General features: G+C 35.5%; 7 protein-coding genes, 1 long non-coding RNA gene and 1 pseudogene across 16 annotated transcripts; 6 read left to right on the top strand and 3 right to left on the bottom strand.

The window, feature by feature from the left end:
- Positions 1 to 31,132: 31,132 nt before the first annotated feature.
- On the bottom strand, positions 31,133 to 33,954 carry LOC129874753 (uncharacterized). Its single transcript, XR_008762953.1, has 2 exons — positions 33,799 to 33,954; positions 31,133 to 31,506 (listed from the first exon to the last, which is right to left on the bottom strand). It is a non-coding gene; the product is annotated as an uncharacterized LOC129874753 (long non-coding RNA).
- Positions 33,955 to 37,499: 3,545 nt separating this feature from the next.
- LOC129873182 (transcription factor HBI1) lies at positions 37,500 to 39,416 on the top strand. Its single transcript, XM_055948222.1, has 4 exons — positions 37,500 to 38,135; positions 38,246 to 38,401; positions 38,533 to 38,907; positions 39,023 to 39,416. The coding sequence occupies exons 1-4, from the start codon at positions 37,782 to 37,784 to the stop codon at positions 39,089 to 39,091; spliced, it is 954 nt and encodes a 317-aa protein (XP_055804197.1). The 5' UTR covers positions 37,500 to 37,781; the 3' UTR covers positions 39,092 to 39,416.
- An 8,877-nt stretch (positions 39,417 to 48,293) lies between these two features.
- Positions 48,294 to 52,775, top strand: LOC129874129 (anaphase-promoting complex subunit 10). Of its 2 annotated transcripts, none has more exons than XM_055949366.1 (6): positions 48,294 to 48,598; positions 48,692 to 48,752; positions 49,025 to 49,117; positions 49,230 to 49,297; positions 51,980 to 52,084; positions 52,182 to 52,775. In XM_055949366.1, exons 1-6 carry the CDS (start codon positions 48,423 to 48,425, stop codon positions 52,249 to 52,251), a joined length of 573 nt encoding a protein of 190 aa, XP_055805341.1. In that variant the 5' UTR covers positions 48,294 to 48,422; the 3' UTR covers positions 52,252 to 52,775. The 2 variants fall into 2 exon arrangements, with proteins under 2 accessions (XP_055805341.1, XP_055805340.1); XM_055949365.1 differs by having other exon boundaries at positions 49,227 to 49,297.
- A 1,081-nt stretch (positions 52,776 to 53,856) lies between these two features.
- Positions 53,857 to 57,447, bottom strand: LOC129874598 (tubby-like F-box protein 5). Of its 2 annotated transcripts, none has more exons than XM_055949904.1 (5): positions 57,269 to 57,447; positions 55,919 to 56,295; positions 55,733 to 55,820; positions 54,866 to 54,995; positions 53,857 to 54,742 (listed from the first exon to the last, which is right to left on the bottom strand). In XM_055949904.1, the coding sequence occupies exons 2-5, from the start codon at positions 56,264 to 56,266 to the stop codon at positions 54,073 to 54,075; spliced, it is 1,236 nt and encodes a 411-aa protein (XP_055805879.1). In that variant the 5' UTR covers positions 56,267 to 56,295; positions 57,269 to 57,447; the 3' UTR covers positions 53,857 to 54,072. The 2 variants fall into 2 exon arrangements, with proteins under 2 accessions (XP_055805879.1, XP_055805878.1); XM_055949903.1 differs by having other exon boundaries at positions 55,919 to 56,268; positions 57,269 to 57,446.
- Positions 57,448 to 66,881: 9,434 nt separating this feature from the next.
- On the top strand, positions 66,882 to 69,465 carry LOC129873985 (laccase-11-like; annotated as a pseudogene).
- Positions 69,466 to 70,002: 537 nt separating this feature from the next.
- On the bottom strand, positions 70,003 to 85,691 carry LOC129874027 (phosphopantetheine adenylyltransferase). 7 transcript variants are annotated; one of them, XM_055949244.1, is made up of 8 exons: positions 85,596 to 85,691; positions 85,404 to 85,508; positions 73,481 to 73,653; positions 73,302 to 73,373; positions 71,452 to 71,511; positions 70,975 to 71,069; positions 70,480 to 70,549; positions 70,003 to 70,369 (listed from the first exon to the last, which is right to left on the bottom strand). In XM_055949244.1, exons 3-8 carry the CDS (start codon positions 73,589 to 73,591, stop codon positions 70,193 to 70,195), a joined length of 585 nt encoding a protein of 194 aa, XP_055805219.1. In that variant the 5' UTR covers positions 73,592 to 73,653; positions 85,404 to 85,508; positions 85,596 to 85,691; the 3' UTR covers positions 70,003 to 70,192. The 7 variants fall into 7 exon arrangements, with proteins under 7 accessions (XP_055805219.1, XP_055805220.1, XP_055805222.1 ...); XM_055949245.1 differs by adding an exon at positions 74,023 to 74,087 and having other exon boundaries at positions 85,404 to 85,682; XM_055949247.1 differs by lacking the exons at positions 85,404 to 85,508; positions 85,596 to 85,691 and adding exons at positions 74,023 to 74,087; positions 76,034 to 76,163.
- A 4,013-nt stretch (positions 85,692 to 89,704) lies between these two features.
- On the top strand, positions 89,705 to 92,560 carry LOC129873856 (pentatricopeptide repeat-containing protein At1g71420-like). Its single transcript, XM_055949049.1, has one exon. The coding sequence runs from the start codon at positions 89,789 to 89,791 to the stop codon at positions 91,664 to 91,666; it is 1,878 nt and encodes a 625-aa protein (XP_055805024.1). The 5' UTR covers positions 89,705 to 89,788; the 3' UTR covers positions 91,667 to 92,560.
- Positions 92,561 to 95,415: 2,855 nt separating this feature from the next.
- Positions 95,416 to 118,801, top strand: LOC129872172 (nuclear cap-binding protein subunit 2). Its single transcript, XM_055947056.1, has 9 exons — positions 95,416 to 95,509; positions 100,681 to 100,750; positions 101,758 to 101,981; positions 105,634 to 105,772; positions 105,847 to 105,880; positions 107,582 to 107,695; positions 118,121 to 118,177; positions 118,293 to 118,399; positions 118,475 to 118,801. Exons 2-9 carry the CDS (start codon positions 100,733 to 100,735, stop codon positions 118,547 to 118,549), a joined length of 768 nt encoding a protein of 255 aa, XP_055803031.1. The 5' UTR covers positions 95,416 to 95,509; positions 100,681 to 100,732; the 3' UTR covers positions 118,550 to 118,801.
- A 1,801-nt stretch (positions 118,802 to 120,602) lies between these two features.
- On the top strand, positions 120,603 to 126,341 carry LOC129873685 (pheophytinase, chloroplastic-like). The gene is made up of 7 exons (XM_055948823.1): positions 120,603 to 120,800; positions 120,923 to 121,024; positions 121,110 to 121,248; positions 121,646 to 121,816; positions 122,938 to 123,178; positions 124,899 to 124,990; positions 125,779 to 126,341. The coding sequence occupies exons 1-7, from the start codon at positions 120,713 to 120,715 to the stop codon at positions 126,062 to 126,064; spliced, it is 1,119 nt and encodes a 372-aa protein (XP_055804798.1). The 5' UTR covers positions 120,603 to 120,712; the 3' UTR covers positions 126,065 to 126,341.
- Positions 126,342 to 138,442: the final 12,101 nt, after the last annotated feature.

The raw sequence follows: 138,442 nt of genomic DNA, 5'->3' as shown, positions 1-138,442 counted from the left end.
CAACTACCTCATACAACCCCTAAAATTTCTCACCCACTTGCCTTAACTTCTCTATTCCTCCCCAAAACTCAGCCACTCTATTCTTCAATAAATTTGACAGCATATCTCCATTTTTTAAACTGAAAAGAGCTAAAATTATTTCTAAAAATAGTTTAACAATGCCCTTAGTTATACTTTAGGGTCAATTATACCCTTATCGTTATACTTTGAGTCAAATATGCCCTTGAGTATAACGGAGTGCCACGTGTCGGTGTCTCAGTGGCCAACTTATTTTCCCTCTTATTTTTTCATCCGGATCAAACAAATACAGATCCGACCCAATCAATTTAGTATCCGACCCATCAATAATATATCATACCCAAATAAACCTAAATCTAACCCATCAATAACGCTGCTCTCTCTCTCTTCTCTCTCTAAAAAAAATGCATATCACCTCTCTCTAGCGTCTTCAACCTCCATTTCAACCCAATTTTGGAATCTGGTTCATGTTTTTGTATACCTCTGAAGCGAAGATAGCCTCAGCACAGAGTCTTTCACATCAGCCCCGATTCTCGCGGCTGATGAAAACTCGTTGTTCTTAACCTTACTAGTCCAATCATACGGTAAAATATTTTTTTTATCACAAAGATTGGATTTTTCAGGTGCAACTTTCTCTTTATTATCAGAAATAACTAGTTGGTTCTGAAGCAAATGGACACTCAATGCTTCTCCACCATTGTTGCTGCTACAGTTTTGCCCGAGCTCATTTAAAGGATTATCATAAAGGGAATTATATGAATTTGAAGAACGAAGTGGTTTTGTAGTTTTCTTGAAGTCGGACATTTTTGAACACCCAATTTGAGGAAAAGAGGAGAACAACAGGTTATGAAGTGTAGTAAGTTGAGATGTGCAGAAACTGCAGACACTGTGTTAGCCGGTGATTGATGGACACAAAGTTGAGTTTTATGTGTTGAAGAAACCATTTATGAATGAATTCTTGGAATTTTTGAGCTACAAGTTTGATACATGAGAATATGGTACATAAACTTTAAGTAGTAAAGTTTGATACATGAGGATATGATATATAAACTTTCATCTTATATTCGAGTTTGATACATGAGAATAGTTGATACATAAGTTGTAGATGTATCAGAAGCAGTAAGTTGATACATAAGTTGACTTGATACATAAGTTGTAGCCGATATATGAAGTTGTAGCTGATATATAGCTGATACATAAGTTGTAGATACTTCTGATACATCTACAACTTATGTATCAGCTGCAACTTATGTATCAACTACAATTTATGTATCGGGTACAACTTATGTATCAAGTCAACTTATGTATCAGCTACAACTTATGTATCAAACTTTACTGCTTCTGATACATCTACAACTTACGAATCAAGTCAACTTATGTTTCAACTACAACTTATATATCAACTTATTGCTTCTGATACATCTATAACTTATGTATCAGCTACAACTTATGTATTAAGTCAACTTATGTATCAGCTACAACTTATGTATCAGCTATTCTCATGTACCAAACTCGAATATAAGATGAAAGTTTATGTACCATATTCTCATGTATCAAACTTTACTACTTCTGATACATCTACAACTTATGCATCATATTCTCATGTATCAAACTTTACTGCTTCTAATAGATCTCAATTTACTACACTCCATACACATTTCAACTGCACAACTGCAGTTTTTGCACATTACAACTGCATATTTCAACTGAACAACACAACTATACATTCATCAACATTTCAGTAAAACTAAACATAATTGAATTCGACAAAACAACTGGACATTTCAAACACCATAATAGTTGTATGGATGCCACACTATAACCCCAAAAACTAATACACCCCAAGTCTTAAGCAGTACATACATCACCATAATTCACAAAAAAACAATAACATTTCATAAAGCTAAATCAATTGTTAGGTCCCCTTCTTGGATTCAATTTCCCAATACTCTCTTGAGCTTTAGCCTCCAACTTGTTGGTAGTAATTGCATCATTCCCTTGCCAAGTTAATCTTGTTACTGAGACTGAAAGATTGGTTGCCTCACTAACACCACTGTGGTCACCTCTAAAGCTTATTGCCCTTCTACCTGTTGGTTCTTGTGCTTTCTGCCCCATTTGAAGTCTTGTGAAAAATTCAGAAATCACTATGGGCCTTAGAAAAGGGTCTTCATCATCTTCCTCAACTGAAGGATATTCAGAGTGAGGAAATGGGGTGCTGCTACTAGACATGTGCTGACTGTCTTGGGTTGGTTGGGGGGCTGTTAAGTTGATCTCTTCTTCAACTTGGGGTTGATGTGAAAGACTCTGTGCTGAGTCCATCTTCGCTTCAGAGGTATACAAAAACATGAACCAGATTCCAAAATTGGGTTGAAATGGAGGTTGAAGACGATAGAGAGAGGTGCTATGCATTTTTTTAGAGAGAGAAGAAAGAGAGAGCAACGTTATTGATGGGTTAGATTTAGGTTTATTTGGGTATGATATGTTATTGATGAGTCGGGTACTAAATTGATTGGGTCGGATCTATATTTATTTGATCTGGATAAAAAAATATAAGAGGGGAAATAAGTTGGTCACTGAGAAACCGACACGTAACACTCTATTATACTCAAGGGCATATTTGGCCCAAATTATAACTGTAAGGATATAATTGGCCCTAAAGTATAACGAAGGGCATGGATGAACTATTTTTCGAAATTCAGGGATAATTTTAGCCTTTTTCCATTTTTTTAAAAAACATTTACAATGCGAAAAAGCAAGTTTCTCAATAAAAGATCAAAATACCAAGGCTATAATAAACACTACTAACTCATGAAAAGGTAAATCTTTGTATATTTAATTTCTCTTATGATCTTTTTTTTTTACTAACGAAAATGCACTAATTATTTAACATTATGCATTGTTCTACATGTCTTAAGTGGTGGACATAAATTGAAAATCATGGCTAAAATTGATTTGAAACTTAATAATAATTTTTTCAGGAAAGTTACTGGATTATAATAATAATTTTTAGAATCAGTTATCGATTAAAAGTTTAATGTTATTATCACGCAATCATGAAGCGAACACTTTCTATTACTTTGATCTTCAAGTAAAAACTTGATCACAATAAATATTTATGAAATTCGTAAGAAATAATCATACTTGATATCATTGTGCCATTATTTAATTATTTATTTTGGTTATCATTGGTATTATTAATTATAGTCATGAAAATTATTTTGTTTGGTTGATTGAAGTTTGTGGGAGGTCTTATTTTCTCTATTCAACAAAATTATCTTTAAAACTTTCAATATGATTTGATCCACAGGAGTTGTAAAGAATTGATGCGAGGAATCAATTAGAATCGAGTGCTCTTTATCTTTACTTAATTTTTGGGATAACACATGAATCAACTTTAAAAATACCAAAAAGGCAAAGATTACTAGCATAAAATTTATTTTCATTAAATTTGTAGTTTTATTTTTATTTATGTGAGGATTTTACAAATTTTATAGTACATAAACTGTAAAATTGTTTTTTTCTTAAAAACCTTTGTAATATAAAAGGATAAAATTATTTGTATTTGATTTTGAGATGAGGAATATTTTTAATTTAATTACAATCACAAAAGTTATATACGGGTGTATACGGGTGTTAGTTTTTTTAATGTTGGGTATTTTTAGACGTGTATTGTTAATTATTATTTTTTATATAAAATATGAATTAATTAAAAGATAAAAATAAATTATACAGTTTTGGAGATGACTATAACTTCCACACTTTCTCTCATGTCAATTTCTAACAAATACTTCTTGAATTGAAAAATTATACTTATTTAACTTTGCCATGAATTGAAAGATAACTTTTGAGCATGAATTGAAAAAAAAAATCTTGAATTTTAATTTAAAGATAATAAATTTTCACACACAACAACAACAACAACAATCCAATGAAATCCCACATCGTGGGGTCTGGGGAGGGTAGAGTGTACGCAGACCTGACTCCTACCAATGTAGGACGGCTGTTTCCGAAAGACCCTCGTCTCAATAAAAACATAGAAAAAGGTCAGAGAAGAATATTAGTAATAATATGCTATCTTAACTACTTAAAAGTTAAAAACTATTATGCTTAATACTTCTATTTTTTTTTCATTACATACGATAACTGGGTATTAATTTGACTTTCAGTATGAAATATAAAATTAAGTCTTACATTTTTACTAGAAAAGTAAATAATATTTTTTACAAATACTTGAAAGAGCATATGGTTGTGAAACAAAATTTAATATGCTCAAACAAATAATATATATATATATATATATATATATATATATATATATATATATATATATATATATATATATATATATATATATATATATATATATATATATATGCGAACATAATGTATAATATAATTACTTTCTTTAATATTATCCGAACATCGCGCGAGAATGTATACTAGTAATAGTTACAAAGAGAAAATTACACAAAATGTCTATCGAATCAAAATTTCTTACCTAAAATTAGGGTTGTTCATGGTTATGGTTAAAAAATTAAATCGAACCGTAATCCGATCAAACCGATTAAAAAAATTGATATATGATTTGATTTGTTTAGGTTTGATTTTAAATTTTGAAAACCAATACTATTTGGTTTAGTTTTGATTTTACTAAAAATGAACCGAAAAAATAACCAAATCGAATCGATAAATTATATATATAAATTTCATAATTATTATATATTATTCACAAATAAAATATAAATATTTTATTAAATTTTAATTGACTTAAGTCTTTAACTTTATCATTTTCTCAAATCTCAACACTTAAATTTTGATATATAATTTTCTTGTATCCTTTCCCCGGTTGTTCCTCAATCATTGAGCTTGGGGTTATTTTTTGCTATAAATATTTGATCTTTGGTGTATAATAACTTTAGTATTGCTTAAGTAAATCATTTTTTTCGTGTAATAATAAATCTAGTATTGTTTAATTTCTTAATTGAATCCACTATAGTTTTCCTATAAATTGTTCATGTACTAGGTGTTAATATTTATCGAGATGTGTATGCCTTCAACAAGTTTTATTATTTTCAAACCGAAAAAAAACTAAAAGAAATTGAACCAAACCGACAATAACCAAACCGACGGTTATTTTTTTGGTTTGGTTTTAGAAATTTGACAAATGATTAAATTGGTTTGATTTTGATTTTAACCAATAATCGAGCCAAATCGAACCATGAAGTATTACCAAAAAAGCAAAAAAGGCGGAAGCTCCTACTTAAGGAGGGAAAAACAAGTCATACATATAGTGTTTGGTGCAATTTTTGAGTCTTAAAGATCAACTAATAATATAATATTTAAGAGTTAGTTGAAGCAAGTACTACACATCTTATAGATGTATAAAAAAAAATAACGTCATTTCCTAAGTGAATAATGAAAGCACAAATTGATGGGTCCTAAACAAATCGTCTAAAAGAATAGTGCAGAGGAATGAATGGTTTGATGGTCATGGTGGAATAACTTATATTTACACAAACAATGACGCAGCTAAACCTTTCCATATATATTCGACTTGGATTCAACCACCAATTACCTGTGTCCTAATTCCTTTATGATTCAGATTAGCATTCTTTTTTAAAAAATATTTCCTAATTACAATTCTTGTCTTTTTAGGATTAGGTTTCTTGTACTTTCTTTACTATAAATATATCATACTAACAATATTCTCAATTGTCTTATACACAATCATGGCACCACCAATGGACCTGCTTGGTGATTTGGGGATGTAAAGATTGCACAGAAGAAGAAAGCCAATGTAGTGACCTTAGTCAAGCAAAAGAAAGAATTGGAGAGGGAGAAGATTCATCCGGAGCAACGTCAGGTGAGAAAGAAAATTCGTGCGGACCAGAAGAAGATAAGTGAAAAGCGATCTCGGAAGGAGACACAAATAAATTTTATTTTTCAGCATTGATGTCGAGTTTAATAAAACTATTATTTAGAATTGTTGCAATGTCTTAGAAGGACTGACAACTTTTGTCTTTAACTCGATAATCTATCTATTATCTTTTTTTTTCTCGGCCACTTTTTAGTGTCTTTTGTTTGTAGCCATTAATCAATTTATTACATAAAGATTTCTTTCTTACCCCCCGTAAAAAAAGGAATTATTTTTTTCCTTTTTGATGAAAAACATTTTTCTCGGAGAATGTTTGTTATAATCGAACATAGAGAAAATGTATAATACATAAACGTATTTTTTTAATTTTGTCTTAACTAATAATTATGTCCTCCAATTTTGAATATGTATAAATAAACGCTTAAATTTGTATATATAAATTTGAACAAGTAGACAAATGAGTCCTATGTGACATAATATGGGCAGAATACCACATAGGACTTGAATTGTCACCTAAGACACCATGTAGGGCACTACTAAACAAGAGGAAAGAAAATGAAACTAGAAGACCCATTCTTTAGTTACTAGGAAAAGACTTTAAAGAAACTAAGTGGAAAGTGGAAATCAAAATCTCTTTGGAAAAGAGAATTGCACTTATTTCTTGGCTTCCAGCTATTCAACTTACTTTACTTGACTAATGACTTCCTTCAAATCTTTAAGAAAAAGAAAGAAGAGGGAGAAAAAAAAATGATTTTCCCTATGATCTCTAGCAAGTGAGGAGAACACTTGATTTATGACATAATCCAATGTATATAATACTCTTTACAAATGCACTACAATTTTATTTTTTTGGCGTTCAGCAAGTAAAAGAAAACGAATCGAATATAGTAGTTGGGAATTCGTTACATCGAACTATCAACCTTTTCATGAACTTGTAAGGATGTGGTGAGGGGTTGTTCCTTTTTTAAGTAGAGGTATTGGTTTGAGTCCTAAGTATGGAAAAATTCTTGATAGGGAGGGCTTCCTTTCGAGTGGGGTCCTACACAACGAATTCAGATTAGTCAGGCTCCAATACGGATATCAGACAATGAATTAAAAACCAAAAAATAAAAAATCCACAAGATAGCCACTCTTAATAATTTTTATGTATGATATACTTGATCGAATTACTTAAAAAGCCTACAAGTTTTTTTTTGAGACGGTAATTAAAAAAAAAAAACTACAAGTAAAGACATGCATGTTAGTGGTTGGGAATTCCTCACATCGATCGATCAAGTCTTTCATGAACTTGTAAGGATGTGGTGAGGGGCTATTCCTTTATTAATCATAGATTTGGGGTTTGAGCCCTGAGTATAGAAAAATTCTTGGTAGAGAGCGTTTCCTTCCGAATGGAGTCTTACACGGAGCGAATCTGGCCTAGGTATGAAAAAATTCTTGGTACGAAGCTTTCCCCCACCATAATGGGCCCTACACTGAGCGAATTCAAATTAGTAAGACTCCAATATAAATATCAGACAATGAATAAAAATAAAAAATAATTTTAAAAAAATCCACAAGGTAACCACTCTTAATAAGCTTTATGTACAAATTACAATATACATGATCAATTACTTAAAAGCCTACAAGTAAATATTTATACTAATTAAACATATCGAAAACTCATCAAATTATTTTATAATATCAATATATATAATTTCAGTCTTTACTCAAAAACAACAACAAAAAAAGGTAGAAAAAAAGATAAAACAATATGTTTGCATTGGTTCGGTTGTTGTGCAATTGGAGGGGTGTGGGGTTGCAACAAAAGCGTTAGGTAAACAATTAGTTGAGGGGTCCTTCTGGGGGGGGGGGGCACCCCTATGAAACAGATGGGATCCATTTATTTTTTAGTCATTATTGCTTTACTCTCGATTTGATACAAAGAAAATATTTTTCACGAAAAATAATTTTTGATATTTGATAAATTAAAAAATATATTATATATCTAAAAATTATTTTATATATTAATCTAGAGAAACTCTATGGGTCTGTGGATGAAGCATGGAAGTGTGGCTTGGGGTTGGGGTGTGTTGCAAGGTGGCCGGGAGGTGATTATTTAACTGGAATGTCACTCACAAAACTTATTTTTTCTATTTTCAAATTATTTCTCTCATTTTTAAAGAATTTATTTTTTATAAAGAAATGTTTTCCAATTTTTTTTGACTAATCAAACATTTTGAAAAAAAAATCCTTCAGATGAAACATACCCTTAAGGATATGATATTTCAAATTAATACACTTACCCCATTAATTCGAACTCATATCAAATAGACCTATTAAGAGTAATAAAATATTATATGTAGTATTAATTTATTTTCTTGATTTTGTATGATCAAAATTATTTTTTTCTAATTAAAGAATAAAAAGAATCTCAATCATCTCACCGTTATTCATAGAGAAAATTCAATGAGCAACACTACTAGCCATGGCCATGCCCTATCACAATCATTCTAAAGCTTCTTTTATCTTATTATTGTTGTATTATATTCTTTACAAATATTGGGTCCCTTAAATCTTCAAACTTTATCATGCTAATGTGATCTTGTCTCTCTTCCTCTTCATATAATGTGTATGTCTGTCTCTGTCTGTATTATTTGACTAATGAAATTTATTTTAGTAATGTCGAAAACATATAAGAAACAAAGGGATAAGGAAACAGCATTTGGAAATAGTAACCCAAATTTATTAGGAAACGTTTCGTCATTTTGCCTTGAACATAAAAAATGTTTATTTATTTTTGGGAATAATTTTAAACGTTATTGAAAAATTAGTATTTGATTATGATAATTCTATAAATCCAACAATTGAAGTTGTATTTTAAATTTGGAAAATAACTGATAACCTGTTTTCCAACTCACTTCTCACTATTGAAGTTGAATAAATAGATTCAAGCATAAATATATTTTTTACGAAAAGTATAACCAAACACAATTACTTTCTTTTCAATTTCAACACCATAAATTTAAAGAAAAAGGTAAAAACTAATTAATATCTACGACCAAACGCCTGCCTAATTTAGCAGCAAGATCTTATTTAGCACCAAGGCTAACTAGATGCTTTTGTTAGCTTTAATAATGGACCTATTGAAAATATCAGTGAAAATTCAAATCTAAAAACATTCATAGTTACAATAATATTGATTATTTATTCCGCGTTCGTTTCGTTGCAAAATACCGAATGTTTTTGTCTGTTTAGGATTTTCCTTTTTCATCTTTCTTTGGAAGTAGTTAGCACCTTTCAATGTTTTTGTTGTCAAAAGATCATGAGTTAACTAGCATCCAATCGCATACAAGATAAATAGATAAGAAAAATAACATAATTTAACAAAGTTCGGCTCCAAATAGAAGTAGAGAGAAATTTTTTACTATGAAAGAGAAGAAATGTACAATGACTTATGAATTCCCAACTACAATCTCAATATTTTGATCTCAAGCAATCTCGAACCTATAAGAGAATGATTTTCTCAATCGTACAAGAGTAATATATTTTTCTTTCCCAAATCAATTAAGACAATGAATTTCCTAAACCAATAGGGATTATGAATTTTCTAAATATACAGGAAAAAATTCAAGAAATAATTAACAAACTAAATCTTCTCCTGGGCTTGAATTCTCTTCATCAATAGAAATAATGACTTTTTGCCTTGCTCTCAATCCTCGAAAGGGCTCAACTGAATACTGCCATACCAATCAAGTCTAGACAATGCCTAAATTTATCGATCGAGACTGTCTTGATCATCATATCTGTCGAGATTATCATGTGTAGACATTTTTTTCATGTTAACAATCCCTTTAGATACAATGTCTCATCTAAAATGATGTCTGACTTCAATATATTTCGTGCTCTCATGGAACATTTGATTATTGATAAGATCAATGGCACTTTGACTGTCACAAAACACTAAAGTTTTTTTTTGAGCTAGTACAAGATCACTACCAAGCCATATAGACATATGGTCTCTTTCACTGTTTTTGTAATATAATTTTCATATATACTCAGCCTCTATGGAGGAAAAGCAATAACAAATTGCAAAGTCATCTTTCAACTGATGACACGATCAAAAAGAGTAAAGTCCCCTGTATAACCCGAATCAACTTATCCTATTACTAATTCACTCAATTTGTCTTTGAAAAAGTCAATCCCACAACTGCAATATATGCATTTATTCATGCGGAGATTGTATAATCTATTTTCAAGTAAAGGGAGTTTGTCAATGATTTCTTAGAATATAAATTTTCTAGCTTCTTCCATGTTGTTGCCGGAGACTTTCTTCAACAATTTTTCAAAGAATTCTATTTGTAACACTTATGAAGATTGCACTCATGCTCTGATGTGCTGGCATTTGACAGCATATTTGATGCTTTTAACGATGAATAATGCTAGTTTTTAAGAAACGATAGTATGTTTTAATAGTTTTTCTACTATGTTAGACAGAAAATCAGTTGAAATGGAAAAGAAAGCAAAATGAAGGACCTGACAACAGGTTTGATTGGCTGTCACACCTTCGACGGACAGTTCCACCGTCAATCTTAAACAGAACAAGTGCAAAGTGAAAGAGTTCCGACAGCCTATCTAATGGTCCGTCACACCTGTGACGTACTTTCATACTGACCGTCACACCTGTGACGGGTCGACAGATTGACCGTCGGACCAGGTTGCCTTTGAGGGAACACTGGATAGCACTGAAGGCACAAGCGATGGACCGGAGCACATGTGACGGACCGTCAGTCGCACCATTAGACAAACGGCTGCACGCACTTTTATATTTTAAATTTTTTATTTTCTGAGACTGTAAATATCACTTTTTAGATTTCAACAAAGTTTGTTGCTCCAAAGAAGAAAGCGGAACACTCATCTCCACCTGGGTTGAGCAACCAAAGCTAATCGCTGGAGGCCTTAGCAGCTTAATGACCTTTTCAGCAGCAATAATTTGTTTTTCTCGAAGGTTTTCATCAAGTATTAAATCTCTGCAATTTTAAGATTCCCAAGTGATAATCGAGGCGGAACCTTCCAGAACTTTCAGATCCGGTTCCGGAACTACTTCTTCTTCTTCTTTCTTTTTCTTTTTCTTTCCTTTTGCTTGTTTTCCAACGAATACCTCCAGATCTATTCAGATTTGGCCTAGATCTATTGATTTCCGGCGTCGTCTCGCGGTTTTCCATTTTCCGGCGTGAACAGTGTTTCCGCGCGTGAACAGTGTTTCTGGCGTGAACAGTGTTTCCGGCGTGAATCAGGTTCTTTTCAACTGGAGTTGGTACCTCCGGTTTATCTATATTTTTGTTCATACACTTATCATTGCATTTTGCTAACTTTAGATTTTTGAATAATTTATTAATTCCTACATATTTTTGTGGCTTTAGATAGTGATGGCATATTAAGGTCATGTTCTCATTCAGGGACGGGATCGGAGACGAGGGTAAGGAGGGGTAAGTGGGTTAAAGGAGCGTCTAGACTGAGAGTTGGTTCTTGGAACATTGGAACGTTAACGGGCAAATCCATAGAGCTAGTTAAAATTCTAAAAAAGAGAAAGATTAATATAGCTTGTGTCCAAGAGACCAAATAGGTAGGTTCTAAAGCTAGGGAGGTAGACGGGTATAAGCTTTGGTTTTCAGGTAGATCGAAATATAGGAATGGGGTAGGCATTTTAGTAGACAATGATCTAAGGGATCAGGTAGTGGAGGTTAGGAGAGTCAACGATAGGATGATGTCGATTAAGGTGGTCGTTGAAGGGAGCACATTCAACATTATTAGTGCTTATGCGCCACAAGCGGGCTTAAGAGAGGAGGATAAGAGGCGCTTTTGAGAGGATTTGGACGAGTTAGTGGGAGGTATACCGCCTACTGAGAAGCTTTTCGTGGAAGGGGATTTCAATGGGCACATCGGGTCTATTTCAGGAGGGTATGATGATGTGCATGGAGGCTTTGGCTATGGGGTCAGAAATGTAGGAGGTCTTTCACTTTTGGAATTCGTAAGAGCTTTTGGGTTGGTCATAGCCAATTCGAGTTTCCCAAAGAAGGAAGACCACTTGGTAACATTCCATAGTTCGGTGGCTAAGACTCAGATAGACTTTTTACTCCTGAGGAAGGTCGATAAAGGTCTGTGCAAAGACTGTAAGGTCATTCCGATAGACAACCTTACAACCCGACATAAGCTTTTGGTGGTGGATTTAGAGATCAAGATGATGAGGAATAAGAGGGTCGGGGATGATCGATCTAGGATCAGATGGAGGAGTTTGATCACTGCAAATGCTCTGGAGATGGGAGAGAAGTTGAAGGCCATGGAGGCCTGGGATAGTAATGGGGATGCGACCAGTATGTGGGATAGGACGGCTAGTTGTATTAGGACTGTGGCAAGGGAAGTGTTGGGAGTCTCCACTGGTAGTCGTAGTCGGCATCGAGGAGACTGGTGGTGGAATGGAGAAGTGCAAGAAAAGGTGGAAGCAAAGAAGATGGCGTACGCAAAGTTGATAGAAAGCACAGATGAGGTGGAAAAGTGGACGAATAGGGAACTTTATAAGATAGCAAGAAAGGAGGCGAAGTCGGCGGTTTCGACGGCAAAAACAACAGCTTTTGAACGCCTTTATGCTGAACTAGAAGAGAAAGGTGGGGATAGAAAATTGTTTAGGCTAGCTAGGGCACGGGAGAGAAGGGCACGCGATGTGGACCAAGTGAAGTGCATTAAGGACGAGCATGGAAAAGTATTGGTAGACGAGACCCTCATTAAACAGAGATGGCAGTCCTATTTCCATAAACTCTTGAATGAGGAAGGGGACAGAGACTTTGTGTTGGGAGATTTAGAACATACAGGGAGGCGTTGCGATTTTGGGTATTGCAGGAGTATTAAGGTCGAGGAGGTTAAGAGTGTCGTTCGTAGGATGCGCTGGGGAAGAGCAACCGGACCTGACGAGATTCCTGGGGAATTTTGGAAGAGCACGAGCTCGGTAGGTTTAGAGTGGTTGACTAGGTTATTTAATGTCATCTTTAAAACGGCAACGATGCCCGAAGAATGGAGGTCGAGCATAATGATCCCTCTATATAAAAACAAAGGGGATATCCAGAGTTGCAACAACTATAGAGGTATTAAGCTACTAAGCCATACTATGAAACTGTGGGAAAGAGTGGTAGAGATGAGGGTGAGGAGAGATGTGTCTATTTCAGAGAACCAGTTTGGATTTATGCCGGGACGCTCAACTACAGAAGCCATCCATCTTATGAGGAGACTGGTGGAGCAGCATAGGGAGAGGAAGAGGGACTTGCATATGGTATTCATCGACCTAGAAAAGGCTTATGATAAAGTCCCAAGAGAAATACTATGGACATGTTTGGAGGCTAAAGGTGTACCTATGACATACATTAGGGTGATCAAGGACATGTACGAGGGAGCCAAAACCAGGGTAAGGATAGTAGGAGGGGACTCAGAGCACTTCCCAGTGGTGATGGGGTTGCATCAAGGATCAGCTCTTAGTCCTTTTTTATTTGCCTTGGTGATAGATGGATTGACGCGACAAATTCAAGGTGCGGTGCCATGGTGTATGCTTTTCGTGGATGACATAGTCCTGATCGATGAGACTCGCCGCGGAGTTAACGCTAAGCTGGAGGATTGGAGACATACCTTGGAGTCTAAAGGGTTTAAGTTGAGTAGGACAAAGACAGAGTACTTAGAGTGCAAGTTCAGTGAGACACCTCAGGAGGTTGGCGTTGAAGTTAGGCTTGGTGCTCAGGCCATCCAAAAGAAAAGTAGTTGCAAGTATCTTGGGTCTATCATGCAAGGCAGCGGGGAGATTGACGATGATGTCACACATCGTATTGGGGTAGGGTGGATGAAATGGAGGCTCGCTTCCGGAGTGCTATGTGACAAGAATGTGCCACCAAAACTTAAGGACAAGTTCTACAAAGTGGTGGTTAGACCGGCTATGCTGTATGGGGTGGAGTGTTGGCCAGTTAAGACTTCTCACATTCAAAAGATGAAAGTTGCTGAGATGAGAATGCTGAGATGGATGTGTGGGCACACCAAGAGCGACAGGATTAGAAATGAGGCTATTCGGGACAAGGTAGGAGTGGCCTCGGTGGAAGACAAGATGCGGGAAATGCGACTGAGATGGTATGGACATGTGAAGAGGAGAGACACAGATGCCCCAGTGCGGAGGTGTGAGAGGCTGGCCATGGATGGTTACAGAAGAGGTAGGGGTAGGCTGAAGAAGTATTGGGGAGAGGTGATTAGATAGGACATGACGCAGTTACAGCTTACGGAGAACATGACCTTAGATAGGAGGGTGTGGAGGACCCACATTAGGGTAGAAGGCTAGTTCATAGTCTCGTTATTCTTCTCTATTCATAGGCGTAGTAGTGCATTACGATCTCTTGCGCTTTGACTTCTGATTTCTGTTATTTCTGTTATTATTTATTACTTTCTATGCTTTGATTACTCAATTTTACCTGTGACGCTTTCATTATTTATTTAATCGTTATTTGTTATTTGTATTTATTTGTTATCTATTCGTTATTTATTTGTTGTTTTTCTCATAAAGCTTTTAATTTTCTATTCTTATCTAACATTTTTTTTATGCATTTATGCTTTTACTGAGCCGAGGGTCTCTAGGAAACAGCCAACCTACCTTGATAGGAGTAAGGTCTGCGTACATTCTACCCTCCCCAGACCCCATGTTGTGGGATTTCACTGGGTTATTGTTGTTGTTGTTGTTGTATCTTGTTTTGAAAGTGAACGAGCACAGTATTGCTTGAATGAAATTAGAATGAGAGTTACATTGTCTTTGAAATCAAAGTGTTAGATTGCCTTAACCTCTTGTAAGTAATTATTTTTTTGAATGAATGCAATTCTATTCATTGTTTCAATAATCATGAGTGGATAAACCCACAACCAAGGGTTGTGGAATCCATGATGACTTGACCTAAAATAAGAGTTTGTATGGAATAAACGAAGTATTGCAATTATATATCTTGTTAACTCTTTCGTGTTAATCGATTTCTAATGGTTGCAAACATTAGAAACTGTCCTAGGTTTAATTCGAGGACTACCACTCGTCTAAAAGTTAATGTTGAAATAAGATTAACTACTTTGAGTAATTGTCATTGATTTGAGATAAATGCTTCTAGTTCGAAAGAATAAAAGTGAGTGCATTTAGGTGGGTTGAGAAACGCTCAAGTGTAGCATGAGTTTGATGAACTGGTATACTTGCAATATGAGATGATATTCTGTATAACTTGAAAATTGATCAAACAGTCCTGGTGAACACAAATCTGGTTAATTCTCTTATTAAATTCTAAGCCAAGCATATTGTTGATCGTCATTTGTTATAATTTGATATTGAGCTGAATCCCAAAAATTTCCATTTTGTTTTGGAAATAAGCAACTAATAGTAAAATAACCGCATACGACTTAGTTCCCACCTTATTTCCTGTGAGATTCGACCTCAACCTAGTTGGGTTCTATATTTGACAATGACTGCTTTATACTTCTTTAAAGAGGTGTAATTTGAGTGTATCACGCTCCCCCTTTCAGATTCGCCCTCTCTGACTCGTTCATCTCTTCAGAAAAAACCTCCTCAATTTCATAACTTTTGTAACACTAAGGACGATCTTATCCTAATCTACCATAGACTGAAACTAGATCCTCAATTGATGAATTTCTCTACTTATACTTTATCGAAGATGATAAAGACATTTTAACCCTTGATTATGTATAGAAAATTCTATCTTAGCTATTATACCAATTATTGTGGAAAGATCGTGGGTTAACTAGCTCACAATCACACATAAAACAAACAAAGGAGAAAAATAACATAAGAATTTAACAAAGTTCGACTAAGTCCGATCCTTCAAACAGAAGCAGAGAAAGTTTTCCTCTATGAAAGAAAAGAAGTGTACAATGCTTTATGAGTCCCCCAACTACATTCCTATACACATATCCGCAATAGTCTCAAACCTGCAAGAAAAAAGTCCTCTTCGACAATATATATACCCAAATCTATTAGGACAATGAATTTTCTAAATATACAAGAGAAAATTCAAGATACAATTAACAGCTTTATTACTTACATGTTTATAACGGGAACTAGAAATTTCTATTAAAAAAAAATTGAAAAGAAAAAAGTTATTATTATGTCACACTTGAAATTTGAAACTGTGGCATAAAACAATTTTTGAATTACATTTGACACTATATAAGAATTTTCCCTTATGTTAAGAAAATTTAACAATCATATATATGAGAAAATATTTTGTCCCTCTGTCTGTTGGAGCAAATATATATTTTAATATTAAAATAATAATAATAATTTGCATAGTTAATGGTGTTGAAAGTGTGCATTTTTTTTTGGTGTAACCATCATCACTTGTTCTACTTCACTTAAAATCCCGCTACTCTTTAATTCACTCTATTAAAGAATTCATATACGTATATACTGAGGTGTTTCTCATTGTATTGAGTTGTTGGTATTACTGTGGCTAAAAGAAGAGAGAGCAGAACGCCTTTTTTTTTTTTTTTCTTTTTTAATTTAGAAATTATTTTAAAATTTCTTCAATTTGGAACTAAATTGCGTTGGTGTGGCATTGAGCATTGCTTGAGGGGTAATTTTCGACCATTTTAGTAAGTAAATATTGTTGTTTTGTGTCTATTGCTCATTTGGTTTTTTTCTATTGTTTCGGTCACTGCTGAATTTGTTTCAGCAACTGTTACATATGTTTAAGCAACTGTTTTATCAGTAGCTGAATCAAATGTAGCAAATGATGAAACAAATGCAACTATTGTATATGTTATATCAATTGATGCATCTATTTTAGCAGTTGTTGCACTAACACTAATTGTTGTTTATATTTTATCAGTTGCTAAAATACATTCAACAATTGTTGTTGTAAGTGCTGCAGCAGTTGTCGAAATATATTTTAGCAATTGTTGCATCAATTTTTGAAATAATACTGCAAACAGAAACATGTTCGGCAACTGCTATTTTAGATGTTTCAGGTGCTGCAATAATTAATGCAACAATTGATGAAACTTTTTCAACAATTATTGCATCAATTACTAAACAAACATAGCAATTGCTGAAATTTTTCAGCAATTGCTGAATAAACTGCAGTCAGAATTGGAAGAAAATTATGACCATTTTTTTGAATCATAATATAAGTACCTACATTTAACTCCATCAATAGAGAACAAAATATATATTGGAATGGATTGCAATGGTGAATGGGTTGAGTCCAACAATCGTTATATTTGTTATTGAAAAAACAAAGAAATGATAAAGGACATGATTGTGGATCGAGTTATCATGTATGAATTTCTTGCTGTGATATGAATTGTGAGTTGAAGGATCTTGTTATCACTTACATGCATCATTGTGGTGAAAGCAAAATGTAGCTCCTTTCAAGATAAAGAAATAAATAAGTTTGCGTACTTATTTAGAAGATCAAGGTAGATCCGTTTTAAGGGTATATGTTCTTTAAACATTGATTGAGGACCATCAAGTTCAACAAATGTTAAATGATCTTCCCAAAAAAATAATTATCGATGAACCTACTCCTTCAATTCCTATTCCTATTCCTACTCCTGAATTTGACCGTAAATAACTGTCTAAAATAATAGTGTATTGAATTTGCAATAATTGCAACAATTGTTACATCAGATGCATGAAACAAGTGCAACAATTGTGAAACATAACACCAACTGCTGAAATCGCTGCTTTGTATAATATATTTTAGTAATTTTAATTTTATTAACAATTTTAGTTGTTATTTTTATAGGTATAAAATTATGACATCAATATTACTGAGTCGATTAACGCAATGTTTCCTGATGAAAGAGAATATTCTATTACTACTTTTTTTGATGAACTAAATCGAAAAATATGGAGAAAATTTTTATGAGAGGCGCAAAATGTTCATCAATGCATCAATCATTTTCGTTCTTAAGATAGAATGAAAAATTGCTAAAAATGTTAATTTGGGGAACAAGTTATTGGTTCATCAAACTGCCAACTACGAGTATATTGTCATTGATCACAATGTTGTTGCAACGGTCAATTTGCGATGCGAATCTTGCACATGTAGAGTCTTTGATTTTGACAGAATACTTCGTCCACATGCTACGATAGCGCTTCGATGTCAATATGATGATGATTACGAAAGACGCATTTATGAGTACTCATATCAATGCTACAAGGTGGAGAAATACATCATCCGCATATTGAGCCAGGAAGGGTGGGAAGAAGAACCACTAAGAGATGAAAATGAATCAGAGAGTCATTTCCAACAAAGAAAAATAGATGTTCCATATGCAAAAGTGTTGGGCATAAAAGAACAATAAGCTCGAAACGAAATTGTCCATATGAATAGATTTGATATTGTAACTACTATTTATTGTTAGTGAACTTCTTTTTAATTTATATGTAATATTAGTGTTGAACAATCTTCTTAATGAATACTTAAGTTCTCAAAAAAATGCATGTGAGATTGTTGAATCATAAACAGGTTGGCATTCTGCTTCAACAACTGTTATATTTGTTATAGATTTTCTCAGCAAGTAAGCAGTACGCTTCAGTAACCGTTCTACTTGTTGAGAGAAATGTAACACCCCTCAAAAAAAAATTTCCTAAGATTCGGACCCTTCTTGTATACGGGTAGAGTCGAACTCAAGTAATGTGGGGCATTTGCATGAGTAAGATGAGTCTCTGAGAAACTGAGCAGCGTTAGAGGTGATATGGGGTCATGAAGGACCCCTAGGACCAAATCAATCCAAAAGATTCGTCATGGCTAAGTTTGAGGAGGAGTTCGCATGAGGGGTTGACTTCTAACGACCCTATACTTTGATATATGACGATCTGGGTGTCCCATGACCTGTTAAATTAATGGTCGTCGAGTCTTCTTTCCAACGCCACCAAGAATGTGCATTTTGGAGTTTGGAGTCAAAAGATATGACGATCCTAAGATGAACCAGCACAGTAGAGATTTTCAGGCCTGGGTTGTAATTGCTGGAAAACTGGCTTGGCACCGCAGGGGCGCGATGCACCACTATTGCGCCAAAAACATGCCTCAGTAGTTTGGTCTCTGGCGCGGCGCGCCACTAAAAGATATGCAGGGTTTTTCAAGCCAATTTCTAGAACCCAGAAAATATTGGCCTTGGCGCTGTAAGGGCGCGACGCGCCACTATCGCGCCAAGAATGTGCCTCAGTAGTTTGGTCCTTGGCGTGGCGCGCCACTACGAGGTGTGCAGGTTTTAGGCGTAATCATCCTGGCGCTGCAATGGCGCGATGCGCCACTATCGCGCCAAGTGCATTTTTGCCTATTTTTCAAAACTTTTGAGAAGGGGCAATTTGGGAACTTACCCAAATTATATATGTATCACCCTAGACTATTTTGAGATCATATTTTCAGCCCTCACTCTCTCTCTAAAAAAAATCCCTAGGAGTTCTTCTCTCTCTCTCTCTCTCTTCTTCTTCTTCTCTATTTCCAATAATAAGAGTTCCAAGAGCTTCAAGATTTGAGTTCCCCATTGAAGACCCAACATCAAGGTTTTTTTCAAGTCTTCACTAAGGTATGTAAGGCTATCCAAAACATGGGTTGAGTCCACCCATGTGCCCTACTCTTGCTTTGAGGTTAGAGGTCCATGAAAAAATAGAGTTTCTTGGTATGGTTTATGTTTGTATGAGTTTTGTGCCCTACTTAATAAATGCTATATGTGTTGATGTTGTTGAGCTAAGAAGTTCCTAAAACCTCCATGTTAGTATGAGTTGATGGAGATGACCTGTTGTTATGTTTCGTTGATCTCTTTAATTATGTGATTATGTTGCATAGGTCAATTTCTTAAATGTGTTATTCTACTTGAATTGTTGAGCTAAAGTCATACAGTTGTGATAAGTCTTGAGGAGATATCATAAATGCTTATCTAAATGAGGCTTGATTGAGTTAATTGGAGGATAGAATTGACGAGTGGACGAGGTCCTAAATGGAACTTGCCATTATGACTTAATTGAGTTGAAATGAGAATAGAGTTGAGGGGTTGGCAATGACCCACATGAAACTAGCCGTGAGGGCTTGTTTGAGATGATTGGAGGGAGTCTTATGAGCATGAATTCATGGGAGGAGTATCGAGCACCGAAGCGGGTAAGAGTATAGTCCATACTCGAACCCCAGAAACTATGCCGCCAACGTAGGTAGGGATGGAACCGTTAAAGTCGGATGCTTCCCATGGGATCGAACCATTAAAGTCGGATGTTTCCCATTTTATTATCCTGAAATAATAGGACTTGACTAATCGATGGTATCCATTATTAGGGAGGCGTTCATGCCCTGGCAAGGTATGGATGGACATGGCAACAACGTCTGATTGTTGTACTATCACCGGCTCATAGGTGATGGTTGTCGGATAAGAGAAACTCCCATTTAGGTCTTGATAGTGCTCCGAGTCAGTTGAGTTAAGTGGCTTATGAGTTAGTCCCGTCTAAACTATTCTTGTTAGACTTAGGACATTTGAGTGAGTTGTCATGTATATATGTATGAGTTGAGATCCTGAGTTGATACTGATGTTTTCTTGATGTTGTTTTATCCGACCATTTTACATACTCGTACATTCTACATACTGACGCCATTTGGCCTGCATCGTTTCATGATGCAGAGACAGGTATCAGAGATCATCAACCAGCGCACCGTTGATTATCTACGCATTTCCAGCTACGTGGTAAGTCCTCCTAGCTTCCGGAGGATCTTGAGCTCCCTGTATAGCTTCATGTTGTCTCCTTTATTTTGATTGTGGTAGCCATGGGCTTGTCATTGGCACCTTCTAGACTTTAATAGAGGCTTCATAGACTAGACTGTGGGGAGTTTGGACTGTTATTTTGGGGAGTCTTATTATATTTATTTTGTTGAGTTAAACATGTTTGGCCTTCGGCCCCCATATTGTAAATAACATGTTATAATTGAGCCTTCCTTTGAGCGTATAGGACCGAATGACGGAATGATTGAGTTAGGTGGTTCGCTTGGAGGTCAGAAATGGCTTTCAAGTGCCGGTCACGTCTAGGGTACCCTCCTAGGGCATGACAAATATGGTATCAGAGCCCAGAGTTCGAGTGTCCTATAGAGTCTGTGAAGCCGTGTCTAGTAGAGTCTTGCTTATGGGTGTGTTGTGCACCACACTTATAAGCAGGAGGCTATATGACATTAAGAATTGTCTCACTTCTTTCATACTTTGACTTCGTGCGATAGAGTTAAACTCTATAAAACTCCTTTCTAATTCGTGCGTTTATACGTTACAGATAATGCCTCCTAAACGTACTGCTAGCCAAAGGAATGCCGATAATGCAGAGATGCCCCAATCAGAGGTGCGCCCAGCAAGGGCCAGAGGCCGACCTGCGAGGTATGCGGAGGCAACCCAAGTGCTTGCTACCCCGCATGCACCCACGTCAGAGGCAAAATTTAGAGGGGCAATTGTAATGCTCACTCAGTTAATGGCTGCCCGGAATGGTAACCAAAGTTCGCCGACTCTCAGCTCTAGTTCCCAAGATCCATCTACTGCCACTTGAATTAGAGACTTTCTAAGGATGAATCCGCCTGCATTCACGGGTTCTAAGGTTGATGAAGACCCCCAAAACTTTATTGATGAGATGTGGAAAATTCTGAAAGCTATGCATGCTACGGAGATTGAGGGGATTGAGTTGGTGTCCTATCAAATCAAAGATGTGGCGAACATTTGATATAACCAATGGGAACAGGGTAGGGGTGAGGATGCTGAACCTGGTAGGTGGGATGAATTTGAGGGAGCCTTTCTTGACCACTTCTTTCCTCGAGAATTGAGGGAAGCGAAAGTGGAGGAATTTGTAAATCTGAAACAAGAAGGCATGACTATTAAGGAGTATGGCATGAAGTTCATCCACCTATCCAGGTATGCTCCAGAAATGATCCCGGATATGAGGTCAAAGATGAGGAAGTTCGTCTCCGGGTTAGGGAGGCATGTGAAGAAGGAGTGCAAAGCGGCATTGCTAATCTCCGATATGTATATTTCCAGACTAATGGTGTATGCTCAACAGGTGGAGGATGAGAAGAAAAAGGACAGAGAGGAGCATCTGAGCAAAAAGGCAAGATCAGCTGGGCATGAGAATGAGCAGAAGCAAAACAAGGGCAACAGGTCCTTCTTCCAGAAGAGGCCTCCCAATTATGCCTCATCTACCGTCAGCACACCTATGCCGCAGAGCAGGTATGATCGGCAGGGACAAAGTCGCCAGAATTTCAGACCCCAGGATTCTCAATCCCAGGCCAGCATAAGTCAAGGTTCGAGGGGGAAGCCACCATGCGGTAAGTGTGGTAGGCTCCACTTGGTGGAATGCAGAGCGGGAAGGGTTGGTTGTTATAAATGCGGCCAAATAGACCATTTTCAGAGAGAGTGTCCAACAGGGGGAAATAGAGTCCAGCATTCTGCCACCGTACCGCCGGCTAGAGGTAATCAGAGGGGCACTACTTCAGGCACCAGCGGAGGTAGAAACCGTTTATATGCCATGGGTAGTCGCCAAGATCAAGAGAACTCTCCAAACGTCGTGACGGGTATGATTCGAGTCTCTTCTCTTAATTGCTATGTTTTGATGGATCCGAGTGCCACACTATCTTTTGTGACTCCTTACGTGGCTAGTAAATTCAATAAAATTCCCGAATGTCTTCTTGAGCCTTTTAGTGTAGCTACTCTTGTCGGTGATTCTGTCTTAGCTGAGAGAGTCTATAGAGATTGCACTGTGTCAATTCATCACAAGGATACCTTGGCTGACTTGGTTGAGTTGGACATGGTGGATTTTGATGTGACCCTTGGCATGGACTGGCTTTATGTCTGTTACGCCTCCATTGATTGTAGGACTCGGATTGTCAAGTTTAAATTCCCGAATGAGGCAGTCATAAAGTGGAAAGGAAGTCCTGTCACGCCTAATGGTAGGTTTATTTCTTACCTTAGGGCCAGGAAGCTAATCTCAAAAGGGTGTATCTATCACCTTGTCCGAGTGAAAGATGATAATGTTGAGTCTCCATCCCTTGAGTCGGTTCTGATTGTCAATGAGTTTTCCGACGTTTTTTACAAGGATCTACCTGGAGTCCCTCCTGATAGGGAGATCGACTTTGGGATTGATGTTCTTCCTGATGCCCAGCCTATCTCAATTCCTCCCTATAGAATGGCTCCAGCTGAGTTGAAGGAGTTGAAAGAACAGTTGAAGAACTTGTTAGATAAGGGATTCATTAGGCCGATTGTCTCACCATGGGGTGCTCCGGTCCTATTTGTGCGAAAGAAGGATGGGTCCCTTAGAATGTGTATTGACTACAGGCAGCTGAATAAGGTCACCGTAAAGAACAAGTACCCTCTCCCTAGAATAGATAATTTATTTGATCAACTTCAGGGTGCCACGTGTTTCTCAAAGATAGACTTGAGATCCGGCTACCATCAGTTGAAGGTGAGGGAATATGATATTCTGAAGACTATTTTTCGGACTCGTTATGGCCACTTTGAATTTTTGGTCATGTCCTTTGGGTTGACAAATGCCCCCGCAACTTTCATGGATCTTATGAACCGGGTGTTTAAACCGTATCTTGATATGTTTGTGATTGTATTCATAGATGATATTCTGGTCTACTCCAAGAATGAAGAGGAGCACACCTATCATCTTAGAGTCATTTTACAAACCTTGAGAGACCATGTATTGTATGCGAAGTTCTCTAAATATGAATTTTGGCTTGCATCAGTGGCCTTCTTAGGCCACATTGTATCTGGAGATGACATTCAGGTTGACGCTCAAAAGATTGAAGCGGTGAAGAATTGGCCCAGACCCACATCCCCGACGGAGATAAGAAGCTTCTTGGGTTTGGCCGGCTATTATCGAAGGTTTGTAGAGGGATTCTCATCCATATCATCACCATTGACTAAGCTGACCCAAAAGAAGGCTAAGTTCCAATGGTCCGATGCTTGCGAGGGGAGTTTCCAGAAACTGAAGGCCAAGCTAACCACTGCTCCTGTCCTGAACTTGCCCGATGGAACAAAGGGCTTTGTGGTCTACTATGATGCATCCAGAATTGGTTTGGGTTGCGTGTTGATGTAGAGGGGGAAGGTGATAGCCTATGATTCAAGGCAACTTAAGGTTCATGAGCGAAACTACCCAACTCATGACCTCGAGCTGGCAGCTGTGGTGTTTGCGCTTAAAATTTGGCGCCACTACTTGTATGGAGTGCATGTTGATGTGTTCATCGATCACAAGAGCTTACAATACGTCTTTAGCCCAAAAGAACTCAACCTGAGGCAAAGGAGATGGCTCGAGCTACTCAAGGACTATGATATAAGCATCCTCTACCATCTAGGTAAAGCTAATGTTGTTGCTGATGCTCTTAGCAGGTTGTCTATGGGTAGTACTACCCATGTAGAAGAGGGAAGGAGGGAATTGGCAAAGGAGATACATATATTAACCCGATTGGGAGTCCGCCGGGAAGAGAATAATGAAGGCGGAGTTACCGTTCAGGATGGGTCTACATCCTCACGTGTGGCAGAGGTAAAGGAGAAACAAGACCAAGATCTCGTCCTCCTCAATTTGAAGGAAGTTGTTCACAAACAAGGGGTGATGGTTTTCACCAAAGGGGGAGATGGTGTGTTGAGATACCAAAGTAGATTGTGTGTACCTGATGTCGATGATGTTCGAGAGAGGATTATGGCCGAAATGCATAGTTCCAGATACTCTATTCATCCAGGCTCCACAAAAATGTACCATGACTTGAGGGAAATCTATTGGTGGAGTGGGATGAAGAGAGATATTGCAGAATTCGTTTCCAAGTGCCCGAATTGCCAACAGGTGAAAGTCGAGCATCAAAGGCCATGTGGTTTAGCTCAAAATATAGAAATTCCGGAATGGAAATGAGAGATGATCAGTATGGACTTTATCATAGGCCTGTCGAAGTCTCGAAAGAAACACGATTCGATTTGGGTAATTGTGGATAGAATGACGAAATCAGCTCACTTCTTGGCGGTTAAGACTACTGACACCGCAGAAAATTATGCAAGGTTGTACATTCGAGAGATCGTCAGATTGCATGGGGTCCCTTTTTCTGTCATCTCAGACAGAGGAGCTCAATTCACTTCCCAATTTTAGAAATCCTTTCAGAAGGGACTGGGTTCAAAGGTGAACTTGAGTACGGCTTTCCACCCCCAGACAGATGGCCAAACAGAGCGTACCATTCAGACGTTGAAAGATATGTTGAGGGCATGTGTGCTTGACTTCAAGGGAAATTGGGACGATCACTTACCTCTCATAGAGTTTGCATATAATAATAGTTACCATGCAAGCATTCAAATGGCTCCTTATGAAGCTTTGTATGGGAGGAGGTGTAGATCTCCAATTGGATGGTTCGAAGTTGGTGAAGTTGAGTTAATTGGGCCTGATTTTGTTCACCAAGCCATGGAGAAGGTGAGGGTTATTCAAGATAGGCTAAAGCAGCCCAAAGTCGCCAAAAATCTTACGCCGACGTGAGGAGGAGAGACTTAGAGTTTGAGGTGGGTGATTGGGTGTACTTGAAAGTGTCACCCATGAAGGGTGTCATGAGGTTTGGAAGAAAAGGGAAGCTCAGTCCTTGATTTATTGGTCCTTACCAGATTTTGAGGCGGATTGGGAGTGTTGCCTACGAGTTAGAGTTACCTTTAGAGCTAGCCTCTATTCATCCGGTATTCCATATTTCGATGTTGAAGAAGTGCTTAGGCGATCCCTCGTTAGTAGTCCCCATTGATAGTATCGGAGTTAAGGATAGCTTATCCTATGAAGAGGTTCCGGTGCAAATTCTTGATCGCCAAATTCGCAAACTGAGGAACAAAGAGATTGCCTCAGTCAAAGTCCTGTGGAGGAACCAAATTATTGAGGAAGCAACATGGGAAGTGGAGGAAGCCATGAAAACTAAATATCCACATCTATTCATGCCTACCGAGGAGAATGTTGAAGGTAATGTCCATTTCCTTGACTTGAGTCCATTTGTGCATTTTGAGTTTTGATTGATAATTGATTGAGAATTTGATTGATTGAATGACTGAATTTTGATTGTGATTTGTACCCCGAGTCCATCCTTGATCACTCGTTATTCGAGGACGAATGATCCCATGGGGGAGATAATGTAACACCCCTCAAAAAAATTTTCCCTAAGATTCGGACCCTTCTTGTATACGAGTAGGGTCGAACTCGAGTATTGTAGGGCATTTTCTTGAGTAAGATGAGTCTCTGAGAAACTGAGCAGCGTTAGAGGTGATGTGGGGTCATGAAGGACCCCTAGAACCAAATCAATCCAAAAGATTCGTCATGGCTAAGTTTGAGGAGGAGTTCGCATGAGGGGTTGACTTCTAACGACCCTATATTTTGATATATGATGATCTGGGTGTCCCACGACCTATTAAATTAATGGTCGTCGAGTCTTCTTTCCAACGCCACCAAGAATGTGCATTTTGGAGTTTGGAGTCAAAAGATATGACGATCCTAAGATGAACTAGCACAGTAGAGATTTTCAGGCCTGGGTTGTAATTATTGGAAAACTGGGCTTGGCGCCGCAGGGGTGCGACGCGCCACTATCGCGCCAGAAACATGCCTCAGTAGTTTGGTCTCTGGCGCGGCACACCACTAAAAGGTGTGTAGGGTTTTTCAAGTCAATTTCCAGAACCCAGAAAATATTGGCCTTGGCGCTGTAAGGGCACGACGCGCCACTATCGCACCAAAAATGTGCCTCAGTAGTTTGGTCCTTGGCGCGGCGCGCCACTACGAGGTGTGCAGGTTTAAGGCGTAATCAGCCTGGCGCTGCAATGGCGCGATGCGCCACTATCGCGCCAGATGCATTTTTGCCTATTTTTCAGAACTTTTGAGAAGGGGCAATTTGGGAACTTACCCAAATTATATATGTATCACCCTAGACTATTTTGAGATCATATTTTCAGCCCCCACTCTCTCTCTAAAAAAAATCCCTAGGAGTTCTTCTCTCTCTCTCTCTCTCTTCTTCTTCTTCTCCATTTCCAATAATAAGAGTTCCAAGAGCTTCAAGATTTGAGTTCCCCATTAAAGACCCAACATCAAGGTTTTCTTCAAGTCTTCACTAAGGTATGTAAGGCTATTCAAAACATGGGTTGAGGCCACCCATGTGCCCTACTCTTGCTTTGAGGTTAGAGGTCCATGAAAAAATGGAGTTTCTTGGTATGGTTTATGTTTGTATGAGTTTTGTGCCCTACTTAATAAATGCTATATGTGTTGATGTTGTTGAGCTAAGAAGTTCCTAAAACCTCCATATTAGTATGAGTTGATGGAGATGACCTGTTGTTATGTTTCGTTGATCTCTTTAACCATGTGATTATGTTGCATAGGTCAATTTCTTAAATGTGTTATTCTACTTGAATTGTTGAGCTAAAGTCATAGAGTTGTGATAAGTCTTGAGGAGATGTCATAAATGCTTATCTAAATGAGGCTTGATTGAGTTAATTGGAGGATAGAATTGACGAGTGGACGAGGTCCTAAATGGAACTTGCCATTATGACTTAATTGAGTTGAAATGAGAATAGAGTTGAGGGGTTGGAAATGACCCACATGAAACTAGCCGTGAGGGCTTGTTTGAGATGATTGGAGGGAGTCTTATGAGCATGGATTCATGGGAGGAGTATCGAGCACCGAAGTGGGTAAGAGTATAGTCCATACTCGAACCCCAGAAACTACGCCGCCAACGTAGGTAGGGATGGAACCGTTAAAGTCGGATGCTTCCCATGAGATCGAACCGTTAAAGTCGGATGTTTCCCATTTGATTGTCCTGAAATGATAGGACTTGACTAATCGATGGTATCCATGATTAGGGAGGCGTTCATGCCCTGGCAAGGTATGGACGGACATGGCAACAACGTCTGATTGTTGTACTATCACAGGCTCATAGGTGATGGTTGTCAGATAAGAGAAACTCCCATTTAGGTCTTGATAGTGCTCCGAGTCAGTTGAGTTAAGTGGCTTATGAGTTAGTCCCGTCTAAACTATTCTTGTTAGACTTAGGACATTTGAGTGAGTTGTCATGTATATATGTATGAGTTGAGATCCTGAGTTGATACTGATGTTTTCTTGATGTTGTTTCATCCGACCATTTTACATACTCGTACATTCCACGTACTGACGCCATTTGGCCTGCATCGTTTCATGATGCAGAGACAGGTATCAGAGATCATCAACCAGCGCACCGTTGATTATCTACGCATTTCCAGCTACGTGGTGAGTCCTTCTAGCTTCCGGAGGATCTTGAGCTCCCTGTATAGTTTCATGTTGTCTCCTTTATTTTGATTGTGTAGCCATGGGCTTGTCATTGGCACCTTCTAGACTTTAATAGAGGCTTCATAGACTAGAGTGTGAGGAGTTTGGACTGTTATTTTGGGGAGTCCTATTATATTTATTTTGTTGAGTTAAACATGTTTGGCCTTCGACCCCCATATTGTAAATAACATGTTATAATTGAGCCTTCCTCTGAGCGTATAGGACCGAATGACAGAATGATTGAGTTAGGTGGTTCGCTTGGAGGTCAGAAATGGCTTTCAAGTGCCGGTCACGTCTAGGGTACCCTCCCGGGTGTGACAAGAAATCTCAGCAAGTAGTCAGTCCTCTTTAGCAACTCCTATATTTGCTGAGAAAAATCTCAGGAAGTAAGACAGATAGATTCAACAATTGCTGTCTTTGCTGAGAAAAATCTCAGCAAGTAGGCAATTTACTTACGCCACTGCTTCACTCGCTGAGAAAGATCTCAACAAGTAGGTAATCTGCTTAAGCTATTGTTGTACTTGATGAGAGAATTCTTAGCAAGTTACTGAATTTGCTATAGCAACTAAGATATTTGCTCTCATTATTATAAATAAATTACTATATAATTATATAATATCACCACTAAAATCAACTCTAAGTATTATAATATATCAAAATTACTTTATTAATTATTTAATATGATTGATTTAATTAATTAACAATCAAATTACTCAATCATGATTGACTATCCGTGCAATTACTCGATTTATAGTCTGTTATGAAAAAATTACTATGTAATTGTACAAGATACCACTAAAATTAAGTATGAATATTATAATATATCAAAATCACTTTATTTATCATTTAATATGATTGATGTAATCAACTAAGAATCAAATTATTCAATTAAGGTTGACTATGCATGCAACTGCTTAATTTATTGTCTTTTATAAATAAATTACTATGTAATTATATAATTTCACCATTAAAATAAAGTCTAAGTATTATAATATATCAAAATTATTTTATTAATCATTTAATATGATTGATATGATCAAGTAACAATCAAAATACTCAATCAAGGTTGACTACGTATATAACTACTCAATTTATCGTCTGCTATGAATAAATTACTTTGTAATTGATTTATCCATCCAACCAATACTCAATTTATTGTAGCAACTAACTAACTTGCAATATAAACATTTAGCAACCGCTAGATAATTCACAGCAACTCACTAAGTTTCTATGAGTAATTTCAGCAATTGCTAGATGAGTCCCAACAAGTAGCTAACTTGTTGATATATTTTACAACAATTGTTATAAAATTTTTAACAACTAGCTACTAAATATTTACTAAATCTAACTTTTTATCTAAAATTAAGCTAACACCACTCTAATTATCAATAAATATGATTGATCCAATCAACTATTAATCAATTTACTCAATCAAAATTGACTTACATGCACAATTGCTCCATTGATCACACATTACTTGTCTAATAACTATGTCAATGAATAAGGTCATTATTGAATATAATTTTTAGTCTTGAATTGAATTAACACCACCCCATTTATCATTAGATATGATTGATTCGTCCAACTTATAATTAATTTAATATAGTAGTATCGATTATATGTGCTATTTCCCAGCTGATCATATATTACTTGTCTAATTACTATCTCAACATAAAAGATTGCTATTAAATCTATTTTAGTTTTAAATTAGATTATTTAGTCTTAAATTAGACTAACACCACCTCATCTATTATTAGTTATGATTTATCCATCAACTAATACTCAATTTATTATAGCAACTACTAACTTGCTAGAGAAACATTCAGGAACCGCTAGATAATTCACACTAATTGCTAAATGAGTTCCAACAAGTAGCTAACTTGCTGATGCATTTTACATCAATTGTTATAACACTTTCAGCAATTAGCTAATTTTCTGTTGCTATTTTACAACAATTGCTAGAGTACACCAAGCAAATACCTAACTTGTTGATGTACATTACAACAATTTTAAAAAGAATTTTAGCAATTGCTATAATTCAATTGTTATAACGGTTACAACAACTAACGAACTTAATACGATATATTCAATTAAAATATAGTAAATTTAACTTTTAGTCTTAAACAACAACTAGCTAACTTACTACAACATATTTAATTAAAATATCTACTAAATTTAACTTTTAGTCTTAAATTGGACTAACACAATCCCACATATCACTAGAAATGATTGTTAGGAGAGTTGAGACTATTTTTAGAAGTCAGGTCCATCACACTTGCTAATGTATTTTACCACAATTGTTAAAATATTTCAATAAGTATCTAACTTGCTGAGATATTTTACAACAATTGTTAAATAACATTAAGTAAATAACTAACTTACTGTTGTATTTCTTAATAATTGCTAGAACAATTTCAGCAAGTACCTAATTTGTTGATTTATATTACAACAATTGCCAGAAGATTTTGAGCAATCACTATAATTCAACAACAGCTACAACATAATTTAACAATTTAAAAATAATAAATACCAATTATAATATAAAATAGATTCTAATATTCAATACAAAAAACTAATATTTAAACAATTCCAATTAATTCAAACATTCGATAAACTAATAACAAAACACAATTAAAATATATTGTTTTTTATTCAACAATGGCACCAAATTCTTCTCAACACTACCATAAACCCCAATCTCCAGTGCATCATCAGCCCCCATCAACACATGCAATATCTATCAGAATATCATCGATAATTTTTGAAGCATTAAATTCATCTCTTCTATTGGACGTCACTTCGATCAAATTTTTCACTAATTTTTAATTTTGAATCTTGTTTCTCTACTTCCAAAGATACAAATCCAGTCAAAAAGTCCATCTACTTCTCACTTTCAGTAGAAGGTATCCACGGGTACATAATCTACATGTAGAATAAATTATTTTAATAAATATAGTAATGTATGAAAATAATTGAATAAAATTATATCAATAAATTACAATTAACAACTAACTTCTGAAAACATATGATAGTTGCAGTTGTGTGCAACAGTTGGTGCATATTCTTCAGCAATTGCTATAAAATTATGCAACAATTACTGAAAAATATGCAGCAACTACTGCAAGAAACTGCAGCTATATTATGTTTCAGAAATCAATTTGCAGAGGATCAAATAATAAATGAGCCTCAATTTTATTTTTATTGCTCGTTGTAGCTATCTAAGGATCCTTGAAAATGACACTTCTTCATCAAACTCTTTAAATTGCTTCTGAAGGTAAGAAATGACTTCAAATGCGCAAGCCTAAATAAAATAATGTCATAAGTGATCAGAAAAATAATAAATAAAATACAAACATGGTAATAATTAAAATAAATAAATAAATAATATTTATCATAAAAGCCCACAAAAGCCACAAAAATTATTGGTTTTAGCAGTTGAACTCACAGCCTTCACTAGAAACTCTAATGTGAGAGTATAGCTTTCTTGACCCCATGAATAAGCACAAAATGCTTCTTGGTCAGCTAAGAGTTTAAATCAAGAAGCACGAGCATTTGTATTCGGATCTTTACCATATAAAATACAGTGTACAAAAAAAATTAAACACAGTGACTTTTTCTCACTTTTTAAAATTTTCTTAGACTAAAAAACTCAAGCAACTCCTTCCATTTGCAATGTTTCTTTTTCATCGCATCAACAATTTTTTTATATCTTCTGTCTATCTTGGTTGACTTGGCGACATAATGATGAGGTAGATGAAAGTTCAAACCAATTACAATGGCGAACTCTTTCATGCCAAAGCAAATAGGCATGCCACAATAATTTATTCAAAACTCATCTATTCTCTCACTTTTAATCCAGCATCGAAGAAGTTGAAATACCAACTTCATTTGAAATCGAGCATTCACACTTTCATTCAAGTCTAGATATTTTTCAAGCACCATAGACCTAAAGAATTTTTTCAAATTTTGATTCTGCAATATTTCTCTAAAATCATTAAATGATTTTTCCAATTTTGATCTTACCACAAAATTATCTATCATGTCTGGATGAGTATCCATGGGTGTCTCAAAGCCATAAGATAAATAACTGATAAACTTGACAAATTCAATTGAAAAATCGGCAACAAAAGGACGAGCAACTGAAGGATCGACAACTGAAGGACTAGCAATTGAAGGACTGGCAACAAAAGGATTGGCAGTTGAAGGACTGTCAACTAAATGACTAGAAGTTGAAGGATTGGAGACAGAAGGACTAGCTGGTGGAGACTCCAGTATAGGTTTATCATGATGCTTTTTTTTATTTATCTAACTTCATTATCTCTATCTTTATCCTCATCCTCATCTTTTGAAGCCTTTCTACCCTCACAATTATCTTTAGTTTTTTTTAAACAAATTATTAGCAGCATCATAATCATGTACATCTTTGAAAGAATTATGTTTTTTCTAGATTCTTCTTCTTCTTCTCTAGGTTGCTCCAAATTTTGATCTAGTTGTCTAGGGCTTGACACTATCTTACCTTCAGTAATGAAATACTCAGCAAGATTAGTCAATTGTGTTTCATAAATGACTTTATTTTGTTGTTCTTCAACCCTTTTTTGTATGCTACTTTGCGTTCTTTTTGAGCTTCTAGTAGAAATATCATCTCTATAATTTTTTTCTTTTAGTTAGAGTCATTTAATCTACACACTTGAGATAAAATAGAAATAATCTATTAATTTAATCAATCATTTTAAACAAAGAGAAAAATAAATTAATTGTTGAAGTTGATTAAGCAATTGTTACAGAAAATTCTGAAATTGCTGTAAAATACTTTAACAGTTGTGTCATAGACTTAAGCAGTTGTTATACATATTTCAGCAGTTGTTGCAACAAATTTAGCAATTAGGCAGACCTACTATAACAACTTCAACAACTGCTTCATATATTCACAACAAGTTCTAAGGTTGTTACAACATATGCATATTTTCAAGCTCAATACTAGAATATCAACCAAACATCAACACCAACTAAAAGAGAATATTTTTTTTTGGTCACAAAGAGTACAACAACCACCAAGAACAACATATTAAGAACACGTCACTAAATGAACAACTCAAGAAATTCATGTTCTTCTTCATCTTTAATTTACTACAGTTGAGTGAAACAATTGCTAAAGCTTCTACAGAAGAGTTGCTATAGAAATTTCACCAACTGATTCACTAAACTCTTATAGAAAATTAAGCAGTTGTTGTAAGTATTTCAATAGTTGCTGTAAGTACTTTAGCAACCTTTTCATTTATCCATAGCAAGATCTAAGGAATCAACCACCAACATCAATCCACCATCAATTACAAGAACATATTTTTTCTCTCAAAGAGTAAAACAACTTCAAGAACAACATATTTCCTCACAAAGAGTACAACGATAAAAATTAAAGAACAACAATATATTTAAAAACACACCACAATAAAAATAACTCAAAAACATATTTAATAGGGCATGCAATAATAAAATTTGTGAAATCTATATACTTTTTCATCTCCTTTAATCTAAATCATCATTTTCACAAGAAAAATTAAAACCCTAACTATGAGAGAAAGAAAAAGAACTTTACCTTTGAAGAGTTTAAAACCCTAACAATGAGAGAAGCAAGATGACGAGAACAAAGAAGAGGACGATGACGAAGAAGAAGAAAAAAATGGAGAAGAAGAAGAGATGAAGAAGAATTTGAGAAATTTTCTCAGTTTTCTTCCGAAGAAGAATAGACGCAGAGAATTTCTAAGAGGAAGAAAGATAAAATAAATTTGAAATGGGGAAGGGGTGAGTTCCTTTTATATTTTATTAAAGTATCAAAAGTTTTAAAAATACATTTTACCTCCTACTTAACTTAATCCCTAATTAGTAGAAGATTTAACTTTGATCAGTCAAAATTATCACCTTTTTTTAATTGAAAACTTATTTATCACATTGAATTCAATTTTCTCGTCAGTCAAACCTCAATGGTACTGTTTTGGATAGATTTATGGTAGGATCTTTTAATAATTTAATACCAATTTTTTTTGCTTTATATATATATATCAATGAATTTCCTCTCTTATACATACACAACATATCATGTGATATTTTAGAGTCCTTTCAATTTATGTTTATTTTGTGATGCTGACGACCTCCACCACCAATAATGTCTAGTGTTTCTGTCTCCTTTTCTATACAGAGACAAAAGTTGTTTCATTTCTGAATTATGCTGCTGAAATACCCCCCCTAACCTTCATCATTTCATTTGTCTTGCATTAAATTTTCAATTTTTGCAACTGTATTTTTATAAAAGAAACTATTCAGATATGTTAAGCATGTTAGGAAATTATTACGGTCTAATAGATGAAAAAATGGGCATTTTTTAATCTCATATTCAACGTTAAGGACAATTGCAATCCAATAGATAGGAGGAAAAAAATATAACCTTTTCCGTTAGGAATATTTTAAACCTATTTCTGTTAAAAGAAAATGTTGAGATATGTTCTCATCTAAAATATATAGATACATTCACATCTATAAATACTGAAGTACAAATTTGTGTAAGAAAACGGAATTTTTATTGAGTGAACGAAAAAGAAAAACAACATAATTATAAGAATATGATAGATTACTAGAGAGAACAGAGGCAAGAAAGTCCAATCAGACCTTTTTTTAAAAAAAAAATCTATTCCTAAAAGCTCCCATTTTTTAATTTTTTGTGATAAACTAACAATCTTAAATTAAAAATAAAAAATGTTTACTATCCGAACAGCTTTATTTTATCATATCAAACCGCTTAATTCAAACAATTACAAGTTGTCGACAATTAAATCGTCTGAAAGCCTCGATAGACTTTCAAAAATTAAAGACCGAAGGAAGATTATGAAAATGATTGACATACTTGATTAGAACGGTAAAGAGATGTAGAACATATCTACTTAAAAATCTTTAAGACTTAATACATTCACAATTCCTTAAATTTATGAGTAAATTTTATTTAGACATTTAAATTATGGCTTGTTCTAATTGAACACATGATAAAATGTTGTTATTAAACACTAACAGTTCAAATTTTGAAAAAACTTTCCACACATGCTTAAGCGTTTATTACGTAGATACATGAACCACTTAAAATATTCACTTTCTTTTATTAAATACAAAGCCATAATATTAGCCGTAAAATCTCAAGTTTGTTCCTATTAAGGTTGATGTATATAATTAAATAGGATGAACTATTTTATATAGTTAACTTAACTACCTAATAGATGCTTCAGAACACAAAAAAAAATTCCAAAATTTAAACCACAAATGTCTAATAGTAACACACTAACACTGTATTTACCAACAAGCATTGTGGTGGAATGGTAAGTACTTTTTCATCCTTAATCAAAGATCTCGGGTTGAGTCCCCATGGGTATGGAATCATCTTTGTTAGGAAGCGTTGCAAGACTTTTTCAGCGGACGTTTGATATGCAAACTACATTATTCTGGAATTATAGTCTTCGAATTATATAATTTCTAGACTAGACTAACTTATCCAGATGGAACAAAGTTTCTAGACTAGACTAACTTATCCATATGGAACAAAACAAGCGGCGGAGCTAACCAGGGCTGAGGGGTTCATTCAAACCCTATTCGACATAAAAATTACACCGTTTATACATTGTAAAAGTTATTTTTTACGTATATATTAGATATTGAATTTTTTTGACCTCTTTGTGTATTTATTTTTATGTTTCGAACCTTCTTACTAAAAAAACTGTGTCACTGGACAAAATAATCCCAAATTGAATGAGATAAGATAGGATATCCAAGAATTAAGTTTGCATTATGTTTTTATACTATCAACCAAACTATGAAAGATTGGTAGAGGATAGTGGAGATGAGGGTGAGGAGGGGTGTGGCCATTTATGAAAATTAATTTGAATTCATGTCGGGGCGATCAACTACAGAAGTCATACATTTGGTGAGGAAACTGATGGAGAAATACATGAAAAGAAAGGACTTACATATAGTATTCATTGACCTTGAAAATACTTACGATAAAGTTTCGAGGGAAGTCTTTTAAAGATGTCTAGAGGCTAAAGCCATACCGATGGCTTACATTAGTGTAATAAAAAACATGTATGATGGAGCCAAAATTCGAAATAATTATAACGATGGGAGGAGGCTCAGAGCACTTCTCAATTGAGATTGAGTTGTACCAAAGATCAGTTCTTAGCCCGTTTCTATTTTCCATGGTGAAGGATGAATTGACACAGTGTATTCATAATGAGGTGCCATGGTGTATGATACTTGCGGATTACATAGTATTGATTGATAAGACACGCAATGGAGTTAATGCTAGATTGGAGGTATGGAGACAAATTCTTGAGTCTAAAGGGTTCAGGTTGAGCTGGACCAAAACGAAATATTTGGAGTACAAAATTCAGTGATACATGCATGAGGCGGACGTGGAAGTGAGACTTGACACACAGGCTATTCCCAAGAGAGATTGTTTCAAGTATCTTGGGGTCAATAATCTAGGAAAGTGGGGACATTAACAATGATGTCCCATATCGTATTGGTGCGTGGATGAAGTGGAGCTTTGCTTCCGAAATTTTGTGTGATAAAAATGTATCACTTAAACTTAAAGATAAGTTCTACAGAGTTGTGGTAAGACCGACATTGTTGTAGGGGCGAAGTGTTGGACAGTCAAGAACTCTCATGTTTTAAAGATATAAGTTGCGAAGATGAGGATGTTGAGATGGATGTGTGGGCACACCTGGAGAAATTAGATTAGGAATGAGGATATTCGGGGCAAGTGGGAGTAGTCTTTGTGATGGACAAAATAAAGGAAGCAAGATTGAGATGATTTGAATATGTGAAAAGGAGATGTATAGATTCTTCAATGAGAAGGAGCGAGAGATTGGATATAGTGGGTACGAGGAGAGGTAGAGGTGGGCCAAAAAAGTATTGGTGAGAGATAATTAGACAGGACATGGCTTCACTCCAGATTATTGAGGCCCAACCTTAGATGTGAGAGTCATATGGAAATCGCCTATTAGAGTAGAAAGTTAGTAGATAAGGAATGTTTTGTTGATTTTCGAGGGCTTTAGCAGTATTCAAATTTATCCTCATAAATCTTGCCTACCAAACATCCCTCAAGAGTTAAAAGACTGGGACTAATGAAAACGACTGGACGACTGGTAGAGTTGATTAGTACAGTTAGAGATATTAAAATGCCTACTTTTAAGTTGTTAAACATGTTCAACACTCCTATTATATATGGTCCTTTGGGCATAAACGCCGTAATATCTGTTGCAATGGCTTTTGATTCCTTTGTAAAGAGTATTACTGTAGAGAACCCCACCACTGTTTCTTCTTATCTCCACATTCTTGATTTGATATTTTCCCATTTCCTCCCCTTTAGGCCCCCTTCTCTTTATATCCACTAGTACTAATCCTTTTCTCTCTCTATAAATCCTTCCTCTCTATCTTTTTTCAGTTTCACAAACCAACCAAACAACTCTTACCACAACATTTAGTTAGTCCTAGTCCTATCACTATTTTTGCGAGTTTCAGTACATCAATTGTGCAAACATGTTACAAATGAGCGTTCTGGAAAGGCAGAGAGCAGTATTGGAACGTCTTATAAACCACTCTAAACAACAACTTTCTTCTTTGCCTCACCAAGAACTTGCTCACTTGATAACCGGCTGCGTTGAGGGGAATTTTAACAACTTTGATATGTTTGGTGGGAGAGAACATAAGGGATTTACGGGGTTTAATTTTGTTACCAATAATAATTGTCAAGAAACGGCTCGTCCCTCTTTCTCTACAGTCTCGAATTCATCGATTACAACTGTGTCTCCGCCTCCTGAGAAAGAAAATGATTTAAGTACTATGATAGCTCCAAGGGAAAATGTTGTTTCTAACAAGAAGAGAAAAGCAGAGGTTTGTAATTGTACATATTATTCATCAATCAATTATGCCTCAATTGTATTGTTGAGTAGTATAATTCACTCGATTAATCCGAATATTTATGTTTTATTCTGTTTTTGCAGTTTTCTGAGGAAGAGGATTGTGAAAAAAGCCAAAGGGGGACAACGGGGAACGATTCCAAGGAGAATTCTAAGACGTCTGAGGTTCAAAAACCTGATTACATTCATGTCAGGGCACGTCGTGGCCAAGCCACTGATAGCCACAGCTTAGCAGAAAGAGTAAGTGCATTTGTTAAGTCGTGTGAACAGATTGCATAAAATTATATCAATTTTAGAGTCTCATTAAAAGCTTACACTGTTAGAGAGAGACGTTACTGTGATTTGTAATAGCAATATTGGCCTTTATGCAGGCTAGAAGGGAGAAAATCAGTAAAAAGATGAAATATTTACAAGATTTAGTCCCAGGTTGCAACAAAGTGACTGGCAAAGCTGGAATGCTTGATGAAATCATAAATTACGTTCAATCGCTTCAAAAACAAGTCGAATTCCTTTCTATGAAACTTGCTACTCTGAATCCTAGGCTTGATTTGAACACGGATAATTTTTTCACCAAAGACTTCCCCTCTTACACTTTTCCACCAACAGTAGCAATGCCAACACTTTCGGAATATAACATAATCCAACACCAGCAAGCTGGAAGTACTTGTGATGTTGCACAAATATTACCCCAAAGAAGAGATTTAATGTCATTTCCAGATGCTTATCTTGGTTCTTCACCTCTTACGGTAATTTCTTCATCCATATGAGTTGATTTCTCAAATGGTCACTCAACTAATAATTATTATTTCAGAAAGTCATTTTCTTGTTATCTTAAGTGGATCTGTTACTGTTATATTGCAGCTAGTACAACAGCAACAACCAACTTTTGAGCCTGATTTGCAGAGCCTTTTCAGTGTTGGATTTAACTAGTTTGATTCTACAAAGTTTGAAGTGCAAAACTAGTATTTATCTGGGATTGTTCTTTGAGAAGCAGAGAATTCATTCCAATGGCTGCTATCCTGTACACAAAATTCACATCTTTCAAATGGGAGTCCAAATTTTTTGAAGTTAGCAACTGTGTTAGAAGGCAAACACCCACCCCCCCTTCTCCAACCCCACAAATACCCTTTAAGAGAAATTCTTACATCTTACACATTTATAAGGCATCTTGTCATTTGTTCATATGTATAGCCAAAGTTGCATCCAGCCATCCACTATTTGACTGATATGTAATAAAAGATTGAATTTCTACTCTTTTTTATTCCTTCCCTCATCTTATGTTTGAATACAGATTAAGAAAGAAAGAAAGAAAAAATGTAAGACAACAATTTGTTGAGTGATCCAACTTTTATGGTTAAGACAACCCTTTGATTTATAGGGATATAAACAACAAATATATTAGTCAAGAATGGAAGATCTTACAAGTACGATCTGGTTGATTTCTAAAGTGGTTACTCAACTAATACTTATTCAATAAAAAAAGTGATTTTTGAGATAATAATTGTTAATAAAGTGATCAGCGGAAATATCAACTCAAGAACGACCATATGAAGCACCACTATGAAGTAAGAAGTAGGCAAAGGCACTACACTAGTTTTGAAACAGTGTGAGGACAAGTAAAGAGGAGGTGAAATTAGAGGGGAGGGGAGGACACTATTCATAAAGATGTGGTGTGATGATTGGGATAACCAACTCTTAACCAACCCGAAAATAGAGAACCTTTCAGTAAAAAGCATCTTAACCGCTCGGTGAGTATAGCCAACATGATTTCGAATTATTGGGACTAATAGGCATTAGATACATACCGAATATATAAAGGTAGTTCGGTCTATAAAATATCTCGCGTTCACATAGAGTTCGGAGAAGGGCCGCACACAAGGGGGTGCGTTATATACTTATGTAGGGTATATCTTAACGCAAGTATTAATAATTGATTTTACGGCTCGAACTCATGACCTATATGTGATGTTTCTTTATAAAAGGAAAAGGGAAATGAAAGGAGAAGAGAGGAGGTGAAAAATAAACAAAAAATAATAATAATCTATTCCTAAAGATGTGGTGAAATGATTGGTATAATCTACTCTTAACTGACATGAAAATAGAGAACCTTTAGGTAAGAAGCATTTTATCCCCTCATTGATCATACTCGATATGAATATAAATTAGTGAGATTAATAACTTTCGATATTGAATAAATGATAGCTCGGTACACAAAGTGTCTCATGCATGTTCACGAAGAATGTGGAGAAGGCCACACTTTGAAGAATTGTAATATAGATAGTCTATCCAAATACAAATATCGATGATTGATTCTATCACCCAAATTTATGACCTATAGGTGATGTTTTAAATAAATTAGAAAAAAGGAAATAAATGGAGAAGTACTGGAAATGGATGGGCAGTGGTTGAGTGGTCCATATTTTTAGTTGCCTATGCTTCTGAATTATGCTTTCTTTAGAATGGGGACAAACAGGGGCCTAGTTCCAATGGGACAATCACCTAATCAACAACTAATGTTTCTTCTGAATCGACTTCTACTCCCTTACAGCACATGACAAACCAGCATTGTGTTTCAAAGTCCACAGTGCAACTAAATTACAACTCCCTCCGTCGTCTCAATTTAAGTGTCTTTATTTGACTGAACACGAATTTTAATAAATGAAGAAAAACTTTTGAATTTTGTGATTTTAAATTAAAGAAATATGTATTCGTTTAAATCTTATTATCTTAAACTTGTCACGTAGAATGTTAAACCGAAACTTATTAGAAGGGTCTCATATTAGTACTGTGACGTGATTGATAGATTTCAACAAGCTTGAGCAAGACAGAGAATTTGTTCCTTTGTCCAATGAATGTTTTCAGAGCATCGTGTATCTGGTGTATTACCTAAATGAAGTAATGAAATAAATGGCAAATTTTCTGTGAGAGATGATTACAAAATAGAGCAGTTGAAACATTGTTTAAACCTCCTATGTGTTGGGGTGAGGAAGCACCACAACTAAAGTTTGATATGATGAAAATAATGAAAATAAATTAGACACGAGAATTTTACGTGGAAAACCCCTCTAACTGATAGAAGGGAAAAACCACGGGGTAGAAGGATCTCACTATAAAAATATGGAGTATACAGCTCTCAAATACAAGGAGAAAACAACAATTAACACTTCTCTCTTGTAAAAGGAACAACTACTAAAGAGGACACTCAAGACTACAATATTTATCTTGGTGTATAACTCTCTTTGTATTCTTACTCTCTCTTTCTGGGATGGGATAAATGAGGGCAAGAAGTCTTCTATTTATAAGAAACTAGAAACGCGTAAAATTCGCGTATTGAACCTCTCTTTTTGACTACGCGTTCAAAACGCGTTTTGTTCCCTTTTTGACTACGCGTTCAAAACGCGTTTTGTTCCTTTTTTTGACTACGCGTTCAAAACGCGTTTTGTTGACTACGCGTTCAAAACGCGTTTTGACTATCTTGCATTCTCCCACTTGAAGATTTAATTGAGAATCAATTAAGTCTTCACACCATCATTTCTACCCAATTACTGCAATGTTATGTTTCTGCTAGGCCAATAGAAGATCGACACCATATGAACTTGTTACTGTTGATCGGCTTCGTAAACATATCTGCCAGGTTGTCATTAGTGTGAATTTTCTGAATATCCACACTGCCTTCTTCCACCTTCTCACGAACAAAGTGATACTGAACTCGTATGTGCTTTTTCCTTGAATGAAATGCCGGATTCTTTGCAAGATGCAAAGCGCTCTGACTGTCACAAAACAGAGCAATCTTCTCTTGTTTGTGCCCGAGCTCCTCCAGTAACATCTGCATCCATATTGCTTCTTTGCTAGCTTGTGTAGCTGCTACATATTCTGCTTCCGTCGTAGATGTAGCCACGATAGATTGCAGTTTTGAAACCCAGCTTACAGCTCCTCCAGCAAGAGTAAACACATAACCTGTGGTGAACTTACTTTTATCAAGATCACCTGCATAATCTGAATCAACATAACCTTTAACAGTAAAATCTGATCCTCCATAACACATTGTAACATCTGAGGTACCCTTGATGTATCTCAGGATCCTCTTAACAGTATTCCAATGCTCTTTACCAGGATTAGCCATGTATCGACTAACCACTCCCACTGCTTGTGCAATATCAGGTCTTGTACATACCATAGCAAACATAAACTTCCCACTGCTGATGCATACGGTACTCGAGACATCTCCATCCTCTCTGCTTCATTGCTAGGACACATACTTGAGGATAACTTGAAATTAATAGAAAGTGGGGTAGAAATTGACTTACAGTCTTGCATCTTGAAGCGTCTCAAGATTTTCTTCAAGTAGTTCTTTTGAGAAAGCCAAATCTTCCTATTATCTCTGTCTCGGTGAATTTGCATCCCTAGAATCTTGTTTGCTCTTCCCAAGTCCTTCATTTCAAACTTCCTAGCCAACTGTGCCTTTAAATTTGTGAGACGATCTTTGTTGGGGCCTGCTACCAACATGTCGTCAACATACAACAGCAAAATAACAAAATCTTCATCACCAAATCTCTTGTAATAAACACAAGGATCTGAACTATGTCTGTTGTATCCAAGGCTTATAATGAAGGAATCAAATCTCTTATACCAACATCTCGGCGCCTGTTTGAGACCGTATAGAGATTTGTTCAACCTGCAAACCAAGTTCTCTTTTCCCTGTTCTTCAAAACCTTCTGGTTGGAGCATATAAATTTCTTCTTCAAGTTCTCCATGAAGAAATGCAGTTTTGACATCTAACTGCTCTAAGTACAAGTCAAATGTAGCACACATTGCCAGGACCACTCGAATTGTTGTGAGTCGAACCACCGGAGAAAATATCTCATTGAAGTCTATACCTTCTTTCAGAGCGAATCCTTTCACCACCAATCTTGCACAATACTTCTCCACTTGATCATTACCATTGCGTTTGATCTTGTAGACCCATTTATTTCCAATGGCCTTCCTTCCTTGTGGTAATTGAACAAGATCCCATGTTTTATTTTTATGGAGAGCTTCAATTTCTTCTTGCATTGCTGCCACCCACAGAGATGATTCTTCGCCTTTCATAGCCTCGTGAAAAGTTGAAGGCTATCCATCTTCTGTTAGTAGACAGTATGCAATATTACTCTCCATAAAATAATCTGAGTGTCAAGCTGGTTCTCTTCTCTCCCTAGTTGACCGTCGAACATCTGGAGTTTCGATCTCAGCTTGCTCTTGTTCTTCGTGCTCTGGTGCTGCTTCAGAAGAAACTGGAACTTCTTCTATTTCTTCAACTTCAACTGTAGTAGTCTCTGATTTTTCTTTTGAAGTGCTACCTTCTTTTGCTTGTATCTTGTTTTCAATAAATACAACATCCCTGCTGATTACCACCTTGCGGGCTGTGGGATCCCACAAGCGATACCCCTTGACTCCATCAGCATACCCTAAGAAAATGCATTCCCTGGATTTTGGATCCAATTTTGATTTTTCTTGGGTGTTGTACATAACATAAGCAGGACTTCCGAATATATGTAAACGAGAATAATCAGCTGGTTTTCCTGTCCACATCTCCATTGGCGTTTTCAGATCAATTGCGGTTGATGGTGATCGATTGATCACATAACAGGCGGTTTTGACTGCTTCTGCCCAGAATGGTTTTTCCAACCCTGCAGTTGCCAACATAGCTCTTGTCCGTTCCAACAAGGTTCTGTTCATCCGCTCTGCTACTCTATTTTATTGTGGAGTATATGCCACCGTGAACTGCCGTTTAATACCTTCTTGTTTACAGAAGTTATTAAATTCATCACCAGTGTATTCTCCTCCATTATCTATCCTCAAACACTTGATCTTTTTCTCAGATTCAAGTTCCACCCACGCTTTGAATTCTTTGAAAACTGAAAAAACATCTGCCTTCCTCTTGATTGGATACACCCAACTTCTCCTGGAGTAATTGTCGATAAATGACACGAAATATTTCGCTCCTCCTAGAGACTCCACCGGTGCTTGCCAGACATCAGAGTGAACCAGATCTAGTATTTCCTTGCTTTTAGCAGAGGAACTGCTAAACTTCAGTCTATTTTGCTTACTGGTAACACAATGCTCACAAAAGGGTAGTGAAACCTTTTTGAGCCCTGGAAGAAGTTTTTGCTCAGCAAGAATCTTCAAACCTCGTTCCGACATATGGCCAAGTTTACGATGCCACATCATCGTTGATTCTTCAAATGAACTTGCTGACGCGGTTGATGCTTCTCCTTCTTGGTGTGTTTCACCTTTAAGCACATATAGATTTGCCGCAAGTTTTTCCGCTTTCATTACTACAAGCGCTCCTTTGGATATTCTCATGACTCCACCATGAGTCTTATATGAACATCCATTATCATCTAGTTGTCCTAAAGACAATAGATTCTTCTTCAAGTCTTTTACATGTCGTACCTCCTGGATGGTGCGTACCGTGCCATCATACATCTTTATTTTGATGGACCCAATACCAATAACATCCAAAGCATGATCGTTTCCCATGAACACAGACCCTCCTGAGATTGGATTATATTGATGAAACCATTCTCTCTTGGAAGTCATGTGTCATGTTGCTCCTGTGTCCATGATCCAGACATCAGTGAAACGTTTTCTGCCTTCATTATTTGATATTGCTTCACTACACAAAATATCTCCATCATCTAAGGTACATGCAACATTCCCTTGAGCATTTGATGGCTCAGGGTGTTCACTCTTCTTCTTGAACCGACAATCTTTCTTGAAGTGCCCTTTCTTGCCACAGTTGTAGCACTTGATATTCTTCTTACTTCTTGATTGAGATCTGCCATGATTGTGACTCCCACTGGGGCCACGTTCCGTTGGTCTTCCTCTCACCATCATCAAAGCTTCAGCTTGCTGCGAACTTGCTTGTCTGTCTTCCTTATTTTTGCGCCTATTTTCTTCTTCCAAGACAGCGGCTGCAATTTCATCGAAAACTAGACTGTCTGTATTGTTCATCAGGTTGATGATGAGTTGATCATACGAGTCAGGCAGACTTTGAAGTAGAAGCTCCGCACGTTCAGTACCCTCTATTTTGCAACCCATTGTTGTAAGTTGCGAAAACAGAGTATTCAAAGTATTGATGTGTTCAGTAACTGACATGGATTCTGCCATTCGAAGAGTATACAATCTTCTTTTTAAGAAGATTTTATTATGTAAAGACTTGGCCTCATACAAACCCGTAAGAGTATCCCATATTTCCTTCGCCGTCCGCTTTTCCGCCATACTAGAAAACACTTGATCAGCTAGTGCCAAGTGTAGATCAGCAACTGTGTTGCTGTCTATGTCGTTCCACTTGTTGTCATCAACAAAGTCTGTGGGCCTGCCTTCAATTGCAGCTAAGCAATTGTCTTTTCTCAATATCGCTTTTATTTTCATTTTCCACAATGAGAAATTAGTCCCATTGAATTTTTCAACGTCAAACTTTGTTGTACTCGACATTGTTATTTGTTTCACACCCTTCTAGATCGTTTCTGAATATTTTTGCGAACAATCGTGACAAACTGTACCGTCACCGAAATTTACTATTCACGTGAATAGTACTATTCACCGAATTTTACTATTCACGAAAAGTTACTATTCACAGATAGTACCTTCGCATAAAATAGACAGAATAACCGAGGGCTCTGATACCACTGTTGGGGTGAGGAAGCACCACAACTAAAGTTTGATATGATGAAAATAATGAAAATAAATTAGACACGAGAATTTTACGTGGAAAACCCCTCTAACTGATAGAAGGGAAAAACCACGGGGTAGAAGGATCTCACTATAAAAATATGGAGTATACAGCTCTCAAATACAAGGAGAAAATAACAATTAACACTTCTCTCTTGTAAAAGGAACAACTACTAAAGAGGACACTCAAGACTACAATATTTATCTTGGTGTATAACTCTCTTTGTATTCTTACTCTCTCTTTCTGGGATGGGATAAATGAGGGCAAGAAGTCTTCTATTTATAGGAAACTAGAAACGCGTAAAATCCGCGTATTGAACCTCCCTTTTTGACTACGCGTTCAAAACACGTTTTGTTCCATTTTTGACTACGCGTTCAAAACGCGTTTTGTTCCTTTTTTGACTACGCGTTCAAAACGCATTTTGTTGACTACGCGTTCAAAACGCGTTTTGACTATCTTGCACTATGTTTGCATTTAATGAAAATTTTAATTTAATCATTCATATTTTAATTATTAAGTGCGTCTCTTTAGACCAACGATTTGGCATGGATAATAATCCTTCAAACGTAGAAGAGGATGAAGCTTAAACTGATGAATTGAGATTATATGATGGACATTGGTTTGTGGTCAAACAAAGTTGTATGACCCTCAATATGTAATACATTTTATTTTTTTTGCGTGCGAAAGTGTTTTTTATGAAGTTGAGCTTCTTTTGTTATTAATGAGTTCATAATTTTAATATGATCCAATTTAAAATAGACTCGATGAAATCAATCTATGTAAATATAAAGATTCGTTACCTTTTATAAAAAAATAATAATTATTTTTTAGAGTATTCATGAAATTCAAATTATGTACATGATTGTAATTTTTTTTTGTTATTATCATAGAATTTGCATAAAATTGACTATCTAATATATGTTGTGAGAGGGGGGTCACAACTGAAGTCTAACTCAATCAAAAATATCCACTTTGTGGATATTCAAATAGAAAATATTGAACTTAAGTATATAATCCTTTCTTTATCCAAAATTTATTCTTATTCTTTATCTTTGCATTAGAGAGGATTGCTATTATTACTAACTCTTTACTAGTAATGCAAATTTATAAGTTTCTTTGTGGTCCCTTTTTTCACTTATTTAATTATTTTATCTTATGTGAAAGATAAAAGTCTCACATAAAAAGATATAAATATATCTTCGGCTGGAAGTTCTCCAAAAGTATAAAAAGCAGGAGGACTTTGTACCATCCATTTCGGTGTGGTTGGATTCTGTTCAACAACGAGCACATCTTTTGTTCTTTCCACTGCTTGGAGTGAAAGTTTTTATGTACTAATTTTCCCTTTACGAAATAAATTAGTTAAGTTTCTTTCATGCTTATTGAGTAGAAACTTAACAACCAGACATGTAAAATTGTCATTCGATCAGCTCAACTTGTGATGTGTATGGGATATACCTTTTTATCAATTCTTTACTTTTTTTCCTAGTCGTTTTCAACATTAACTTCTTGAATAAATTTTGTAATAGAGTTTACTTTCTGTAACAATTACTAATTAATTCATGCAACTATTCCAGATTTAACTTTAATAACAACTTAAGGAATTTGGCCTGTAAAAGCAACCCTCTTTGCAAATTATCAGATACAAAATAAATATGGCAATCTTCCAAAGTTGATCTTTTCAATTTTATTTATGCAAACGAGTTCAGGAGTTTGAGTGTGTTGTGAAATCTTCGGAAACGATTGATCTCAAATGATTTGCATCCTAATCTGATTGAAATTGCTTTCAATACAATAATTTGCCACATCACAATATTTTATTCAATAAGTTGCTTCTGCTCTCCATTTGTTCATTGCCAATCTTGTTATATCTTTTTAATATAATAATGAGATATTTTTTTATAAACGAATTACTTTCTTTAAAAGATCATTTTTGTTTTTAAATAGTAAATTTTTGCATTATTAATACATATATTTTTATTTCATATTCCATCGCTATAAATAATATATATGTGCTCACATAATTCAATGCAAATATATCATTAACCAAAAACTACATTACTTATATGATAATTATTTTTCTTATGCGGTTAACCAACTTGATATTATGTATGGTGAAATTTTATGATGAAGTCAATTATATATCTTAAACTATCAACCCCTTATAGAATTAAGTATAATTCAAAATGCAAGTTATAAACTTTTTCTTCAATTTATCAACTTATAATAGTTACTCTAAGTGACAAACATTATATTATCGAGCATATTTGAAGATACTTCCTATGTTCTATTTTAATTGTGCTTTAGTTTTTTTTGGTTCTATTAATAATAAAAAAAATAATATAAAATATAATTTATTAAATTAATCTTATTTATTAAATATTTTTTGAAAATTGAGCATTATTATAGAGGACTACTTAATATTTATTTGGGTTTCACTTTTTGGTTCATTGGTGACTGCGCTGTAAACCCTAGGGTTTATGTTGTTGCATACAATTGGGGATTTTCTAAGAGCTGAATCAAAGGAAAAAGTAGTAAAGGTGAGCAGCAATGGCGGATTCCTCAGAGGGTGAGGAGGAAGGGAAACTAACAGGAGGAAGCCAGCAGTTAGTTGTAGATGATGACCTCCGGGAGATGGGTAAAAAAGCAGCTTGGAGTGTCAGCTCATATAAACCTGGCAATGGAGTTCTTTCACTTCGCGGTGACAACCTTGATACCTATTGGCAGTAAATATTCTCCATCCTCCGTCACTGCTGTCTACGCTCTATATTACTATTATTTTCGCTGATTTTTGGGTTTTGATTTCTTTTTGTAATCAGATCAGATGGTGCACAGCCTCATCTTGTTAATGTTCAATTTCAGAAAAAAGTTAAGCTTCAAGTAGGTTCTATCTTATGCACAAATATATACATTTCTATTTTCCTTCGTCACATACTTTGCTATTATGAACTACTCTTAATTTTTTGTTTAACTTAACTAAGGCTATACTATTAACTTTTTAGGTGAAAAGAATGACATATGTCATGCATTTTTTGGTTTGGTGCATTTACTAGATGCGAATAAATTTTTGCAGCCATGCTTTGTGGCTAATCACTTGAGACTGGTTTTAATTTCTCTCTTATCTGTTTATTTTTTATGTTAATTATTCTCAGTTAGTCGTCCTGTATGTTGATTTCAAGCTTGACGAAAGCTATACACCTGGCAAAATCTCTATCCGAGCAGGCGATGGCTTTCACAACTTGAAGGTAATAGTATAATGGAACTCTGAGATAAATTGGCAAAGTCCTGAATTAGTTATAACAGTATATTTTCAGAAACTTGAGACGTTATGTCCTTTTTTGTTTTGTTTTGAAGGAGATAAAAGCAGTGGAACTTGTGAAACCAACTGGATGGATGCATATATCTTTATCTGGTAATGATCCTCGGTAAGAAATTGAGACTTGGTCTCATGATTTGGCAAGTTTTTGACTTGTTTTTCCTTCACTGCTTTTGCCAGATTATGTTACATATTATTCAGTAGCTCTACACAGTTCCGTCTTTCTAGAAAATTTATGATACCAAATTTGCTTGTGTTTCTACAGAACTAGAACCATTATGAGGCATTCCAATCATTAGAATTCATTAGTCCGATGGACCGCGTGGACATAAATACAAACAAGTACTTAATTTTAAAATCTAAAACTGTTAAACAAAAGTAAGAAATGACACAAAATTTTCTCATTTCTCTTACCAACTTTTATATATATACATATATATTGAGAACATTCTTTTTCTTTTTAATCATAGATGTGACCCGAGTTTGTTTATGTTTAATCACACACATATCCTGACACATTACTTAGTAAAAAAAAAAAGATTTTGATGGTTATTTTTGCAAAATGCTGATGAGGACTAAATACTAGCAAAACTGTGAAATACTTCGATTCGTTCTTCAGCATAAGTGAGCAGCTAAATCTGAGCAAAACTGACTATGAAAGATAATGTTGCTTACTTGAAACGTAAATGAAAGTCTCAGTAGGTATTTGGACAATATTTGGTTGAAGTCGAAAAAGAAGAAGAAAGGTATTTGAAGTCGAAGTTGGGAAAAAAGTATTTGAAAGTTGAAGTTGTGTATGGTTATGAAATTCACTTGAAAAAGCGTTTGCGAATGTTGAAGACTTGTGAGTGGAAAGCATTATTTCACTTGAAATACTAACCAAACCATCATTTCAAATTCCGTGTCTCTATTTCAATTAGAAGTTGAATTACTCAGCAACTTGAAAAAGCGTTTGCGAATGTTGAAGACTTGTGAGTGGAAAGCATTATTTCACTTGAAATACTAACCAAACCATCATTTCAAATTCCGTGTCTCTATTTCAATTAGAAGTTGAATTACTCAACAAATTGATGTCCCAATATTGATCTGCACATTATAGGCATGTCCAGTGTTGTGAAAAAGCGCTGAAGCGCTCGCTTTAAGCGTGAAGCGAAGCGAGGCGAGGTACTAGCGCTTCAACATCGTGAAGCGAAGCGATTTCGAAAAAGCGAGCGCTTCACGGGAGAAGCGAGAAGCGCGCTTCATCTAAAAGCGAGAAAAAAGCGAGCTTTTTTGGAAAAAAGCGACGCTAGGTTTTTTTTAAAAAAAAAAACTGTATAACTTCTGTGACTTCTCCAAGCTGCTCTTTCAGTGTGACTTCTTCAATTCGACAGTCCAACTTCAACATTTCAACGTCAACCAAGTTAGTTTTTCTTCTTCTGTTCTTCTGTTCTTCTCTTCTTCTCTTCTTCTCTTTCTATTTCTATTTTCATTCAGCGCAACACTGCTCTCAACTGCTGCGATCTTCTTCTCTTCTTTTCTTCTTCTCTTTTTCTTTTTCTATTTCTGCGCAACTGCTGTCTGCGAAGAATTATTTTTTTCAACTTTTATTCAGCAGTTTGGCCTTTTTTTTTTTAAGATAAAGCATATGCTCTGTTCAAGTTCATGTTCAAATAGAAGTAGAACTCTTGTTGATGAGTCCTCCGATGAGGAAGAAGATGAGGACCAAGTAGAAGTAGAACCCTTGTTGATGGCACTTCAAGGGTTTGAGGATCTTGTTGAAGAATGGGATTTTGCTCTCTTTGTGATTTGGTTATGCATTTGCTTTATATGTTGTTACTTATGAGGATTATTGACTATCTAGTTACATTTTAATCTAATTCTTTTGAGTTCTTGATTATTTATCTATGCATATTTTATATTTTTATACTAAATAACGCTTTTTCTGAAAAAAGCATTCGCTTCACGCTTCTCGCTTCTGTGAAGCGAGCCCCTGTCGCTTTTTTCCGCTTCTCGCTTCTCAAAACACTGGGCATGTCCAAATGGCACCAAATCTAAATAAAACTAATGGGAAGGATCTCAGTTGATTTCCTTGCTAAAAATGAAATTTTAGTTGATTTTGTGGACATACACTGAGGATTAAATCCAACCAAGAGTAGAATGGTTCAATTGTTTTCTGCTTGGAATAATGTGGGACAAATTTTATTATTATCTCGTTCTCTTTTATGGATTTGGGGTCTCTGTTCTGCACTGACAGAAAGCGTCAACCGAAGATCTGGATAACTTGCAAACACAAATTGTTATTATGACTTTTAATAAATTTTCTCTTTGTTTTTGAGATGACCTCCAATTGCCTTGTGGAAATATGTTCTGCAGGTGTTGAACACCATCCTCATGTCTCGAGCTCTGCTATTTTTATTCTATGAAGAATATGAGTTTCTGCTCCTGTTTCTTTGATAGAAAAGATGCAAACCAACGAAGTTATCATTCTAAACAAGGAAAGGAGGAGCATGCCAGTTTATGTTGGTGAAATTTCCTGTGCATGTGTGATGAACTTTTCTGTGCCACATCTAGGGTTTAAATTGTTCAGAGTTCCCATATAAAAGAACATCTCAATTTATTCATTTATTAAGCTTGAAAAATTGTTGGATGGGCATCAACTTTAAACAATATCAGTACTTATCATCCCATTACCAATAAAATTATATACTACCTTATCATAAAAAGTATCAGTTGACCTATCATGTGTCTGTGAAAGCTTTTTCCCTGAGTATAAATTCATTGAGTAACCATATCCTAATTTATGTGACAGTGAAACTTTTGTCAACACTTTCATGCTGCAAATAGCTGTGCTCTCAAATCATCTTAATGGAAGGGACACTCATATCCGCCAGATTAAAGTCTACGGGCCAAGACCGTGCGTCGTTACTCTTCGTCTTCTTTTTTTTTCTCTTCTCTTAATCTTCATCAACTCCAGTAATTGTGCAAAGAATCTTATTAGATGGCTTATGCAGGAACCCTATCCCTCTTCAGCCATTTCAGTTCACTTCTACAGAGTTTATTACTTATTCTGCTGTGAGATGAAGCTCAAGGGACTATCTCAAGAGGAAAGATGCCAACAATATATATTGATATCAAAATGCAAACTGGAGGTACAAACCTGAGATCCTGCCCCTTCGATGACTCGAGTAATAGGAGAATGGAAGTTAGATCCTGCAATGGTAGAACCTCGTGAACCAGGCTTACTGCTTGACTACTTGCTTTTCTCTTCTCTATGATATTGATAAGTCGTAGGCCCATTCGATGTCTATGGTTGGTTTGTGGTATGCTAAAATATTCCTGTTTACAATCCTATTTGGCTTCATACAAACCCCGTCACTAACAGCCACGTAGGGTCTTGTATTAATTTGTATTTTCTCCCATTTCTCTGTTATCTATCGGTGATACCTGCAACTGTTTTGTGGGTAGAGACCAAATTGCGTATTTCTAGTTTAAGTTTCAATATTTTTAGTCAAATTGTTTATGAATCAAAGTTGAAACAAAGGACCAAAACTGAAACTACCCCTACAGAGTACTAAATAGTTACACCTTGTTTGAATGGTTTTCCATATTGTTTCATAATGTTATTGTACTTTACTAGATGTTTTGATAAATACAATGTTTGAATATGTTGATTTTTTTCTGTTGTTACACAGTGTCACATATTAGCAATTTGAAAGAAAAACCTATAAGAAAAGTAGGGAACGAGATAAAAGTAGTATAAAAGATGTAAATAGGCAAACAATAAAATAGGATTATTAGTATATAATACGCAGACAGATGAATGAGGAAAAAAGGGTAACGATGTCATCGTATTAAATCAATTGTTATATAAAATAAAATCTTTTTTTGTTATAACGATATGATACAATAAAATTTAAAACAAAACATTGTATGACATTTGGCAACAACAATCGAAACAAGCTGAGTGTTCCATCAATTAACTTTGTTAACTGTAAGTAGGCTTACCAGTGCGGACCTTAGGGAATTAAGAGAATCGAATATGGACAAATATACATCAGAAGTTCAGAACTATGACAAATACTATGCTAATACCCTCCGTTATACTTTAAGGCGGTACATAGCCATCATACTTTTAGGTTGTGTATTTAAGCCTAACGAATGGACACATGGCTTCATCTAAATGATTTACCCAAATTTAATTTAATTTTTACCCACGTAAAAAACTCGCCCATCTTCCACAAGAAGAGGTGTTTTACTCAGGGTCATGGATGGTTAAATTATGGAAGATGGGTGGTTTTTTTTAATTGTGGGTAAAAATTAAATGAAATTCGCGTAAATCATTTAGAAGGAGCTACATGTCCATCTGTTAGGCTTAAGGTAATATGCAACCCCAAAGTATGATGATAAGATTTTATACAGTCTTACATGTCCATCTGTTAGGCTTAAGGTAATATGCAACCCCAAAGTATGATGATAAGATTTTATACAGTCTTAAAACATAACGGAGGGTATTAACATACTATTTGTCATAGTTTAGGTATATTTGTCCTTTTTCCAAATATGAATTATTCAGCTACTAGCCAGAGTTGGAATGGAATGTGAATTACTTGGACATTAGCCATAAACACAGTTAACATCATAATCTAGTTGAAAAATACGATAATTACATAGAATAATAGTGTCATATTCAGAAACTTAACTTGTAATAGTAGGTTAACCGATATTTTCCATATCTCAAGTGGCTTTGGAGATTAATGCTGCTTCAGCATGATGAACACTAGTACAATACATATTGATACAGGTGCTTCTATCTACACAGCTACTGTTAGAGAAGCTGCACGTCGCACTACGAAAATCCTAATTTATAAATATGACTGAAAATGGAAAACATTAATTCAGAAATCATTCACAGACTGGTTTTGTGTCAAAGCTGCTCAAGCAGACTGCAAAGGCTTGATAGGCAGATAGTGGATACCGGTAATCCATGGTGAATATGTCTTTTCCGATTTTTCCAAACTGTAAAATTACTTTTTCTTGTTCCTCGGCAGGTATATTGTGAGGAGGAGCAACCGCTGCTACTAGCTGGAAATTTTTTACAGAAGCCACTGTAACACGACCTTTAAAATTTAGGCACCAGCACTGCAACTGTTCATGCCATCTCGGGGCCTTGTTTTTAAGCACAAGGGACTCTCCAAGAGGCAATGGCACTGTTGAACTTGAAATACTAGGTGAACTGACATCTTTAGCTGTCTCTTTGGAATCTAAAACTGATGGAGGAGTTGCCTTTACACCAAAAGACTGAGGGAATGATGTTAGTGTTGGAGCACTGCCTCCCTCTTGGATAGCAGAGAAAGGAATAGAATGCATTGCACAATGCATTCTCCTAGGTCCTCTTGTACGGAGAACATTGAGTTCATAGGAGATGTTGGCGATACTGTAGTTGTATTCAGGTACTGTTGGAGATACCTTCTTTGCGCAGAATCTCCTACTACGTTGACTACGTTCTTGAATAGATGCATCACTGGGAGGTTGGCTATCATATATGGTGAACTTGGTCCCAAGAAAGTTAGACCTGCTCAAGTTGTTTTCAACAATATATTAACAAAATGAAAGGACAAGAACTTCAATGGGTACTTTCAGAAGGGTGGTTAGGCACAAGTTAATAGAAGATAGTTGTCAGTTTGTGAGGACTTGCCTCAATTTCCCAAGGTATGTATTGCTTGCTCGAGAAAAATCATCTGCAACCAATGAAATTACAAAATCTGTGCTGGTTGCCCTCCTGATCCTTCTGGCAGCCAGCAATAGTTTATCAGTCTCATCCTCAGCTGCCATGAAGTAAACATTCAGATGTCTAGGAAATTAATTTGGTAATGCCAAAGATAACTGTGGAACTGCTACAGTGCTGGTGCATCAAATGGTTGGGAAAGACAAAAGTGAAAACTTGGAACTCAATCCCCCATCAGCTCTCTGGTGGACAATTTGGAAGGAAAGGAATGCAAGAATTTTGAAAACAAAAGTGAATCATTACTTAGCATGAAGTACATATGTATCTCTCTACTGTTTCTTGGTGTACCCACAGCTATAGCAAATGAAATAAAAGCCATTAGACTTTTTGAGTTCTTTACACTTGAAGATCTTTCTGTAAATACTTCTAAAGCACTTTCTTGTTGCTGGATACTCAATAAAATGCCTTTAACAATCAAAAAAGAAATTCAGATGCGCATCGCTTTATAAAAAATCAGATCAGATGTGTGCCTTGAATTAATATGTTTCTAATGAGAACTTATTAGACCACAAATATTAAGCAGAAGTTTTAAAAGTTCTGTAATTCTATTCCGGTGCAATAACTTGAAAAGTATCACGAAAGACCCATCAACCCAGGTGTATGTAACTCATCAAAGTAGAATTTCGGGGATTTACATGATGAAAATCGACTTATTGATCAAATACACAAGGTACATCTTAAGCCGGCAACAAGGCACACAATGATTGAAGAGGAAATCAATTTCATAATACAGTGTCACAAAAGAAAAAAACAGGCTTAAAGAGGAGTGTGACTTACATGGGGTCAAGCCAAGGTAGAGGCGATAAACTGAATTATCTCTGTCCCGTTTGATAAAGCAATGGATCGGGTTTTCACGGGGACCAGGCTGGTTCAAAGCAGAATTACAAGAAATACTTTCTTCAGTTTATTTGACACATTGGCGATAGGAATAAGATGATAACCAAATAGAGTATGAACAATTACCTGCTTCAGTGAAATGGGAAAGGTAAGTCTGCCACATTCCTCAGGAGTCTTGACAATCTCTTTTGTAACTTCTCTCCATGACTTGCAAACAGATGCACAAAAGAGAACCACAGTTCGAGCAGGCCAAGTTGTCTCACTCTCTTCTACCCTGCAGATTATATCCAAAAGAAGCTCCGGTGGTAAATTTGCCCATTGCCCTTGTTCACTTGGTTCAAAAGGGGCCACATCGGGGGCTATATGAGATCGGGTTCTGTTGCGCAAGTGCCTTCCTTCCAGTCTCCTCCTTGATATATTCCCTATCCCATCTTTCATCTCCCGCAGCTCACGGACAATGCTCTTGAAGGACATATCTGTTGATCACATCAACCAAGTCTTACCTTCAATGGAGTGGCAAAGGATTTAGAAACACGAAGCAGTGTAATTACTGCATTTCAACCATCCACTAAATATTCTTTTTACATGACAAAAGCCACCTCCCCAAACCCTAACAGCAACTCTTTCCCACTAAGCTCTTTTGGTACTCGAACCTCCAACTTTAATCCTAACGATTAGGTAATCCTTTCCTTGTCTATCTCGAGCAAATATTTAAGGAAAAGAATTACAATTTCCCCCTTTTATCGTCTTAAGTAAAGTTCAGTTTACTTTTTCGGTATGGAACTCTTAGTCGGGCTGATGTCGAGATCGATTTTATGTTCAAGATTCAAGAAGAAGGAGAGGAACCACCGCCCAAAGGTGCTTTTATGAAAGTATGGTCACCAGTGGCTAATACCTACTACATACACCATGTCTTCAACTAGCAGATCTTAACAATGTGGTTAACCCTCTATGTTTAATTAAAAAATTTACCAAATAATTAAACAAAAAATCGGTTTTCTTGATCTTCCAAGCTTTCAAGCTCGCCTGCTTTGAGAGAGGAGAGATTTTACTTATCTTTGGCCCCTCCTCGTTTGGGTGGAGGTTGTAGAATCTGCTAAAACGTATGAACAGGTAACCACCCCAACAATCAGCATCAGGATTCCAGTAATCCCACGAACCATCAAGATTTACACGATTTATTCCGAATAAAAATAAAAAAAAAGTTTATCAATCAAGTAATCCCATCCCAAGTTCCGACATTTGTGTTATAGCAACAACACCCATTCATAAATTTAAAATGCCGGTTTCCCTAACAATAGAAAACCCCAAATTCAAAAAAGTGAGGATCTCATAACACCCTAAACGCTAAATCTGAGTAAAACAGAGCAAAAATGCCAAGCAACAACAACTACGCTTCAAGAAATCCATTTTCATTCCAATAGTGAATAATTTTGTGTTACGCCGGTACAGATATAGGAAGGAGAAGAAGAAAACCTGATGAAATTAGATGAAAAATGAGATCAAAGAAAGACGGCCAATGCCGGTTCCATTGTGAGATCGCCGCCGGTAACCGCCGTTTGCTCCGCCATCAATGTAGAAGAAAAGGGTCAAAGATGATAGATACAGTTTAACTATACGTATGTACCCTCATTATTATCCTCTTTAATTTAATCCACTAGTTTATATTTTTTTCTTATACTGAAATAAAAAAATAATAATAAAAAAATTTAAATCCGGGTGTCTTTGGTACGAAGAATAATATTTTCAATGCAATATAATTTTTTTAGAAAATGTTTTCTTAAAAAATAAGTGAGTCTCTTACTTATTTTTTATAGTATTTAGTAAGGAAGAAAGAAAATATTATTTCAAAAATATTTATATATTATCTATCAAATCATTATGGAGTCAGGTAAGGATGAAAAGTGGGGGTTCGGTGTAGTGGGAGGTGGGATGGTCTAGTGGTGAGGGTCTGGATTGAAATGTCACCTATGCCGCTCGTTTTTTTTATTTCAAAATCATTTTCTTCATTTTTATGAGCTTATTTTTCTATTCAAACATTATGACGAACCAAATATAAAAAAATTGGAAATTTTACTCCATACTAAACACATCAGAGGAGAAAAGAAAAAGAATTACTATATATTTCCAATAGTTTTGATTGATAAATCACGAAGCCGAGGTCTGTTTTATATCTCAACTCTCTTTCTAGGGTTTTTAATATCCACAATCATATTTTAATGGGTGTTCATGAATTTTATCATTTTGTTTTAGACATTTCATGAAATTTTCTTTTTTTTTAAAAAAAAAAGAACAACTAAAAGAGAACATAATAAGACTTGAAATGGGAGGAATAAAAGGGGTAAACTTTGACTATCATAGTGGAAAAAGGTATAATTAAAGATTCTTAATCAGATTTTGATATTTGAAAAGGACCTCAATAATTATGGAGTATGTATTGTAACATGGCAAAATCATGACTTGATTTGAAATTTGAATAGCTTTATACATGAATTTTGAGATAGACTCAATCCAAATTGAAAGGATGAATCAAACTCAATCAAAAGGGAAAAAGAATTAAGATTTTATGTATTAATTATAATTTATATGACATAATTTAAATTTTAAAAATTAAATTAAAAATATTTTATAGTGATTTATTTATATGCTTTTTAGATATTTTAAATTTTAATTTTTTTTCATTTATAATAATTTTTAAATATATAAATTATTTTTCAAAAAACTTAATAATTATATGTCCAAATTTATAATTAATTAATTCTCAAAATTTAGATTGTATCATATAAATTGAACAGGGAAAGTACCATTGTACATATAAAATTTAGCTCAAGTGGAAGTGGAATTACAAGTTGTAAATCTGAATATTGTATTATTCGATAATATTTGTATATACTATTGTATTTAAATTGCTTTCCACATAAATTCACGATATGGAAAATGCAGTGGTGGTTCAAAAAAGAGACGTCAGCCCCCACCCCCTTCCCTTCCACTCTAAATTATGAGTATCATTTATTAAGTCATCACGAATGAGCCCACAAAATTTCTTTTTCTACTTAGATAATACCTACTTTTGTTAAATAATTAATTTTCAGTTCACTTATTAAATATTCCGCGTTCCATATCGATCAGTTCGATTCGATTTTTTAAGTTATTAATTCGACTTATCAGTTATCGACTTGTACTATGTTAAACCGTTATAAAATTATTAAGATATTGATTTATCAGTTATTGATTATTATCAATTCGGTTATCGATTTAACCGTTAAGATTTGACACAATTTCTTTATTGAAAATTACTTAGAAATAAGGTGACAAATCAAATGAACCATACACATGAATTGACAGATTGCATCTTGCTCAAAAGCAAGCACTGTCCCATTGTAGAATAATTGAGAGTTTGAGACAGTCAAAAATAAAAGCATGAAACTGTCAAGGACTTTATATACCAAATGGTACAAATATAACTATTTAATTTACAATCGGGTTATCGATTAACCTATTAAGAAAAAAATCTAAAACCGTTCAGGATAACCCAATAATAATTACAAAAAAAGTAAAACTGTTACCGAAATTGTTAAACCAATAATCCATGATCGATAAACCAATAACTTTTTTTCAGATCAAATTATCGATTTCGATTCAGTTTTGAACGGACTTAAAATATCCCCATAATATTAGGTAATTCTTCCTATCTGTCCTAGCTTTGATGGATAGAGTTATCTGGTACCTGTTGTCGATGAGAGTAGATAAGTATTTCGTGAAATTTTTCAAGATATGTGAACTGATGAGAATTGACAAATATCCCGTAAAATTTATCAAAGTGTGCAAAAATTAGGTTGGACCACACCACAATCATCTTAAAAAAAGAGAGGAGGAACTGCAACAAAGAATCGTTATCCTAATCCAAGGGGAGACTTGTAAAGGAGCTTGAGGACTCTAATACTTTCAGTTCTTTAGAAAGGAAAATTGAGTGCTTTTGTATGGACATAATTACAAAAAAAAATACTTCTTTTTTAAGAAAAAAATTATTAAGGCAAATAATTTTATCAAATGTATCTGTCTTTCTTATAGTTTATATCAAAAATAAAAACTATTTTTTATCTCATGAACTTGTTTTTTTGTCGCTCGATAATAGTAAATTAACACGAGTTGATGGATGATAAGATAGTTGATAATAACTTTAAAGACATAAAATTTGTAGTGTATATTAGCCGGTGTTTTAAAAGATTTTGTTGGGACTCGCCTCGGGGCTCGTTAATGAGGCGGGGCTCTAACAAACCGCCCCGAGACTCAAGTGTGAGACTTAGTTCTGTAAGACTTACGCCCTAAGCGTCCGGCAATACGCCTTAAGCACGCCCAACGCTCAGGAGTCGCCTAACAAATTTTACATAAATTATGTGTTAAAATCTTTTGTTAAATTATTGACCCTCATAATTCTTGAATAAATGAATGATGCTTAAATAAAAAATCTATAGAGATAAGAAGATTGAGAGTAACTCAAATAACAAGTTATAGTATCACATCTTTACTATTTAGTTACACTATGAAAGTGATTATATATTACGTAACATTTTTAAAAAAAATATGGAGCGAAATTTTACTTTTTCACTTATTGGTCTTCATGATTTTGTCACGTTTCTCAAAATTATCATATTTTATTTAGCTATTTGAAAATAATTTTTTATTTATTTATAATGGAGTGATATTTTTATTATAATACTAGTAAATTTATTGATTATTTTTTTTGGGTGGGGGGAGGGGGTAAATTGTATAGTATCTATATTATTACAAAAACACGAATATAAATGTTGATTGACCAAAACATCCACTAAAAGTTTATTAACTTATTTGCCCCTTTAAGTTAAAATTTCCTCCATCTAAAAAATTACTAATGGGTATAAATGTAATTTTGTATTAGGACTAAACAAAACATATTTCTATCAGGACTAAATTTATTGTAGGATATATATTATCCTATTAATATTAGGAGCTTATCATTAAATTTATTTCAAGTAAACTATGAGTATGAAATTTCTACACATGTAACAATACTGCTCAATCAAATTCATTAAATATTGAACGACTTTTATATTCTTAAAGAGTAAATATTTAATAGGAATAATTTGAAAGACCTTTATATTTGATTTCGTTTGTTAGTTGGACCCTTCTACTTATCACTTCGCCAACTGAACCCTTAAACTCATCCGAACACAATATTTTAAATCTTTTTTTCATCTGATTAGTGTGTGTGTTGTACAATCGAGCACACATGAAATTCCACGTCGTTTTTAATGACACGTGTAAAATATATGTTAAAAATTCAAAAAAAAATCAATTAGGGCACTTTTACAATTTCTAAAAAATTTCAAGGCATGTTCTTCATATTTGCTCACAAAGTGAGCACCAAATTCATGTTAGATAGATGAAATGCTTCCCCATTTTACTTGAAAATTTAACTACAAAATCACCAACGCAAACACAACGAACCTCAATCACAATTTTGAATCAATTTCACAAATTCTCAAAACTCATTTATTGCTCTTCAAGCTTTCTCTAACTTTATCAATAGAGTTTTCAATTTTTCAATATTCATCAATCAACCTTCATGTGACCCATACCTACATCTCTTCTTTAAAATCAACTAACACAAATAATGGGTTTGAGCCCCAATCACAATTTTGAATCAATTTCACAAATTCTCAAAACCCATTTATTGCTCCTTAAGCTTTCTCTAACTTTATCAATGGAGTTTTCAATTTTTCAATATCCATCAATCAACCTTCATGTAACCCATACCTACATCTCTTCTTTAAAGTCAACTAACACAAATAATGGGTTTGAATCTCAATCACAATTTTGAATCAATTTCACAAATTCTCAAAACCCATTTATTGCTCCTCAAGTTTTCTCTAACTTTATCAATGGAATTTTCAATTTTTCAATAAATATCAATCTCACTTCATGTAACCCATACCTACATCTCTTCTTTAAAGTCAACTAACACAAATAATAATTTCAATATTTTTAGACTAAAAAAATTTAAAACTTAAAAGGGTTAGGAGTAGGGGCAAACGAAATAGTTAGAGTGGGGGGCTGATTTTCAGCAAAAGAGAAGTGTGTGTTGAGGAAGAAGAGGAGGAAGAGGAGAGTGGGTGTGGTGAATGAAATTCCAAGAAGAAGGAAGAAGAGGAGGAGAGAGGGTGGGCGGGATGGTTGAGGAAGATATGTTTTTTGATTTTTTTAAAAATTGATTATTAGTTTTTTTAATTTTTTTTAATGTAACTATAGTATTTACCTGCTTTCAAACGCGTGTAATCACTTTCTTTTCCAACTCAGTAATATCAATGCCACATAAGGTCGGTCAATGGTCAGAGAGGTTTAAAATATTGTGTTTAGATGAGTTTAAGTGTTTAGTTGACAAAGTGATAAGTAGAATGACCAACTGACAAACGGAGCCAAGTACCAGGATCTCACAGGTCATTCTACCTAACTTTAATTAATTTCAAAGTCTTACATATTTGCATAATAATTAAATAACAATTATTTAAAGAAAATAGTAAGTGACAATTTTGTGTATTGTAGGATAATAGTAAATGATAATTTTATTTATTAGAGAGTTTTTCAATAAAGACAATGTTCAATCAACGATTTAATAAGATACAACCTTCTGTCATTAAATTTTTTTCCTATATTCAAGATGATTCGAGACCCAACTCTTAGATCCTGGATCGGATCGGGGTCGAATCTCAATTTGAGTGTTGAATTCTGAGTTAGAAATCGAGGTAAGATTATGAGGTATTAGGGTTGGGTCCCAAGTTAGGTGTTAGGGTGGGGTTTTGTGTCGGTGTCGGAGTTGGATTTCAGATTGAAAGTCAAGGTTGGCTTCCAAGTCAAGTATCAGAGTGGGGCCTTAATTAATCATCGCAGTTGAGTGTCGGTATCAGAACTCCGTTCGAAAGTCGGATCACGTGGTCAAGTCCTGATTTGAAATTCAGGTTCTAAATCAAAAGTTAGAGTGTGGTCCTATGTTGGAAGTCAAAATCGGGTCCTAGGTCAGATGCATGGTCAGATCCAGGGTCTAATATCAGGGCCGGATCTCTAGTCGGAAGTCAGGTCGGGTTAGGAGGTGTAAATCAGGGTCGGTCATGTGTCGGATCTTAGGGACGGGTAGGGTTATATCCCAATTTGAAAGTCGGGTGCAGGGCCGAATCTCAGGTCAAAAGTGGGGTCCCGATTTGAGATTCGGATCAGGTCTTAGTTCGAGAGTTGGTGTCGAAAGTACGATCTTAAATCAGTGATGGGTGTTAGGTGTTGAGGTCAGATGTCGGGGTCGAGTTTTGAGTCAGATCAAGAGTAAAATATCGACATCGGATCTTGAGTCATAGGATCTCGTGTCGAATCTTAAAACAAGTGTTGGATCGAGAAATGGATCGGGAGTCACTCAAGACTTGGTTTGAAAGTAGAGTTTCGATTCAGGTGTTGAGCGTCGTGGTCGGATGTTAGAGTTGAGTCCTGACTAGAGTGTCGGGATGAGACTCTGAATTAGTCATCAAAGTTCTTTTTTGTATGATAATTGATAGGGAGTAACGTGCAAAGCACGTTCATAGACACTAGTGATGAAAAATATTGGGAAAATTACATAAATTAGACCCATTAGGCAAAGTATTTACTCAATTTAGACCTACCCTAATCTATTTACCCGATTTGAACCTTAGGGCCCAAAGTATTTACGCCAGTGTCCCGTCCTCTTTGATACCATCAGAGTATATTATGCTCTGATAGTATCAAGCAGCACTGTCTCTTCCTTCTTGATACCATCAGAGTATATATATACTCTCATGGTATCAAACGTGTATTTACGCTAGTGTCTTTTCCATTGTTCCTCTTTGATACCATTAGAGTATATTATATTTTGATAGTATGAAACAATTTCTTCTTGATACCATCAAAGTATATACTTTGATGGTATCAAGCAGTTCGCTGAAGCATTGCCTCTTCCTTCTTGATACCATCAGAGTATATATATATTTTGATGGTATCAAGCAGTTCGTTGAAGCACTGTCTCTTCCTTTTTGATATCATCAGAGTGTATATATATACTCACATGGTATAAAACGCGCGAAATAGTTAAAAACAGGGGATATAAAAGTAATGGGGTATCCAATGGTAAACAATTTTCCTTTTGGGGTATAACAGTAATTATCCCAAAAATATTTTTAGAAATAATGATTCTTTTATTATTAGAAAGTCAAGATATTAGATTATTTATACTTGTATAGTCATGTTGAAAGTTTTATTCTCTCTGAGTTTCCTTAATCATGTTTGTAATTATTTCAAACTGTTGATGTATTTTTATAATTTTGTATTATTCTATTATTATACCAGGGCTTACGTCCCACATCTCGAGGCTTACGCCTCTCCCTATACTAAGTAAAACATCTCGCCTCACGCCCCTACCTTTTAAAACACTGGTATCAGCATAGATTAACATTGGAGTGGTATAGCTTTATAAATTAGTATTCTTTCCATCTCAATTTATTCAACATTTTTTTCTTATAGTTTATTTATAGAAATAATCTAATTTTAAGCTTTTCATTTTACTCTTAATGAAATAATTTTAAATCACAATTATCTATTATAGACATCGAAATTTTGTAGGACTCTACAAAATGATTCCTATTTAAGTTAGGGTTTAATTGGAGGCTACTCTACCCTAAACATTAATTGATGCCTATATATAAGGTATTATATTTCTTTGAAAAGGCATATCAAATATTCCACAAATTCATGGAATATTCACAAAGATCAATGAAGATGAAACAAATCTCTAGGAGGTCAATATCATCCTAGTTCGAGAAATACATCATTAACGGCCCTCGAATCACGATGGAGATCAAATTCAAATCATTCTAATTTGAGAAATATGCCATCAACGGCCCTCGAATCAAGGAGAAAATTCATAAAGAAGAATCAAGGAAAGAAACAGATTTGTACCCACATATTTTATCAATAAGATTATGTTTCTTCATATTTTATTTGTGATTGCAATTTTTGTTTCATCACTTTAAAATTTGTTGCAAACAAATTGCCATGCTCAGTGGGACCAAAGCTACCCTTCATCTCTTCTCTCGCAAATAAAATCTGCAAATGTGAAGCCACAAAATCTCAAAGGTGGAAGAATGAGTACTTCAAGCCTCATCTTTAAGCTTCATCAAGTCTACACTCCGACAAGCCATGAAGTAGGGGCATTTGTAGACATCGAAATTTTGTAGTACTCTATAAACGAGTCATATTTAAGTTAGGGTTTCTTGGAGGCTAGTCTACTCTAAACCCTAATTCATGCTTATATAGAGGTATTATATTTTCTTGAAAAGACATCTCGAATATTCCACAAATTCATGGAATATTCACAAAGATTAATGGAGATCAAACAAATCTCTAGGAGGTCCATATCATACTAGCTCGAGAAATATGTCATTAACGGCCCTCAAATCACGATGGAGACCAAATTCAAATCATCCTAATTTGAGAAATATGCCACTAACGGCCCTCGAATCAAGGAGAAAATTCATAGAGAAGAATCAAGGAAAGAAACAGATTTGTACCCACATATTTTATCAATAAAATTATGTTACTTCATATTTTATTTGTGATTGCAATTTTTGTTTCATCACTTTAAAATTTGTTGCAAACATCTATATCTTGTTTTAAATCATAAATTTCACGATTCTTTTTTTTTTACATTTTTTTTTCCAGTCAAACGCCATCAAATAAATTAGGACGAGGAGAGTGTTGTTATTTGCAGTAACACTGTGGAGGTTCGATGACATTCGAATTTTTGAGCAACCTCCTATTTTTGTTAAAGATCTCGTCAAAACAGATCAAGAGGGTGCATTACAACTATGAGCCATTAACCAAGCTACAATATCAAGCAATGGGACATCTTCTTTTTTTGTACTGTCAAGTCTTATAAAAGCTTCACAAAATCTGGTAATAGTAGTAGTGGTACTAACAGTAGGTTAAATAGTACTTCCGATAGTAGTTGTAAAACTATATTGTGCAATGTCGGCACATCTTTTGGCTCTCCTGTACCAGTTACTTAAATCAATATAATATTATCTTTTCTACCAAAAAAAAAAAAAGACTGGAAGTTTAAGTTTGATATATAGTTGGGTCCTTTTGTGTACGGTACTACGGTTGTTCACTGAAAGGAATACCTAAACAAATAAATATTAAGTGAAATCTAAGGCTTCTCCAAGCCCGAATACACTGCGAGTTCAGAGAGGAGAAAAGCAACTAAATCTTACAAGTACATCCATCTCTTGCATAACATGGTGTACAATAAAGTATGATTAATAAAAATAATCCTAACATAAAATATATACAATGGTTTATGTTGTATTTTTAAAAGTAAAAGTTTTGTTTTAAAAAAAAAAAAGTCATCCCCGCATAACAATTCTTACATTACTATTCATAGTATAACAATTCGATCTCACGCTATTATTCATCACATTAAGCATATAACTAATATGTGAACCAAATGACCTTAACAGAATATGATCCGTTAAAGGATCCAAGATTCACTATAAGTGTCTGATAGTGTGATAAGTCTTAAATACTTATCAGACCAGTGAATGATTTCATGCTTAAATGCAAAGGTGATAAAGAAACTGTTAATATTTGCATTAAGTAAAACTGTAGTTCAAGTTGGTTTAGTGAGGGTGACCGCGAAAGTCACCTTTGACAAATGTTCCTTTGTTCTCTTCACATGCTAGTTAACATGCACCTCTTTTACAATGGGACCATACAAACTAACTAGTTAACATAACTACTACTCTTTAATTCAAATGGTAAAGTTCATGCTCTACCTGGTGGATTAATTTGGTTTGTCTTATAAAATGTCTCTTCCAGTATTTTGCTTACAAGTTTTGCCCATTGAAATCCCTTTTCTACCAAATCTCTGTTACAACCTACTCTGCCTTCAACAAACTGAACATAAACTAAATTGCCTTTGCCTCAGCCATAAATAGGCCATACTTTCATCAATGTCTTATCCATTTTCAAACAGTTGTTTGAGAGTTTCAACTTAATGGCTAACCAGACAACCTTCTTTAAACTTCTAATCTTCCTTGTCTATGGAGTTCGTTGGTTTAGTTGTCAACCTGCTGAGGCTGCCATAAAGAAATACCAATTCGACCTTAGTGCCTAGTTCCTGTTTTCCTTGATTCATAGCTAATATATTTGTCTCAGGCTTTATTCATCATGTACAAGTTTTTGTGTTTTGCAGATTCAAGTAGCAAATGTGAGCAGATTGTGCCATGCAAAACCAATGGTTACAGTTAATGGGACATTTCCAGGGCCTACAATTTACGCTAAAGAAGGAGATAGAGTTCAAATCAATGTTACTAACCACGCTCAATATAACATGTCCATCCACTGGTGAGAACTTAACTCTTCAAAATCTGTCTTATTTCAGGTTCTCAAGCAAATGTATATGCATGTTAACCATTGCAGGCATGGATTGAAACAATATCGTAATGGTTGGGCAGATGGACCCGCTTATATAATTCAATACCCTATCAAGACAGAAAATAGCTATGTCTATGACTTCAACGTAACAGGACAAAGAGGTACCTTGTGGTGGCATGCACATATTTTTTGGCTAAGGGCGCCATTGTGATACTGCCATCACAAGGAACCCCCTTTCCTTTCCTTCAACCAGATAGGGAAGAAGTAATTGTACTAGGTCAGTTTTAGTACTCGTAAATATATACATAGAATTTTGAGCCTTGAAATGTACTTTATTCTGAAGATTTCCTCTGCCAAAGCATGAATCAAGATGGTACTATTTCTGTTCATTATGATGCAGGAGAATGGTTGAATGCAGATGTTGAACAAGTGGAGAACCAAAGGAAATGCATTAGGTTTACCTCCTAATATGTCTGATGCGCATACAATCAATGGAAAGCCAGGGCCACTTTTTCCATGTTCCGAAAAATGTAAGAGATTGATATTGCTTCAGCTTATCAATTTCATATCAGACTATTTATATGTTCTTTTTTTTACTTCAATAACAATATTTTGATGTTTTATTTTATGTCGCGCAATACACCGGGTACTGACTATAAGTTTCAAATTTCTTTGGCAGATACCTTTGCCATGGAAGTAGAATAGAAAAAGGGAAGACTTACCTGATGAGAATTGTCAGTGCTGCACTCAATGATGAGCTCTTTTTTACCATTGCAAGTTTTCATTCTGTACATGCCAGATCATGAATTAGTCACTGCTTCCAATTTCCAAAAAAAAAATACCAATTGTGTCGAACTTTCCATTTTTGGAATAGTTACGGAATCTCCATGAATAGGATCAAACCTTATTCCATGGTATTTACATGAAAATCATACTTTAACTGTGGTGGAAATTGATGCAGTCTATACAAAACCATTTTCCTCTATACAAAACCATTTTCCACAGAGGCCATTCTGATAGCACCAGGACAGACAACAAATGTTTTGGTCCGTGCCAACCAAATCCCCGGAAGATACTTCATGGCTGCTAGGCCTTTCATGGACGCTCCGGTCCCAGTAGACAACAAGACTGCAACTGCAATATTCCAGTACAAGGGCATCCCAAAAACTGTTCTCCCTAAACTTCCTGACTTGCCTGTTCCTAATGACACAGAATTTGCATTGAGCTATGACAAGAAGCTCAGGAGCCTAAATTCATCTAAATATCCAGCAAATGTTCCACTAAATGTTGATCGAAACCTCTTCTACACCATCGGTCTAGGAATCAATGCTTGTCCCACTTGTGTAAATGGAACTCGGTTTTCAGCTCCTCTAAATAACATATCCTTTGTCATGCCACAAACTGCACTTCTTCAAGCTCATTACTTCAACATTAAGGGTGTGTACACTACAGATTTCCCCGACAAGCCTCCTACTCCTTTCAATTATACAGGGGCTCCTCTTACAGCAAATCTCAGGACAACTCGAGGCACAAGTCTTGGTGAAATTGCCTTCAATTCTACAGTAGAGTTAGTAATCCAAGACACCAACTTGTTGACAGTAGAATCACATCCTTTCCACCTCCATGGTTACAACTTCTTTGTCGTTGGAACTGGCATTGGAAACTTTGATCCCAAGAAAGATCCTGCAAAATACAACTTAATTGATCCTCCTGAAAGAAACACAGTCGGTGTTCCTACTGGTGGTTGGACTGCTATCCGGTTCAGAGCTGACAATCCAGGTACCTAATTTTCTACTAAGTTTAAGGTTGTTGCAACTTTCATAATGCCTTTCTGACATGTAGTTGCAATTTTCTTTCTATGAAGGGGTTTGGTTTTTCCACTGTCATTTGGAGTTGCACACTGGCTGGAGACTTAAAACAGCATGCATGGTGGAAAATGGACCAGGATCAGATCACAATGTTCTCCCTCCACCAAAGGATCTTCCACAATGCTAATTTCACAACGCATTCTTTTATCTACAGATTGATTTCATGTCACGTTTTCAGTTCACTTTTATTCCTCATAATGCTACAAATGAGTGAGGCAATTCTAAGGACCATAAACATTTGAGACTTGTTTAGGGAATGTCCTAATCAAGGAAGGGAATTTCAGTCAAGTAATTTAACAGGATTCAATTGTATCTGTTTGGAACAAGAGTTATAATAAAGGCACTTATAAAAGATGTGAGGATTGTTGTTTTCTTCTATCATCTATTCTTGAACTGGCATGATCAAGTTAAATTGCTTCATATCGTCTACTGGTAACTTGATAGTCTTACTGCAGTATTCGCCTCAATAAACATCAAAAAGCACAGATGAAAAAGAAACTACAATATTCAGATTTCTAACATGACAAATCACATCCAGTAGTTCAGCGTGTCAATTCTGGTTAACCACAGCAATCTTATAATATCAGAAAGCAATACATCTTTCATCTTTTGCATAAGATAAATAATCCTCAAGTAAGATCTTCCTGTAATTATCAAAATTTTGAGACATTTTAGAATTACGTCCAAATCCCCAATAAAGTTTTTCTACACTTATCAGAATTATGAGTTTTCATTACTTAAGATAATGATCAATGAAATACTTTCTCGTTTGGTATAAGAAGAACTAGGCATTAGGAATTTTCTGTTCAACATTTCTAACTAGCTCTCAGTACATCAGAAAAGAGTGGAAAGAAAGCAAGGAGTAGGCATGGATCAATTTAAACACATTTTATAGATTTACAAGTAACTGTGAAAACAACTCCAGTATGATTCTGAAGAGATTATTGTTTTCCAAGACAATTTCACATCTATGATGGCTACAGTGTTTCCTTGTGAATCCTAACAACAAATTGAAATAAAACAAAGTGAAACTCCTTTGAACGAGTATAGACAAGAAAAAGTTTTAACTCTGACTTTCGGGATTGTGGTCCCTGAGCTTCTCAGCTTCAATTGTTTGGTCTCTGAGCTTCACAGCTTCAAGTTCTTGGTCCCTGAGCTTCCCAGCTTCAAGTTTTCTCAAAGCAGTAGAACTCAGTTTGTCTCCACTTGATTCTTCAGAGACTAGATCTACAACTTCGATCTGCACAACATTTTCAACATGCAATTTCATAGTTGACAAAACAAAATAAATGATAGAAAGCCGAATACAGTAGCCCAAAGAACACTGTTCTTTGGAGGAATGAGTCAGACCTTTAGCTGCGAGAGTCCTTTTTCAGCCCTCTTTCTATTAACAGACAGTCCACCGGGCAATGTCTCCTTGCTATCACACAAGAACTAATTAGCAACCTTAAGTATCTAGTAAAGTAATACACTAGCCATTTCAAAAAAAAAAAAAAGAAGCAGCACTGAAGTATTTTTGAGAAATTACAACTTGCTATTACCGTCAAATTATGCTTCACTAAATTTGGTAATGAAAAAAATGAGTACCGCTAGAGCTTGGCTCTTAAGACTCAAGATTTCAAAACTTAAGTTTCATATTGCTGCAAGGAAACTCTTAAAGCAATACACATAAATCAATAATTTGTAGAAAGAACTTGGTGATGAGATACGAAAGTAAAATTCTGTCAACAACCCATAGTAGCCTCTGGGTATAAGAGAATGATGTCGAAGTCGAAGCCTTAATGGGAAAAAGGAGAAAGAGATCTAAATCAATAGAAGCAGAGATGTAAAGAATTCTTTACGCACCTGACGACAATGGCCTCCAAATTCCCATCGACGATTGACGGACCATAGGGATCCACTATTGGTTCTACTTCCACTATCAGCTCAGGTTTTATAGACTGGATGTACGGTTTGCAGCAAGGAACATGTCATTTTCATCACAATACAAGTAGGAAAAGCATTCTACATGCTGGATGATGTGATGTGGGTTTGATGGTGCACTAATTTGCTTCTGAATCAAACTCTTGTATGCTACTGACAGTAAAAGCATCAGCTACAGCATACTTTTCTAAACCAAATCCTTTTAGAAAGAAAAAACATTTGTTGCTCTAGGAAAGATTCACATCGAAACAGAAAAAGATTGCACATACTCCATTCAAACCCACCATCTCAGCTGGACCAGTATAGAAGGATCTTCCTATGACATTCAAGATCAAATTATACTTGCCAAACCAGTAGATAGAAGAATACATGAACATAAAATTTTGAGCTTCAAAGTACCTTGATGTAATCTTCAACATGTTTCATTCTCAGCTCAATTGGCTCTATCAGATCAGCATACTGCCAAAGGAAGACAAATACGTAAGCACTGCATAAAAAGATAAGATGGACGGAAGACAACAAAAAGTTACAAATGGAGTTGAACATCGAAACTTAACACTGATAGAGTAAGAGGGTTGGACTCATCTGAAAACATAAGATGATATAGTACTTCAAACTCAAAAGCCCATCCTTATCGGAAAAATCAAGTACGGGATTTGACAACTTGGCTCATCAAATGTCCAGAGAAACAATTATGAACAAGCTTTTAAAGGCCTAGAAATTTATTTACGCCACTTCCAAGGATACAATGTTAAACTATTTAGATAATTTTTTTGCTAATCCTATTAAGATAAAAGATAAGGTAGAAAGAAATATTTGGCTGATGGTAACCTAGTGATGCAACTAGAACATTGGGCCACAGGACATGAGCAAAATGTGAGAGCATAGAGAGATGTTCCGTGAAGTGTATCCTGTAAAGGTGTGTAAATAACAAACTTCTCAGCAATGTCATTTAAGAAAATTGAAGATGGTATCAAGACGATAACTTGGTACTGTAGCCAGTATCATCTTTTTGTATTTACTTCAAAAGCATCATAAGTTGATAAGTAGTTTAATCCGGTACAAGGCCCCTGCTATACCCCAAATAACTGGCAAAAGTCTAAATACATAGGAAGAATGCCCAGAACTGAATGGGGCTCACCAAAAGACCGAAGGAGGAGGGAGATGATACTCGTTTCCCAACAACAAGAAAACAATTCAAGGACTACAAAATTCGAAAGAGAAATATATAAAGACAACTTGGCATAATATGCAATATATCTTCGACTAACACAATAGACTACGAGATCAAAATGTGATAAACTGGAAACATATGCATTCACAGTGGAAGTAATGCTGATTCTACTTACACCACACTTTACTGTGGGAAATTAACAAAGCATCAAGAAAACAGAGCCGATGTGAATGAGCATATTGAGTTACACATGATAAACATATATGTCGCTATCCTGACATAGCATGTGAAACCCAATAAGAGAAGGTGCAACACTTGCCTCACTAGCTCATTACAACTTTTAGTATTATTATCATTATTAGAACTCAGAGGTCATCAGGACTTATCCTTTTTCTTTTTCTTTATTTGTGGAAATTTTTTTCCTTTTATACATCAAATTCTGTATATCCATAGCATGCATAGCACTGACCATGAAAATTGAAATTTAAAAATCAGTAAAACACAAACAACAAAAAAGGTGGAAGAAACCTCCAGAGATGGACATCAGGACATGAGCCGACTATACTCTTTATCTATTTTAAGTCATATTTCCAAGTTGAAGATTTTAGAAATGAAGAATCTCCAATCTTCTTTAGATTCCCAAAATAGTGAAGTAACCTATTCTCATATATCTTACATCATGCAAGGTAAGGTGGCGTAAAATAGGCCCTTGTGGTTGGGCCCTTCCCCGGACCCTGCGCATAGTGGGAGTTTTAGTGCACCGGACTGCCCTTTTTTTTCTTACATCATGCTCTATCCAAAATTCTCAATTTATTTGTGAAATTTTCCAGAACCACATATAAAAGACCACTATGCTGCAATTTTCTTCAAAAGATTTTACGCAATCTACACATGTTACCTTTGCAAGAGGGGAAAAAACAAAGAATAAATAAAAGATGCCATTTTTCATTTTCTTCTGGCCCCAACAGGCCCCTTATGCTTGAATTTGTACTGTAAAAGAAATTGTACAAGCAATTTCAAAGCTTCCTTATTCCAATTTCAACAAACTAAATACAGAGTATAAACATGAAAATACCTGTTTCTTAGTCAACATTGGACCATCGCAAACTCCAATGACAATTCGATTCTTAGCCAATACCGCAGCCGACTACCAGAAAAAAAAAAAAAAAGAGAACCCTCACTTATTAGTAAGTAGAAAAGATTGTTCCTTTTGATGAATGAGATTATTAAGGGAGAAAAGGGTATCGGAAAAACCTTAAGAAAAAGGCGGTGACCATCGTGTAAACGATCAAAAGTACCTCCAAGAACGACGGCAATGTAGGAATTAGGTGGAGATAAGGTGGACTTGGGGTTTGCTTCCTCCATTACTGCCTTCTGCTTCTTCTCATGATGGTTGCCTCTATTTATTTATTTGAAAAGCTTGTCTACTGTTTCAGAAAATATGTGTATTAGTCCCTAAGCTATAATTTTTGGCACTTTACCACATACTCTTAACACTATTCACATTCTCTGTTATACTTGAACTATCATATGTCACGCCCCAAGCCAAGAGGGGCAGACAAGAACCCTATGAGCACATGTTATACAATTGATCTGTACTAAGTGGAGAGAATTACTATTCATAAGACGATATTAAAGGACTATACATAAACATTATTGTCCATCTAGCCACACAACTACAATAAACAATTGAGACTATTACTACACATGATAATTTTACACTGTCCACGAAGCCTCTAATAGAATCTGTAACAATACACTGACATCCATTTGCTCCAGATAAGAAGGGAGCTCACCAACTACTTTGCTGAATATGTAGTGGGTTCCTAACATGGAAGTCTGCTAGCCTGTAAACCTGGTACTGCATTTACAGAATGCAGCGCCCCCGAACATAAACATATGAAACATGTACTGGTATGTAAAGCAGACAGAATAACAGGTAGGCACGTACGGATGATCATATAAATCAGATTTGAAAACGAAAAACTTATGAGCGTACAAGTAACAAATATACAATATAGAATTGTAACCTATATACTAGTCTTATTAGCATATCATACTCCAAAGTGCTAATGATGAACAATCAGAAACTTTAGTATGAAATTATAACTCAGGAGTCAGGAATAACTTTATTAGCTTAACATATAATGTGTAATACCTTGTTTGTTATTTTAGGTCACCTAATAGTTTGCCTAGGTGGTGTCCTGTGGCAATTTTAATACAAATGATCATATGATGGCCTACCAAAGGCAGTCTGTCAAATGTATGGCATGTGTTGCATAAATACTCATGATTGTGATTTCATACACATATTTAAACGAGGTCTGACACAAGGTGCGCCCTTTGTAGGCTCGCATATGAGGATCTTGCCCGCAGGCCATATGTGCCGCATATTAGCTCGAGTCAGGGGAACCAGTGCATGGCATTCCAGCTGACTCCAAATGCAAATGATGCCACAAGGGCGGGTACGCCACAATCTTTGGGCTCACTATAATGGTCATTAGTCTGGTCTCAATCCTGTGCACAGAATCACGTCGCGCGTGGATGTAAGTAAAACCTATGAATACCCTCCCCTCGATAAGGGTAGATGTTATCAAGTGATGCCTTCAAGGCCTATGACAAGTAGATTACGATAAAATCATTTTGCCTCTCAAGTATAATATTTGTATAACACTTGGCTTCTTTTTATCTGTGTTGTTCGTTATTTGCTTTTCCATATCGCTTTGAACTTCTTAGCCTTATCTGACCTCTTTTTATGCTTCTATTGAACCGAGGGTCTCTCAGAAACAGCCGTCTTACCTTGGTAGGAGTAAGGTCTGCGTATACTTTATCCTCCCCAGACCCCACGTTGTGGGATTTCACTGGGTTGTTGTTGTTGTTGTGTTGTTGTTGGCTTCTTTAATCATGATATCTAATTATGACAGCGGTAGTTCTTAGTTTTATTTTATGCCTATATTGCCAATGAAATCAAATATACAAGTGAAACTGTGCTATGGCCATATATTCTTATTTATAACACGTGACAGGTATACCATATGACTTGTAAAAATTTTGAGTAAAGACACTTGCGATCATGCAAAACATTATGAGTGCTCAACTCGAATGAGTAATATGAATATTGTGACTTCAATAAATAGACGTATTGTGAAGACAAGAAAGTTCAAGTGGGACGAGAATATAGATATTTTGACCATATTAGACATATATTCATGTGTTTGACATATAGAGAATGAAGGATATATTCACATATATCAAGTAAACTATATCGACTCTTTTAGGTGAAACAAGTGACTAATTAAGGTTGTGCCTTAACGGCGGAGAAGGTTTTAGCTTTACATACCTTTGGTACCTTCCTTGCTAATGGTAGTACCACAAGTCTCCAACAACTCGACCTACGGGGGTGTAGGCTTTACATAGACCGCTATTACCTTTTATCATCCAATAGGCAACAAATTTACTACAAAAATAATATATACGTTCATCAATAACCCGTAGGTTCATCTAATAATTTACCCCAATGTTCTTCACTTATGTTTAAACCCAATCAAATTCCTTAACAATAATTTGGAGCAAATTCTTAATTTTTTTAACTTACAAAGTTCGATATTAAATCTGCCCCATCAATAGAAACACCCGAAAACTCCACCTTTATCATAATTTCATCTTTTCCCCTTTTCAAGAACCCTAATTAATAAGACCCATTTCAAGAGCTAGTATGAAATTCAAATCAAGTGATGACTACCACTTTATAGTATCTCCCAAATATGTAATCTATAATTGAATTCGAGTATGGGGTAGAGATATTACCTAATTGAAATCAAATTTCAACTTGAACTTTTGATAAATTTCCACAAGTCTTGAATAATGATGGATAGTTGTCTATGAGATATGGCCACTGTACGCCCCTTATTCCTGAGAATTATTGATCAACTTTTGCGTTCTCACGTGAATCCTCTGAAGAAGTGAGGCAGAAAGTACTTACGGGTTATTTCCCTTTGCTGGAAAGATTTCCCAAGGGAGAGTGCCATTTTCCCAAGGGAGAGAGTGCCTTTCTTTGGTCTCCCTTTTGTTATTTACTTTACCTAGACTTTAATAGGAAAATAATAACGACCCACTTACCAAGTATTGATATGTTAAATGAGGGTCACTTAATTTCCTTTTTTCCAGCAATCCATAAAATGCACAAATGCACACTAACAACCAAATAAAACATTATACTTACTTAATACTTGCACACGGTATAGTAGTGAATTAGGAAAAATCCTCACATAGACATCTTTGTATACCTCTTTTATTACTTTCAAATCACTATTTGTATTTCCTCTCAAACTTCGTAAATATCAATCTATTTATACCTCTATGAGGTTGACTTAAAGATCATTAATTTGGTATGTAGTGCACCACATAACCCTTCCTAGATTAGGATTTATACTAGTCTAAAGTATAAAAATTAAATTTGGATTTTTTTTTGAGGCGCTACATCCTCCCCCACTTAGGATCATTCGTCCTCGAATGATTCTTGTAACTTACTTCGAGTATTTATGAAATCACCCAGTCAACTTCCATTTCACTTCACCCATCTTAAGGCCTTAAAATTTGGCTCTCTTGAAATTTCCAAAAATTTGGTAGAGTTTCCTTTGAAAATAGGCCTATCGAAAACCTGTCAGCTAGCCAGAACACATACATATAAACTTCACAGAGCGTCACAACTATTATTATACTTAATAAATATTATACGAGACTCCACTTTGCCTTATACTCGTACAAAAGTTATAACAAATACAGAAGTTTACCCTTTATTCTGCATCTGGAAGCTGCATCCATGTAAGACTCTATAATCATAGGCGTTACAATAAATAGAATACATGACAGATACGAATGGAGCTCCTCGTGGCCCTATACTTTTACAAGATGTCTTATGAAAAGGACCATACTTACTGCACCGAAATAACTCACCTGAGTAGTACAACTAGGGGTGTTCATGGTTCGGTTTGGGTCGGTTATTGATTAAAATCATAACCAAACCAATTTAATCGGTTTTTAAATGTCTAAAATCATAACCAAACCAAATAAAATAATAACCACCGGTTTGGTTATTGTCGATTGGGTTCGATTTGGTTCGGTTATTCGGTTATAACTAGCCGGGACAATTCAAATATTCTCTCCCTACATTCTTCAAATTTCTTATGAATCTCTTTTTTCCTCACGACCCACAAAGGCGAACATTGTTGTATATTGAGGGAAAGACATGCTGATGGCAAATAAGGTGGACCAAACTTGCAACGCAGTTTAGATTTAAAAGAACAAGTCAAACAGAGGTTCCAAAATACAAACAACTTTGTCAATTAAAATGAAAAAATTACATATTTAAACTAAACTAACTATAGAATCCATAATATAATCAAAAGTTGGGCTTGGATTGTTGGACTTGGACATATGCTGCTTAGTGCTTACGCCTTATTAGAATTTAGAGTTGGGCTTGGATTGTTGAACTTGGACATATTCTTTTAAGACATGGGCCTTAAAAATAAGTAGATTAATAATTAAAAGGTATAAAATATCTTTAATTATTTATGAAAAGCTAATATTATACATATAAATAATTATAAATTTTATGTATATAATTATCGGTTTGGTTCGGTTATTTATTCGGTTATTTTTTACTATAACTATAACCAAACCAAATATTATCGATATTTCAAATTTAAAACCAAACCAAACCAAATGTCGGTTTTTTATTCGGTTTGGTTAAATTTTCGGTTTGGTTTTGGTTTTAACCAAAACGGTGAATAGCCCTAAGTACAACTGAGAGTCAGAGATAGAAAACACAAATTACATCCTTTGATCGTTGGCGTAGTGTAGATATTTGGAATGCCAAGTACAACATAGCTAGCTCTGGAAGTTAACTTACCTCTTAAGCCATTGGGTCGATCTCTAAATGCTATTTTAAGGTTCCTATACCAAGGGCTCAACTGGTGGTTATTCCTTCTTTTTTTCTTAACAAATGACTTGGGTTCTTGACAATCTCTTGGACAATCGAATGGGACACCTTTCTTTACCTTTGCATTCGGATGACTAACCCTATCCTTCTACTCAAGAAGATATATGTAAAGGCAAATAACATTCAAACAATTAAGTCATATAGAAATTATAGCACATAGGAAATTACGCACGAAGAATACGTAATTATGTAAACATGTAAGTCACAAAGAAGGGGCTTTGATCTATAAATGTGTAAATCTAATACACATGTAAATTCATGAACTAGTGAACTATAGGAGGATGTATATGAACATGTAAACCATAAAATAGCATGCAAACAAGTAAACCATAAAGCAAATGAATTATGATGTGAAGCCTATCATATGATTTCATAAACAAATAAGCTATAAGAAAATACTTAATACATGAACTTTTAAATCGAAAATATATAACATATAAGTAAATTAATTGTGATACATATATACATTATAAAAGCCCCTCATACATGGGCTCTAAAATCATAAAAATATAACACAAATGCAACTTAATAATAAAATTTGGGCGTGTAAATTTATGACTTTCTGACAAATATATCGATATCTTATAAGCAAATAATGTATATTACCTGAGCAAATAGACTTACTATATTTTTAAAAATGCAAGCTATGAGACATATAATACATAAATAACTATACCATGAGCAAGATGACACAAATACAAATAATTTTCAAAGTCTATGATTCATAATCAATATTTTATGATGTAGATGACATAAGGATAAGTGATTTGTGATGCCTATAACATGTAAGCGAATAACCTATGACGCTTATGACATGCGGACCAAAACTCACATTATGTATGCATATAATTTGTATCAAAATGTTTCAGGAAACAACTAACATAAATATACAAATAATTTTAGAAATTATGCAACACGCAAATAACCATTTTATGAAGCATTTTACAGATACACGCATTTTTTTAATAATATATGTAACATATAAACACGGATTCACGTAACATACAACCTATAAGTAAATGATCTAAAATACATATAACACATAAACAATTAGTTCTCGAAACATGTAGCATACGGATGAATACTTTATAAAACACATAGCATGTAAACACTTTCTTTAAAGAAAACATAGAGAATATAAACAAATAATTTATGTAGCTTACGGACAACCATCTAGCCTATACATATCATATAAACAATGATTCAAATAATATGTAGCCTATAAACAAAAGATCTATGATACCAATAACATGTACATAATTAACTCCTGAACAACATATAACTAGTAGGCTTATGAAAATAAGTAGTAGATAAATAATTAAGTTATAAAATGTATAACACGTATAAAATTCATACGTAAGTGAGCTATATTATATACATATAAGGTTTATGATAACGTAATCCTATAGGCATCTAATGCCTTTGTAAACTATGAAACATCTTGTAGGTTCATCTAGTCGCAACTTAAATACGAGCATATTGTTGTTAGTTCTAGATTAAAAAGGGATAATCCTACTTATATACTTCTCTACTTTGGTTCGGAACTTTTAAAGCCGATCTGTCCTTTAGCACTTGAAAGCTCTTTCCACATTTTTTCCAATCTCAAGAACTGACTACTCTTTATATCAATCTAGTATTGAAGCAAAGGTGGAGAAAATCTTTTACAAGCTTCCTAACTAGAGTGGCCAATTGAAATGACTTCTGTTTTCATGTCATCACGTAATACATTCCCAGGCTCAATATCTGATGGCCTCTGTAGATATTAATGAGCAGATGAATAAGCAGGGTGCTAAAAATGTTTAAACCAGAGAACTCTTGTGTACCACATACTTATGGAGTCATCTCGTGACCCCTTTGTGATATCTGAAGATTATCCACCTTTGGTTTCTTTCATAACCTCTAGTCTAACTATGCCTGGTGGATATGCCCTGATTGTATAACTAATAAGGGTGATCCAAACCCCTTCTCTTTAATCGGGCTATGATTAGCGAGCTTACTTTGAACACGTATCATGTGAACAGAGAAACCTGGACATCCCTCACATAAGGAAGTGATTTAATAAGCTTCATTAATATATATCTTATGAAATTTTTAGTCAGCTGACGGTAATCTAATAAACTTCATATATACACTGTCTCTCCTCTTACTAGGGTGATGTACATGCTTTCCTGAGCACCACACTGAATCAATATATCCTTTATAAAGAAGATTAACTAATTATCTTACCAATTGCATCTGTTATCTAAACTGGGTACTGAAACATACATGGATGCTAATGTCACTTCTCGTAGTATGGCATCACTGATCACTGAAACTATACAATCATTCTCCTACCACTTCCTTCTCTAAATTTCATACGAGCCATACCTTAGCTAGGAGTTCTATTCGATGTGCGTACTTAATCTATGTTATTCCGATATCATTTTTTTTCTATACCTTAATTGTAACAATTATCTTCTTCTAAGCAATTAATCAATAGTATGTATCAATAATATGTCTTCCGCTACTCTAAGCACGTCTGATAAATCTTAATTATGTCTAACTCTTCGATATTTTTTGACTCTAATCTTTGATCGCATACTGATCCCCTTCTTACCTAAAATAGATATTCTTATACAAATTGAAATCCTTATCCCCGATCTTGCTAGCCATAAGAGGACTCACACAAGTTGCCTAGTTGGGATAATCAATTATACGTATTCTATAATAATTATCTATGTGTTCACCTTGAATAATATCTGATAAAGCACCTAAGCTTTCTCGGTCAAATAGAAGAATCTCTAGTTACATTAGTGTGACACATTTACCTTATAATCCAGGTTACTATCATACTATAGACTTATAAGGAGCCGATTCAACTACCCATATTCCTAATATATAACAACAACAACATACCCAATGAAGCCCCACAAGTGAGGTCTGGGGAGGGTAGAGTGTACGCAGACCTTACCACTACCTCATAGAGATAGAAAGGTTGTTTCCGAAAGACCCTCATATTCCTAATATATACATAATCCTAAAGGTCTTGTGGATATCACTAGGAAAGTATTAACATGCTCTGAGGTTTATATCCTACCAATACAGGAGGGATCTTAGAAGTCGACTATATTCGTCTAAAATCATTGTATCGAAAATGTCATTTCTCGTCTCTTTATATGAACAACCCTTAACTGAATAATCATATAAGTAATTCCTCCTTCAGTCCTGCTCTGATAACCTAGGGATAACAAAAATGCAACTATAATTATAGAGTTCAACTGAATCTCTACATGACATTTATTCTGTAAGCAACTACGAACTGGAAGGGTCAAACTCACCGGGCTATCTTGAGTCCTAGTCTGAGTCTCATGGCTAGGGGTCTTAGCTGGAAATTGCCTTTTGGCGCTGCTAGTATTTGGCCCATTGATCTGATTTGAGGTTGCCTTTAATAGGTAGAATTTGTATGACAATTAAGCAGAGTGTGAATCAAAAGTAACTCCTTATGACATGGCTCGGTCGCACGATCTAGATCATGCAAGAATGTCGGAGTTCCTAAATGCCAAAGCAGTTCCCCCATTATAAATGTGGTGCACAACACATCCATAAGTGAGAATCTACAAGACACAGCTTCGTAGATTCCCTGAGACACCTTTAACCTAGTGCTTTGATACCACTTTTGTCACGCCCCAAGCCAAGAGGAGCGGACAAGAACCCTATGAGCACGTGTTATACAATTGACCTGTACTAGGTGGAGAGAATTACTACTCATAAGACGATATTAAAGGACTATACATAAACATTATTTTCCATCTAGCCGCACAATTACAATAAACAATTGAGACTTACTACACATGATAATTTTACACTGTCCACGAATCCTCTAATAGAATCTTGTAACTATACACTGACATCCATTTGCTCCAGATAAGAAGGGAGCTCACCAACTACTTTGCTGAATATGTAGTGGGTTCTTAACATGGAAGTTTGCTAGCCTGTAAACCTAGTAATGCATTTACAGAATGCAGCGCCCCCGAACATAAGGATGTCAGTACATATAAAACATGTACTCATATGTAAAGCAGACAGAATATCAGGAAGGAACGTACGGATGATCATATAAATCAGATTTGAAAACGAAAGACTTATGAGCGTACAAGTAACAAATATACAATATAGAATTGTAACATATATACTAGTCTTATCAGCATATCATACTCCAGAGTGCTAATGATGAACAACTATGGATGGACAATCAGAAACTTTAATATGAAATTATAACTTAGGAATAACTTTATTAGCTAAATATATAATGCATTATACAACAACAACAACAACATACCCAGTGAAATCCCACTAAGTGGAGTCTGGGGAGGGTAGAGTGTACGCAGACCTTACCACTACCTCGTGGGGGTAGAGAAGCTGTTTTCGAAAGATCCTCAACTCAAGTGCATCAAATCCAAGTAAAAGAAGAGGAAAACAATGAAGAAAGCAACGTATAAAGTACAACATTTAATAAGAAAAATAGTGTACAATCGACAAAAGAAGCAATAACAAGAAAATAATGTGGGAAGTGAAATGCTATAGACAAAATATGGCTATAGATAACAAAAACAAGAACTACAAGTGTATGTCTAGTACTACTACAAGCACTAACAAATCAAAACCCTCGCAAGGAAAAACAACACTCTACCCCTACTAACGTTCTACCCTAATACGCGACCTCCACTTCTTCCTATCTAGAGTCATGTCCTCAGTAATATGAAGTTATGTCATGTCCTGTCTAATCACCTCTTTCCAACACTTATTCGGCCTACCTCTGTCCCCTGCGTACCCTCTACAATCAAGAAGAAACAGAAATTAACAGAAAGAAAGGATCGACAATCCAAGGGAGAAAAGATTGAACTCATAATTGGATCCATAACAAGAAAAATCCAAATTGGGTTCATTAAAAAGATAAAAGGGATATTCCCTATACACTCACCAAAAGGAGTATCATACTCATTCATCAAAATCTAGACTAAGGAGAATTAAGTCATTAACCACAAACTATGCAGCTCTTTATAGTAGCTACTAATGCTTATTACAAAAAGGGCCAAATGGGCTTTGATTGTTGATTGTAAAACTAATCTTCATTCTTGACCTCTTATAGACCTTTACCTTGATATCAAATTGTAAGGGTTCCAAATTGTGAGTGCTAGGCAGAGATGTATCAGGAGGTAAGAAGCTTTAACATTGAAAGTCTCCTCAGCATCTTTTAGACCTTGAGAAGTCTTCTCCAAAGTCTTGACGAAATCAAGAGCTCTCTCAAGTTCCTAATCATTCAAGAATCTTCCAAAAGTGATATTCCATCCTTGATGTCCCCAAACTGCTTCTGGTTTTGCTTCAGGTAGTGGGGAAATGCTAAAAAAATATGGAAACAGATCAAGAGAACCATGTGTTGACCAGTTATCAGTCCGAGAAAGTTTTTCCTTCCATTCCCCCCACCCCTCCACCACTCCTTTATAGTGGTATTAGCAGCCAAGGAATTCCAGTAGTCTGCTAATTTCTAAACCCCAAACCCATAAGGATTGTTGACAATTCTTGAGCACCAATGTCCATACCGATCATACTTGAGACAAATGAGCCTTCTCCACAAGGCATTAACCTCCACGTTATACCTCCATAGCTATTTCATAAGTAACCTTTGGTTGGTACCTTGAGATTCTTTATGCACAAACCTCCTTTCTTCTTACTGTGATAAGTGTGTTCCGAATAACCAAACGGATAGCTTTATTTTCTTTGTTTCCTTGCCATATGAAGTTCATCCTTAATGCATTGTTTATTTTCCTCACTTTGCAAGGTAAAAGGAACAAAGACATGACATAGGTAGGAAGTGCATCAAGTACACTGTTCACTAATATCACTCTTCCTCCCATAGATAAATACTGGCTCTTCCAGATTGCTAATCTTTTTTCACATCTTTCAAGTACCCTATTCCAGATTTCATGAGCTTTAGCTTTGGAGACCAAGGACAACCCTGGATAAGTAGTTGGTAGTGAGACCACCTCACAGCCCAAAGATGCTGCTAGAACCTGGATATAAAAAATCTCTTTAACTGGGAATAGCATGCTCTTAACATGAAGCTCAGAAACTTCTTCAAATATGATTTGAATAAGCCTTAGGTGTTTAAAGTGATTTGCTTTAGCATCACAAAAGACCAATGAGTCGTATGCATTGAGGAAAGGAGTGATATCCATATTGTCACCCTCCCTATTAGAAGCTTTAAATCCTTTCAGCCATCCTTCTCTTTTAGATAATGGTGTTACACAAATTAGGCAATTCTAGTGGACAAGGACTTGTTGTAAATAAACAACTGTGAAACCATAGATACATAGGGCTAAGAGCATGGTCTCTCATACAATTTATGATTTGTCTGTAACTTATCTCCTCACAAGGCACCAGAAAAGCATTTAGAATCCTCGGCCCAGGATTTTTACCTCATTGACAGCAGGTTACACTCTTTAGAATCCTAGACCCCAACGTTTTTGCCTCACGAACATTGATTAAATCCCTTCATCATTGATCCCCAGTAAATCTTGCACGGGTGTTCTCTAACTTGTATGATTTGGCCGACTGAAATCTATGTTTTCCCCCTCCTCCCACACTCAGCTAGAATGCCAGGGTCCAGTGATACCCTGCCCCGTACACAGGTATTTGTGTAGGAGTAACATTACACTATTTGTAGTCACGTCCCACATCAACTAACCTATCAAATCGTCTGCATATTAGCTATACATCAATTAACTATTCCAAATCTAAATTAGTCGAGGTCAACTATATGTATCAGCTTATATCCATTCTGCTCAATTTAGACGCTTGCCTGGTAGGCAGATCCCAACAAACTCAAAGTTCAGTTGGGCTAGTTTACGTTGGCCGTCAACCTACTAAACCTTCCTCCTTTATCCGGATTTAAAATTGGCAAACTCACATAGGTAGAGTCGATCGCCAACTCACCCGCGAAAGATTCAAGAAATTGTCTGTTAGCATCTACTGTCGTATCTTTAGGTTAATTGGAGTTACAATTTTTCAAGAACCCTAATTAATAAGACCCATTTCAAGAGCTAGTATGAAATTCAAATCATGTGATGACTACCACTTTATAGTACCTCCCAAATATGTAATCTATAATTGAATTCGAGTATGGAGTAGAGAAATTACCTAATTGAAATCAAATTTCAACTTGAACTCTTGATAAATTTCCACAATTCTTGAATAATGATCGATAGTTGTTTATGAGATATGGCCACTGTACGCCCCTTGTTCCTGAGAATGATGGATAGTTGTCAATAGATATGGCCACAGTATAGTAGTGCACTTAGGAAAAATCCTCACGTCAACATCTTTGAATACCTCTTTTATTACTTTCATTCAAATCACTATTTCTATTTCCTCTATGACTTCTTAAATATCAATCTATTTATGCCGCTAGGAGATTGATTTAAAAGATTATTAATTTGGGGTCAAACCGCACCTTAAAGTTGGCATAAAATTTCTTAAGTGCACTTGAGAAATGGAGAAAAAGAGAAAATAAAATTAAAAATGGCTAAATAAAATCTTTCACGCGCTAGTGTTGAGTGTATCACACTCACTTTGCCATGTCAGTAAAAAGTGTCAAAATGATACAGTGAACCCTATATAAGGTATCTAAAGTGAACATCGTCCAATTAAGGTGTCTAAGTGAAATTTGATACCAATTTTAAGGAGTCACCGATGGATTTGGCCTTAATTTGATATATGGTGCACCACATAACCCTTCCTAGATTAGGATTTATATTCATCTAAAGTATAAAAATTAAATTCGATTTTTTTAGGCGCTATCTCATGCGTGTGAGTTTCCTATTTGTACTATTATTTAGGAGTGTTGCATTAGGTTTTTCGATTCTGTTTTGTGCTTTTCGATTTCGATTTTTCAATTTTCGATTTTGAAAAAATGTAATTCAATTTAAACAAAAAAAATGGTTTGGTTCGGTTTTTCTCTTTTCGATTTGTTTTTTTCTGGTTCGTCTATTTGATTATGTCAATAATTAATAGCATAATCAAAGTTATATTTGCATGCTAAAAATAAATAAAAATTACATACAAGGAGAAGTAATAATATAAAATCACTTAAATATACTTTCTAATATAAGTCGCGAGTAAAACTTTAAAACACAATAACTTAAATTATACCAATAGATGTCCAAACATAAAATCTAAACTAAATCATAATGAAACTTTCGATGAAACTAACTTTAGTTTAAAAATATTATAACCTAATATCTATAATTTAGGAGAATAAGAATGGCTCAGTGAATTGGATTTAGTCCTAATATGGTAAATTATTAACCCTAATAAAAATCATCTTACTAAAAAAGGGGATGAAAGTGGTTAATTATAACTTTAATTGTTAACCTATATATTATATATGTAATTAGTAATACATATATATATAAAAAATAATTTGATTTTTTCGATTTTTTGGTTTTTATTTTTCTAAATCTGAAACCAATCCAAATTAAAATTCAATTTAATTTGGTTTGGTTTTTCTGTTTAATCCAAACAATGCATATCCCTACTATCACTAAATGTTTCAAAACACATATTAATATCAGTTGTTCACTTTTTCTATTTAAAATATCACCATTATTCAGATAGAAAAAGTTAGTGTGTTTCGATAAACATTTAATAGTAGTATCAATTTTGATTTACGACACTAATAACTAATTCCTTCTATTCGTTCTGCTTACTAAAAATAATTAATCTAAAATAGTTGTCATTTTTAAAGTAGAAGGAGAGCCTTGAAGTAACTGGTTAAGTTGCTGTCATGTGATCAGGAGGTCACGAGTTCAAGCCTTGGAATCAGCCTCTGGCAGAAATGCAAGGTAAGGCTGCGTACAATAGACTCTTATGGTCGGGTCCTTTCCCGGACCCTGCCCATAGCGGAAGACTTTAGTACACCGAACTGCCCTTTTTTTAGTTGTCATTTTAAAGTACTTATTTTGGACAGATTCAGAAATCTAGATGTAACACTGTAAAGTAAAAGATTGGGATGACAACTAGAAACAACAAACCTGAGTAGTTTATGAATCTTTAATGTATTAATGTTGGTTCAGAAGTCATATTAAGGTGTTAGATAAAAACGACCAACCAATTTTCCTGGCTCATGTGGAGTACAGATCCACCAACTATTTTTTAGATACATTGAATGTAGACATTAGCATTGAGAACAGTATGGAGTAATAATCACAATTTTATAGTGATATTAAACTTAGGGTAATCGAATTGGTTGAGCAGGTGATTTTTCAATTCTTTGCATGTTTTTTCGATTGAACTCATCGTATGGATAGTGTATAATACTATTTATCTTTCCTTTTGTGAATTGCTAATTATTACATGCAAAGAAAATTTATTTGTGCGCATTTGAAAAATAATGGCGACTGATTTTCTTTTTTTAAAAAAAAGTTGAAAAAAGGATATGTACTTGTTGTCAAAGGTCATTTTCACAACACTAACATAAAATAGCAACATATCTACTATACCAAATCTTTTGAAATTCGATCTCTTGGCAAAGAGTAACACAATCTTATTTTTACCAAAACAATAGAAGGTGAAGTAAGATATAATGCTTCTTCCATATTTTCAGTTTTTTAGACCAGTCAACTGGTAATGTGTAGAGCTATATTATTAATCTTTTTTTCCCCAGAAAAGGTATAATTTAGAGCATGAAAGCCAAATTGACTTGCATTAATTTTAATTTTAATTTTTAAAAAAGTATCTTACATATTATATTTTTTTCTAAACATAAATCATACTCATGTTTTAAAGTTAATGTTTTCAAGAAATAAGAGTCAATAATAGAGTTATCAGTATGGGCTTAGTGTGTTGGGTTGATCCAACCTAGATCATGAGTTGATGAGATTAGATTAAGATTTTTGAATCTTATTTGAAAGGAAAAACTAGGAGAATCCTTATTAACCAAAATAAACCCATTAGAGTTTGACTAAAAACATCCTTGCACTATATCCAAACTTTAAGGCACATCCTTAAACTAAATAGTTCATAAAAAACATTCTCGAAGTATCCAAAATTTAGTAAGTTTCATCTTTTTTTCTAACTTTGTTAAAGAACTTACGAATTCACTTTATATGCAAGTCATGTGATTCCAAAAATTTCCTTGATCGATACCTTAGATTAGTCCACCGCTTCTTTTTTCCACAAAGTTATTACAATTTGGATTAAGAACTTCGTTCTTATTTGTTTTAATTATTCTTTTCTTAAGTAGATTAGTTTAGCTTACAAAATTTTGTAATTTAAGTGATTTTGGATAATTTGAAATTGTCTAAGTTCATATAAGCACAACATCAATTCATTTTCTAATCAATATGAGACTTTAATTCACTTTTAACACCTGGCAATGAGTCGGGGCGGATGCGGGACCGGTTAAGCTTAATCGGCAAAAATTTCAACCCGCTCCGTATAACAATTTTTTTCATTTTCAATCTGCCTAATCCCACTCCGTATAGACCCGCCCCACATAAATTTTACAATGTTTTCCTTTTTAATTAAGTTTGATACCAAAAATAAAATTCATAAAATAAATTCATTTTCTCATTAAGTTGTATTAATTTAATAGATAATGACTTAAAATTTGATTTTTTAGAGGTCAATTGGAATGCATGTAAGGAACAGTATTAGTTTTGATTGAACCATTTTCATTTACTTTTTTGGATATTTTAGTAAGCTATATTTAGATTACTATTGGATTAGTTTTATTTGGTCTTTGACAGCTTTAAGCAATAGTTCTGGCCATTTCCAAATGATCACCCATTTTTTGTCAGAAAGTAAAATAAAACCAAATTTGTAAAAGTCAATATTTGAAAAAGAAAAATTAATTAGAAGGCATTGATTCAGTTGATATAATAAAAGATAAGAAAATTAGTCAAGTATCAGTCTTATTTGAAAATACTTTTTCCAGAAATTGATTCAACTATAAACACTAAAATAGGTTAATTTTAACAAAAAATACTTCAACCAACCCACATCCCCGTCCCGCACAACCTTAAAATCAGCTTGCCCAGTATAGCCTTAAGAGTCCGTTTGAATAGACTTATAAGTTGGTCAAACCAATTTATAAACCCTTTTAGCTTATTGTGGTGTTTGTTAATGTTAACTTTAAATCATAAAGTTCTTAAAGTCAGCAAAAAATAATAAGTTAGGATTCGTAACTTTTTTTCTAAGTGCTTAAAGTCATTTTCTTTGACCATAAAAATTACTTTTATATCACTTATATTTTAACTAAATTCCCAAATTATCCTTTTTATTCTTTTAACCCTAAAATTCACATTATTTTCTTCATTTCTTCGGCATAAGCACTTTTATCCAAACACTCAAATGCTTATTTATAAAAATAACTTTCAACACTTAAAAAAAACAGGTCATAAGTAAAAATTAATTTTTTTTAAGCCATCCAAATGGCTCTAAATCGACCCCCACTCACAACTGCACAACTCCATTGTCTTCCCTACTAAAACTCTTATGCAGCTACTCTTATAGCGTATAAAGATATGGCACCATCCACTAACAGTGTCTGCATAACTTTTTTTATGATGCAATCCCGCGTCCTGTCATCCTCCCTTCGATTATTCACAACCCCCGCCACTTGTGAATTGAATTCCTCCCTGCAAAGGCTGCAGGTGCAACCCACACACCACCACCTAGAACAACTCATCCTTTCTCATTTCTCAACTACAACTAATAATAATCCACATTCTTCTCAAACATATGCCACACTCTTCCACGCCTGCGCCCGCCTTTATCGTCTTGACATTGGCCAAAAACTTCACAATCACTGCATGCTTTACCATGATTTATTTGCACCTCATCAACAACTCTACACCATCAATCATCTCCTTAACATGTATGCTAAATGTGGTGATCTCGAATATGCACACCAACTGTTTGATCATATGCCCCACAGAAACATTGTTTCTTGGACTTGTCTAATTTCCGGTTACGCTCAGTATGGAAACACTGATCAATGTTTTCGCTTATTGTCTAACATGTTAGTTCATTATAGACCTAATGATTTTGCTTATGCTAGTGTTCTATCTGTTTGTGATAGCGGCTCCCTGTGTGGTAGGAAAGTACACGCGCTTGTAATCAAAACAGGTTTTGATTCATGTGTTTATGTGTGTAATGCTTTGATTGCAATGTACTCAAGGAATAGTGGCGGTACTGAGGCTTGGAAGGTTTTCAATGATATGGAATTTCGTAATATTGTATCATGGAATACCATAATAGCATTGTTTCAAATGTGTGGACAAGGTGATAAGGCTATGAGATGTTTTTCCTTAATGCATCGTGATAGTTGTTTGGGATTTGATCGCGCTACTCTTGTTAGTGTACTTTCTTCTTTATTAGGAATGGATGGAATTGATTTTTCCTGGGGTCTTCGAAGTTGCTTCCAATTGCATTGCGTTAGTGTGAAAACCGGGCTTATTCTAGATGTTGGGATTGTGACTGCTATGGTGAAAGCTTATTCAATTCTCCGAGGAGAGGTTGGTGATTGTTACAAATTATTTCTGGAAACAAATGGATGTCGAGATCTCATGTTGTGGACTGAAATAATTGTGGCGTTTTCGGAAAGAGATCCTGAGAAAGCTATTCTCCTTTTTGGTCAGTTGCTCCGACAGGGGTTAAGTCTAGATAGTTATGCTTTTTCTATTGCACTGAAAGCTTGTGCAGGACTAGTGACAGATAGAAATGCCTTGATGGTGCACTGTAAAGTGATTAAATCTGGTTTTGTGGATGCTCTAGTACTTGGGAATGCATTAATTCATGCATATGCGAGGTGCGGATCAGTAGCTCAGGCCAATCAGGTTTTTGAGGAGATGAGATACAGAGATATAGTGACATGGAATTCAATGTTGAAAGCTTATGCATTGCATGGTAAAGCAAATGAAGCATTGGAACTTTTTGGTAAAATGGATGTCAAACCTGATGCGGCCACTTTTGTTGCTCTGCTCTCAGCTTGCAGCCATGCTGGAATGGTGCAAGAAGGGATTCAAATTTTTGATGCTATGTTTGAAAAATACGGTATTGTTCCTCAACTCGAGCATTATGCATGTATAGTTGATATTGTTGGCCGAGCAGGTCATATTTTTCAGGCGGAGAAAATAATAAAAGAAATGCCCATGCAACCAGATTATGTGGTGTGGAGTGCATTTCTTGGAGCATGCCGCAAACATCGTGAATCTGGGCTCGCCCAAATAGCTGCATCTCGGTTGAAGGAGTTAGATCCAGAAAATTCATTAGGATATGTACTCATGTCAAATGTATACTGCTCAGCCCATAGCTTCAATGAAGCAGGTCATCTTAGGAAGCAAATGAGAGGGCTTGGTGTTACGAAGCAGCCTGGATTGAGCTGGACAGATCTTGGTTAAGGAGTTAGATCTTGAAAATTCATTAGGATATGTGCTCATGTCAAACGTATACTGCTCAGCCCATAGCTGCGATGAAACAAGTCATCCTAGGAAGCAAATGAGAGGGCTTGGTGCAAAGCAGCCTGGATATACTGAGCTGTTGGGGGTTTGGTGCATGAGTTGCCTGAAACTGTTGGGGTTTTGGTGCATGAGTTTGCTTCCATACACCTGAAACATCCGACCAGAGAGCTATATGGAGGAATTTGTGAAAGAACTGAAACATATTGGTTATATTACAACAATAACAATAACATACCTAGAGTGATCCCACGAGTGAGGTGCGAGGAGGGTAGAGTGTACGCAAGACCGATCCTCCGTAGTTGAAGCTGAATCGAGAACAGGGACCAATGTCTCAAAGAAAGAGGTTAGATGTGGCAAATCAGTTGTCGTCCCTCAAAGAAAGGGAATCAGTGAATCCAAATCAAGGTACAAAGAAGGCTTAGTTGAAGGGAAAATTCGGTGTAATTTGCAATTTTTTAAGAAAAGAAAAGCAGGGTAGAAAGTCTTGCTTACTTATTTCTCCATCTAAAAGGAGACATGACCCCACCTTGTGCCAGGTTGAGACGCCACAAGGTAGAGAGGTCGTTTCCAATAGACCTTCGTCTCAAGAAAACCCGTTTTCAGAAACAGGTTTGAAAGATGCAAGAGTGAGAAGCGCTGCATGACATACAAAATGCAGAAACAATGATAACTTGTGACTATACAAAATGCATAAAAGAGGCAATCGCTCACATGTATACTTCTAAGTTCTGAAAGTAACTTTATGCCTCTGGGTTAGGATCTGTCTCAATTTCTTGAGCCAATTACCTTGTCAACATAACATATTGGTTACAAATTTGGATATATTTGCATAAATCATTTATACCCCCCTAACTTTAAAAATAATAATAATAATAAAATAAAATAAAATAAAAAGAAGAAGAAAAAAGCTTTAATAGAAAATGAAATCAATTTGCGAAAAATAGCATATCAACATCTTACCAAATAATGTAAAAGTACATTCACATATTACTTCATTATTCACCTATTTACAAATTAGAATTTGTAAAAAGTCACAACCATGTATCAAAAGTAATATATAACATTATAATTAAAAAAAAAAATTTGAGAAGAACTAATCACCTGGCATCAAAAAATATGACAAATTTGATTGATGGGGAAGCAACATAAAATATGTTACTTATCGGGATAAAAAATAGTGAAAGACACCATTTTGGTGCTATATATATATATATATATTGTGTGTGTAGATTATACATGCAGATATATAGATTGATTGTAAATAAATTAAATAATAAAGAAATAAATACTTAAAATATTAAAAAAATATTATCATTTTATAATTAGAAGAAGGTAAAAAAAGAGAAAAGTAAATAAATTTATTAAGAGTGGAAATTAGAGAGGTGTGAGTTATGGTTAGTTACCAACAAGAGTTGGGTGCACTGGTGAGACTGTTTCACTTTTAACAAAGGTTTCGCGTTCGAGCCCTTGGAATGGAAAAAATCTTGTTGGGAGCGTCACCCCGAATGGGCCCTGCTGTGCGCAGGGGCGGACCCATAGCCAGTTCAGAGGGTTCATCCGAATCTCATTCGTTAAAAAATTACACTGTATATATAAGATAAATTTTTTAATTTATGTGTATATATTTAATATTGAACCCCTTGAGCATACGCCAAAGGACTAGCTCAATGGCAAAGGGGGTTCAATATTTTATTTTAGCTTGTCTTAGCTCGCGGGTTTGAATTCGAATAAGCACATTCTTTTTTCTAATTAGCATGTTTAATTTTTTTTGAACCCCCTTCCTAAAATTCCTGGTTCCGCCACTGGCTTCAAACACCGGATGAGAAACCAAATTTTTTTAAAAAAGAGTTATGGTTAGTTACTCCTTATAGATTGGCATGTGAAGAGTTTTTGTTGTGATTGTTACTCCATTTATAAAATATTTATTGCAATAAATTAAGAAATTTATTTTTATAATAAAATCAATATAAAATAATTGATTTAAATAAGAAAAAAAGGGCCAAAAAGGAGAAAAAATAAATATGAAGGAAGGTTATAAGAGTGGTGTCATATCACATTTTCTATGTTTCTCCTATCTCTACATCAAATGTAATGTTTGATTTAATTCTTACTTAAATTTTACTGTAGCGTACATGTTAAATCCATCGTTAGATAATGATAAAAAGTTATATTTTGTGTAACGATTAATTTAATGTGATCGTGTTGTTACCTTAAAAAAATTCTTCTAATTTTATCTTTAACTATTATTTAATAATTTTATTTTATTATTTATCCTATCTTTTTATAGTAACTCTATCCCATATTCTATTTTTTGATAGATTATGGTTGATGTGTGCTATTATGTAATGACGATAAACAATATAATTTAGGCAGAACCCATCGGTGCCCCCGTAAAGTTGACACCAACTTTCACTTAGACACCTCAACTAAGCTTTGTTCATTACAGACGCCTTATGTCAGGTCCAAATGTGTCATTTTGACACTTTTTTCACAGTCAGCAAAATATAATGTGTGTGTGTTTTACACTCGCGAAATGACGCATAAAATGTCAAATTAAATAATGACATTTGTCATTTGTGTTTAAATAATTTTAAATAATATTTTTTATTAAAAAGAAAAGTAAAAAATATTTTATTGAAATCATTTCTGGGCTTATTTTGCAAGAAGCTTCAAATGAGCTTTAATGGAGTCTTCTAATTTCTATCTCAAATACTTCAATCCAAAGTGATGGAACAATGTTTAAATCAAGCATTGCAATACGAATACTATTATTGTTCATTCCAAATAAAATTTAGCACTCAATATTTTTTCTAACTTTTTTGGGGGATTTTTTTTTTAGAAACTTTACTTTTGAAAAGATTCAAGGGCAAAGACGAAAAACAGGCATAGAAACGTCTTCTTGAAGATGAGAATTCTCCGGATCTTAACAAAAATGCTCCTTTCTTCGCAGATTCGAAGCACAACTCATTCACAATCTTCCAACTTTTTTTTCTAGTCAACTTCACACTCTCCTGCTCCTTACTTAATAAAATTAATTACATAGCTTTTGTTCAATAAGAATTTTCAAGTTGTGGATATATGAAAATGAGGTTTCATTGAAAATTATTTTAGATCCAGATTTAATTTTTTCGAATTATTGTTACAGATTAATTAGAAGAGTGAAAATTTGATGATTCTTGGTGGAAAAAAAGTAAATGAAGGAGATGAATGGTTCCGATGGTAATAAAGAGGGGTGGATGACGATAAATGATGGATGTATGGTGGTGGTGGAAGGGGTAGTTGATGGAAGACAGAAAAAGTGAAGAAGAAGAAGAAGGAAAAAATATATTATAAAAAAAAACCTTTTCACACGCTCAGATGTTCGTGCAGTACATACCATGTGCCAAATCAGCGAAAAGTGTCAAAATAACACATTTGGGCTTGACATAAAGTGTCTAAAATAAACAAAACTTAGTTGAGGGGTCTAAGTGAAAGTTGGTGCCAACTTTAGGGGGCCACCGATGGGTTCGACCTATAATTTATTAGTAGAATAATATAATACAATGTAATATAATAATTATTTTTGATTAAAAAAACAATGTATAATATAATAAAATAAATTATGAAACAAATACATAAAAAACAATTCCAAACAGAAATTAAAAATAAAATAAGAAAATAACAAGATGGTGATTAAAAAAAAGAAAAAGAAAATAACACATCACTTGTTCAGTTCTAGGTTTCAGACGTATCATATTCACCATTTTCACCATCGCTTCACTGCTTCTTCCACAAGCCCTCAAGGTAATTCTCTCTTTGACTCTCGGATTCTCTTCCTCCTCTTATCTCTCTTTCTTCTTTTTACTGGGAATTTTTGTTGCCTTTTAACTGCATTTTGTCCTGTAATTTGTTTTTTTGCTGTTCATGTTCTGTTTGATGGTGAAAACGATTTAATTGAAGAAAATGGCTAAAATGGAATTTTTATTTGTTGCTATAGTTAATGTTCAGCTTGTCGAAAATTATTTATTTATTTGATCAGTTATTGTTTGAAGAAGACTGCTCAAAGTGAATCCTGATTCCAAAGCATTTGTGAACTGGAGTATCCAAGGTAAGGCTGCGTACAATAGACCCTTGTGGTCGGGTCCTTCCCCGGACCCTGCGCATAGCGGGAGCTTAAGTGCACCGGGCTGTCCTTTTTATATATATATATATATTTTATAAACATAGCGAATAATTTGTTCTCTGGGCCTATACCACCAAAATTGTAGAGCATCCCCACCTTTAGGTAAAACCTATTTTTTTTTTTGGCCCTTTTGTCAAACTGATGAAATCCATTTTATTCTGTCTTCAAGTTCTGAATGTGAACTGGAGTATCTTATTTCTCTTTGTTTTAATCTGGCTTCATCTCTCTGTGACTCCCAAGTTCCATCATTTTAAAATTGGATAAGCACTTAGCACTTGTGGTACGGGACAATGCGATTTTAAAAAATAAAAATAAAAAAAGGGGGAAGTCTCTTGGGCTAGAGATTGCGCTATTTATATCTGAGGGGATTTGATTGCCAGCTATGCATGCAATGAGTATTTATGGGAAGCCAGTATAACTGTCGTTTCTCATAAACTGACAATTAGACCAAGAGTAGATTAAGATAGCCAAGTGCAAATGCCCTTCACAAAGTATTTCTGCAACTCTATGTACCTTTGATACAATCTGTTGTATTTGTGTTAGAGGATTGAGATTCAATCATTCTTGCACGCATTTTTGAAATAAAGCGAAAAAGTTCGTCTCCATAGAGTATCTTCACCATTCCATGAGCTGACCATGGAAATGTAAGTTTTAGAAGTTTAGTTTCTATTACATCGATCTGATAAATAAATTGGCACACTGGCTGAAAAACAGGTAAAGTGGCAAACTTGAAGATATGGCATGTAATTATATTACTAATAGTATGGTCTTTTTGATGAAGACTACATAGGTACCACCTTATGAATCAGTTCTTTACTCTATCAATCAACCATCCTCAACCCCAAATTAATTGTGGATGGCTACATGAATCCTCTTTATTCATTCTACTTTATGCATCATCCTATATGTCACTCTTAACATTAGCTAAATTCTATTTTGTGCAAGAATGATAATAGATATTTAGTTGGTGTTTGTTGTGAAAACTCTTTTGGAGTTTTTTCTAAAGGCCTTTTGAAACCATGTTTGCTTAAGTTCTTACTTGGGGCAGTGACTTTTGAGCCGAGGGTCTTTCAAAAACATCCCCTCTATCTCCATGAGGTAGTGGTAAGGTTTGCGTACATCCTACCTTCCCCAGACCCCACTTGTGGGATTTCACTGGATACGTTGTTGTTGTTGTTCCTGTGAAAAAATGGATAATCATTTTCCTCGGAACCCCTTTTGTAATTTAAAGATACCCTTGATGATATCTTTTGAATTATATGGGTTTGTATTGTGAATTTTGGAAATAGGGTTCTAAATTTTTTTTGTTACTCGAGGTTGTGAGCTTTAACTGCACGGTTCTGATCAAGCAATTTATACTGAGGAAGTGTTTGTGAGAATATATATATATGTATAAAAGTAGAGAGTTATTTCTGATAACCCTTCTACTTACGTAAAACATACCAAAATCAAGTTTGGAAAGAAAATATGGCAGTGAAGAAGCCATGTTGAAAATAATGGAGAAGAGAACAATAGAAACAACACATAATACGATAATCAAAGCAAAGAAAACAAGTGATAATAAAATCAAAGAACAATATAGCAGATTGATAAGGGAAACTAGACAACACTTGACTACTTATTAACCTTCTACTTTAATCTTCGACTTCCATATCCGCCTATCTAGAGTCATGTCCTTAATAAACTACATGTGTATCATTTCTTGTCTAATAACCTCTCTCCAATATTTTTTGGGCCTACCTCTCCCTCTCTGCAAACCCACCATAGTCAGCCTCCCAAATGTCCTCATTAGAAAATCTGTGCATCTCATCTTCAGATGCTCAAACCATCTCAGTTTCGCATCTCTCATCTTGTCCACCATGGAGGGCACTCCCACCTTGTTTTGAGTATCTACCTTTTTAATTCTCTCTCTTCTAGTATGCTCACCCATATTTCCATTTTCTAGCCGTGCGAGTTCTTCATTGGCCAACACTCTGCCCTATATAGTATAACTAGTCTGACAATCACTTTATAAAACTTATCTTTAAGTCTTAGGGATTACTCTTATCACAAAAGACAACGGATGTGAGCCTCTATTTCATCTATCATGCTTTAATACGATGTGTAATATCATCATCAATTTTCCAATTTTCTTGGATTATTGATCTAAGATGCTTGAAGCTTCCTTTGCTAGAGATGACTTGTGTATCAATCCCCTCTTCTACATCTATCACGCGAGTTACATTACTGAAATTAACTCTAAGTGCTTTGTCTTAGTGTCGCACAACCTGAACCCTTTAGACTTCAAGGTTTCTCTCCAAACCTCTAGCCTGTCTCCGTTGTGTGTCTCATCAATCAATACTATGTCATTTGCAAATAGCAGACACCATGACGCCTTCCTTTGGATATGCGTATTAGTTCATGCATCACCAAGAAAAATAGAAATGACCTAAGAGCTGATTTCTGGTGCAATCTTATCACGACGAAAAAGTGATCCGAATCTCTTGCCACTGCTCTCAGCCCTTCACTCACTTGGATCCATCATACATGTCCTTAATCGTCCTAGTGTAAGCAATAGGTACACCTCTAACCTCCAAACATCTCCATAGAACTCCCTTTGAAACTCTGTTGTATTCCTTTTCTAGGTCAATAAACACTATATAAGTCCTTTTTCTCCCTATAATACTCCATAAATCTCCTACGAGATGAATAACTTATGTAGTTAAACACATTGGTTCACGATAATAGACACACTCCTTCTCTCCCTCATTTCCACCTCCCTTTCCCAAACTTTCCTAGTGTGACTTATCAACTTGATACCCTTATAGTTGTTGCAATTTCTTAATATCATCCTTGTTCTTGTAGAACATGATCATTGCACTCCACCTCCATTCTTCAAACATTTTTGACGTCCTAAAAATGATGTCAAACAACCAGTCAATCACTCCATACCTGCTTTATCCGTGCTCTTCCAAAATTCCACTAGAATCTTGTTTGGCCCAGTCGACCTCCCCTTTCTCACCTTACTAAAATCCTCCTTAGCCTCCTCAAACTTTATACTCCTACAACACCCAAAATCTCGACGACTCTCAAAGTGGTCCAAATCACCAATCACAATATTCTTGTCCCCCTCATCATTCAAGAGTTTATGAAAGTATGTTTGTCATCTTCATCTAATGTGTGCTCTCCCACCAATACCTTGCCTTCCTCGTCTTTGATACACTTCACTTGGTCTAGGTCTCAGACCCTCCTCTCTCTTGCCTTGGCGAGCCTATACAACTTCTTATCCTTGCCTTTGTCCTGTAGTTCTTCATATAATCGTTTGAACGTTGTCGTTCTAATCGTTGACTTCACTTCCTTTTTTGCGGCTTTATACTTCTCCCTGTTCTCCCTCTTTTCCTCCTTATCGTTGGTTGCCAACAACTTCACTATAAGCAACCTTCATGTCTTCCACTTTCCTTGGATCGCTCTGTTCCGGTGTTGTCAAAGGTGTGCCTAAGCCCTGAAGCGTCGCTCAAAACATATTGAGCGCTTTGCCTCACTTAATGTGTTCTTTAGTGTTGTCATCAAGCCTCAAAGACATATTTTTCCTTGCCAATGAGCTTTTCCTGAAGAGGCTACACTAAACAATTGATCTTGTTGTTCAAATACTTGTTATTCGTGCTTATAATTATTTGTCTTGAGCTAAACATATATGTTTGTATTTTTCCTTCATTTGTGCCTTTTTTCATTGAAGTCCATGCTTTATTTGCGCTTAAAGCCCCAACATACCTTGGAGCTTTTTTATGCTTTTCAATTTTGATAACACTGCTCTTAACCTATGATTTTTCAAAAAATAATAATATTAAATTATCAGACTTGAGCTCGGAAAAAGTAGGAAAAAAATATAGAAATGTATAAATGTCATGTTAGAGATTGACTCTTGGTCTTGGACAAACCAAGAAAGAGAAGTGAATAGTGTAGACGTATAATTTACTTGTTTTCTGTTAAAAAATGGTAAGAATTATAATATAATGATTTCATTTGTCAATTTTGTTTTTCACACATAAAAGTTTGGAAGAGTGGTACTCAAAAGGGTCACTTTGGTTAGTCGCACATTGTTGTTTTATTTTATACAAAAAAATCTATTTTTCTACTTATAAATACTCATTTCCCCCCAAAAATTGACTTGTTAGACTATTATTGGTAAAAGAAGTTGGGTCCCCCAAATTTGGGGGCCTAAAGCACACGCTTTAGCCGCTTCACCCTGAAGCCAGCCCTGTTTATACCAATTTTTGTCAATGTTCTTTCTGATTTTACAAGTTACTATGTATTCTTGTATATTTCCCATGTGGTGATGGGGGTTCAAAGTCATGATGATATTAGTCTTACTTTGAGTATGAGTAGTCAAGTTACTGATTATTCTTGTTCAATAGGAAAACAAAAAGGAATGAAGCAAATAAGGTCATAAATTTGTATCTTTTTGATCAACTTATGGAAAAAAAGAAATGATAATTTTTGATCAAGTTTAACAAAACTTTTATCAATTTTTTGACTTTTCAGCTCTGTGGAAGTCATAATTTTCAATTAGATTTACCAAAATTTAATCTTTATTCTCATCACCGGTTTCATTTAGAATATGCTACTTTTTTTTGAACTATCATTCAACTCTGAATCAGTCTATCAAAATGCTGGCTGTTAAGTTGAGGCTAGTGTATTGGCGAACTTGATAACTATTATCTTGAATGATTAATCATTCTTTTGTCTATTGAGCTTATTTATAACTCGACAGATTATTTTCCTGTTTTTCTTAACCCGAATTAGAACGTTGCAGTTACTAGGCTCAAAAGATACATAGTGGAAGATATCATTGGGAGCAGAACGTAATGGCTTCTTTGTTCAAGGTAATATGAATGCCAATGTACTTTGCTTTTTCAAGTATGTTGTATACATAGGATATTTGTTCAATAATCAATTGTCCATTGATTTCATGTTTTTAAGTTGCGTCTTTCTTTTTGTTTTCGTGGGTCGTCCTAATGCCCGAAGGGATCTTCTCCTGCTTGTGAAAAGCACAACCTTTGGAGGAGTATATAAAAATACTGCTTAATACATAAACTTGCCTTTTAACTTGGCTTCAGTTGACATATATGCCATTTAACTTGGCTTCACATCTATTCCCTCTTACTTTATGTGTGCACACGTAGACATTTAAACTTGTATGAAGTTGAACAAATAAACACACGTGTCCTACATGACAATTTGCGTGAGATGCACTCGAATTGATTTATATTATGACATGTAGGACATATATTATGCCATGTAAGACGCGTGTGTCTACTTGTTCATCTTTATACAAGTTTAACTGCCTATCTGTGTACGCACAAAGTTGCAGGGCATAGATGCCAGTTGAGGCCAAGTTAACAGGCCCATTTATGTATTATGCCTAAAAATAACTTTTTGACAGCTTTAATCTGTGTATAGCTGCTCAATGCTCATCTGAGGAGCTAACAACTTTTTCCCCTAAACGTTTTCTGTTATGAAGAAGGGGGTTGGGGAAGGGTGCAGTAAGAATCAAATACACCTATTGCATGGAGACTTGAACTTCGTGATTTAACTCGAATTTTTGATAAGCTATAAGCCTTGGTATTGTGAGTAGCTAACAACACAGTCATGGCTTCGTGATTTAACTCGAATTTTTGTTGTTTAGGATGCAAGATACATCTATTACTTTCCATACTTCTGTCTTCTGTATAATGTTAGCATAGTGCAACAATTTAGTTTCCTGCATCTCCATTGACATTTCATGAAATTTCTGCATAAAGAGATTGTGGTGTCCTATTTCCTTTCTTCATCTAGGTTTTATTTGCTTTTAACCATCTTTTAACATTTTCTCTGCTGTTTTTTCTCTTAGGATTTAGCCAAGATTTCAGCATATAGGGACAGAAGGTTTCCAGGAACGCAAGAAGAGTTTGAAGAAGCTTTGTTAAGGTCGATAACTGTTTACGTGGGGAACATGTCTTTCTACACAACAGAGGAGCAAGTATATGAGCTGTTCTCTCGTGCTGGAGAGATTAAAAAGATAGTGATGGGATTGGATAAGAATTCCAAAACTCCTTGTGGATTCTGCTTTATAATGTGAGGCCTGAACTTTCTTTCAGTCTCCAATTTCTTACATTTTGTGTTGCTAACTTTCAACCGTATACTTTCCTCTCCAATTATGGTACACCTGCTCCAGCTTAACTAGTTCCCTCTAGTTCTGATTTTGTCTACTTGTTCAGTAAGGATTTCATATTATGTATATTTCATTTGTTCATGCCACCTGATGAATTTAATAATGATGCCTGCCATTTCTACTCCTTCAAGATAATCGGTCAACTGTTACCCACTGTGTCTTCATATTTAGATGATATATTTTACAATCCTGAGGATTAATACAAGGAACTTAAGAAGTACTCTGAAGATTATTAAGGAAGCTGATAGCACAAACATTATCTGTTCAGTATAGAGTGTTTAGAATAATTGAGATTCTCTCCTAGCATATTGTATGCAATATGAATCTACTAGATGCTATCAAGACATGTAGGTTTTCCAAGTGAGGACAATATACCTGGTAGAGGCAACGGGTCAATATAATTTCGTTTTGTTTTTCATCTTTTTTGTGGGAAGTTGGCTGTAATAGAGTATGGACAATGACATAGGCAGAAGGCAAGACAGATGTCTGTTGAAGATAGTGGATGAACATTGTTTTTTTTACATGAAGGCGAACATTAGTTCCAGTTCTTCTTTGGTGCAAAGGCACTGCTTGAGTAGAAGGAAGTAATGCTCCCTAATTCTAAAGTCGGATGTTCTTAGGGCATGTGAAATGAAAGTACAGGAGGCAAGATAATCATATGGTGAGCTTGTCAGGGATTTAATTCATACTGCTGGATAAGTGTGCAGTTGGCTATTGAGAGTAGAGAAGGCTATAGCGGAATCTATGGAAGTCAGATATGAGTGTTTGGATCTCTTGATAACTTGGATATGTTTAAAGGAAAAAATTGGAAGACTTTTTTTTTTTGGAGATTGGTAATTGTTTCTATTTCTGTAAATCAGTACATGGGTTGTACTGAAAACCATATTTACATAGTGAACTCTAAAGGAACTGTCCTATCCCTATAATGAGTCTAAAACATCAATAATAGAGACAGTGTCATTAGAGTAAATCTGATTACACCAAAAACACAAAGTTAGAATACAATTCAGTTTTACTTGCTGCATAACTCTTAAGATTTCTCTATTTCCAAATAGTCCACCAAATAGTAGCAGGAATGATCTCCAGTTGCTTCTGTTCTTTGCTTGTAATCCTGCTTCTTCCCAGCTGTATAAGGCCTCTGCAATTCTACCAGGCATGGCCCATGAGATGTTTTTGAGCCTTAGGAATAGACTCCACAATTGGCCAGTGACCTTGCACCGGATGAACAAGTGATTGACTGTTTCTGCTGTTTCCCCACAAAAAAAAAATATTGAACATAGTGGAATCCCCCTCTTCATCAAATTCTCCTGTGTCAACACAACTTCCTTAGCCAGTAACCACACAAAACAGGCCACTTTGTGTGAGATATTGGCCTACCAGATGTGTTTCCAGGGCCATTTGGGTGCCGTCATAATTGGGCGGTTCAACTTCCTATATGCTGCACTTACTTTAAAATTTCCTTTACAGTTCCCCAACCACTGCAATATGTCCGTCCTTGTCTCCTGGCCGTTAAATTGTTCAATGATGCTGAAGAATTCTGTAACTCTTGGAATTTCCCAATCATTGAGGTGCTTTCTAAATACAATATTCCACCCATGAGGGGTCCATAGTTCAGCTATTGTACTCTGCTGCTGGAAAACCATATTGTGTATATCTGGGAGAGTGTCTCCAGATTTCCTGCCTCATGCCAATCCTCCTTCCATAATCTAGTTTTAGTGCCATCTATCACTTTAATCTTGTTGTTTGGTTTGAATTCATTCCACAGTGATCTGAAAGATTTCCATAAACTAACACCGTAGGGAGTGGTAACTTCCTTTGTCATCCAATTGTCACTCTCCTCATATTTTGCTTTTATGACTGTGCCCCATAAATTCTGATTATCATTGGAGTACCTCCAAAGCCACTTCATTCTCAAAGCTTTGCTTTGATTCTTTAAGTTCTTTATCCCCAAACCCCCAACTCTCTTATATTTATCTATCTATAATATTAATTGAAAATTTGAATATGTATATTTTAATTTAATAAAAATAAAAATTTAGTTAAATTTTTTATAATATATTTAAAATAATTTTTCTCTATAAAATAATCTTAATATTAAAAGTGCATTAATACTTGTCCTTTTCATAATTTTACTCTCAAAAGCACTTTTTTTAAAAAAGATTAACCAAACACAATCCACTTATCAAATACACTTTTCAAATATATTAGCCAAACACAAATTGTTTTTTTTCAAAAGCACTTTTCTGAAAAGCTATTTTAAGAAAAAAGGCTTCTAAAAATAAGTAGTTTTTAGTAGCAATGCCAAACAGGCTCTATGTTTGACTAATAAATTTTAAAAACACTTTTGAACAACAATTATTGTTTGGCACAACTTTTTCAAAGTGCTCCTAAGTGTATTATTCTCAGAAGTGCTTTTCAAAAAAGTGTGTTAGGGAAAAAACTACTTTTTTTTTGTTTCTGCTACTCTCTAGAAGCACTTATTTTCTCCCAAAAATTTGGCCAAACACCTTACTTTTATAAAATAATACACTTTTAAGTAAAAAATAAGAACTATTGGCCTCCCAAAAGCTTGCCCAAACATGCTATTAATCAAAAAAAAAAATGAAGAGAAAAAAATGGAAGAAGGTTGGGACTTGGATGAGAAAATGGAAATGTACAATTTTTATCACAAAAAGTAAAGTATCTCTGTTCTTGCCTTAAAAACCCAAACCTTGATACTAATAATGTATTTGCAACTTAATGTCATCCATGTATCATCATATTTGTCCAGAAGCTATTTTACAGTTCTTTGATGGCTTGCAGAAAATGTTTGCTAATGTTTCAAGAAAAACTTTTTATAGGTTCCTTCTAAATAAAAAGAAAACTTTCTATAGGTTATGGTGTTTGTTTGGTTGTGTTTCTTTTGGATACACAGGTGGTAGTGGTGGTGGGTGGATTTGTATTTGGGAAGTGTATCTGTTTCTTAGCATTCTCTGTCTTGTGCCCTGTTCCAAGCTTGTCAAATGTGCTACTTTGAGATCTGCTGTCATTTTTATTGACTTGGGTTGACACTTAGAAAGTTTAAGAACAAATGTTTGGATGTGTATTATTATATTAGTTTGACGGGAAGGAGTTAAAATAATGTTTTGAATTGCAAAAAGGAGAGAAGTTAGTTGAAATGAGGTCAGATGATTTAGTAGTTTATATTTACGTCAGAGTAAAAAATTGACATTAGGAAAGACGTGAACTTTTGGATGTGTCCACATAAATATAGATCAATAGAAATGGAATGCAAGGAGTAATCACAATCTTGTCTCTTTGGAGCTTCCACTGTTGCAGTAAGAAGCAAAAACGTATTTGCTCATTGTTTTTTCTCTTTTGATAGTTGAATCTTTTTATAAACACCAAGATGGTATTAGGTGTATGTTGTAGTTTGTCATATTTATATCTTTGAGTTAATCTCCCATTAGGCCATTAGACGCTTTCCTGTACAAGGGAAAGAAAGCCAAAGAAGAAAACAAAAGAAGGTGAGGAGAATATCATTTGCAGCAGTAATAACTGCAAAAATATTTTCAGGTACTACTCTAGAGACGACGCTGAAGACTCTGTCAAATATATCAGTGGAACAATTCTTGATGATCGCCCTATCCGTGTTGATTTTGATTGGGGATTTCAAGAAGGTAGGCAATGGGGCCGTGGTAGGAGTGGTGGACAGGTAATCTCCTCAGTGGCTCATCCTTTTATCTTGAGATTCATACTAGCATTTGATCTGATTTACATTTTCCCCAGGTACGTGATGAATATCGTACAGACTATGATCCAGATATCCTTCTCTTCTATCGATAAGCATGTGTTAATAATTTTCGCTCAACTTCTTAGCTATTTTTTTTTTTAAAAAAATTTGTAGCTATTTTCTTAAATTTTTTAAGTTCAGATAAAAATGTGTTGGTTCTATCATGCACTAAAGTGATGAATATTCTGGAATTGAATAAAACAGACATGGAACTTCTAGGACAGAGCTAGTCAAAGTTAATTCATTGTATTCAGAAGGATGTCAAACTAAGTACTCTTAGCAAATTTGCTTAGGAAAATGTCTCTTTTGATGATCAATAAAAAGCAGGGAAGTGTATGTAAAAGTCTGGTAAAACTTGGCATACTATCATCATGTGTGCCGGTATGGTTTAAGTAAATTGTGGAACAAAAGGATATAGTTTGATGGACTTACATATTCTAATATCATGTATATATGTGGTGTGTGTGACATGTCTATTTGGCAATTGTACCTAAAGTGGTACTATCCAACATGTTCAATTTCGTATATTATTCCTCTATACACAATTGTGCTTGAGGTTTTGGTTATACTTTGTTGATGCAACGTGTTAGGTTACTGAAGTGCCTTCTTAGGAAATATCTCTGTAGTACTTGATCAAGATTGAGATCGAGGGAGGGAGGGAGGCTCTGCATGTGCATCTCTATAGTATTTTCCCAATAAGCTACTTACTCTATGCGTAGCTTCTTGGGGGCATCAAAAGGCTGGTGCTTCAGCTGTTAGTTGTTTTTGGGGGTTCTATGTCACCAATCACCATCTACAAAAACCATAACCCTCTGCATCAAGCAAGTTACTTGATAAGGTAGTGGATAAAGCAAAAGCTTCTTTCCTCTTGTGATTATAAGATTCTATAACATTCTTTCTCAAGTATTAGTGACCCTGATGTGTTTTGCTTTGAGTGAATGAGCCAGAGTCTCAAATCTTTTTGTTTTTATGATGCTGGTGTCTGGGCAGCTTGTGCGTACCTCAACTATTCCACCGGTACCTGCTATACTACCTCCACCAACATAAGTAACACTAATGCTTTGGCAGGAACCAGTATCGCAAATGTGTTTCAATAGCTTTAGTTTTCAGCATCCATATCCAATGGTTTTAGGACAATCGACTTGATGAAGAGGGGGAAATTTCATCTGGTAGTCAATGTTATGTTGCACAGTTTTAACAGGGCAATGCTTTTCTTTTTTAGTTATTTTACAAGGAAATATTTCGAAGTAGATTTTCCTTTATTCTTTTGTATTGAATCAGAACTTCTATGATATAGATAAGTACACTTTTTAGTGTGAGTGACCATCTTTTCAGGAGATGGCTTTTGGCTCACAGATATGTTACTGAATCAAGGATAGGAAAGGTGGTTGAAATTGTTTACATGGTTTGCTAATATATGTGTGTTAAGATTTTATGTTTAACTCTTTTGTCCAAAAAAGATTTAATGTTTAACCCAACTTATCAAAGAAAATAATATGGTTTAATCCAGGTAGATGTACACAGAAATATTTTACTTATGGCTAATCAATTTGGTAAGTTTTAATCACCATATCGGATGATCAGTTGAAACTCTAGCATGATAGTCCAAGCAACTAGGACAATGCTAATTTTTGCATTTGTTCACCCTGAGGTTTAAGATTTCATTCTTTCATTTTTCTTCATTATATTTAAAAATTTAGGACTATCTTTTAATACCTTAACTAGTAATACGTCGAGGTGGTTATGGGAAATTAGTCCAAAAGGAATTGGAAGCACAAAGACAGCTAGTGGATTATGGTACAGGATCATTGGGCGCGTACCCACCAGTTATGCCGCCACCTCACTGTAAGTTTGACTTCTCTTAAGTTCGTAATTAGTTGTTTCTTCGATAATATTGACTTTCTTGTGTCTTAGCAAAGAGCTTCTTTCTCTCATTTTTTCCTTTATTATTTGAAATGTGGAATGTAAAGAGTGCAAATATTTTTCTTCTTCCTTTTTTTCAATAAGGAAATATTTTGATTCAACAGTTAACTTGAAGTTACTCGTTACTGCATATTTAAATTTTACTACTACAGGACTTGTGTGTGCTTCAATGCGGTAGAAAGCTTTTGTTTTAACCGCGGGGGTATGGGGTGGGGAGGATAACTGGCTCCTATAAGTAAAACTAGTGTTTATTAATACAAAGTTGGTTTAATGGTGAAGTTCATCTCTTCTGAGTTGTTATTATCTGTTCGTGTCAATGTTGGTGGTGAAGATCTTTTTTTTGTGGTCATATGACACGATTTTATCCAATCAGTATAACGTTATGTACAACTAGCACTTCCAGCCAACAACCAAACAAAAAACCTTAGAAACTATTTAGCCAACCTGAACAGGCTCAGGACTAGCCTTACAGCTTAGGGAACCAGTTCAAACTATTCAGGCAATCTGCCCATTTACATTTTCCTGGACCAACTGTATGCACCAGCAGAATACTATCCTTATGATGGATTCATACGTCTGCTTCCTTGAGTTGAATCTTCTGTTGTCCCTCTCCATCCATATGGCCTAAACAGCTTTTGCAAACAGGAACTCCAATATAGCATTTCTGGCCTTTAGTTACCCTTGTCTCAAAAAAAGCATTTCTGGCCTTCATATTTCTAACCTTCTTGGATAGCCACCCAACCTCAGTACTCCAGCTCCCAATGTGGCTGTCAAGTCCCAGCCACTGTAGTAGAGTTTTCCAATCCTTGCGAGAATAAGCACAGCCAAAGAAGAGGTGATCTTTAGTCTCCATCACTTGTGTTTCACAAAGAACATAATCTGTGGGCACTTGGATGCCCCATTTGATAAGCCTGTCAACAATGGTTAGTTTGTGATGCAAAGCTAACCGTAAGATAGACTGACGTCTAACCATTCCCCTGAGCATGACTATAGTTTTCCACTCTACTTTTGGAAACTAGGGCTGCATTGCACCATAGGCTGCCTTGATGCTAAATCTGACTGACTTATGGATATTTGGTGCACCTGCAGCTTGAATCCACTCCAGTCCCTAGCAGCAAAAATTTGCCTAACAATCCAGCTTGTTTGCTTTGGGCCTCCATGTCATCTAAATTCCTGCCTTTTATGTAGTAACTGTGTACCCAAAGAACCCACAACTCATCTTTCTTCGTAGACACTGCCAATAGGAGTTTGCCAATTGCTGCTTTATTCCAGATAAAGAAATCCAGAATGTTTAAGCCACCAGTAGACCTAGGCTGACACAATTTAGCCCAAGCCACCAAGGCCTTTTTAGAGTTCTCATTGGAGCCATGCCATAAGAAATTCCTGCATATACTAGTCACCATTGATAACACCTTCTTAGGCAATAGGAACACCTGAGCCTAGATGTTTGCATCTCAAATAAAACACTTTTAATAAGCTGAACTCTACCCCCATGACAGAAACCTAGGAGTCCTCACCCTAGCTGCATTTCTTTCAACCAGGGGCATACATTGACTTATACTCCGTAGTTAACTTCCTAGAAGACAGTGGTACACCCAAATATGTGAAGAGCATTACACCTAAACAAAAGTGGTATATCTAGTATATTTCTCCCTTCAAGAAATGCAGATTGGGAAGGACCAACAATTTAGTCTACCACTGACTTAGACATAGTAGTAATAATCTTGGAAATAAGCTTGTAAAGGGTGGTACAACATGCAATAGGGAGAAAATCTTTGACAAGGTAGGGTTAGTTACCTTTGGCACCAGATTAACCGTGGTAATATTCATAGCTTTCAGAAGCTTACCATTCTGGAAGAATTGTAGAACTGCTGCACTGACATCAGCATCAACACTGACCAGTAGTCTTTGAAAACCTCTGCAGGGAAGCCATCACTGCCTGGTGACTTATCATTTCGTAGGACATTTAGAGCTAGAACTACATCTTCTCTGTTCACCTTCTTCATACAGCGCTGTTGCTGCTGCAGACCGAGACAATAATTCCTCGCAATGCTAATATCAATACAAGGAAGTGTAACTGCTGCTTTCCCCTATAATTGTTGAAGAAAGCTATTGCGTCCCATTTCTCTAGCTGGACTAGTACTTCTTTCTCAGCAGCGTTCAATTGAGGATTAAAGAAGTCTTCATTGAGTTTGTCCTGGACTTCTAAGTTTGTGGCTCTTTTACAAGATTTTGAATGCCACATAACTGGAGTATATGCACCTAATTGTAGACATGAAAGGATATCGGTGTGGGAGGAGATGGTAGCAGTTAGGGGGTTAACGGATGGTCCTTGGGCAGTTTGTGGAGACTTAAACATCACAAGATACCCCTCTGAAAAAGCAAACTGCATTAGGAGAACTTCAGCAATGGAGGAATTTTCAGAATGTATAGAAGATCTGGATTTGATAGATCCTCCTTTGGAAGGGGGCTCATATACATGGTTCGGAGGAGATAATTTTGGAATTGTTGCTAGAATAGATATAATTCTTTTTTCTAAAGAATGGGATGATAGATTCAGGAATATCAAACAGAGCATGCTTCAAAGACTTGGGTCAGATCACTGTCCAATTTCATTGTGATGTGGTGTCTGGGAGTACAACAAATCTTACTTCAGGTTTGAAAATTGGTGGCTGAATACTGAAGATTTTGTAGATAGAGTTAAGGGTTGGTGGACATCTTTTGAATTCATTGGGGAACCAGGCTATATTCTCGCTTGCAAACTCAAAGCACTTAAAGCTAAATTAAAGGAATGGAGCAGCAGCAGCCAAGGGAATTGGGGCATATAAAAAATTCAAATTTTTCAATCATCTTGCTTCGTTTGATTCTATTCAACAAAACAAAGCTCTTACTGAAGAAGAATCAACACAAAAGGCATCACTTTTGACGGAATATGAAGAACATATGAAGAAGTGGCATGAAGGCAAAGATCTAGAGCTCTTTGGCTAAAGGAAGGAGATAAGAACACTAGCTTTTTTCATAAAGTGGCTAATGCTCACAAGAGGAACAACAACATTAGTCAGCTGGAGATACAGGAAAAAAGAATCAATAAGGAAATTACTGAATTCTACCGGAAGCTGTACACAAAAGCAGAAAACTAGAGATCTTCCTGCAATTTCGTTAATAGGCCAACCATTTCTGTAGAGGAAAAGGAGTCCTTACAGAGAAATTTTGACGAGAAAGAGGTCTTTGAATGTTTGAAGATGTGTGCCATGGATAAAGCCTCGTGCCCTGATGGTTTCACTATGGGTTTTTTCATCAAATGCTGGGAAGTAGTGAAACAAGACATCATGGACACTATGCATAATTTCCATACCCATGGAATTTTTGAGAAAAGCTACAATGCCACATATATAACCTTGATACCAAAGAAGAAAGGAGCAAAGGAACTAAAAGATTTCAGACCCATAAGTTTGATAGGCACTGTTTATAAGATCTTGTCCAAGGTGTTGACAGAAAGGTTGAAGAAGGTGATTGACAAGCTGGTTGACTATTAACAAATGGCTTTTATCAAGGAGAGACAAATGATGGATGCAGTGTTGATAGCTAATGAAGTAGTAGACATCAGAATGAATCAGGAGAAACCAGGGATCTTATGTAAGCTGGACATTGAAAAAGCATATGACCATGTTAATTGGAAGTTTCTACTCAAGGTTTTAGCAAGTATGGATCAAATGGGTTAGTTATTGTATCTTAACTGTCAAGTTCTCAATCTTGATAAATGGAGGTCCCAAAGGCTTTTCTCAGCACAGAGAGGTTTAATACAAGGTGACCCCTTGTCTCCTTTTCATTTCATTCTGGTCATGGAAGGGCTGAATAACATGTTCAAAATTGCTAAAGCATCTAGAAGACTTTTAGGATTCGAAATGGCCAATAATTCAGAGTCTAGCAAGGAAATCACATACCTCTAATATGCCGATGACACACTAATTTTTTGTGATGCAGAGGAGAGTCAACTCAGAGTACTAACAAGAGCAACTGGAAACAACAAAAAGAAGAGCTCTTAAACCAAATTGCGAATTTGGAGACTATCCAAGAACAAAGAAGTCTTACAGATGATGAATTGTTACAGAAAACCACTTTAGCTTTGGACTTTGAAGGGGTGGCTAAAAGAGAGGAGATAGAGATCAAGAATACAATGGCTGAAGCATGGGGATAAAAATACGAAATATTTCCATAGAATTGCCACAGCACATAATAGATACAACTCCATTGACAACTTGATAGTTGGTGGCAACAACATCAGCGATCCAGTAGAAATTAAGGAGGTCATCCAAAGGTTTTACCAAAATCTGTACAAAGAATCAGAAGAATGGAGACCTGATTTGCAGCTTAACAATCCCACATGTATAACTGAAGAAGAACAAGAGTGGTTACAAAGAGAATTTGAAGAGAAAGAGATACTAGATAGTCTCAAGCTATGTGCAATGGAAAAGGCAACAGGGCCTAATGGCTTTCCCATGTCCTTTTACCTTGCATTCTGGGATGTGCTTAAAGAGGATATTAAGAATGTTATTCATGATTTCCATGCTAATATAAGGACTGAGAAAAGCTTCAATGCAACCTATGTTGCCCTCATCCCTAAGAAAGCATGGGCTTCAGAACTGAAGGACTTCAGACCAATAAGCTTGATCACTGGAATTTACAGGGTGATAGCAAAGCTACTGGCTGAAAGATTGAAAAGGGTAATAGATAGGTTGGTCAACAAGAACCAAATGGCTTTCATAAAAGGGAGGCAAATTATGGATGCTGCACTTATTGCTAGTGAGTGTGTGGATTCTAGAATGAAAGGAAATGAGCCTGGAATCATGTGCAAATTAGACATTGAAAAGGCTTATGGCCATGTTAACTGGAAATTTCTGTTTAACATACTCAGGCAAATGGGTTTTGGTGAGAAATGGATGGGGTGGATTAGTTTTTGCATCAATACTGTCAAGTATTCTATTCTGGTGAATGGTGAACGTGTTGGATTTTTCCCATCCGGAAGGGGTCTTAGACAGGGCAATCCCCTATCGCCATTTTTTTTGTTTTGGCTATGGAAGGTTTTGATAGTATGATGAGGAGAGCAATTCTAAATAAGTGGATCAGAGGTGCTATAGGGAAAACCAAGGAAATATGTCATCTACTTTATTCTGACGATACCATTATTTTTTGTGAACCTACTGAGGAACAGATAAACTACATCATATTGCTATTATTATTTTTTGAAATCACATCAGGTTTGAAGATAAATCGGATGAAGAGTAGTTTGTTCCCAATCAAGGAGGTACTCAACATCCAGAGTTTGGCAGACATACTTGGTTGTAATGTTGATCATTTGCCTACAGTTTACTTGGGCATGCCACTTGGCTATAAACATAAAGAGATAGTGATTTGGGATGGCATAATAGAGAAGGCAGAAAAGAGATTAACAAGGTGGAGGACTCAATATTTATCATTTGGAGGAATACTCACTCTTATTAACTCAGTTTTGGACTCTCTTCCTACTTATGTAATGTCTCTATTCTCGATACCGCCGAAGGTTGTAAAGAAACTGGACAAGCTCAGAAGGGATTTTCTTTGGCATGGATGTAAGGAGAACAAAGGATATAACTTGGTGAAATGGGAAGTAACATTGAAAAATAGGTACTTGGGAGGATTAGGCATCAAAAATCTGAGGAGATAGAATGATAGCCTCTTGATGTAATGGCTTTGGAGATACAGTGACGAAGATTAGGCTCTATGGAAGGAGATCATCAAAGCTAAATATGGTGAGAACAACCGATGGTGTAGCAATACTAGTTCTATGCCATATGGAAGTGGGGCATGGAGAACAATCAAAGACCTTTGGCCAAAGATAGAAGAGAACACGACTATAAAAGTGGGAGATGGGAGAAAAGCAAAATTTTGGGTAGATGCTTGGAACAATCAGAACCCGCTGAAGGATACCTTTCCTAACTTATTCGTCATATGCAACAATCCTGAAGCAACAGTCAAAGAATGTTAGACCGATCTTGGATAGGATCTTTCTTTTAGAAGATTATTGAATGATTGGGAGGTGGACAGGGTGGCCAACATGCTTCTTCTATTAGAGGACTTCTCAGGCACTACCTCAAATTCAGATTCTATGAGATGGAAGCACGAAAATGATGGAAAATTCTTTGTTAAGAGGGCTTATGAGATAAGTAATGCACATCAAAACAGAAGACAACAATTTTTGTGGAACAATGTCTGGAAAAACATAGCTCCAACTAAAGTAAAATGTTTTACCTGGTTGGTAGTAAGAAAGGCTTGCCTAACACAGGAGGTTTTGAAGAGAAAGAGGTGCATTATAGTCTTCAGATGCCAACTTTGTGGCGAAACAGAAGAGACAAACAATCACCTTTTTTTGCATTGTAAATTCACTTCACAGTTATGGGCCTTATTTCTTACCCTCACTAATACAAGATGGACTACTATGCCTGAGCACACTGCAGATCTGTTGAGTTGTTGGGTTAGAAGAGGAGGGAGCAGGAGCCAAAAGAGATGGTGGAAAATCATCCCACACTGCATATGGTGGAATGTATGGAAAGAGAGAAATAGCAGAAGCTTTGAAGATAGGTCCAATTCCATTGATAAAGTTAAATAGAATTGTATTGTATCTTTTTTATTATTGGTGTAAAAAGATAGAAATAGATGAACTAGAACTAGTAGATTTGTTAGGTTCTCTGTAGGTAGCTTCCTCCTACTCTTTGTTTGCCTCTTTTTGAAGGTCTCCAGCATATCCTTAATGCTGAGGAATACAATGTTACCAATTTCAAAAAAAAAAAAGAAAAAAAAGAGTCAACTCAGAGTACTTAGGATTATTTTGGTTCTATTTGAGGGCATGTCAGGGCTACACATCAACTGGAGAAAGAATCATTTGTATCCTATTAACACAGTGCCTAATATGGAGCTTTTGTCTCAGGTCTTGGGTGGAGATGTAGGTACACTACCAACTAAATACCTAGGAATGACTATAGGAGCCAAATCAAATTTTAAGAGAATTTGAGATTCGGTAATTGAGAAGTGTGAAAAGATTTTGATAGGGTGGAAGGTTCAATACTTATCTTTAGGGGGCAGGGCCACTCTTATTAGTTCAGTGCTTGATGCTCTGCCAATATATATGATGTCTTTATTCCCCATTCCAGATGGGGTTATACAGATGATTGATAAGATTAGAAGGGATTTTTTGTGGAATGGAAACAAGGAGAAATAGGGGTTCCATTTAGTCAAATGGTGCAAGGTGATGCATGGGAAGAAACAGGTTGGGTTGGGCATTAGGAATTTAAAACGGTAGAGTAAAGCACTCAAATTGAAATGGTTGTGGAGATATTTTCAGGAACCTCAAGCTTACTGGGTGGTGAGGATAACGAGTGGATAACAAAGGAAGTAAACTCCCCTTATGGAGTGGGCTTATGGAGATCCATAAGAATACTTTGGCCTCTGATGAAGGCTCACTTCTATCAGGGTAGTTAATGGCTGCAGAACATCTTGCTGGGAGGATAAATGGCTTGTTAATTCTTGTTTGAAAGATCTCTTTCCAAACATCTATGGCCTGGATCTACAGCAAGTGAAAACAGTAGAAGATGCATGGTCAACACATGGCTGGAATTTCCAATTCAGAAGTAACCTAAATGATTGGGAAGTGGATTCATTAGTTGAGCTGTTCAGAACCCTGGAAGAATTCATAGGCACAAAGGAAGGTCCTGATAGACTTTGGTGGAAAATGGACTGTAGAGGATGCTTCAGAGTTAGTTAGCCTATAAGCTTCTCAATAGAGACCTTCAACAGATGGACAACTGGCCTTGGAAGAGCATATGGGAAGTTAAAATACCCTACAGAGTAGCATGTTTCAACTGGTTGTTATGACAACCTTAGCAAGAGAAATTTCAACATTTGCTCAAAGTGCTACATGTGTGGTGAAGAAACTGAGACAGTCAGCCATCTATTCCTAAATTGTAGGATCACAGACATGCTATGGAAGATCTTCATTAGCCTTAGAGGTATTGTTTGGACAATGCCAAGAAAGATTATTGAGGTCTTGCTCAGCTGGTAAGAAGCAGGTTCAGGATTGACACACAAATAGATGGAGGATTGTCCCAGCCTGCATTTGGTGGACATTCTGGAAAGAAAGAAATTCTCGATGTTTTGAAGACATTAGCTGTTCAGTTCAGTGGATCAAGTTGAACTGCTTTGGACTTTTCTGTTTTTGGGCTAACCAGAAATACGTAGAAGATACTGCTTCAATGATAGACACCCTTGTTTTTTGTCAGGTTGATGAAGCAGTTTGTTCTTCTTTTTCACTTGTAAATATGGTTTCTGCAAAACCTAGGTGCTGTATTGATAAATATATACAAATTGTTACCTTCTCAAAAAAACAACATAGCATACCCCTTTATTTCCTGGCCCCAAACTTCCTTGGCAGCTGTGTGAAAGTCATCTTGCTTGGCAGCTTGAGTAACAATTTCAAGAGCCTGAAAAGCCTCTTCAATGGTCTGGTAGGCAGTCCAGTATTTAGTAGCACTGGGGAATGATTTGAGCACCCAGGGAGCATGAAATCAGCCTCTACATGCCCAAAATTAGTAAACCGGTCAGCACTGCCAAACACCCAATCGGTATTGCTATATACTGATTACTGTGTCTTCAACCCCTCTTTTTTTTGCACCAGGAGTATTCACATCCTCTTTTAGTAATTTGCCCAAGACTCAAGTGAATTCAGACCATAAAGCGTAGAAGTCTTTTTTCTCCCCACTTGAATAGAAGAATGAAGGGACTCCTTACAGTCAAGTGACTGAATGCTCCTCTACAACTACCTTTCGCCCAACATGATCACGAACGATTTCTTGCTGTGTTATTCTGCTTCCTCACTCTGCCAGCAGCCTATGGGTGATAAGAGGTTAAGTGTTTACAAGTGGTTGCGCTTAACTAGATCCAAAAGGGGAGAGTATCTAAGCATTGTTGGAAGTCTCTAGTTTCGTTCTGATGAACAAGGACCCCATGATCTGTCCTCAGTAGCTAATATGGTGTTGAAATCACCCAAGATCAGCCAGGGAAAACCATCAGTAGGTGCAATTGCTCTTAGTTGATCTCATAAAGTGTTTTTGTCTGCAATGGTATGTAGTCCATACACAAAGGTGACTACAGTAACAAAGCTTGAGTTCCTATCCTCAATCTGGCAGTGAATAAGTTGTGATGTAGCTAGCAGAGTAACTATTGTCACATTTCCAGGTTTCCAACATGACCAGATCCTTCCATTTGGTGCATAATCATAATTAGTAAAGAAGTCCCATTCTCTACCAAATTGTTACTGAATTTTCTTTGCTTTGGGTCTCTTCACTCTGGTTTCTATAATGCCAATAACCTCCACCTTATGCTTAAGCAGAAAAGAATTCATCTCCTATGCTTGTAGGGCCTATTCAGCCCTCTTTTGTTCAAAGATGTGATAATCATTGGGGTGTGGGTATGGGTGGGGTGGTTCAATAGGTGTAATCCCTTTGAAACCCTCAGAAATTGTCTGCTGCCTCTGTTGTCCAGTATCTTCAATTCCAGGAGTAGCTTGTGCGCTGCTCTCCTGGTGGTCTTTCTGAATTCTGAGGGGTGCATTGGCTCTTGCAGCTAGGACCTCATAGTCAATAGCCCCTTTGTGTTTGCCAGCATCAATCTGCACTTGCTTCACTTTGTCAACCATCTCAGGCAATAGTGGTACATCTTGTACATCCACTGCCTTCGTCTTCCTTCTACTTTGTCCTTCCTTTTTTTTCCTGCATACAGCTTGGCTCTCGAAAGGTTCTGTGCACAATCTGTAGAGAACTGTCCAAATTGACAACACTCTGGACAGAACTTTGTCATCCATTCATATTCCACATCCTGTTCCAACATCTCCCATTCGGTTTCTCAACGTTCAGCTCAATTTGGAGGGGTTGGGTATTGTCGATCTCAATCAATACACGAGTACGAAATCCTTTCACTGTGAGCTGTTAGTTTATCAGTGCATTCAGGTTTACCCAAAAAGCTCCCAATTCAACCCAAGTTCTCTTCTGTCCAATATTGTAGAGGCAGTCCTGGGAATTGCATCCAGAGGGACACCACTCTCATTGACTCCTTCCTCACCTGAAAATCATGAACCCAATCTGTAAGGATGATAGGTTTTTCTTGCACTTCCATTAACTTCACAGCATCCCAAGTTTATCTGTGGTGCTCAAACTGTTCTTTTTGAAATATAATATAATATGATTTTAAAATGTGGTTCATTTGTTGTAAGATCTTTTACTGTGTCTATTTCATTGACTGATACAAGAAATGCTGCAGATGGTAGACATAGTGGTGGAAACCATGGTCGTGGAGGCTCTTATCGACATGGTAGAGGTAAGCTCTTCAAAGCTTTTGATTCAGTTCTAATGCTCTACAACATTGTATTTTTTGTTTCATTAGAATAGATTTAACAAAGAGGAGGAACTCTTTTATCTTATGTGGAAAACAGACTATCATCGCAAGCGACACAGGGAAGATGACCACCATCGGCCAGATTATCCAAAGAGGACTTATGACCGCGAATCTAGGAGAAGCTCTGATCATGAATCTAGACCGGTATGTTCTTTTATACTCTTTGAGCTGCAAAATCCTTTTATTTCTCTTCGGTTTTAGTGAAATCTTGTCGCGCAGGAAAAGAATCCACGTTTCCGTGAGAGTGGTGATTCTGATGAAGAGGAGGATGATGATAGGAAGCGGCGTACCTAGTTGTTTTATTTCTACATGTAGATTGCTGTGTGTGTTACTTTAGAAGGGTCTCTTTCTTGCTCTCATCAAGTTCCTTGTGCACAATTAAAAATATTGTAACATTAGGGAACATATTTGCATCAAAGAGCTGACTCTTGTTTTACCTCCATTTGTTTGTATTTTCTGATGGACACTGGGATTATTTTTGAATGATGTTACTCTCCAAATCTCAAAACTGAAGGTAAGAATACTCTAGTTGCTAGTGCTTCATAATATGGTAATTAAGTTCCAATCAGGACACTACTGAAATTTCACGTACAAGTTCCAACTTTAGGATAGTACTTATAACATCACATTACCAAATGTACAAAAAAATCACAACGGATATTTCACGGCTGGTAACAAAAAAAGGGGATAATTTGATGGTAGAGAAAATAATGGTTTAATTTCTGTATGAAATGTACAAAGAAATCTATAATTGAGTAATTTTGAGGGCGGCAATGGGATAATTTTATGTGTGGTTGGTACCTGTATAAAAGTGAAACTCCAAAACAATGTCTTGGAGTTGAATTTATAATTCATTCACCTCAATTTACACAAGTTAATTTTCAAAAAAGTATCTTGAAATTATAATTCCTTCGTCTCAATTTATCAAAAACAAATCATAAATATCTGTATAAAACTTTGAATTGCAATCACTTTTGAATGTAGAAAAATGTCATAGCATTATTGGAAAAAAAAATGATTATCCAGAAATGAATACGGAGAAAACAACGTATTACAAATTTACAATATACTTTATTTGGAACTAGCATTTAGATCGTTTATACTATCAAGCCTTTTATGTTTTGAGTAGATAGATCTCATGCTCAGATTTAATTTATTTTTAAAGTTTTTTTTTATTTCCTCCAGTTTATTTTGTATTCGGCCGAAATTAAACTATTTTAAATACAAGATATTGAGAATTAAATTTTTTAGTTAAAGTCAAAGAAAAGATAAAGAAAATAAAAAAAATAAGCAAAATCAATCTTTTATAGTACCTTAAAAGTATAAACTTCCTAATTGAATGTTAAATTACTATAATAACATCAACCACTTCGAGGGGTTATGACTTTTTCAAAGGGTTGTGACTCTTTCGAAGAGATGTGATTTTTTTGAAGGGCTATGACTTTTTCGATGAGTTGTGATTCTTTCAAAGGGTTGTGAGTTTTCTGAAGGATTGTGACTTTTCTGATGAGTTGTGATTTTTTAGAAGGACTGTGACTTTTTCGAAGGGTTATACCAACCTATATCAACTTATATGTATCAAGTACAATTTATATTTCTGTATCGCGATTGAATACAAATAACATAAGAGCGAATGAATACAGGTGGTACAACTATATCAACATGTACTTATCAAATACAATCTGTATTTTTGTATCGCGAATAAATACAAGTAATACAAGAGTGTCTGTATGTATCAAATACAACATGTATTTTAATAACGTCAATGAATATGAACACTACAAAATCGAATAAATACAAGGGATATAATTTATATGTATCAATACAATTTGTATTAGACTTTATTAGTTGACACAATTATAATTTATATTCATCAAATATAACATTTATCTAACATCTCTCCTATCTCTCTCAAATCTCATTCCCCTCTCTCTTCCATTTTTACTTGCCTCTCTTCTTTTGGCGTATTATAAATAATAATTTTTTAAACTATAGCAGAAATTAAAGATCACTTATTGTTAGGCCAAGAAGCTTATAAATTTGAAAAACAAAGATCTTGGCACAAAAGCTTAAAGAATAGCCTGTTTGTATTGACTTATTTTTAAGCAGCTACTAAGTTAAAAAAAAGTATGGTGCAGATCAATTTTTTTTTTTGATTTATAAGCTGTTTTCAACTTATAAACTGCTTAAAATAAATTTATTCAAATAAATCTAATTATTTATTAAAGCTAATTTTAAGCATAAAATGCTAAAAAAAAAGAAAAAAAAATGAAAAAAACTTATAATCTGATGCAAACTTACTCTTGGTCTGTTAAAGTACTTGGCCGTTATACTACCACCAGCTCAAAACGAATAGCAGCCACATACTAAGTTACCAACACACACAAAACAAAGAAAAAAAATCTTCCACCCCTTCATTGATCCCTTTTCGAGGATTTCTAGATTGTAATATAATCAATGTCAACTTCTTGTGCCACTGTTGGAACTGAATGGTTGAATCCTGTAGGTACAAGATTAGCTCTGCCTGGAAGAAATAATCATTTCAGTAAGTTTCTCCATTACTTCTTCACTATCTCTGAAACCCATCAATTTTGAATCTTGATATGAAAAATGCGAGCTTTTCTTGAAAAATTACAAAGAAGTGTTTTTGTTTTTTCTTGGGTGAAGGGGGAAAATGCGAATTGAGTAGAAGGGGTTTTGCTTTTAATGGTATAGTTGCTGCTGGAGCTTCAGTTATGACCACTTCTGTAGTTGCTGAACCCTCTAAAGGTTAAGTCTATTACCTGTTTGTAACTTGGAATTCTCTTTATATCTGTGCCAATGTGAGTTACTTGACTAGGGATTGATGATATAGGTTTGGAGAAATTACCATTTAAGACAGAAGGGTACAACTATTGGACATGGCGCGGCCACAAAATTCATTATGTAGTGGAAGGAGAAGGATTTCCAGTTGTTCTAATTCATGGATTTGGTGCTTCTGCTTTTCACTGGAGGTAATAACTATCCATGTGTCTGCATGACCTTTTTCAATGATGTTTAGTGGTGATAGATTGAGATCAATTATAAATTAGTTGTGCATAAAATTGTAATGCTGCTGCTAAAATTAAGAACCAAACTTTGGAGGACTGTATAGCTGTAGGATCAAACTACTGGTGCATTCTTACTTAGCGGGAAGCTACATCATTTCTGCTTGAATGGGGTTGGCAAGTATTACAGTTATTAACTTTAGTTATGGAGTTGAATTCTTTATATGTTGCTCATACCTCTATAATTATATCGATAAGTGTTTTGAAGACGCGCAATAAAGTTGTGATTCTGTTAGAACTTGAATCTCTCTTCGTATAGTGCTATTTCTTTTAAGCTCCTGAACTGTCTTTCTTGCTTTCTTAGGTATAACATACCAGAACTGGCTAAAAAATACAAGGTTTATGCTCTGGATTTGATAGGATTTGGCTGGAGCGAGAAGGCACTAATAGAATATGATGCCTTGGTTTGGAGAGATCAGGTTGTCGATTTCTTGAAGGAAATTGTGAAAGAACCAGCAGTTTTAGTGGGAAACAGGTTAGCTTGTGCGTTCAACAACTTGTCATTTTAGTGAATTTCCTGGATGTTGGATATCCTGGTTTTCCTTTTGACCATCTACAGTATTTCTTATTCATATTGTTCAATTTGCTTAAGCTACCAGTTCCAAAAATTATTGTGTAATTTACTTTCTGGAAATATATGTTCTAAGTTAACTGAGGCGATCACCATTAATTGGTAGCTAGGAATAAGGATGGATTAACCATTGTCCCTAAGATTTCACATAGAGTGGCTTCAAAAGATTTGGTAGCGATGAAAATTCTCTAATATCATGTTGAAATGTCTTAACTTTATAATGCAAGATATGTCTCATTTCACATTGGTGGGTTCCTAGCTTAAGAGAGAAGCTGTCTTTATAAATTTCTAAAAGATCATATCCTTAATCCTTTAACTAATTATTTTTTCCTGATTTGCTAAGACCCACCCGCAACACCACCTGCCCAAGGATACCAGTAGTTCTTACTACCAGTTTCCTCCTTGGTGACTTTAACCCCCTGCTACATTGTTGGATGTGGAGGGTCTCTACAGCTGGACCAACCCTTTCTTGTGCTGATGTCACTTCTTTTGTCCTGGCTGTTTTCACTCATTAAATTTTCGAGAATTCGTGTCTTTTTGAGCCCCTTTGGAAAAAAAGATAGAAATGCAGAATTTTCATTTACAGGCTGTTAGGAATGTTTAGGGAACGATGTATTGACTTCCTGGAGAATCGCAGCATGTAATGAATCTGAATTAATTAGTTCTATATTTTGTACTAACTACCACTACTAAAAAATTGTGGTTTCTGAAGAATCACATTGCACAATGATTCCAAATTAGTTAATTATTTATTTATGGGCGAATTACTTCCATATGATATAATAGATTAGCATCACTTTGATTTGGAACTAGCGAAGATACCAAAGTTTGATTTATCTGGTAAAATAAGTAAAACAGATAGCAGTAACATTTTATTTGCAAAAACAGCGCATCAGTTATAGGTTCTTGGACTTTGAAATTGTTATTCATTTCCCTCTTTTCTACCTTGTTGCCACAGTTTAGCATATATTTTGTAGAGATGAAATTGAAATTTAAATGTGAATATGCTATGCATTATATAACAGTCTTGGAGGATTTACTGCTTTGATAGCAGCAGCGTCACTCACCGAACAAGTCAAGGGAGTTACACTGTTGAATAGCGCAGGACAATTTGGGGATGCCAGCAGTGCAGCTGAAGGAACTGAAGAAACAGCCTTACAGAAATATATTCTAAAGCCACTAAAGGAAAGCTTTCAACGTGTATTCCTTGGATTCTTATTCTGGCAAGCAAAGCAACCAGCTCGTATTGAATCTGTTCTGAAGAGTGTATGTTCCTTTTATAGCTAATCAAGTTTCTTTTCTTCCAATTTCTAAATGGATTTCAAATTATTCGGCTTGTTTGCTCCAATATCTACATAACTGTTCTACCTTTTAGCTTTCAGACATGTGTAAATCCACGTAATGCATATCTCTAGAATTGAATTGACAATCAGAAACAGTACTAACTTTTGTTGATGTCTTCTTAGTATGGTACAGCCTTTAGAAATGGATAAACAGGCGAAAGATCTCTTTCAATAATGTAGTTCATTCTTTCCATTCTCAAAAAAAGGACTGACGTTCTTGTAGGCTTCAAGGTCCACCAGTACTGGTTTGCTTGACTCTTGTGGATTGATCTCTCTTACCCAATTTGTTCAGCTTTTTTCTCCTTTCAAGAGTCTAATGTTTATTCTTATACTGAAATTTCTGTAGATTTGATTCAAGGTGTTGAAATCCAAAAGTTGGAAGGTTGTAGTTCTTTATTTTGTCGTTCTAAAACCCTTATGCATTTTTCCAAAGGTTAAACCTTTTTTTTTCACATTCAAAGATGAATCTAACCACTGTTAAGACTTAAGAGACACTGGTGGAATTTGTCAAATTGACTCGTAGATAGCCTTGATGATTCCTTCTATCTGAGGCTATTCTTGACATTGTCTTCTTTTTATTCATACTTACAACAACAACAACAACAACAACTCAGTGAAATCCCACAACGTGGGGTCTGGGGAGGGTAAAGTGTACGCAGACCTTACTCCTACCAAGGTAGGACGGCTGTTTTCCGAGAGGCCCTCGGCTCAATAGAAACATAAAAAGAGGTCAGATAAGGCTAAGAAGTTCAAAGCGATATGGGAAATCAAAAAGGAAAGCGACACAGATAAAATAGAGTAATCAAAATACAGAAAGTAATAGATAATAATAGAAATCAGAGCACAAGAAATTATAGTGCGCTAATGCGCCTACTAATACGAAAGAATAACGAGACTCTGTACTAGCCTTCTACCCTAATATGAGTCCTCCACACCCTCCTATCTAAGGTCATGTCTTTAATAAGCTGTAGCTGCGCCATGTCCTGTCTAATCACCTCTCCCCAATATTTCTTCGGCCTACCCCTACCTCTTTTGAAACCATCCATGGCCAACCTCTCACACCTCTGCACTGGGGCATCTGTGTCTCTCCTCTTCACATGCCCAAACCATCTCAGTCGCATTTTCCACATCTTGTCTTCCCCCGAGGCCACTCCTACCTTGTCCCGAATAGCCTCATTTCTAATCCTGTCGCTCCTGGTATGCCCACACATCCATCTCAACATTCTCATCTCGGCAACTTTCATCTTTTGAACGTGAAAGACCTTAGCTGGCCAACACTCCGCCCCATATAACATAGCCGGTCTAATCACTACTTTGTAGAACTTGCCCTTGAGTTGTGGTGGCACCTTCTTGTCACATAGCACACCGGAAGCGAGCCTCCATTTCATCCACCCTGCCCCTATACGACGTATGACATCATCATCAATCTCCCCGCTGCCTTGCATGATAGACCCAAGGTACTTGAAACTGTGGCAGAATGATGTCTTTAACATCATCTGTTTGTTGATGGCATGATGCATCAGAAGGAATAGCTGCTTATCTGCATCTAATTGCATTTTATTTGTTTACGTTTCCAGTACCATTCATTATCTTCAGTCACTATTAACAAACAACCGACTTGCTTTATGTGTTTTCACTTGAAGGTCTACATAAATTCTTCAAACGTGGACGATTATCTCATTGATTCAATTACTAGACCTGCAGCTGACCCAAATGCAGGAGAGGTTTATTACCGGTATGAATTCAGCTGTCTACAGTTTTTCTTCCATTTAATAGCTAAAGTAACATTACTTTATACGCTTTGGAAAAGAAACATTATTATTAGAAATTCACCCAAATAATTTGGATTATTCTAAAGGAACCTTACGAAGAACAATTTCCTTCATTCTTATCAAGTCCTTTTCTCTTATAGCTCTAGCTTACTCCCTCAATTCCACTTTATGTGATACTCTTCTCTTTTTAGTCCGTTCCAAAAACTCATGACACCTTTCTATATGTAGAAATAATTTTATTTTTTAACTTCTCATTTTATCCTCAATTGACATAATTATATAGCTACAGAAATGTCATGGCATATTTCAGACCGCAAGTCAAAAATCTTCTCTCTTAAACTCCGTGTTCCTGTCAACCACCTTACAATGTTTCCTTTGGGACTTAAAACCGAAATAACCAGGACTTTCTAAGAAAATGCATAATTGGTCAATGTTCAAATACAAAGAGAAGGGAGAAAATTTGATTTGACAGTTGTAGCCAGACAGTTCACCCTCCTTATCATGTCATTTCAGGCTTACAATAAAGGGATAGAACTCATGATTATATGAAACATTAGACATACTTCCAACATCAGATTTTTATGTAACTCAATCACTGGTATGCCTCATCAGGACCAGGTTGCTTGTAAATAAGTTTATTTGCTTTACTTTTTATGGAAAAGATACTAATGCTTCTTTTCAAAATTTTGATTGAATTCCTGTTTCTTGTTTAAGAAGCTTAACCAATGTCCTCTTCTTTTGCAATCTACAGATTGATGACGCGATTCATGTCAAATCAGAGAAAGTATACACTTGACAATGTGTTGAGAAAACTTTCTTGCCCATTGCTATTGGTGTGGGGTGACCTAGACCCTTGGGTTGGTCCTGCCAAGGCCAATCGGATTAAGGAGTTCTATCCAAACACAACCATTGTTAACCTGAAAGCAGGCCATTGTCCCCATGACGAAGTTCCAGAACTAGTGAATGAAGCTTTATTAGATTGGCTGTCAACCACGGTAACTCCAGCGTCTTATCTTGAAACAGTGTCAGAAATTTAGCTTCAGTGTTGCCTTTACATATGCAGTGAGCCATGTTGTAAAATATGCTGTATAGTCCTCCAAATACAATCTGATTCATATTATACGAGATTTTGGTGACATATGAGATAGGTTGATTCAAACTAATAGTAAGTCAGCTTGATCCAAAGAGTAATGCATCTTCTCCTATATTGTATTTGTTTAATTGAATAGAAAGAAGAAAGTTTGGAATTGCATTTGATGTTGTTTGCCTGTTTGTAATTTAATTTGTAAAATGGAAGAGGTGAGAATGCGTGCATTTTGTTAGCAGGTGGTCGAGAATTGTTCTTATTACTAGCCTATTCATGTGTTTAGCTGGGTGGGAGTTTTGAGCTCCGTGTCAGTCGTAGTATTATCATATTCATATAGTCTTTGGTGTTGGGTTTCTGATTATCATTTGTGGTTTATTGTGGTTAGGCGACCTTGTTATTATCACAATTCCTTGCTTATATGCTCTGCATTACTTTGCTATTAGCTGCCATGTATTTCTTTTAATAACTGCTTTGATTTGCTTGAGTTGAGGATTTTCCGAAAACAGTCTCTCTACTTCGAAAAGGTAGTGGTAAGGTCTGTGTTCACTCTACCCTCTCCACACCCCACTTTGTGGGATTTCAGTGGATTTGTTGTTTTTGTTATATAACATATATAGAAAGCTGAGCTCTGAAGTATGAAGTGTCAATCAGACATTGTTTATCTACAAATGCACAAATCAATTATCCATTGGAAAATCATTTAAATGGATGATTGCTAGCATGGGAATTCAATACGAAGAAGAAACATATCAAATTTTCATAACAATAGTCAATAGGAAGTACAATGGCAAGCAATACAAGGCCACAAGCTAAGGAAACTTGTAACTGTACTGTAATACCTCAAGCATATGGTATCTCAGGTAAACCGGTCAATTTCTTTAAGCTACTCCAATCCACTTTAAAGCAAGTAAAAAATCAAAGCAAACGGTAGAAGAACGCCATATATTTCATCTCATTTGCATATGTTTTTGGGAACAAAGTTGCTCGATATTTATGTCAGGGAATGATAGTAAATTTTGGTGAAGTAAGTGAATTTTTTTTCTCAAATAATGCTTGTTAGAATTCAATCATAGCATTTTGTAATTTGAATATAATTAATCAAATATTTTATCAAGCATAGCATACTTCACTTTGTTAAGGAATTTGCATGCATTCTTAAAGAGTTGAAAGGGTGTGATAAATTGAATATAGCTAGATCCTTTAAGCTAATTGATCTTGTTTAGGCTTAATAGTATAGTTTATTTCATACTCAGATCTCAAAATACTATAAGATGTACTTTCTCAATGCTCACATGTACCTTCCAAAAATAATACTAACAGAAAATCAATTCCTATTTTAATATGGGCAACTGAGAATTCAAGCACGATCTACTAGAAATTATTATTGGCAAGTTGTCATTTTTTTAAAATTAGGGACCGAGACTTAAATTTTTGTCACAAATTCACTAGAATCTGAAAGAAAATATTTTATTTATAAACTCAAAAGTTCTTGAATCTTGCTACAAGATTTCTTTTGATCTTTCTATTTGGTATTTTTTATATTTTTCTGTGTATTTCTGTATATTGAAAATAACCTAGCAACATCCCTATTTATAATATTAAGAAATCAAATTAAACTAGGACTAGAAAACTTATTCCTATATAAATTACGACAAACAAATTCTAACTAGACATGAATTAAATAAACAGCAAATAACAAATCCTAAACAACTTAAGATTTCTACTCCAACTTTGAATTATTATTCCAACATTCTCCCATAATTCAAAGTTGTATGCTCTTGTTTTTTTCTTCTTGTCATTGTTGTTGTATTGGAAAATACTTTTCTTCAATCTTCAATTTTATTCTTCTTCTTGTTGTTAATTTTGGAGGACTTCTCTTTAATCTTTAATTTTTTCCTTGATTGTACTGGAGCACTTTTAGTCCAACTTCCCAATGATGCAATAAATATATGTTGCCCTGCAGGTACAGCCTGCCCGTTCCATAGGTACGGTCTACCCGATCCGTAGGATTGAGCACGGTCTACTCAGCCCGAAGGCTCGGTCTATCCGGCCCATAGTCTTGATCTAGTGCTAGAGTACTTTGTCTACAACTCTCGTTGATGCCCTTCCCACCAGTTCCTTTTTTTTTTTACTTTCTCCAACTTTTAATTAGAATTGTTTTTCTCTTGTACCATGTTTGCTTGTACTTCTTTAATTCTGCAATGTTTTTGTAAGTCCTTCCTCTAGCATGATGTTTTCATGCATATATCATTTGTCCGACGCTTGTCATCATGATCATTGGCTAAACGGACGACATATATGGGTCATAGCCGCCCGCTAGCAGCGGAAACTCATTGATTCTCTACCAGAATCGTAAAAGCTCTGATACCAATTTGAAGAAAAATATTTTATTTATAAACTCAAAAGTTTTTGAATCTTACTATAAGATCTCTCTTGATCTTTCTATTCTGTATTTTTTATATTTTTCTGTGTATTTTTGTATATTAAAAATAATCTAGCAACATCCCTATTTATAATAGTAAGAAATCAAATTAGACTAGGACTAGAAAACCTATTCCTATATAAACTAAGACAAACAAATCCTAATTAGACACGAATTAAATAAATAGCAAATAACAAATCCTAAAATTCTTAGGGTTCTTATTCCAACTTTGAATTATTATTCTAATTGAATTCAATAATTTTAAACGTTAAATTATATATTTGAGTATTTTGAAAGATGCGACCTCATAACAGACTTGACATTAAAAATAGAAAAGAAAAAGAAGTCAAGCGCTCAAGTAGACCATTTACGAGGCTTTTTAAAACAAAAGTTGAAAGCCCGAGTGGAAATGCAAGAAAGGCTTAACTCGCATACTGAATGAGAATTTCTCTCAAAAAGGATGACCTCCTTAGCTGAAAAAAGCTACACTCCGTTCGTAAAATTTGTGAAAAATATCGACTAATCCATAGGCGGGGGCACATTATGGTAATTTCTTCCAACTTGAGACATAAACAAAGACATGGGTAATCAGACTTGCCAGAAGAGCCGATGTACAAATAAAAAATCTATTTTGACATGAAATGAATATATCTATATATCTCTAACTCATATTTACGAGATGATAAAATATGACAAAAACCATATAAAAAATTAGTTACAACAATAACAACCCAGTGAAATCCCATAACGTGGGGTTTGGGGAGGGTAAAGTGTACACATACCTTAATACTACCAAGGTAGGACGACTGTTTTCGAGAGACCCTCAGCTTAAAAAAGCATAAAAAGAGGTTAGACAAGGCTAAGAAGTTCAAAGCGATATAAAAAAGTAAATAACGAATAATGCAAATAACGAAAACAACACATATAAAATAGAGTAATCAAAGTACAGAAAGTAATAGAGAGATAATAACAGAAGTCAAAGCACAAGAAATTATAGTGCGCTAATGCGCCTACTAATACGGAAGAATAACGAGACTATGTACTAGCCTTCTATCCTAATATGGGTCCTCCACACCCTCCTATCTAAGGTCATGCCCTCGTTAAACTGTAAATGCGCCATGTCCTGTCTAATCACCTCTCCTCAATATCATATCGAAAATTAGTTAAGAATTAAAAAAAAATTATAGTCAATGGTAGAGAGCCGATTTATTACTAAGAGGTCTATAAATTGTGCCCATCGAAGAGAAATCAAATGCAGAAGAAGATAAAATAAATCATAACACATTGTGTACTATTCTTAATTATAACACCCTAAAACTTTTCAGACTAAGACCCGAACCATTCTTTGTATGCGTATTGACCCGAATTCAATTAATTTTAATTGTAATGTCATTGTTATGACTGATTATTTATGCTTGAAGTGTGTTTGAAGTGAATTAGGGTCATAATAATCCTCTAGCACAAAATTAAGTTGAAAGCTTTCTTACAGATTGAGTTTCGATATAAGATTTTACTTGGGTCAACTTCAAATGATGATATATCCTAGAATATAATGGGTTAGGTGGCCCAAGACCTATCAAATTAAAGGTCTATGAGTCTTCTTTCCAATGCTATCAAAATTTTCCTCATTTCTACTTTGGAGTAAAAAGATATGACCATTTTACTAGAGGCTGTCAGACCATCTGTAGTTACGGATCAACATTAAGACATGTAGAGATTTGTACGGGTCATAGAAATGCCCCATAGAACATTGAAACACTTAGAAATTTTTCAGTCTTTGGGGTCTTTTCTAGAGTCTTGATTATGACCTGTATGAATTCTTACTGGTCGTAAAAAGGACCCGTAAAACCTCCAAAACACTTAGAAAAATTCCAAAAGCAAAGTCATTCCTATGAGTGATGATCAGGAGTCGTCAAAATGTCTACGAGTTGTAGATATGACTCATAAGAGAGATTCATAGACTCAATTTTTAGAGTTTGACAGCAGAGTCGTGCGACCCATCAAAGTTTCGACGAGCCGTAGAAACGATCGGTATATGGCCAAAGTCAGATTTTTATAAAAGATAGTTTGATCTTTTCCCACCCTTTCCCAATCAAAACCTCGATGTTTTGGGACTATTTTGAGCCCCTTAACAGTACCCTATAGGCCTAAGGCCTCATTAATGCTTAGTTTATTTTGAGAGCAAGGATTGAAAAAGAGAAAAAAGCTAGAGTTCAAGCGTTCACTCTCCTCTTCCAATTTTGTTTATTGTTCTTCGAGTTACAGGTATATAAGGCTAACTAAAGCATGGTGTAAGTTTTTCCATGTGCCTTAAGTATACGATTGGTTGAGTAATAAGTGATATAAGTATCCTATGAATGAATCTTGAAAAATCTCTTAAATCCTAGTATATTTTGGCATAACTTTGCATGATTGATAGTTTTTATGAATTAAACCCTTAATATAGATGATTTTGTTTCTCCCTACATGAAATCTATTTGAATATTAAATTTCAATGTATTACACAATGATTGAGTTTAAAAGTTTGATTGGTGAATATTGAATAAGTATGAGTCAAACTTGAGTTGGATAGTAGAAGTCTAAATGATTGTTGATTTGAAGTTCTGATGGGTCATGAATGAGTTTTGAAAAGAATGTCTAATTAAAAGAAGTGATGATTGAGATGATGATTGAGTTGATTAGATTCCAATATGACTAGATGGACTGACTTGTATAAACTGATTGGTTTGAGTCTTATGAGCATATTGAGTCTTGGGAGAAGTATTGAGCACTGAATTGGGTAAAGAGTGTAGTTACAACTCAATTTCCAAGAACTACGTCGCCAGTGTAGGATAGAGGGTTAAACCTCTTAAGATCCAAAACGATGGACTTTGATTGATTGTGGATCCAATGATAGTGATTCGTCCTTTACTCTAGCAATGTATTGGATGAGGTGTGGCAATGACACCGCTTTGTTATACATCACTGGCTTATAGGTGATGGTTGTCGTTTAGAGAAACTACTAATTAGGATATGGTCTTCCATGATAAGATTGTTAATTGAGATTGTAGATGATTGAGTCGATTTGAGAAACATTTGCTAAATTCTAAATTTTTGCATATCCTTTAAGTTGATTGATGAGCTTGAGGTAATTATTTGTTGACTATTTCTCCTTCCTATCATTTTACATACTCATACATTCTACGTACTGACATCATTTGGCCTTTATCGTTTTATGATGCAGATTCATGTATTAGAGATTCTCAATAGGTGCATCGTTGAAAATTACTTCTACTCTTAGATTTGGGTGAGTCCTCCTTGCATCCGAAGGCACTCTAGATTTGTTATTTTTTTGTTGAGTATTTCTTTTTGGGTAGCCATGAACTTGTCATTGACACCTTTTAGATAGTAGTAAAAGCTTCATAGATAGATAGTGACAACGTTGATTTATTATTTTGGTTTTCAAAACTATTCTTTGACATGGAGTTGAGTTGGGATTTGGTTAAATATGTTATTCTTTGTTGAGTTGTTGATTCGATTTGCCCACACGATTTTCCTCTTTTTTGTCATTTAAGTCTTCTACTGAATGAATGAATGTGTGATTGGACCAAGTGGTTCACTTAGGGACCATCAATGGTCTTCGAATGCTGATCACGCCTAGGGTACCCTCTTGGGGAGTGACAAACTTGGTATCAGAGCACATAGTTCATGATTCCTAAAAAGTCTACGAAGTCTTGTCTAGTAGAGTCCTTGTTATGGGTGTGTTGTGCACCAAACTTATAATCAGGAGGCTATAGGACATTAGAAATTATTTCACATCTTCATAATTTGAGTTCGTGCAAAAGAGTTTAACTCTAAAAGTCCCTTCCTAATCCGTGTATTACGCGGTTGCAGATAATTCCTCCAAAATATACCACCAGGACAAGATACCTCAGTCTGAGATGCCCCCTCCTTCTAGAGTAAGAACTAGGGTTCGACCTTCCCGATCTGCGGAGGAAACCCAAGTGCCTACTACTTAGCCTGCACCGACTTTAGAGGCTGATTTTCAAGGAAACAACTACTATGCATACTCAACTGGTAGCTGCCCGAAATGGTAGCCAGAGCTCACCAGCTCCTATCTCTAGTTCTCAAGAGCCATCTGCTGCCACGAGAATTAGAGACTTCTTGAGAATGAGGCCACCAGTTTTCACAGGTTCTAAGGATGAGGAGGACCCCTAGAACTTTATCGATGAGATGTGGAAAATACTGAATGTAATGCATGCTACTGAGATTGAGAGGGTTGAGTTGGTTTCTTATCAGCTCAAGGATTTTGCTAATGTTTGGTATAACCAATGGGAGGAGAGTCGTGGTGATGATGCCGAGCCTTCTATTTTTGATGAGTTTGAAGAAGTATTCCTTGATCATTTCTTTCCTAGAGAATTGAAGGAAGAGAAAGTAGAAGAATTTGTGAATTTGAAACAAGAGGGTATGACAGTTAACGAGTACAGTCTGAAGTTCATCCATTTGTATAGATATGCTCCAGAGATGATCCCATATATGACATCAAAGATGAGGAAGTTTGTCTCCAACCTGGGGAAACATGTGAAAAAAGAGTGTAAGGCATCATTATTGATTTTTGATATGGATATTTCTAGGTTTATGGTGTATGCCCATCAGGTTAAGGATGTTAAGAAGAAATACAGAGAAGAGCACTTGAGCAAGAAGGACAAATCAGTTGGAAATGAGAGTGACCAGAGACAAGGTAAGGGCAACATGTCCTTCTTCCAGAAGAGGTCCTCTAACTATGCTCATTCGACAACAAGTGTACCTTTCCCCAGCCACAAGTATGACCAGAAGGCATAGAGCCACCATAACTTCAGAGTCTAGGGTTCTCAATCCCAAGCTAATATGACTCCAGGTTCGAAGGGAAAGCCACCTTGTAGTGAATGTGGTAAACTCCACTTGGGAGAATGTCGAGATAGAAGTAATGGTTGCTACAAATGTGGTAAGATAGGCCATTTTCAGTGGTAGTTTCCGATGTGGGGTGACCGAGCCAATTCTCTACTGCAGCACCCCCATCTCAAGGTAATCACAGAGGTATGAGCACAGGTTCAAATCACGTATATGCTATTAGGGGTGTTAATGGTTCGGTTTGAGTCGGTTATTGATTAAAACCATAACCAAACCAATTTAATCGGTTATTAAATATCTAAAACCATAACCAAACCAAGTAAAATTATAACCACGGGTTTGGTTATTGTCGGTTTGGTTCGGTTTGATTCAGTTATTCAGTTTATGACTAGCCGAGATAATTCAAATATTCTCTCTCTACATTCTTCAAATTCTTATGAAGCTCTTTTTTCCTCACGACCCACATAGGTTCAAAACAGAAAAGGAAACAACTTAAACATTCGAGAAAAAAAAGAAAACAACTTAAAATCAATTTAAAATTTTAAAAACTCCTTACAAACCTTCTCAAAATTTGACAATCTTATACTTGGGGTTGAGGAGTTGAGGTTTCTCTTGAGCCTTCACTGTTAGTCTATGACTATGAGTTTGTGACTTTGTGAGAAACCAACGTGAGAGAAACAAAAATGTAAAAGGAAAACACATACTAGGGTTTTAAAGTTTTAACTTTTACTTTATGTTGCTGCCTGCTGCTTAAGTGCTTATTAGAAATTTAGGATTTAGAATTTAGGATTTAAAATTGGGCTTGAGAGTTGGACTAATGGGCTTGGATTGTTGGACTTGGACCGCTGTTTAGTGTTTATTAGAATTTATAATTGGGCTTGAGAGTTGGGTTTGAATTGTTGGGCCTTAAAAATAAGTATATTAATATTAAATTAATAATTAAAAGGTATAAAATATCTTTAATTATTTATGAAAAACTAATATTATACATATAAATAATTATAAATTTTAAGTATATAATTATCGGTTTGGTTCGGTTAATTATTTGGTTATTTTTTTTCTATAACCATAACCAAACTAAATATTATCGGTTATTCAAATTTAAAACCAAACCAAACCAAACCAAACTGAATATCAGTTTTTTTATTCGGTTTGGTTAAATTTTCGGTTTGGTTTTGGTTTTAACCAAAACTGTGAACAGTCCTATATGTTATGGCTAATCGTCAGGTATGCTTCAAGTATTCTATTTCGATTATTATGCTTTGCTTGACCCGGGTGCCACATTGTCATTTGTGACCATTTATGTGGCTAATAAGTTTGATTAAATCCTTGCGTGTCTTCTTGAGCCTTTCAGTATTTCTACCTTTGTTAGTGAATTTATCTAGGCTGAGAGGGTCTATGGAGATTGTACTATGTCAATCTATCATAAGGATACCATGGCTGACTTAGTTGAGTTGGACATTATTGATTTTGATGTGACTCTTGGCATGGACTGACTATATGCCTGTTATGCTTTTATTGATTATAGGACTCGGATTATTAAGTTTCAATTCCTAAATGAACCTGTATTAGAATGGAAAGGTAGTCTTGTGGTGCCTAAGGTAAGTTTATCTCCTACCGTAGGGCCAGTAAGTTGATCTCTAAGGGGTGTATCTATCACATCGTTAGAGTCAAAGATGATAGTGTTGATCCCCTACATGCGAGTCAGTCCCAATTATAAATGAGTTTCTTGAAGTGTTTCCTGAAGATCTGCCCGAAGCCCTTCTTGATAGGGAGATTGACTTTGGGATTGATGTCCTTCCTGATACGCAATCTATCTCTATTCCTCCATATAAAATAGTTCCTGCTGAGTTGAAGGAATTGAAAGAACAGCTAAAAGATCTTCTAGATAAGGGATTTATTAGGCCGAATGTCTCACCTTGGGGTGCTCCTGCCTTCTTTGTGAGAAATAAAGGTGGATCATTGAGAATCTGCATTGACTATCATCAACTGAACAAGGTCACCATAAAGAATAAGTATCCCTTTCATAGGATAGATGATTTGTTTGACAAGCTTCAGGGTGCCACTTGCTTCTCAAAGATAACCCTTAAATCAGGCTACCACTCGTTGAAAGTGGGACAATATGACATCCCAAAGACCGCTTTTCGAACTCGGTATGGTCACTTTGAGTTTCTTGTTAAGTCTTTTAGTTTGACTAATACTTTTGCAATATTTATGGACTTGATGAATCGAGTGTTCAAATAGTACTTAGACATATTTATGATTGTGTTCATCGACAGCATACTGGTTTATTCTAGAAATGAGGAGAAACATGCCAATCATCTCAGAATTGTTCTTCAGACTCTCCAAGATATGGAGTTGTATGCTAAATTTTCAAAGTGTGAATTTTGGCTTGCTTCTATAACATTCTTAGGCCATATTTTATCCAGTAAGGGTATACGAGTTGATTCGCAGAAGATTGAAGCGGTAAAGAACTAGCCCATCCCGCTTCTCCAATTGACATAAGAAGTTTCTTAGGTTTGGCTGGTTACTACTGGAGGTTTTTTGAAGGTTTGTCATCTATATCATCTCCATTGACTAAACCTACTCAGAAAAAGGCTAAGTTTCAATGGTTAGAAGCTTGTGAGGAAAGTTTTCAAGAGCTAAAAATGACGTTGACTACTGTTTTAGTTTTATCCCTATCTGAGGGGATAGGTGGATTTATTATCTATTGTGATGCGTCTAGAGTTAGATTAGGTTGTGTATTGATGCAGAAGGGTAAGGTTATTGCCTACGCTTCTAGACAGCTTGAAATTCATGAGAAGAACTACCCGACTCACGACCTTGAGTTGGCAGCCGCAGTATTTGCTCTCAAGATTTGGTGGAATTATCTCTATGGCGTGCATGTTAATGTGTTCACAGACCACAAGATTCTACAATATGTGTTTACTCAAAAAGAGATAAACTTGTGGCAGAGGAGATGGCTTTAGTTGCTCAAGAACTATAATATGAGCATTCTCTACCACTCAGGTAAAGCTAATGTTGTTGTTGATGCTCTTAGCAGGTTATCTATGGAGAGTACTACCCATGTAGAAGAAGGAAGAAGGGAGTTAGCTAAGGAGGTGCCTAAGTTCAACTTATTGATGCTAATGATAGTGGTACCATTGTTCGAAATGGGTCTGAATCATCGTTAGTTGTAAAGGTGAAAGAAAACCAAGATCAATATCACATCCTCCTCTAATTGAAAGGTGATGTCCATAAACAGAAGGTAATGGCTTTTGCCAAAGGGGAGATTGAGTGTTGAGGTATCAAGAGAGATCGTGTGTTCCAAGTTTTGATAGCATTCGAGAAAGAATTATGGCAGAGGCTTATAATTCCAGGTATTTTATCCATCCAGGTTCTACAAAGATGTACCATGACTTAAGAGAAGTATATTGATGGAATAGAATGAAGAAGGATATAGCAGAGTTTATGTCCAAGTGCCCGAACTGCCAACAAGTCAAAGTTGAGCACCAAAGGCCTTGTAGGGTGGCTCAGAATATTGAGATTCCAGAATGGAAGTGGGAGATGATAAATATAGACTTCATTATAGGCTTACCGTGATCCCGCAAGCATCATGATCTATTTGGGTGATTATGGACAGGATGAATAAATCTGTCCATTTCTTACCTGTTAAGACTACGGATAGTGCAAAGGACTATGCCAAATTGTACCTTCGAGAAATTATCAGACTTCATAGGGTTCCTTTATCTATCATCTCGGATAGGGGAGCTTAATTTACTGCCCAGTTCTGAAAGTCATTCCAGAAAGGTTTGGGTTCGAAGGTGAATCTTAGTACCACTTTCCATCCTCAGATAGATGGTCAGGCAAGGCATACTATTCAGACCCTTAAGAATATGTTCAGAGCTGTGTTATCGACTTTAAAAGTACTTGGGATGACCACTTGCTACTTATTGAGTTTGATTATAATAATATCTTTCATTCGAGTATTTAAATGGCTCCATGTGAGGCTCTTTACGGGAAGAGGTGTAGATCACCAATTGGTTGGTTCGAGGTTGGCGAAGAAGAGTTGATTAGACCAGATTTGTTTTATCAAGCTATGGAAAAAGTAAATATTATCCAAGAAAGGTTAAAGATTGTACAAAGTCGTTAAAAGTCCTACAATGATGTTAGGAGGAGAGACTTGGAGTTTGAGGTAAATGATTAGGTGTACCTAAAAGTTTCGTCTATGAAGGGAGTTATGAGATGTGGGAGGAAAGGAAAATTGAGTCCCCATTATGTTGGTCCTTACTAGATTATAAGGAGAGTTGGTAACGTCACCTATGAGTTAGAGCTTCCGCCAAAGTTAGATGTCGTTCATCTGGTGTTCCATATTTATATGCTTACGATATCCCTAGGAGATACTTTACTCATTATTCCTACAGAAAACATTAGAGTGAAAGATAGTTTATCCTATGCGGAGATTCTTGTCCAAATTCAATATCGACAGGTTCGTAAATTAAGGCCCAAAGAGTTTGCTTCAGTTAAAGTTCTAGGAGAAATCAATTCATTGAGGAAGTTATATGGGAAGCCAAGGAAGATATGAAGCCAAGCACCCACACTTATTTATTTCTCCTAGTGTCGATGTTGAAGGTACTATTTCTACTCTTCTTTTTCAATAAACCCCTTCCTTAGTTGAGGAATTGAGTGAGTTAATATTGGATTAGGATCTTTTGAGTTCTTATGATGTATTCGGTCCTTGGGTAAATCTTTATCTTGGTCATCATTCGAGGAAGAATGATCCGAAGGGGAAGATATTATAACACCCCAAACATTTCTATGCTAAGACCTAAATTGTTCTTTGTATGCAAATTAGCCTGAATCCAATTAATTTTAATTGTAATGTAATTGTTATGACTGATTATTTAGTGCTTGAAGTGTGTTTGAAGTGAATTAGGTTCACAATAATCCTCTAGCACAAAATTAAGTTGAAAGTTTTCTTACCGATTGAGTTTCGATATAAGATTTTACTTAGATCAACTTCAAACAATGATATCTCCTAGAATATAATGGGTAGGT

This window comes from Solanum dulcamara, chromosome 11 (assembly GCF_947179165.1).
Source record: "Solanum dulcamara chromosome 11, daSolDulc1.2, whole genome shotgun sequence".
NCBI lineage: Eukaryota > Viridiplantae > Streptophyta > Magnoliopsida > Solanales > Solanaceae > Solanum > Solanum dulcamara.
Note: the sequence above shows the minus strand (reverse complement) of the source record. Positions and strands in the feature narration are given on the sequence as shown.

Excerpts from the sequence above, each read along its gene's own strand:
- LOC129874129 (XM_055949365.1), top strand. The coding sequence starts at position 48,423 with ATGGCGGATTCCTCAGAGGGTGAGGAGGAAGGGAAACTAACAGGAGGA. Across the intron at positions 49,298-51,979 it reads TTATCTGGTAATGATCCTCG|TGAAACTTTTGTCAACACTT; the intron begins GTAAGAAATTGA and ends TTTATGTGACAG. Across the intron at positions 52,085-52,181 it reads AAAGTCTACGGGCCAAGACC|GAACCCTATCCCTCTTCAGC; the intron begins GTGCGTCGTTAC and ends TGGCTTATGCAG.
- LOC129873182 (XM_055948222.1), top strand. The coding sequence starts at position 37,782 with ATGTTACAAATGAGCGTTCTGGAAAGGCAGAGAGCAGTATTGGAACGT. Across the intron at positions 38,136-38,245 it reads ACAAGAAGAGAAAAGCAGAG|TTTTCTGAGGAAGAGGATTG; the intron begins GTTTGTAATTGT and ends CTGTTTTTGCAG. Across the intron at positions 38,908-39,022 it reads TTGGTTCTTCACCTCTTACG|CTAGTACAACAGCAACAACC; the intron begins GTAATTTCTTCA and ends GTTATATTGCAG.
- LOC129874598 (XM_055949904.1), bottom strand. The coding sequence starts at position 56,266 with ATGTCCTTCAAGAGCATTGTCCGTGAGCTGCGGGAGATGAAAGATGGG. Across the intron at positions 55,821-55,918 it reads TTCCCATTTCACTGAAGCAG|CCTGGTCCCCGTGAAAACCC; the intron begins GTAATTGTTCAT and ends GCTTTGAACCAG. Across the intron at positions 54,743-54,865 it reads ACATACCTTGGGAAATTGAG|GTCTAACTTTCTTGGGACCA; the intron begins GCAAGTCCTCAC and ends CAACTTGAGCAG.
- LOC129872172 (XM_055947056.1), top strand. Across the intron at positions 101,982-105,633 it reads TGTGGATTCTGCTTTATAAT|GTACTACTCTAGAGACGACG; the intron begins GTGAGGCCTGAA and ends AAATATTTTCAG. Across the intron at positions 105,773-105,846 it reads GTGGTAGGAGTGGTGGACAG|GTACGTGATGAATATCGTAC; the intron begins GTAATCTCCTCA and ends CATTTTCCCCAG.
- LOC129873856 (XM_055949049.1), top strand. The coding sequence starts at position 89,789 with ATGGCACCATCCACTAACAGTGTCTGCATAACTTTTTTTATGATGCAA.
- LOC129873685 (XM_055948823.1), top strand. The coding sequence starts at position 120,713 with ATGTCAACTTCTTGTGCCACTGTTGGAACTGAATGGTTGAATCCTGTA. Across the intron at positions 120,801-120,922 it reads TGGAAGAAATAATCATTTCA|GGGGAAAATGCGAATTGAGT; the intron begins GTAAGTTTCTCC and ends TCTTGGGTGAAG. Across the intron at positions 123,179-124,898 it reads TTGAATCTGTTCTGAAGAGT|GTCTACATAAATTCTTCAAA; the intron begins GTATGTTCCTTT and ends TTTCACTTGAAG.
- LOC129874027 (XM_055949244.1), bottom strand. The coding sequence starts at position 73,591 with ATGGAGGAAGCAAACCCCAAGTCCACCTTATCTCCACCTAATTCCTAC. Across the intron at positions 73,374-73,480 it reads GTCACCGCCTTTTTCTTAAG|TCGGCTGCGGTATTGGCTAA; the intron begins GTTTTTCCGATA and ends TTTTTCTGGTAG. Across the intron at positions 70,370-70,479 it reads AAGGACTCTCGCAGCTAAAG|ATCGAAGTTGTAGATCTAGT; the intron begins GTCTGACTCATT and ends AATGTTGTGCAG.